The sequence below is a fragment of the Lithobates pipiens genome, unplaced genomic scaffold (genome assembly GCF_037356315.1).
Source record: "Lithobates pipiens isolate NorthernLeopardFrog02 unplaced genomic scaffold, aLitPip1_a1.2 Scaffold_25, whole genome shotgun sequence".
Lineage (NCBI taxonomy): Eukaryota > Metazoa > Chordata > Amphibia > Anura > Ranidae > Lithobates > Lithobates pipiens.
The window spans coordinates 150452020-150573915 of record NW_027507787.1 but is presented as its reverse complement, the minus strand read 5'-3'; the positions used below and the strand labels follow the sequence as shown (position 1 = coordinate 150573915).

The 121896-nt window shown below is 44.2% G+C and overlaps 1 protein-coding gene across 2 annotated transcripts; it reads left to right on the top strand.

Annotated features, from left to right (window-relative positions):
• The first annotated feature begins 247 nt into the window (after window positions 1–247).
• CASP7 (caspase 7) lies at window positions 248–99685 on the top strand. 2 transcript variants are annotated; one of them, XM_077454994.1, is made up of 7 exons: window positions 248–288; window positions 20426–20541; window positions 70244–70380; window positions 81195–81323; window positions 85410–85585; window positions 88646–88784; window positions 89786–99685. In XM_077454994.1, the coding sequence occupies exons 2-7, from the start codon at window positions 20426–20428 to the stop codon at window positions 90007–90009; spliced, it is 921 nt and encodes a 306-aa protein (XP_077311120.1). In that variant the 5' UTR covers window positions 248–288; the 3' UTR covers window positions 90010–99685. The 2 variants fall into 2 exon arrangements, with proteins under 2 accessions (XP_077311120.1, XP_077311119.1); XM_077454993.1 differs by lacking the exons at window positions 248–288; window positions 20426–20541 and adding an exon at window positions 48926–49056.
• The last annotated feature ends 22211 nt before the right edge of the window (window positions 99686–121896 follow it).

The window sequence follows — 121896 nt, the reverse complement described above, 5'->3', positions numbered from 1 at the left end:
ATGTTTCCTCTTTATCATAACACAATTAAGTACTTTTTTTTTTTTTTATTTGCACTAACATCCAAATTTTCAGGACAAGCTTTTGTCACGTCCTCCTTTCTTTAAGATCCATGGTATCCTCTGTATGAGGTCTATAGACAAAGCCCGCGTTCTCTAATGTCAGAGGGTGGGGGGGGAGGGGAGGAAGTCACAAACTCTATAAACTTCCTACATGGGTGGAGCCTCCAAAATGAAACTTGGACAAGTGTGACAGAAGGGCGAGGAATTAGAAGCAGCGATCTGGGGAAGGTAATACATGCAGAAATGACATGTTTATTAACCGATCTTGTCTGACGATCGACTATCTGACTATCGACTTATCTATCGTTAACCCTTCCTGTACTGTGCCTTCTCCCAGGACAAGAACTATCTGCCCTGTCTTTGGGTGTTGTAGATCTGTCCTGGGGGTAGGGTTGCTGCTTGGTGCCTTATCTGTATTAAATTAGCCTCAGAACCTGTGTAATTCATATGTGTTCGGGTTTAAAGGGATGGGGTGGCAACTCTACTGGGGGTCGCCAGGTCGGATAATAACCGATGAGTACCTTAAGATACAATTTCTAATAATCTGCAAAGGAAGGTTGATTTCCCCCCCCCCCCCTCCATTGTGGGAATACTAGTCCTCCTGACTCTCATGCTGATCCGTAGGCTTCAGTACTGAATGATTGCATGAAGTAGGAGTTCAGACGCTGGTCATACACTGTAAGATTTCTCTTGATTTCCCCAATCCACACTAACTAGCGTGGATGAATGGATCTCTCCTGCAAGCTATTGAGTTGGATGGAGTTTTTCCACCCAACTTAATTTGATTTTCAGATTGAGCTCCTGTTCATATTGACTGAGGCTTTGAAATTGTGCGACTTCATCTTAAATGAAAACATGTCAGTGTGACTTGGAAGACATATGTGCGGCTTCATGCACAGATGTTTATACAAGTCGCACGGAAAATCGCCAAGAGTAGTGCAGGAACTTTCAAATCGGTGCAGCGCCACAAAGCTGATGTTGCGCCGATTTTAACCACGTCATTCCGGCAATAGACTGCGACTTGTCATGCGATTTGACCTGTTGCTCCAATGTGAACGGGGGGGTCTAAAGATTATTATTATTATTATACAGGATTTATATAGTGCCAACAGTTTGCGCAGCGCTTTACAACATGAGGGATATCAGGGAGGATGCTGGCTTGTTACTAGGGTTGCCACATCATCCCTTTAATTCAGGACACATATTAATTACACCGGCTCGGTTCTGATCCTGATTTAATGCAAATAAGGCACCAAGTGAGTTTAATTACCACCTTAAAGAGGAAGTAAACCCTGATGAGTTTACTTCCTCTTTCATTCCCTGCAAAGGTAAAGCATAATGGACTACTATGCATCGCATAGAAGTCCATTATGTGTCACTTACCTGACACAGGAGCCAGCGAAGTCGCCGCTGTCCCCTGTAGTCCGCCGCATCCATCTTGTTGGTGGGGTCTCGCAGCTCCGCCGCTGTCATTCGGCGAAGCCGCGATGCCGTCACTCCCGTGCATGCGCATGGGAGCCGACACGCGCGGCAGCTCCGTAGCTGAGAATGCCGCGCTCAGTGCGCCTGCGCGCTGCTGTCTACGGCGCATGCCCGTTTTCGTTTAGGAGATATTGCTTGGACCTACAGGTAAGCCTTAATCTAGGCTTACCTGTAGGTCAAAGTGGTTTGTAAGGGTTTACAACCACTTTAAAGAGGAAGTAAAGGCAGGAGAAAAAAAACGCACCCTGTAAGGCAAAGGCATAATGAGATCGTATGCATAGCATACTAGCTCATTATGAATAACTTACCTGAGATGGAAGCCCCCGAAGCGACCCTCGTTCTTCTCCTTCATCGAACCCGGAGTGACTTCCGGGTATCGCAGATCCGGCGCTGTGACTGGCTGGAGCCACGATGACGTTGCATGCACGTGGGAGCCGCCACTAACGGCATGCTCAGTGCGCCTGCGTGCCAATGTCTACGGCGCATGCTCCATAGACATCGGTGGCAGTCTTTTGCAAATATCTCCTAAACTGTGTAGGCTTAGGAGATATTTGTTGCACCTACATGTAAGCCTTAATCTAGGCTTACCTGTATGTAAAAGTGGTCCCAGAGGGTTTACAACCACTTTAATCAGCCAGAGATCCTGTGTAATTAATGTGTGTCCTGAATTAAAGGATTGATGTGGCAACCCTACTTATTACGCAAATTTATTAGGTTTTAAGGCCAGAGTTTTCCTTTCCATTGTCGCCAGAACAGGTGTCCCCATCGGCAGAATTCTCCTCTATTCCTGCTACGATGACAACTATAACATTTTGGATTCCTCCTCCTTTATTATGTCTCAGTGACAATGGTCACCAGGATGAATAGCGAGCAAAAATTACTCCCAATGGGGAGACTGTGCTGGATAGGACTTTCTGTGGAACTACAGAACCCAGCCAGCCAAGCCCTGTAGCTACTTTATCTATATCATGACCTTATGAATCAGCAGTCACTTTGCCGCTTTTTCTGTCCTTTTCTTTCTCGTAAAATGAAAGTGAAAATGATACAATGTGAAAGAATTTTTATAATGGGAGAGATCTTAAATGGCTGCAACATACCGCATTCTGCATGAGGCACTCTGCCCCACCCCCATTATTGATTGGTTTTACATTAATTGATAACTTAATGGCTCTATCACTAAGATCACATAAAAGTTTTAACAGGTTAATTTCATTTTCAAACGTTTTAAATTTGCGACTTTTAGGCTCCATTCACATCTCCTGAATTGGGATAGCAGGCAGAATCGTTGCGATTATACTGAAATGCTACCCCAAACGCAATGCGATACTGTCACTTGGCAAACTGCACCTTCACAAATCGCATGAAGCGTATGGCTGCAATTCTGTCCATGGTCCTAAATTGTGTGGCAATCGCAGTACAATGCTCCCAACTGTCCCTGATTTCGAGGGACTGTGCCTGATTTGGAGCAATGTCCCTCTGTTCCTCTTTCCCTTATTTTGGTCTGATCCATATAGTTCTATATAAAATTCACTTTTTATCTTTCCAAAACTTTCCAAATGCTAAACCTTTCATCTAATTTCTAAATTGCTGCATCTGTAAATTCCAAAAGACCATATAAAGAAATAGTAGTGGTAAAAAAAAGTACTTGTGTGTTTAACCATTCATATTTTATTTTAATTTTTTTTGTACAATTCTCCTTTTAAGGGGGCGTGTCCTAGGCCTACATACTTGCTAATAGGTATCCCTCATTCCTATCTCAAAAGGTTGGGAGGTATGCAATGCCCTGCACTCTTTGGGTGCCAACCTTCAATGGCACCCCAAATGTGACGTGATTCTGCCGCGATTATAACAAAACCGCACCTTCGCAAATCGTGTGAAGCTTGTCACCCAAAAAGGAGCAGAAGCTTCTTTTTGGACGACAGAAATGTCCATTCAAGTGAATGGACTGCCCTATGCGACACGCAGGCTAGGTTTACACCTGTGCCTTTTGCAGTGTTTTCAGTTTTGCAAAAAATGCACTGCAGTCCATTTAACATGGTGTCCTATGGGTCACGTTCACATTTGTGCGTTTTCAACTGCAAAGAAAACAAATTATTTTTCATAGTCTGTTAAATTCTGCAAATGGGTCATTTACCTGCTGCGCTGATGGGGCTGCACTGATGAGGTTTTCATCTGCGAAGAAAAAAAAATTTTCATAGTCTGTTGATAAATTCTGCAAACAGGTCATTTTCCTTCTGCACTGATGTGCTCGGATGAGGCTGCACTGATCAGGTTTTCAACTGCAAAGAAAAAAATTATTTTCTGTTAATAAATTCTGCAAACAGGTAATTTTCCTCCTGCACTGATGTGCTCGGCTGAGGCTGCACTGATGTGCTCGGCTGAGGCTGCACTGATGAGGTTTTCAACTGCAAAGAAAAAAAACATTTTTCATAGTCTGTTAATAAATTCTGCAAACAGGTCATTTTCCTCCTTCCTCCTTTCTGATGGGCGCTGATGAGGCTGCACTGTTAGGACTGCACTAATAATCAGGACACTGATAGCTCAAATCTGTGAATAGCTCATATCTCTGTGTCTAGAACATCATATGATATCCTCCTGACCTTGCCAGCCGTGGTGTAGCTGTCTAAAGAAGAGTATGTGCAGCATACTCCCCTCCACCTTCCAGCGATGTTGCAGTTACATCCTCGTCTCCCCTGGCTGTGTCCAGGTGCTGGATTTTCGGGTCTCTTGATTCATCAGTGTAGGATGACGTGATCTCGCACATTTGCACGGGAGTCAACCTAGTCATAGTTGAACCAAAATGTGACTGGTTCATCAAGGACTGGCTGAGTTTCGATGTATGGCCTCTGTGGCTGAACAGAAGTTGCTCTACTGATCGACTTCTGTTCAACCGCCCTGTTGGAAAAAAAGCCGGTCAGCGCTACAGGCTATAGACTGTGATTCTGATCAATGCATTCCAATGGCAGGGAAAGTTTCCCCACTGTCAGAATATAATGACACAGCAGGAGGACTCCTCCACTCACATTGAATGTGTAGATGGGGGAATCTGGTCAACTTTTTAATTTCAAAAAAGACTCAGTGGAGCGAGCCTCACGCTGGACCTCCTGCATTGGGGCGGGTGGGGGTTGTGAGTACAGCAGAGAAGCAAAATTTGATGTGTGGTGTGTGTCTTGGTAGAACACATTTCAAGCAGGTTAAGATCTGTACATTAGAGTTTACAAAACCTAACCTCCTATATTTATTAGACTGAATGACATGAGCACAAAGTATACTGAATCCTTATATTAAAATCCATTTATTAGAGGATTTTACATTTTCACTTTAGAGTTGATTATTGCTATTAATAATTATACAGGATTTATATGGCGCCAACAGTTTATGCATCGCTTTACAATATAAAAGGTAGACAATACCGCTATACTGATACAAGAGTATTAAAAGGACCCTGCTCAGAAGAACTTGCAATCTAATAGGGTGGGGCAGGTGGTATAAAAGGTTGTAACTGTGGGGAATGAGCTGATGGAAGTGGTAAAAGATTAGTTGGAGGCATGATAGGCTTCCCTGAAGAGATGAGTTTTCAGGGATCTCCTGAAGGTAGAAAGAGTAGGGGATAGCCAGACAGGTTGAGATAGCGAGTTCCAGAGAATGGGAGAGGCTCTGGAGCAATCCTGGAGCCGAGCATGGGAGTAGAAGATGAGGGATCTTGAGAGTAGGAGGTCCTGGGAAGAGTGGAGGAGTGGAGGGGACGATTTGGGTGATATCTGGAGACAGGATTGCTGATGTAGCTCGGAGAAGAGTTGTGAATGGCTTTGTATGTTGTGGTTAGTATTTAGAATTGAATTCACTGGGCAATTGGGAGCCAGTGTAGGAGGAGAGGGTTGGCGGATGCTGAACGGTGGATAAGTCTGGCACCAGCATTCATAATAGATTGAAGAGAGGATAACCTATGGAGAGGCAGGCCAGTGAGAAGGGAGTTACAATAGTCAAGGTGAAAGATAACAAGGGAGTGAATGAGGAGCTTGGTGGTTTCATTTGTTAAAAAAGGGGGGCATTTTTAGAGATGTTACAGAGGTGAATTCTACAAACTTTTGACAATGATTGGATTTGGGAGCTGAAAGGACAAGTCTGAGTCAGCTGGTGCTCAAGATTTTTGGGGTGTGCAAACAAACTGAAAACCAAACTGAAATGCCACTCTGCCATATCAAATGCTGCCAGTGTGCCCCCCGCCCACCGTCTGCACATGCCCTGTCTTGGTCGAATACCTCCTCGATGTCTTCTCCCATCCCCTCTTCCCGTCCTCTGCTATGATTGGATGCCTGATAGGCGTCCAATCACAGCGACTGTCGTTTCAGCCAATCAGGTGATTGGTAACAGATCCGAGCACCTGATTGGTGGAAAGGCAGTTTAGTGTTAGGAAAGCGAATATTCATTTGCTTTTCTAACACAGCTGAGTGACCTGCTAGTGCCATGCTGTTCACCTTTTTTGATGCCTATTGGAGCCTGTGGCTCTAATCGGTTGCTTCAAACTCCTCCGCCTGTGTAGGGGGTGGCAGCGGTGGCCATAGATATATTCATGCATTGCATGAATCGTCTATTAGTGATGGGGGGGGGGGGGGTGCAGGAGAGAGGGGGTGGCACCCGTGCGCCCTTATGGACTGGGGATATACTGATGTTTGCATTGTTGATTTTGATGGAAAAGTGATGGAGGGGGGCAGGGGGAATATTAATAGCTCAGTTTTAGAGGGATTTAGTTTAAGAAAGTGGTGCGACATCCATGCTAATAGGTCAGTTAATAATGCGAGAGGAGACTGAAGGAGTCAGGTGAGGAGTAGACAGATATATTGGGGTGTCATTGGCGTATAAGTAGTATTGGAAGCCGTGGGTGGTATAATTGTATGTTTTTTGTTTTTTTTGTAAATATAATGAGGTATATCACAGTCAAAGAATCCCTGAAGCAATCAGGCTAGCCCTGACAACTTGCTTACACATGTATCAGTGCGGAAGTTTAGCATTTCTCAGGAAGGCAGTTTAAATGTCAATTTCAAAATTGCTGCAAAAAAAGTTAAATTAATATATACATTTTAATACAGATTCTAAATCCCTTGGGAACCCGGTAGAGATTAATGTTGGGGTGCACTGTGGTGGATGTGGCCTTTAATAAAGTGGGGGGGTGCTTAAAGGGGAATTTTAAAATGAGTTTACTCACGTTAGACATGTCACACATATAACTCAATGTTGGCACCTATAAAGTATTTCTTAATTCACTCACTCACAGACACCAGTAAACCTTAGCACAACCATTAGAAACAAAAAGACAGGAATTACATAAGCTTTATCACACACAGAATTTAGATGGAGAGCCAGAGGCGTAACTAGAACCTTCAGGGCCTTGGTGCATGATGGGCCCCCTTACATCCGAGCCCCGGGCTTCCAATTTAGTGAGGGTGTCCATGGACATCCTCCCAAAACTGGGCTTCCTGCATGCCCCCTGGGACGTGCATCCAGCGCAGTGGTCCTTTTACCATGCGATGTCAGCTGATCACATGTAAACAGACTTGCCGGTTATCCGCAGCCCTTTCTTCCCACACTGTGTCTGTGTTAGGAAAGGACTGCCGTTAACTGTTAAGAAAGCCAGTAAACTAACAGCATCCATCAGTACTCTTCAATGCTGCCCATCAGTGTTCCTCAGTGCAGCCTATGAGTTCTGCTTATCAGTGCTCATCAATGCCCAATGCCCCCTATCAGCGCTCCATCAGTAAATCCCATCGGTGCCCCCTATCAGTGCCTCCCTTCAGTGCTCATCAGTAAATCCCATTGGTGCCCCTATCAGTGCATCCTATCAGTGCCCATCAGAGTCCTCTGTCTTCTCAGGACAGCACGACTCTGAGCAGAGAGCTTGTCTCTCATGTAACAGCAGCACAGACACACCGGCATTGACGTTTTATTTCCCCCTCGTCCGTCCTCTCGCAGGGATGACACTGGACACACAGCTAATCTGCACTCCCTTCACCCCCCTCCTCTCTCCTCTGTGCTCCACGGACGGTCAAGTCCACATTTCCCACGGAAGACACAGGAGAGAGGAGGGGGGAGGAGGGGGAGCAGGACAGATGCGTGTCCAGTGTCCAGTATCATCCCTGCGAAAGAGGATGGACGAGGGGGAAATAAAATGTCCAGCATTGTGTCTGTGCTGCTGTTACATGAGACACGCTCTCTGCTCAGGGCCCTGTGAATAGCAACCCCGCTGGGGCCCCCCCACAGTGACGGAATGCGAGGGCCCCGTCGCATCTGACTACTGCGACCCTGGTAATTCTGCCACTGCAGAGAGCTAACAATTTGTCTGAGCCTACCTGAGGAACTACATTAAAATACTCGTGGCCTACTCGGCTCAGAGACCATATACACCGGTCTGTAATGCTGGGCAATATCTGTGATGGTGAGCTGTATACTCTGTCCTGTGATGGTGAGCTGTATACTCTGTCCTGTGATGGTGAGCGGTATACTCCTGACACTATGGGTGGAAGCAAGTGGAATACAGGGGACAGAGTGGGTGGATTATATAAGGGGTGGGGCTTATAAGTGGTGGGGTCAAAAATGAAGGGCGGGGTTCTGGCACTCCCCAACCTAAAACTTCACCAGCCACCACTGTTAGAAGAGCAATTGGCTACATTTAGGAACGCTCACCAAACACCTTTTTTATTGTCGCAAGTGAGTTGGTGCGCACAGTCGAGGAGGAGAAGCCTTCTCACTACATCACTTTGTAAACGGCGTTGCTTGCAACATTGAGCAGGTACATTTGGTTATTTTATGAATTCCAATGAAATTTTGTTGGAAGCCCGGTCTGGCGCTACTACTAGGCAGCTGCCTAAAGCGCAGCCACAACATGTCTTAACAAGAAAAAATAAACTACTGACACCATTGGAGTGAAGCAGGCTTGAATATAGCTAAAATGCATTGAGAAACCCGGTAGTTGTCATTTATTTGTAATTTGTGTTAAAAATAAAAAATAAATAAATAAGAAAAGCCCCGGTATTTTAGACCGAGAAGCCGTTTTATTTTTTTTATTTTTCCCCCTTTCTTTTTTTTTTTTTTTTTGGGGCGCAAAATAGTCCACCACCAGCCTTGCTTCAAATATTAACTGCAAATGTTGCAGCCAAATCGTCTACACCAGGGATGGCCGGTCCATTACGGGCACCCGGGAGCTGCCCCCTCTCTCCAGGCCACTCCCCATATGCATAATGGATAGATTCATAGCATGAATCTATCTATGGCCGCTGCCACCACCCCCTATTCATGCGTCGGGCCCCTTTTAGAATAATGGGGGGGGGGTGGGGTTGAGACTTTAAATTTTAAATGAAGCAAAGGTCTGTGCCTCCATCCCTGGTTCAGGTATAAGAAAAAGGAAGGTGGGACTTTAAATAAGGCTATTGATTTGTGGGGGGTGAGATGATTAGAAAGTATATTTAATTGGCATATGATATGGAGTCTGACAATACATAACAATAATGCACATAGTAGAAAAGGCTTAATATGTATACACACACACACATACATGGTATTGACCTCATGAATACATTACATATACATGTCAAAGGGATGGCATATAAAATTGACAAGAGATTTAATGGGGTAAAATGAATTGTTGCAGATTCATGTATACATGTCATCTAAATGGTACTGTGCAGTATAAACAATGGTAAAAAACATATGATCATTTGGTTGTAGATAATGAGTCTAAGTAGATTCCTATCAATAGGCGTAAGAATGCATCCTTATAGCCCGACGTCATCTAAATGCATAGTGCCATTTAGATGACATGTACACATATGAATCTGCAACAATTAAAGAGGAAGTAAACCCAGATGGGTTTACTTCCTCTTTGTCTCCCTGCAAAGGTAAAGCATCGCATAGTAACCTATTATGTGTCACTTACCTGACACAGGAGCCAGCGATGTCACTGCTGTCCCCTGTAGTCCGGAGCGTCCATCTTCTTCCGGGTATCGCTGCTCCGGCGCTGTGAGTGAGTGAGTCACTCCCGCGCATGCGTACGGGAGCCGCCACTAACGGAATGCTGCTAATGGCGATAGTGTGCCTGCGCGCCACTGTCTACGGCGCATGCGCCTTAGACAGATGTGACTGTGTGTCTTTTAGTAAATATCTCCTAAACCGTGTAGGTTTAGGAGATATTTCTTGGACCTACAGGTAAGCCTTAATCTAGGCTTACCTGTAGGTCAAAGTGGTTTGTAAGGGTTTACAACCACTTTAATTTTACCCCATTAAATCTCTTGTCAATTTTATATGGCGTCCCTTTGACATGTATATGTAATGTATTCATGAGGTCAATACCATGTATGTGTGCGTGTGTATACATATTAAACCTTTTCTACTATGGGCATTATTATGTATTGTCAGATTCCATATGCCAATGAAATATACTTTCTAATCATCTCACCCCCACAAATCAATAGCCTCATTTAAAGTCCCACCTTCCTTTTTATTGTACCTGGTCTTTTTAGGGCACTGGGTACATGATTTACAGCGGCCAGGGCTCTTTTTTTTTTTTTTTTTTTTGAAGCACCTGATTAGAGTCATAGGCACTAAAGGGCTTCCAAAATAGGGTGGGCGCCGGTCGCAGAGGATGCGTCCGGAGCCCACCCAGGTGTGTGGGTGAAATGAATATTCACTGATCTTCCTCCTGGCCAATTGGGAAGCAGATCTGATACCTGTTGCCAGGTTGGCTGAAAGGACAGGCGATCCTATCGGATGTCTAAGAGGAGGGAAAGACGCACAGTGGAAGCGAGGAGGAGAGGAGAAGAGCAGGTGGCTGATGCCTGGATGCCCGGTCCCCACCGCTGCTCTTTGGATGCTCGCCACCTAGATGGGGTAAGTGCCGCAGGACCGACCGACAGATAGTGGGTGTGGGGTTGGTTCGGTTTGGATGATTCCCCCCCCCCCCCAAACAAAAAACCACCAGCCGCCATTGGTCTACTCAACCAATCCATCTAAACGTCAAATCTCAACCAGGACACTATCTGCATGGAGTTTGCATGTTCTCCCTGTGCCTGCGTGGGTTTCCTCCGGGTGCTCCGGTTTAATCCCACACTCCAATGGCATGCTGGTAGGGTAATTGGCTTCTGTCTAAAGTGGACTTAGTATGTGTATGTATGTCAGATGGGGACCTTGGATGGTTAGCTCCCTAACTGTACAGTATGTAAAGTGCTGTGTAAATTATCAGCTCTACATACATTAAATATGTGTAATAAAGAAAGGAATGCCTTTTTAAACAGGAGGAGGAGGAAGTGTATGGAGGGACAACTCCCGCCACGTCTCAGAGGGTATGAGCAACCTGACTAGGTTGTCAAACCTGTTTGCTAGACCTTTCCCCTCTCAATGATTGCCAGGGAGATAAGTTACACAGATATAAAAATACAGTATAACACCCTAAAACAGTGTGATGAAGAGAAAATATACATGCAGACTCAACAATATGAATCCAGTGAGGTTGGAGAATGCAGCTGTTCCAACCTTGTCTCTTTAAGATCCCATTCACATCTACTGATTTGCGATTTTAGAAGTGGAAACGCTGCGATTCTGCCCACAATTCCAAGCACACTGCAATGTTGGAAAAACACAGCACATGTGTTTTATTTGCCATTCATATTTAATGGCACCAAAACGTGGTGTGGTTTTGCTGCAATTATCATGTGAAGGCTGTCGCCCAAAAAGGAGCAGGAGTTCTTTAGGGGTGACGAGCTTTGCATGATGTGGTTTGCAACCATTGCTACGCGATAAGTCATGTGACAATCATGGCAAAACCGCACTGCGTTTTGATGACTTTAAAGATGAATGGCACACGAACACACATGCCACATTTTTCTAGCTTTGCAGTGCACTTTGATATCACAGGCAGAATCGTGGCGATTCCACCCACGGCCCCAAAATGCTAGATGTGAACAGGGCCTCAGGCCTCATTCACACAGTTAGCAATGGACAGTATAAATAGGCAGCTGATCTGCTTTTACTGCCCCCTCCCCACGGGCCACCTACAAGCAGTTATGGCAGCCACTCAGGTCTGTTAATGTTGCCATGGTGCTTCGCGGTGCACCAGTTTTAACTCGACATGTCAGATTGGCAGGTGTTTCATTTGCCAAGAGCACCCTTTGAAGTCAATGGGACTGTGCCCCAACCATGTGCTAAACGTTTGGCCAATGCGATTGGTAAAAAACAAAACAAAAATGATGGGCAGGAAAGTCCACCACTCAATAAATAGAAGGAACACCGACTGTATGCATATGTGGCAACTCCGGGTTAAAGCTTATTGTTGTGCTGCCAACTGCCATACACACTCATAGGTCACTTTATTATGTACACCTTGCTAGTACCGGGTTGGACCCCCTTTTGCCTTCAGAACTTCTTTCATTCTTCGTGGTATACATTCAACAAGGTGTTGGGAAGATTCCTCAGAGATTTTGGTTCATAGTGACATTATAGCATCACACAGTTTCTGCAGATTTATCGGCTGCACATCCATGATGCAACACTCCCATTCCACCACATCCAAAAGGTGCTCCATTGGATTGAGATCTGTTGACTGTGGAGGCCATTGGCGTCAGTGGCAGCTGATACTTAATATATTGGGGGGGGGGGACTAACAACAACCCACACACGCACACGCACAGGAGACAGCTAGGAATGCAACAATCTCAACAATCCCTCCCCCCAGAGACAGATGTGGATGCAGCGATCGAAACACACACCAAGACCCGCCAACTGCGGCAGATGGACATGAATGTGGTGATTGCAACCCTCTCTCTGGAGACGGATGTGAATGTGGAAATCTAACACCCCCACCCCACCACCCCACCACCCACAGGAGATGGGAGCGAATGTGGCCAGTCGGTCACAGGAACTGCTTCCTGATTGGCCCGGGAGGAGAATCGGGAAGACCATAGCGAATATTAAGTCGCTATTGTTACACACTGTGTCCCCCGAGCCCACCCTTTTTTTGAACCTCAGGCTCTAATCACATGCTTAAAAAAAAAAAAAAAACCCAGTTGGAATCCATGTGCCCTGCACTCTGTATGTAAATTAGGGGGGCGGCATCCCTGCTCCCCTTATGGATGGCCACCACTGATTGGAGTACAGTGAATTCATTTTCATGTTCAAGAAACCAGTGGTGAGATGATTTGAGCTTTGTGACATTATCCTGCTGGAAGGCGCCATCAAGAAGATGCGTACACTGTAGTCCTAAAGGGATGGACATTGTCAGCAACTATACTCGGGTAGGCCGTGGTGTTTAACCACTTCAGCCCCGGAAGATTATACCTCCTTCCTGACCAGAGCACTTTTTACAATTTGGCACTGTGACACTTTAACTCGTAATTACGTGGTCATGCAAAGCTGCACTTTTTTTTTTTACATAAATGGAGCTTTCTTTGGGTGGTATTTGATCACCTCCGGAGGGTTTTATTTTTTGCGCTATAAACAAAAAAAGAGCAACAGTTTTGAAAAAACTATATTTGTTTTACTTTTTGCTATAATAAATATCCTCAAAAATGTTTTTAAAAAACAATTTTATTCATCAGTTTAGGCCAATATGTATCTACATATTTTTCTACATATTTTTGGTAAAAAAAAATCGCAAGTGTTTATTGATTGGTTTGTGCAAAAGTTATAGCATCTACAAACTATAGGATATGGTATTTTTTTTTTTTCTTCTTTTTTTTTCTTGTAATGGCAGTGATCTGTGGTATTGTCAGACAGAGCGGACGCTTTTGACACCTTTTTGGGACCATTGATATTTATACAGCGAACAGTGCTATAAAAATGCACTGATCACTGTATAAATGTCACTGGCAGGGAAGGGGTTAAATGTGTTCCCTAGTTAGTGTTTCTTACTGTGGGGGAATGGGACTAACTGGGGAACTAGGAACAAATTATTTGTCTCCTCTCCCTTGACAAAACAGGGATTTGAGTGTTTACACACACACCACACACACCACACACACATTCCCGTTCTGGCTCTCAAGCCTGCAATTGGTCCCCTGCTGTGCAGTGGCATACCAGTCTGCCCATTCTCCTCTGACATCAACAAGTAATTTTCCTCCACAAAACTGCCGCTCAATGGATATTATCTCTTTTTTGGGCCAGTCTCTGTAAACCCAAGAGGTGGTTGTGCATGAAAATCCCAGGAAATCAGCAGTTTTGAAATACTAAGACCAGCCCATCTGGCACCACCAACCATTCTATGCTCAGTCACTTAAATCCCTTTTCTTCCCCATTCTGATGCTCAGTTTGAACTTCAGCAAGTCGTTTTCACCCCGTCTAGATGCCTAAATGCATTGAGTTGCTGTTATGTGATTGGCTGATTAGCAATTTCTGTTACTGGCAATTGAAAAGGTTTACCTAATAAAGTGGCCGGGAAGTGTATATGCGTATGGCTGGCATGAGGAGGTTAATGACATGAGGGTGTAGATCAACAATACCCCTGTACTTTGCATACCTACCCTGTGCCTGTCCAAGAAAGGGGAAAAAAAAAGTGTAACTAGCATTTATATTTTGATGAAAGTCCATGCATGCTCAGTAATGTAGCAGTGTGACACTTGCTAGTATGATATTTGGGCAGTCCGGATCACTAGCCAGCCATATTTGTAAAAGAAAAACAATCTGTTTTCCAAAAAGTCAAACCAAACCGCTTTCTTCAGCAAATACAAACAAAACAGTTCAAAAACGTAATACAAAAAAAAACACTTTGGCTCACCACCAGTATACCCTAGTCTCACAACAGGGTTTAGATTCCCCACCTGCTCCAGGGGTCCAAAAAGGTCACCGGGACCCAGCAGCATCCCAGCCAATTGACAGCCCACAGCCTTCTTACATCTGTGCGCTGTTCCACACCATACCTCAGGGATACCTGCTGACTGCTTCCTTCCCTTTAGACCCCTCTTCTAGGCAGTAAAACTCCCATGCACGATTTTGCCTAAAGGCAAGCCTATAATAAGGCTTACTTATAGGTACTGTAAATATCTCCTAAATGTGCACCAGGGGTCTCCAAACTTTCTAAACACAGGGCCGGTTCACTGTCCTTTTAGACTTTAGGGGGGCTGGACTGTGACCATTGGGTGTACAATATGTCCCAACATCAATGGGAGTAAATGATCCCCCATCATTGGTGGCAGTGGTAGGGATTGTGCTCCATTGTTGGTCTCATTGGGAGAAATTGTACTCTTCATTAGTGTCCGTGAATAAAATAGCACCCCAAGGGCTGCAAAAAAAAGCATTGTCCACATCCGGCCCCCAGGCCGCAGTTTGATGACCACTGGTTTAGGAGATATTAAATTAGATGCAGCCGGTGTCATCACCAGCGTATGCGTTCTGAAGGAATGGCATACCCGTGCCGTTCCTTCGGAGTCCTGTGCCATAAACGGCGGATCTCGCGCTCAGTGAGGTCATTGTGTCTCTGGCCACTCATACAGCTAGAGTCTGAACCTGGAAGGAAGACCAGGTGAAGATGGAAGTGATTTCAGCATTGACAGCGCACTACTGGAGGGCTTCATTCTAAGGTAAGTTTTACATAATGTGCTAGTATGTGATGTATACAAGCGCATTATGACATTGCCTTGCCGGTTTAAAAGTAAAAAATGAAATGAAAACCCAGCAGTTTACTACCACTTTAAGTATCAGCTTGACACTTAAGAACTATCTTTGTAGTTTTTGTTCTCCCCTTCTTGCGTAGCCTTTCCGGGATAATGAGTCACTCAGATACGTGCTAGATTTTGCTATACCATTAGTCTCTATTATTCTTAAATCGACATACAGTATATATTTAGTAGAATGGTCTTAAATAAATTCCATGATTTCTTATATAGAGTTGTAACTACATTTTGAGTATATTCATCTTGCCCTGCTGGGCATTGTAGTGCACACACTTCCCATATCCATACTACTGTGTCACATCGATCTATTTGCCTTGAAAAAGGGGGCAAGGCCTCTGAAAGGCATTGCCTTCCATTATATACATGCCATTCTCCTGGGAAACCTCCAAGCCACTGTCTACTACACCTGTCAGACTCTCCATTGTGCCAGGACCGATCTCTGTGCTGACCACTTCTTACCCTGCAGATGATTGTTCACTGGAGGTTCCTTTGATCAGATGTAAGCATTTCTATCATGTTTCTTAGTCTAACAATTGTGTACACATTTCTATTCTTTTATTTTCTATTCTATTCTGTTCTATTTGATTCAATTTTTTTTATTTTCTATTCTGTTTTATTCTATTCAATTCTATTCTTTCATATTCTTTTCTGTTCTATTTCTTTCTATTCTATGTCATTCTATTAATTTTTTTTCTATTCTATTATATAAAGCAGCCTAAGTAGGAGTCATCATCTTATTTCACTTCTTTCTACACCTTACTGTATTTTTTTGCAATTAAAATAAATTTTCAAATAAAAAATTATTTTTGAGTTTGGATAATTTGTTCTATCATTCCGTTATTTTTTTTCATTATAATTTATTTCAGATTCCTTGAAATTCATTGCTATTGTAATTCCGAAATGCAGATACATCTGTATTTCGATTCGTAACACATGTCTAGTCTCCAGCCATGATTGGGAGCCGGAAGGACAGGCTCCTAACCATTTGACAGCCAAGCACAGTAGTCATGTGATTGGGAAGTTAATCCATTTTAAAGGGACACTGGGGCTGGGTGGGAAGAGTTAAAGTCCAAGGCATATTGATTTACCCCCCCCCCCCCCTCCGGGGCATATCTTTGACACCCTGGGCTGTAAGGAGATGGGAAGAGTGACACTGCCCATTATTCAACCCAAAAGAGGGCTAACGCTTGATCACAAAGTGGCAGGATAAGTTTTGCAGTGAGGGCTTTTTTATTTGAATGACACTTGGGCAATATGCACTTTATAATATACAATGTATTGTTTGTCAAAAGTATTGGGACACCTGCCTTTACACACACACATGAACTTTAATGGCATCCCAGTCTTAGTCCATAGGGTTCAATATTAAATTGGCCCACCATTTGCAACTATAACTTTAATGCTTCTGGGAAGGCTGTCCACAAGGTTTAGGAGTATGTCTATGGGAATGTTTGGCCATTCTTCCAGAAGCGTATTTGTGAGGTCAGGCACTGATGTTGGACAAGAAGCCCTGGCTTGCAGTCTCTGCTCTAATTCATCCCAAAAGTGTTCTATCAGGTTGAGGTCAGGACTCTGTGCAGGCAAACCAAGTTCCTCCATCCCTAACTTTGCTAGTTCATGTCTTTTATGGACCTTGCTTTGTACACTGGTGTGCAATCATGTTGAAACAGGAAGGGGCCATCCCCAAACTGTTACCACAAACTTGTCCAAAATGTCTTGGTATATTGACACCTTAAGAGTTCCCTTCACTGGAACTAAGGGGCCCCGCCCAACTGCTAAAAAAAGGACCCCACACCATAATCCCCCCCTCCACAAAATGATTTGGACCAGTGCGCAAAGCAAGCTTCATAAAAGCATGGATGAGTGCGTTTGGGGTGCAGGACTTTGACTGGCCTGCACAGAATCATGACCTCAACCCGATCAAACCCCTTTGGGATGAATTGGAGTGGAGACTGCGAGCCAGGCCTTCCCATCCACATCAGTGTCTGACCTGACAAATGCATTCTGGAAGAGCCAGGTGGTGGACTGGCCAAGCATGTCTCCAGACCTAAACCCTATTGAGCATTTGTGGAGAATCCTCAAATGGAAGGTGGAGGAGCGCAAGGTCTCTAACATCCACCAACTATATTATGTCATCATGGAGGAGTGGAAGAGGACTGCAGTGGCAACTTGTGAAACTCTGGGTTAAGGCAGTGCTGGAAAATAATGGCGGCCACACAAAATATTGACACTTTGGGCCCAATTTGGACATTTTCACTTAGGGGTGTACTCACTTTTGTTGTCAGCGGTTTAGACATTCATGGCTGTGTGTGGAGTTATTTTGAGGGGACAGCAAATTTACACTGTTATACAAGCTGTACACTCACTACTTTACATTGTAGCAAAGTGTCATTTCTTCAGTGTTGTCACATGAAAAGACATAATAAAATATTTACAAAAATGTGAGGGGTGTACTCACTTGTGTGATACTGTATACTCACTCACTTTTAGAGCAGTACACACAACACACCTGACTCTGGGCTTATTTGGATGACTGGTGTCCCTCTTTGAGTCACATGACAACAGCTTGTAACATGGAGAGGATGAAGGGCTTATTTTGACTCCTCTGTAGTCCTTGAAGCAGTTATTCTTTGGGTGGTTCTAGGTTTCACAGCCTGCAAGTTTTATTGCTCCCCCCAGAATTCTGGAGGCTTCCAGAACATAGAGGGCTGGGAAAGTCCAATGGGTAGCCTGAATATGTATTGTCTGTTCGCCAATCCCTGGAGAGGTGTGCTCAGTAGATGGCTGGAAAAGAATATAATCTGGTGCAGCCCTATTCTAGTCTGACTGGAGAAGTTTTTAGCCTGAGGGGCTGTTGTCCCTTTTGAGGTAGTCTTGCTGATGGTCTCCTGATGATTATCAAGCAGAGCTTGGGGGGCCTATTTCTAATAACTTCTGGAGCTAAGAATTTGGGTCTGGATGACCCACTGTGGTGTGCCTGGTGAGAGCTGGGGGGTGTGCAGCTGCCATGGGAAATTGTGAGTACTGATCCAAGCAGAATCTAGTGACTGTTTGCTGATCTACTTATGGGGCCCAGCAGTAGCGCTTTCTCTGAGGCAGCTCCTACAGGGTCTCATTTCTGGCCTTCCTCTTGGCTACTGTTTAAAAATTGCTCAACAAAGCTGCGTGGGCTACAAGTCAGCATTTCTAGAGTATCCCATACCACCCCCAACCACTCTCCTGTTACAAATTCTACAAGCAATACATCACAAATAGACATCCCCTAGTCTGTTTAATGGAGCCAGAGTGAATGGACTGTTGCTTGTGTGAATGATGGCCTCAGCACTGTCTTCGGAAAAGAACCGGTTAATCCAGCGGTCCCTACGGGGGTAGCACTATAAACTATATCAATTTTGGGCATCTCAGGTTCACTTGGTTAAATGTTAATAAACCTAGGGGATTTGAGGTGAAATATTACATGGAAGCAGAACTAATACATTTTCTGATCTTTACAAACAGGTCCTTAGGTAGCAGTATACTTTTGACCAATGTGACTGACGCCCTGTTACTGTGTTACTCTTGGTACTCGGGGTGCTCCTCTATGCAGGTTGAGAGACTCCAGGATGCATGCTTGGTACCAAGGAAACTGTTTGTTCAGAGTCCTCTACGATTAGTAAGACCTGGTATGGGTCCTGGAGCCATAGAGACTTGGAAGAGATGAAGTCTCCGATCCTGGGTCCATGTATTGCAATGATTGTGCAGGTGTGCCCTTGTAAGTTGTGGGCAACACATGGTGGATTGCTTTTTAGAGGCATTTGACAGGCAGTGAGGAGGAAGTATGTTGCCTATTCACTGCTTGTTTTAACCCTGTAAATGCCACACTACCACCCTGCAATCATGTGCATTACACATGGTTGCAGGGTGGTTGTGGAGTATCATCAGTCACTTGAATGAGTTGTGTTTCATATTGATAATGCCTACTGAACACAAAAGGGGTATAGAGAAGCAATGCATTTTGGCCGCAGCATGTGTACATCTGTCTGGCTGCCTTTGCAGCTTAAGGGGGGGCAATAGAAAAGTAAGATAAACCTGTGTTTTTTCACTGCTCCTCCAACTGTGTAATTCAGCCCCAAGAGAGCAGCAAGAAATGGTGCATGGATATACAAAAGTTTGAGTTCTGTCCGGAGGAAAGAGAAAGAGGTCCAAGCTTGAGAGACAGGGGAGTACTGCTGCAAAGTGACAGCTAGGAGGGTGAAGTAGTTGCATCATTTGAAGCGCCTCACTATAGCTCAGGGGTACCCAACCAGTGGCCCGGGGGCCACATATAGCCCGCGGAGCCCTCTGATGTGGCCCGCGACCTCATGTTCTGGGATAGGAGGTTGGCAAGCCCAGACCGTGGCTTGCTGACCCGCCATCCCAGAGCATCAGTTTTTGAATGAAGCTGGCGGTAGAGGAAGTAAGCGACTGCACAGCAGAGCCACATAAGCTGATGCTTCCTGTATAGCACCAGCTCCTGTCTCAGGTGGAGTGATGAGTGATTGAGTGACCAAATGCATCCGTCTGGGACAGCAACAGCCAGCAATACCTGAATGAAAGACAGTTATTATATGTCATTTTATTACTAAAATCACAGTATGTTTATGGGCATATCTGTCTGCAGTGGTTACTGGTTTACTTTGAAACTGATCCACAGGTGCAGCACAGTGCGCCTGCAGGTGACCTGCACCGAGCCATAGGCTTCTGTTATTATCTGCAGGTTTGGTAAGCTTTCAGAAAGTGCATTATACCTGCAGGATATAATAGGATTCTTTGGCAAAGTGCAGCTAACCCACAGGAAAGCCACAGTTGCACTACGCTGCACCCGCAGTGCTGGTAAACCGCAGAAAATCAATGTGAAAGCAGCCTTGGGCCCCTTTCAAATGATTGCTCCAACCCCTTTTGGACCCTCCATTCACCTCTATGGAACGGCAGATGTAATGTTCATTTACATCCACCTACCTCCAATCCAACCCGCAAAAAAAACAAAACAGAAGGAAATTCGTCCCCGTCCGTCTGATTGGATCAGAGGGCCCATAGAGTAGATTGAACTGTGTCCATTCTGCATATGTGGAGTGAACACGGATCTGTCAAATGCCCGCTCTGCTTATTGTGGCCCTCTCTCTTCAAAAGGTTGGGCACCCCGCTATAGCTAATTCCCTACACCACACAACAGCATTGTCATGCCTCCTTTATCCTTTGTCTGTCCTTCATAGATGGAAGAAATTGATGAAGACAATCTGGTTCCTGAGTCCGAAATCAGAGAGGAAGAGGTAGCGGATGATGTGGATGCAAAACCCGACCGGAGCCAACGGTTCCCTTTTTCCTTCAGGTTAGTCATGTAATCAGATGCTGGGCACCAGACAATTGGATGTCTCTTTCCTGGAAACCTCAGACTATCAAATATTCTGTACGGTAGTTAAAATTGCATTTCATTCCATTCTTGGACGCGGTCTGTAGATAAGTATTTTTAAGCACATGGCCGAGGGAATTAAATTGTACCCAAACCCAAGAAAACAAAAATTGTAATGTATTGCAGCTTTAAAGTCTGTGAACTGCACAAAAATTCCATCCAATGTTGTGGAGATGAGGCGCGGAGGAGGTAGTAGTAGTCCAAACCAGGAGGAGGTGGTAGTAGTCCAAACAAGGTGACAACACTGTTCCTCCATAAATACAGTATGGTAAGTTAGTTGTTACCATAGGACAGGAAGTGTTACTATCAAATCAGCAGGTAAAGGGGAAAATATAAATTAAAGAATCATGAAAACCGAAAACAAATGAAGCTGCAACATATTACATTTTTTTGGACTGGATTTACATATGCATTTAATCTGTGGTTCACCATAGAACTAGGAACCTGCATAGGTGACAGCACTGACAGTTCTTAATTAACAGGAGTGTTGTTTCCAATCATGATGATCTCCCAAGGTAAATACACTGTTCACTGTGGAAGGGAAGATTTTGAATGTTTCCCAGAGCTTGTTCCCATTCTTTGCAAAGTGAAATTTCACCACATTCACTAAGCACAGCCTCCTAAATCAATCCTAGTATTTGTATTGTGAAAACAATGGCTGTGTTATGATTTATCACCACTAGATGGTGATGAAATGCCATAATACAAGTTATAAGAATCCTTACTGATCATACAATGGGTTTGATTTCCTGAAGGCAAATAGTGTTTACTTTGCAAGAGAAGTTGTACTTTGCAGAAGAATTTTGTCCAGAGTTTAGTGAACATGGTGACGTTTATCTTCCAGCCCTATGCAAGTTTAGCGCTGCTATTTTACCTGCTGTACTATTATTTTTGTAAATTTTAGTTTGTCTAAAGCTGCAGTTTGGCTTAGGCTAATTATGCTAAAGTTCTGGCTTCTGTACCAGTTTGGCTGGGTTGTGCTAATTTCCACTTGACCGTGGGTGTCGCTTTCACCACCAGTAAGTGTTGGAAATGCAACAAGCTAAATGTATTTGGTACCCCTTTTACTCAGAAACGGGCTGTTTCTGAGTAAAAGTGGTAAAAGGGGTACCAAATACTTAATGGGAGTGGTCTACCCGCTATGCATTCTGGGTAAGGGTACGTAAGGTACCGATGCCATAGTCGGGGGTTTGTTTTGCCCCGCCTCGTGGCCCTTCTGGCCTGGGGTGTGTGATGCTTTGATCAATGCTCAGGCTTCGCAACTGAAGAGTGGACCCAGGGATTCTGGGACCTACTGGTCCAGAGATGATGGCCTGAGGGGAGAAGCCACGCAACTGGAGGATCCAGGGGAGGATTGCATAACAAGATCGCTAAACTTATCAAGTCTGTGGCAGAGACTTTGTTTGAGCATTTCACCGGCTGATAGGTCAGTGAGTGAGGCCTGTCCGGTGATTGCTAGATCCAGCTTGTGGAAGCCATTTATCCCCTGGATAAAGGAAATGCCTCTAACCCGCAATTATAGGGTACCTGAACTCCCCTTATCCTCTACCCCTCTATTGCAAAAGTGTGAGTGCTTCGGGGGTAAGTGCTACACAAGCAAAAAAAAAAAAAAATATATATATATATATATATATATATATATATATATATATATATTATAAAATTAATTTTTTTTAATGATTTTATAATACTGGATTTATATCGCGCCAACAGTTTGAGAAATTTATAATGGTCGACTGTACGTTCACAATACAATAAAACACAAGAGGATTAACAGGGCCCTGCGCCTAAGAGCTTATTTTCTTCTATATAAAACTTTTATGAGTGTTCTGGGTTTTGGGTGTTCTTTCACCACATTTGCTAAGCACTGGAGAAAATTCCCTTGCAAAGTGAACAGCCCCTTTGCCTTTAGTAAATCCACCCTAGTAGGACCATATTTTTATCATGAAAACAATGCTTGTGTAATGAATTATGACCACTAGATGGCAATAAGATGCCATAGTATAAGTTATAGGATTTCAAAATGATAAGCCAATTTTTTATTTATTTATTTTTTTTTTCATTTTCCTTGCACCTGATTTGGGTATTCTTTAACCACTTCCCGACCGCCGCACGACGATGTACGTCGACAGAATGGCACGGGCAGGCATAAGGGCTTACATGTACGTCCTTGCCTTCCCGCGGGTCGGGGGCCCGATCGGGCCCCCGCCCGGTGCCTGCGGCGGTCGGTTTTCGTTCGGGAGCGATCCGGGATGAGGGGGCGGCCATTCATTCATGGCCACCCCCTCGCGATCGCTCCCGACGAATAGAAATCCTTCGTCACATCACTTCCTCTCCTGTAATGTAAACACAGGAGAGGAAGTGATGTAATCTCTCCTCCGTGTCGGTATTTTTCGTTCCGACACCGAGGAGAGAGGATCAGTGAGTTGCACCAACACGACACTACACAGTAGAACATGCCAGGCACACTCACACCCCCCCGATCACCCCCCCCAATTACCCCTGCCCCCCAGTCACAGTGACACCAATGTCATTTTTTTTTTTTTTGCATTGGTGTCATTTGTGACTGTAATAACTGTTAGGGCAGTTAGGGTTAGCCCCCTTTAGTTCTAATGTACCCCCCTAACCCCCCCAATAAAGGTTTAACCCCGTGATCACCCCCCGTCGCCAGTGTCACTAAGGCTGGGTTCACATTGCAGCGGTTTATGAGAACGAATGTGATTCGCACCGCACTGCAGTGCAAATCACATCCGATCTCTGTGCGATTCGAGTTCAGCCATACAGATAGTATGGCTGAATTCGCATCGCACCCGCCGCACCCGCCGCAAATTCGCACGGGACCCTTTTTTTGGCCCGCAGCAGAATCGGATCGCATGGGTGTTCACACCATGCGATCCGAGTTTGCAGATCGCACTGCGATATGCGAACTGATCTGGGGGTGTCATTAACATTTCACTGACACTCCCAGCAGTTCGCATAGGGCAGTGTGAACTGCCGCCGGGAATCATGCGATGCGGGAACCCGCCGCGGATTCGTGGCGTTCCCGCATCGCTCCAGTGTGAACCCAGCCTAATAAGCGATCGTTTTTCTGATCGCTGTATTAGTGTCACAGGTGACGCTAGTTAGGCAGGTAGGTATTTAGGTTCGCCGCAGCTTTTTATAGCGCCAGGGACCCCCATATACTACCGCATAAAGCCCCCTGATTGCCCCCTAGTTAACCCTTTCACCAGTGATCACCATATAACTGTTACAGGTGACGCTGGTTGGTTAGTTATTTTTTATAGTTTCAGGGCACCCGCCATTTATTACCGAATAAAGGTTTAACCCCCTGATCACCCGGCGGGTGTCATTTGTGACTGTAATAACTGTTAGGGCAGTTAGGGTTAGCCCCCTTTAGTTCTAAGGTACCCCCCTAACCCCCCCCCATAAAGGTTTAACCCCGTGATCACCCCCCGTCGCCAGTGTCACTAAGGCTGGGTTCACATTGCAGCGGCTTATGAGAACGGATGTGATTCGCACCGCACTGCAGTGCAAATCACATCCGATCTCTGTGCGATTCGAGTTCAGCCATACAGATAGTATGTCTGAATTCGTGTCGCACCCGCCGCAAACTCGCACGGGACCCTTTTTTTGGTCCGCAGCAGAATCGGATCGCATGGGTGTTCACACCATGCGATCCGAGTTTGCAGATCGCACTGCGATATGCGAACTGATCTGGGGGGGTCATTAACATTTCACTGACACTCTCAGAAGTTCGCATAGGGCAGTGTGAACTGCCGCCGGGAGGCATGTGTTGCGGGAACCCGCCGCAGATTCGTGGCGTTCCCGCATCGCTCCAGTGTGAACCCAGCCTAATAAGCGATAATTTTTCTGATCGCTGTATTAGTGTCACAGGTGACGCTAGTTAGGCAGGTAGGTATTTAAGTTCGCCGCAGCTTTTTATAGCGCCAGGGACCCCCATATACTACCGCATAAAGCCCCCTGATTGCCCCCTAGTTAACCCTTTCACCAGTGATCACCATATAACTGTTACAGGTGACGCTGGTTGGTTAGTTATTTTTTTATAGTTTCAGGGCACCCGCCATTTATTACCTAGTCTCACTAGTGTACCCCTAAATTTAGGGGTGTCTACTTTCCAAAATGGGGTCATTTGGGGGGGGGTTTGTGCCATCTTGGCATTTTATGGCCTTCAAAACTGTAACGCCCTTAGAAAGCCTGAAGGCGGTGCTTGGTTTTCGGGGCCCCGTACGCGGCTAGGCTCCCAAAAAGTCCCACATATGTGGTATCCCCGTACTCAGGAGAAGCAGCAGAATTTATTTTGGGGTGTCATTTCACATATGCCCATGGCATGCGTGAGCAATATATCATTTAGTGACAACTTTGTGAAAAAAAAAAAAAGTTTGTAATTTTCCCGCAACTTGTGGCAAAATATAAAATATTCCATGGACTCAACATGTCTCTCAGCAAATAGCTTGGGGTGTCTACTTTCTAAAATGGGGTCATTTGTGGGGGTTTTGTGCCATCTTGGCATTTTATGGCCTTCAAAACTGTAATAGGTAGTGAGGAGTGAAGTCAAATATTTACGCCCTTAGAAAACCTGAAGGCGGTTCTTGGTTTTCGGGGCCCCGTACGCGGCTAGGCTCCCAAAAAATCCCACATATGTGGTATCCCTGTACTCAGGAGAAGCAGCAGAATTTATTTTGGGGTGTCATTTCACATATGCCCATAGCATGTGTAAGCAATATATCATTTAGTGACAACTTTGTGTAAAAAAAAAAAAAAATAAATAAATTTTCTGTCATTTATTCAATCGAGGCAAAAAAATAAAATATTCAATGGGCTCAACATGCCACTTATCAATTTCCTTAGGAGGTCTACTTTCCAAAATGGGGTCATTTGGGGGGGTTTTGTACTGCGCTGCCATTTTAGCACCTCAAGAAATGAGATAGGCAGTCGTAAACTAAAAGCTGCGTAAATTCCAGAAAACGTACCTTAGTTTGTAGATGTGACAACTTTTGCGCAAACCAATAAATATACAATTATTGACTTTTTTTTTTACCAAAGACATGTGGCTGAATACATTTTGGCCTAAATGTATGACTAAAATTGAGTTTATTGGATTTTTCTAATAACAAAAAGTAGAAAATATCATTTTTTTTTTCAAAATTTGCGGTCTTTTTACGTTTATATCGCAAAAAATAAAAATCGCAGAGGCAATCAAATACCATCAAAAGAAATCTCTATTTGTGGGAAGAAAAGGACACAAATTTTGTTTGGGTACAACATTGCATGACCGCGCAATTGCCAGTTAAAGCAGCGCAGTGCCAAATTGTAAAAAGACCTCTGGTCATTTACCAGCAAAATGGTCCGGTCTGAAAGTGGTTAAAGAATGACTTTTCACCACATTCTCTAAGCCCAGGCTTTTTACCTCTTTGTCACTAAGCACTCTAAGCCTCTTTGTAAAACAATCCTAGTAGTCCTCTTTTATCATGAAAACAATGCATGTGTTATGACTGATCACCACTAGATGGCGATGAAAAACGTAATACAAGTTATAAGAATCCCTAATTGTAACAGCCTCATAGTCCATGGGTTTGATTTACTAAAGGCAACAAGACTGTTTTCTTTGCTAGTGAAGTTGAACTTTGCAGGGGAATTTGCCACATAACTTAGGCAATGTGGGGATACTCTGTTGACTTTCATCTTCTTGCCATATGCAAGCAAAAAAAGCTGTTTTTAATTCTTTTTATAATGCAGGATTGATAAAGCACCAGCAGTGCTTTACAATATAAAGGGAGACAGTACAGTTGCAATACTACTATACTATATTGTATAATGCAATAGTACTATAAAATACAAGAGGATTAACAGGGCCCTGCTCATGAGAGCTTACACATTTACTAAATACTGGAGAACATTCCCTTGTAGTGTGTGACTTTCCTTGCAAAGTGAACAGCCACTTTGCCTTTAGTAAATCAATCATAGTATGACCATATTTTTATCATGAAAAAAATGCTTGTGTTATGAATTATCACCACTAGATGGCAGTGAAATGCCATCATACAAGTTAAAGGGCACCTCAATAATAAGCCATATGTAAAAAATATTTACTGTCAGTTAAAGTGTATTAAAGCCAAAAATTTTGTGTTTCGTACTTTTGAATAGTGCTGGGAGGATTACAACCCCTATAATGTTTTTATTGCTGTATTTGTCTCTGCTGGGGAGATGTACCCTCTATTTGACCTGGTGACCATTGTCACTGGGACAGGAAGTGATGTAAAATTTTGGGTTTCACATTTGTTACCAGAACAGGAAGTGCGGTGACAACTGTGAAGCATTTTTGTAGAGATCCCTTCTTACTTCCTGTTGTGTCTCTGGGACATACACTTTAATTGTTAATCAGAAAGAAGCATAGTATTGTTGAATGCTGATATTGGCTTTGATTTTAGCAGAACGCAAACTGAATAAAAAAAAAAAAAAAAAAAAAATAAGATCCTCCATTCAGTTGATTTAGAGAGCTCTTGTTGATCTTGACTCTGTCAACTTAAGCGCTCATGGTGGAATTTTGTCAATCGCTCCACCAAATATCTGTGCGAGTGTGCCAGAGGAATGATCGTAATATGCTGTAATTTGTTTTAATCTATTGCACACTCCTAGGAGTGATCTATCGTGTTTTGAAACCAAGGCAGAGCTGGGCACTTGAAAAAGAACAATCTCCTGGAATTTCAGATACTCAGCTTTTCCAGGAAGTAGCAGTGAGTTTGGCACATGATATCACCTCCTGGAAAAGGTGGAGACCAGGATCTAGATAAAAGGTTTTTATGACAGGCTTAAGTATGTATATGTTGTACCTCTGGGATCCCTATAGAAGCTTGAAATCAATGTAATAAACACCCCCGCCATCTCCACTAGCTTCAGGTCCCATGCCGAGAGGCTGACCTGTTGCATTCTGAACAAAGGAGGTCACTTGCTTGCCAAGGGCAGCATCTAAAGAATGCTTTACATTTTTAATCAATGAATGCAATGCATCCAAACCACCCTTTCTGCCCCACAAATATCCCCTCTTTACTTAGGTTTGTACCCTAGCCCCCTTTTTGGGCTCCCAGCTACACCCCCCCCACCTTCTTCTCACCTATACCGCCCAAACCCCCTATTCTTCTAACCTCTGAACCCAAAATCCCCCTCTGCACCCCACCCTCTTTCTGCTAACCTCAGAACCCTACCCCTTTCTGCTCACCCAAGCCCCCACCCCCCATCTTACCTTTACAGCCCAAACTAACTACCTCTCTTCTAACCTCTGCACCCCAACTCCCCCTCTCTGCTTACTTCTGTGATCCCAAGCCCATCCTGCTTCCCTACCCCTCTGATAACCTCTGCACACCAAAAGCCCTTCTGCACCCTAACCCCACTGCTCACTTTTGAACACCAGCCTCCTTGCTAACCTATGCACCCCAAAACTTGTTCTGCTGTACCCCAACTCCCTCCTGCTTACCACTGTACTCCACTCTGTCTACTCGCCTCTCTACACCTAGCCCCCCTCTGCACCTCAGACCCCCCTCTTTGCTCACCTCCACATCCCAAACTCCCCTCATAGTTGACCTCTTCACCCCAATTCTCCCCCTCTGCTTACCCTTGTTCCCAAAACCCCTCTCTCTGATCATCTCCACACCCCAAACCCCTCTACTTACCTCTAGACTCTCCTGTGCACCCAACCCTCTTTCTGCTCATGTTTTCACCTACCCCTCTCTCTTCTCACCTCTACAACCTAGCCTCCCTCTCTTCTATCTTCTGTACCACAAACCCTCTCCCTCTGCTAACCTCAGTTCCCCTCTCTGCTCACTTCTGCACCCCATTCTCTCTGCTCACACCCCAAACCCCCCTAATGGTTCACCTTTGCACTCCACTGCATTTTTTTTGCACCCTAGCCTTAGGGTAGGAATGAGCCAGTGTGGCCAAGCTATAACTACTGAGGCTGCAATACTCTTGTAGCGAGCAATGAGCAAACTTGGAAAAACAAGGGCAGGTGGATATAGCATCGGCAATCAGGACAGTAGGAGTAGGATAAACGGGGCATGTTTCTTGGGTGTGCATGTCTCCCCCTCCATTAAAACACTGTACCTGGGGCACATTCCCCTCTTGCCTCCCCCTTGCCCCGGCTCTAGGTGTATGTAGCATGCAAAGTGTCCACAACTGGTTAAGCTCTCTGAATGTGACAGTGAGGGCTGTCAATAAAGCAAATCTTCAATTTTCATCAAAGGTTTACTTTAAAGCGGCAATAATGGTCAGTCTTCAAGGCACCTCTCAGCTCCGACGTTCAGCTCTGAGAGTCATCCTCAGACATAGTGAGTAGAGCTAAATGAAGAGTCGAATATAAAACTTCCATAAGTAATCTGACCTTTCCTTGAAACTGATACAATTGTTTTGGTGGTCAGAAATGAACCAAGGGCAGAAATCCCAACTATTCTCCTTGGGAGATATAATTCACTGTACGTTTTATCTAAGCGTACAAAGGTATTATAATTTTGGGCTGAAATTTCATATTCTTGCATCAACTTTGACAAAACTGATATTTCAGGTACACTAGAGGTTAAGTCTGGTGGGCTAAGTCACCTGTCAACTTTTGACCCTCTCGAGGTTTCAAAAGTGAAAGCTCTACCAGTGCTCAAAGCAAGGTCCATAAATACATAGTTGAGCGAGTTTGGGGTGGAGGAACTTGACTGGCCTGCACGGAGTCCTGACTTCAACTTGTCAGAACACCTTTTGGGATGAATTCGAGTTGAGACTGCGAGTCAGGCCTTCTCGACCAACATCCGTGCCAGACCTCACAAATGCGCTTCTAGAAGAATGGACAAACATTCCCATAGACACACTCCTAAACCTTGTGGACAGCCTTCCCAGAAGAGTTGAAGCTGTTATAGCTGCAAATGGTGGGCCAACTCAATATTGAACCCTACAGACCAAGACTGGGATGCCATTAAAGTACATCTGTGTGTAAAGGCAGGCATCCCAATACTTTTGACAATATAGTGTATTTGTGGATTGCTCACAGTATTTTGGTTATCTAACACTTTGTGTGAACATTAAAATGTGTTTTACACATTAACAAACCTGGTGGATTTATTATGATTGTCTTTAGTTTTCACAATGTCCATTTGTTAGTAATATTTACTGGGTTTTTTTCACCATTATTTTTAAATCTCTTGCTTTATTATGTTTTTTTTTTCCCCCTGTAATTGATATTGGTGAGGGCAGCACTTCACTACATATGATGATGTTGATACACAATGTGTAGTAATTGTACCAGGTTTTTGTCACATTGTTACATTTCAGAAGTCTTCTCTAACCTTGGGCAGTCTATTAGTGGTTTGCAACATGGCAAGATGTTTCCTGAGTTTGGCAAACAGTTTTTAACAATCTCTTGTAACATGGAAGCCGCGTCCCTGACAGTCTCTAGTATATATTGGGGAATTCAGCTCAGTGATAGAAGCATTCGTAGTGAGCCCACGCCAGTCTGAACTGTAGTTCAGAGCTTGCCATTAGACATGTGCTGTTCGTTTCGTTTTGAATTAATATTATGACATTTTTTTTTCCCTATATTTCCAAATACCCAAATTACAATATAAACAAATTTTACCTAATGCCCCAAATAACGAAACAAATTTTGTCTGAATTATTTTGGAAATTTGGACCGACATTCGAATCGAATTTTACATTGAACTCCAGTCTAATTCTAACTGTACACATATTGCTGAAATCAAAGCCTGTGTGTGTTATCAGAGTACCGTTTCAAAATAATGCTGTTTTAGCTAAGCCAAAGGTAATTTAACCACTTCAGCCCCGGAAGATTTGGCTGCTGAATGACCAGGCCATTTTTTGCGATTCAGTGCTGCGCCGGTTTAACTGACAATTGCGCGGTCGTGCAATGCTGTACCCAATCAAAATTGACCTCTTATTTTTTTTTGTTGGTATTTGATCACCTCCTGCAGTTTTTTATTTTCTGCACTATAAAACCAAAGAAGCAACAATTTTGAAAAAAAAACAAAAACGCATTTTATACTTTTTGCTATAATATAATTTTTTTTTTTTTTTTTGGAAAAGCTAATTTTTTCTCAGTTTAGGCCTATATGTATTCTTCTACATATTTTTGGTAAAAAATAAAATAAAAAAATCACAATAAGCATATATTGATTGGTTTGCACAAAAGTTTTAAGGTCTACAAAATAGGGGACATCCAATGCTCCATAGACCTCTATGGAGCATCCGTTTAGGTCCACCTGTCAGTTTTTCATCGTTCGTGTGAAAGAGGCCTTATTCTTGTATCGCAGAGGTCATCTCTGAACTTGTTTCTTCCTTGAGAAATCCTATCACAAGAAACATGTAGTGCATACAATATAAATGTGTACGTGGCTCAGGTTACTTCAGCTGTTATGTTTGGTGCGTGCGGGAGGCATGCAATGCTAATTGGTTTCCCGAAAGTAAAGAGGAAGTAAACCTGCCTAACCCCCAGAGTCCAACATTTCCTGGCTTGAAGCACAAGTATTCTCTTTGCTGCTTTTCTCCAATGCCTCCATCTTTAGACTCCATGCACACTGGCTTAAAAAAATCACTGCTTCTGGAGGAGTTTAGCGTTTTGCCTGTAGAAGAAGCTCAATGTTTTCCTATGTGTCCATGCACATTAGGACGTTTAGAGGACAAATGGCAGTACACTGATATTCCCAATGAAAGGCTGTGCAGCGGGGGGCATGTCAGCACAAGTCTGATCATTGGAGGAGAGAAGATGGAGTTACCAGCATAGCTACAGAATTGACCATGCTGTGCTCTCCTGCCTAGTGTGGTCAGTTTTCAATTGGAAAGCAAGGGGACTGGAAGGAACACCAGGATTTCACACAAAAGAAGCAATACAAAGAGAACTGGAGACTTTCTCATTCAAGCACATGGTACAGCAGGAAGATATCAGCAATATGAAATGTTGAGTTTACATACTCCTTTAATGGAAATCCAGTGCCGGCATCCCATGGGTGTCTGCTAGGGCTATGGGACCTACAAAAGAACCTGCAGGCGTGTATGTGCCATATCCTCCACGCATGTGCAGATATGCCAAGTGTCTCTTCCCATTCTCAAGCATAGACCAATCTGGTCTTGAAACGTCTACATCACACATCTTGGGAGGCAGCTTGCAAGATATCACAAATGCACAAGAAACCTGTAGTATGTCTGTGCATGCGTTGAGTATCGCTACATTATCCTGGTCTAGAATTTAGCAGGCAAAACAAAAATGAATAGTTTTAATAATTCGTTATAATTCATATTTCTAATTATTATTTTTTTTAACTTTTTTTTTTATGTTGTCTTTGTCTTCCTTGAGGTGTATCTGACCTAAAAAAACAAACCTGTAATATATTGCAACTCACTGGTTCTTATGTGGCTACATTATTTTTATTTTTGGAATATATTTAATATTTTACTTTTTCGGTGGGGGTGTATTTTTTTTCTTTAATATTTTAATTTTCTTTTGGTGGGGGGCACCCCATTTCTTCTTTCCTCTCTTTCTCTCCGTCTCTTTCCTCTTCTCCCAGTGATCCTGCCAGTGACACATTACCTCTCCTACCTCCTGTATCAGGACAAATTAAACAGAACACATCCTTCTCGCATGTTAATAACATAAGGAGGGGTGTTCTGTAGTCCTCACAATGAGCTGGGAACAATGTGACTGATAAGAGTGCCAAGCTGCATACAGCTGTTTCAGGCTATTTAGCCCTCATCAATGCAGTGTATGGAAACCATGGCTTCTATGAAGTAGGGCTTGGCACCCAACAGACATGAGCAGAAGGAACTCAATTAATCAAAAATTCCTTCACGCTAATCTGTGCATTACGTTGTAAAAACAATGCCTTGAATGGCATGAAATGGAGAGAAGGCGTCGAGTGACCTGCCAGCTGTGTGTTCAGCGTAAGTTTATTTAGCGCTCGGTGCTGACACAGGGCGATGAACCATACTATGATTTCACATCTCCTCCTAATTTGCATGAGATGGTAAAATCCGGGAAAATCTCAAATGTTTGTCCGGTGGACTTTGTTCCTTTGCTGTATCCACAGCTGGAGGAGAACCTGTCAATGGGTGACCTATATAAAATTACAGCAGAAGGGGGTGCCAGTGGGAAATGCCTCCATCATATACTATAAGCTAACATCCAGGAACCAGTCAGCTGATCACCCATAGGAGGAGATTTACTAAACCCAGAGCACTCAGAATCTGATGCAGCTCTCTGCATGGTAGCCAATCGGCTTCTGACTTCAGCTTGTTCAATTAAGCGTTGACAATAAAACCTGGAAGCTTATTGGTTTCTATGCACAGCTGCACCAGCTTCTGTGTGCTCCAGTTTTAATAAATCTCCCCCTTAGATTCTATATCTATGACCTCCACGCTGTATATTTTTGCATTTCAGAGGTGAACTCCTGGCAAATATTAGAAAAACGACATAGTCCAGTTACATATTAATTCAAAAAATCAATGCAAACATTTAAAAAATTGTTAGTATATATTATTTTCATAATATATGCAGAAATCAGGAGTGCCAGCGCTGCCAGCAAATCGTGCTGCTTTGGACATAGTGTTCTCATTCTAACATGTTTCAGCTACTGGGGGATGAAGGAGAAACTTTCAAGTAGCATTCAAGAAGGGAGCAGAGGAAGGGAATCGGTCCACTGTCCACTGTGCCACTGAAGTTAATGATTTTACAAAGGAAGGCACAGCTGTACAGGCTCCTCTCCTGTAATGAAATGACTTACTCGAATTTCACCGCACACTGTCAGCTTCTCATAATGTGCATTAGAAGCTGCAGTAAGTCGTAGGTAGAGCCCTCCGGCATCCTCCCCAGCCTAACTGTCCCTGCCCCGCCTCCATTATTCATTGGATGTCAATTCTTTCAATCATGGAGGCTCAGCATCACATGTGGGCGGTTATCATAGAAATACAGTCTGCCTAGGAAGACTGACTGACATGCCACCCATCACGGCATTTTGATATTTGCATAACTCCTCCCAAGAGCCAGCCCGCTTCACCACATCAGGTCTAAGGACTCCTGAGAGGAGAACTGAAGCGGGGTGCTGATGTTTTCAGGAAGCTCTGTACATAGTTGGCAACATAAATATTTTTAGGGACACTTTTTTTGTATGCAGGCGGAGCCTTATTTTAGTTGGAGTGGGGCATTCATTTGTAGGTGTGGTCTCAAAGGAGTGAAAAATGGGAGTGGTTTAAATTACACTACATATTGGACGTGGCTTGAAGGGGTTTGATTAGAGGAGAGAGAATAGAAATAGAAAGACGGCTTACAGTAGTAGTAGAGAATGTAATATGAGAGGGGGAGAGGGAGCTGGAGAGCGAGAGATGGAGGGAGGGATAGAGTACAGAATAGAAATAGAAAGATGGCTTACATAGAAGAGCGTGTGGTAATGTGTAGGGGGGGAGAGAGAGAGGGGGGGAGGGAGGGTGAGAGAGATGCAGGGGTGGGGAGAGATGGAGGGAGAGAGATGGATGGAGGGGGTGAGAGAGATGGATGGAGGGGGGAGAGGGAGATGCAGAGGTGTAGGGGGGAGAGAGAGATGGAGGATGAGAGAGAGATGCAGGGATAGAGGGGGAGAGAGATGCAGGGATAGAGGGGGAGAGAGAGAGATGCAGAGAGGGAGGGGGAGAGAGAGACTGAGGAAGAGATGGGGAGAATGAGAGGTAAAGAAACGAGGGATGAAGGGAAAGAAAGAGGGATGGAAATGTGTTAGGAGAAAGCTGCGGGAATCTTGTGTGAAAAAAAAAATATATATGTGTATGTATATATGTGTGTGTATGTGTGTGTGTGTGTGTGTATATATATATATACTACCGTTCAAAAGTTTGGGGTCACATTGAAATGTCCTTATTTTTGAAGGAAAAGCACTGTACTTTTCAATGAAGCTAACTTTAAACTAGTCCTAACTTTAAACAAATATACTCTATACATTGCTAATGTGGTAAATGACTATTCTAACTGCAAATGTCTAGTTTTTAGTGCAATATCTACATAGGTGTATAGAGGCCCATTTCCAGCAACTATAACTCCAGTGTTCTAATGGTACAATGTGTTTGCTCATTGGCTCAGAAGGCTAATTGATGATTAGCAAACCCTTGTGCAATCATGTTCACACATCTAAAAACAGTCTAGCTCCTTCCAGAAGCTACAAAACTGACCTTCCTGTGAGCAGATTGAGTTTCTGGAGCATCACATTTGTGGGGTCAATTAAACGCTCAAAATGGCCAGAAAAAGAGAACTTTCATCTGAAACTCGACAGTCTATTCTTGTTCTTAGAAATGAAGGCTATTCCATGCGAGAAATTGCAAAGAAATTGAAGATTTCCTGCAACAGCGTGTACTACTCCCTTCAGAGGACAGCACAAACAGGCTCTAACCAGAGTAGAAAAAGAAGTGGGAGGCCGCGTTGCACAACTAAGCAAGAAGATAAGCACATTAGAGTCTCTAGTTTGAGAAACAGACGCCTCACAGGTCCCCAACTGGCATCTTCATTAAATAGTACCCGCAAAACACCAGTGTCAACATCTACAGTGAAGAGGCGGCTGCGGGATTTTGGGCTTCAGGGCAGAGTGGCAAAGAAAAAGCCATATCTGAGACTGGCCAATAAAAGAAAAAGATTAAGATGGGCAAAAGAACACAGACATTGGACAGAGGAAGACTGGAAAAAAGTGTTGTGGGCGGATGAATCCAAGTTTGAGGTGTTTGGATCACAAAGAAGAACGTTTGTGAGACGCAGAACAAATGAAAAGATGCTGGAAGAATGCCTGACGCCATCTGTTAAGCATGGTGGAGGTAATGTGATGGTCTGGGGTTGCTTTGGTGCTGGTAAGGTGGGAGCTTTGTACAGGGTAAAAGGGATTCTGAATAAGGAAGGCTATCACTCCATTTTGCAACGCCATGCCATACCCAGTGGACAGCGCTTGATTGGAGCCAATTTCATCCTACAACAGGACAATGACCCTAAACACACCTCCAAATTGTGCAAGAACTATTTACAGCAGAAGCAGGCAGCTGGTATTCTATCGGTAATGGAGTGGCCAGCACAGTCACCAGATCTGAACCCCATTGAGCTGTTGTGGGAGCAGCTTGACCGTATGGTACGTCAGAAGTGCCCATCCAACCAATCCAACTTGTGGGAGCTGCTTCTAGAAGCGTGGGGTGCAATTTCTTCAGCTTACCTCAATAAATTAACAGCTAGAATGCCAAAGGTGTGCAATGCTGTAATTGCTGCAAAAGGAGGATTCTTTGACGAAAGCAAAGTTTGATGTAAAAACAATGTTATTTCAAATACAAATCATTATTTCTAACCTTGTCAATGTCTTGACTCTATTTTCTATTCATTTCACAACGTATGGTGGTGAATAAGTGTGACTTTTCATGGAAAACACAAAATTGTTTGGGTGACCCCAAACTTTTGAACGGTAGTGTATATATATATATATATACACACACACACACACACACACACACACACATATATATATATATATATATATATATATATATATATATATATATATGTATGTATGTATGTATGTATATGTATGTGTGTGTGTGTGTATATGTATATATATATAGATAGATAGAGATATATATAATGACTGTAATTACATGAAATCTTCACTGCAGAAAATAGTCTAAATTTCTTATATATATTATATTTGCGAATCTTATACATCCTATGGATGACATACTGTACATTTTGAAAATGCAATAGCAGCCTTGTAGCGAACATTTACCTTTTGCACTTACCAGACAATAATTAGAGCTTTTAATACATTTTTTTAAATTATAATATCATTCTTGAAACAATAGACAGCCATACAGATTACATATACACACATATATATATATATATATATATATATATATATATATATATATATATATATATATATATATATATATATATATATATATATATATATATATATGTATATGTAATCTGTATGGCTGTCTATTGTTTCAAGAATGATATTATAATTTAAAAAAATGTATTAAAAGCTCTAATTATTGTCTGGTAAGTGCAAAAGGTAAATGTTCGCTACAAGGCTGCTATTGCATTTTCAAAATGTACAGTATGTCATCCATAGGATGTATAAGATTCGCAAATATAATATATATAAGAAATTTTGACTATTTTCTGCAGTGAAGATTTCATGTAATTACAGTCATTACCTTTCATATTCTATAATGCAATACAAAAAGTGAGAGTTACACTATTGTTATACCGTACCATCAGTTCATAAGGATAACATTCTAAGCATTAGAAGTGTACACCAAGCACAGCTTTCTGTGCAGAGTGTGAAGTTAAGGAAATATTAGGCAACAACATGTCACGCTATTATAGTGGAGATGATTGACAAGTGATAGAGGAACATGCCCTTTGCCAAGGATGATTTTATTTAGAAATACGAAGTGTCTAATCTCACAAGATTACAGCCAATGTTTATTTGTTTTATTAGGGTACCCCAGGAAATTGATGTTGGGTTAACAAAGGGAGGGGGGAAAGCAGGGAATGTGCCTGATTTATTATGATGTCATGATAGGTGATATATTCTCAATATATTACTATGAATGATGATATTTCATTTTAGAGACACTTTTTCCCACAAATGGAGCTTTCTTTTGTTGGTATTTGATTACCTCTGTGGTTTTTATTTTTTGCGCTATAAACAAAAAAGACTGACAGTTTTGAAAAAAAAATGGAAAATTTATATCAAATACTTACTGTAATTTTCCTTTCCTGATGGACTCCATGGAAGCCTACGTATGGGTTAATCCCGCCTCTCATACCTCATAGGACCCCACTCCCATAAATCTTTGCTTCTAGCCAGAGACTGTGTTCCGTAACTTGGCCTACTCCACCAAACGGGAGGGAGCTCCTGCTGCCATGGAGTCCATCAGGAAAGGAAAATTACGGTAAGTATTTGATATAAATTTTCCTGACAGACTCCATGGCAGCCTACGTATGGGAAATAACTAGCCATACACACCCGGGTGGGCAATTGCTGGATAAAGAAAAAAAGGTTTAATTGGCACCGTCAACAGATAAGACATTCAAACCAAAATTAACCGAAGACAAGGACGCTGGTTCTACACAATAGTGCGTCATAAATGTATTGATTGACGACCATGAAGCCGCCTTACAAATCACTTCTGGAGAAACGTGACGGGCAGCCGCCCAAGATGTAGAAACGCTCCTAGTAGAATGAGCCGTCACCGCTTCTGGAGGAGCCAAACCCCTAGCCTTATAAGCCCCTTGGATGGCCTGAACGATCCAAGCTGCAATAGTTCGGGAAGAAGCACGTAAACCCTTATTCTTTCCATAGAAAAGGATGAACAGATGATCGGATTTCCGGAAAGGAGCTGTGGCTTTCAAATATTGTTTCAAAACGTCCCCAACGTCCAAAGGATGAATACCAGAATCTTCAGAGGCCTGAAAGATTGGAAGCACAATCTCCTGATTTTCATGGAAAACGGTTGACACCTTCGGATTTGACCCTAACATAGGGATCAAAACTGCTCGATCAGGGAGGAAAGTGAGAAACAGCTCCTTACAGCCTAGAGAACTGATCTCCGAAACCCTCTTAGCTGACGTAATGGCTACTAAAAAGGCAGTTTAACAATGAAGTTCTTTAATAGATACTTGATTCTCTGAAAAGTAATCCAGGACAAAGGGGAGATCCCACTTGGAAAACCTCGGTTTCCTCTGAGGTCTGAGCCTCACTGCTCCCTTGAAGAACTGTTTTGTGAGAGGGTGCTTGGCCCAGGAAACACCTGAAAAGGCAGATATTGCGGAAACCTGGACCCGCAAGGAGCTTAATGATAAGGACAAGTCCAGGCCTGTCTGAAGAAAGCCAATAACATCCCTTATCTTCGGGTCTTTACAGAAACCGTTGGTTGTGGACACAGTCTGCAAATTTTGACCAAATTCTCTGATAGACCCTGTTGGTACCTGGTCTTCTTCTAGCATTCAGTAAAGTAGCAATTGCCGTGTCGGGACAACCTAACGCTTCCAGCCTTTCCCTCTCAAAAACCATGCCATCAGATGGAGCTGGGATGGACATGGGTGAAGAGTCGTTCCCTGGGACAAGAGATCCGGTCTGGAGGGCAGAGGAACTGGATCCTGGAAACTGAGCTGCAACAAAAGTGGGAACCACGGCCTGTTGGGCCAATACGGAAGAACCGCTATTTCTTCGACCTCTTCCCACCTGAGCTTCGCCAGAAATCGGAGAATGATCGGAGTCGGGGGGGAAAGGCATAAGCTTTGTGGAATCTCCACTGGTCTGTCAGGGCATCCACTCCGAAGGCCTGAGGGCAACGACACCTCGTGTAATGTTTCTCCAGTTTTAAATTGCACGGGGAGGCAAACAGGTCCACTTCCGGTAGGATCCCCAGAGACGGAATCCAATCGAATACCTCGCTATGGAGAGACCATTTGTTGTTGTCCAGGGAGAATCTTGAAAGAAAATCTGCCTGGACATTTTGAACTCCTCGGAGATGAACTGCCGTCAGATCCATCAGATTCGACTGTTCTCAGGACATAATCGGGCTTGCTTCCCTCAGTAAAGAGAGACTGCGAGTGCCCCCCTGTCTTTTGACATAAGATACAGCTGTTGTATTGTCCATTCGAAGGAGAACTGAAGCTCCTGACGTCAGGTGAAGAAATGCTTGCAGCGATTGAAAGGCGGCTCGTAGTTCCACGCACGTTCGATACCATGCTCTGGACAGGGAAATCCCAACTGCCTTGGGCTACTTCCGAGAGACAGAGAGCACCCCAACCTCTGCTGCTGGCATCCGTTGTCACTGTGACCCAGGAAACAGGTGCTATGGAATGACAATGAAGATTTTTCCGCTGTAGCCACCAAGGGAGGCTCTCCCGCATGGAAGGGGTTATCCGGACAAGATGATCTGGAGCCCCTGGATCCCACTGTTGGTGGAACCCTTTCTGAAAGGGACGCATCTTCCATTGTGCCCACTTCACCATAGAGGCTGTGGCTACCATAGTGCCGATTTATCTTTTGACATTGAGAGACTCTGAGGAGAGAAGAGGACATTGCAAGCTGAATCCTGTTTTGGAACACCGGAATTTTCTCCAGGGGTAAGGAGATGGTGCTCATTACCGTGTTGAACTGGGCTCTGAGGAAGATTGGAGACTGCGTTGGCTCTAGATGGCTCTTCTCCTTGTTCAGGAGCCAGCCAAACTCCGTTGGGGTAGAGATAACCTGTTCCCAGTGAGACAACAGTTGCTCTTTGTCTTGAGAAAGTAGGAGCAGATCGCCCAGGTAGTGATGTAACCGGATGCGTCTGATCCTGATTAAAGCCACGACCGCCAGTAAGAGTTTTGAAAATACTCGAGGCGAAGTGGAAAGCCCGAATGGGAGACATGTAAACTGAAGATGCACCTGATCTACTGCAAACCTGAGATACTTCTGGTAATCTTCTGCAATCGGTACGTGGAAATAGGCATCCTTGAGGTCTATTGAGATAAGCCAGTCGCCTGGTTGAATAGCCTGGCGTATTGTTAGCAGAGACTCCATTTTGAATTTTTCCTTTTTTATGAAGGAGTTTAGATGTGTCGGTTCGATGACCGGTCTCCAGGAGCCATTCTTTTTGAGGACCATGAAAAGAGAGGAGTAAACTCCTTGAAATCTTTCCTCGGCTGGAACTGGAATGGCGGCCCCTTGAGCCATCAGTGATTCTGTGTATGATACAAGAATCTGTCTTTTTTCTTCTGAATGGGGAAGAACCGTTGGCATAAACTGGTGAATGGGTGGATTGTTGAAGACCCAAGAATGTCCTGAAGAGACCGTTTTGACTGTCCAGTAGTTCTGAATCGAGGCTGCCCAGACTTGCTGAAAACGGAGTAAACGAGCCCTGACTTGCTCCGTCTGGACAGACCCCATATCAAAAGGACCTTGAAGCCTCCCAACCACCAGAAGAAGAAGCTTTTGAGGACTTTTGACCTGAAGGCTGGCTTCTTTTCCAGTTCTTCCTAAACTCGTGTCCAGGTCTGTAGCGACGTGCGTCCCTAGCACGTTAAAGTTCTTGTCTGGGGAGAACTCTTCTCTGACCCATGAGACGGCGATCCTGAGGCAGTAAACCCGATTTACCTCCGGTAGCACGGGTAATAGCTAAGTTTGTTCCCAAAGAGGGAAGATCCCTCGAAAGGAATTTTACACCATGCCTGCTTAGAGGCAGGATCCGCAACCCATGGGCGCAACCACAGGGCACGTTTAGCTGTGACCAAAGAGAGCATTACGCAAGCTACCAGACGAATCATGTCCAGGGATGCCTCCCCCAGGAACGCAGAGGCCATCTTCAGTTCATGCACTGGTGAGATCTTGACCAGCTCTTCAGAAATGCTTCCTAAGTTTGTACCTATATCATCCGTCCATGATTCCATAACGCAGCGAGGGCTAGGGCTGGTTTACAAGCCATGCCTGCAGTAATGTAGATGCGCTTGAGGTCCATATCTATCTTCCTTTCCAGACCATCTTTAAAGGAAACTGAATCTTCCAGAGGGAGAGTAACATGCCTCACCAACCTCATCAAAGCGGCATCGATAAGAGGGGCTGACTCAAGATGTTTATCCTCATCGCTCTTGAAAGGATACATTTTTGCTACCTTAGAGATCAAGGAATTTTTCCTCTCAACCTTGTTCCACTCATCAGAAATAATTTCACCAAGTTCTTCCAGAAAAGGAAAATTTGGACAGTCTTTCTTGAGATGCTTGAAGTATTTCCTCTGCTTAGAGGGAGCTTCCACCGGTTCATCCAATTTTAAAGCATCTTTGACTGCTAAGAACGGAACCTGAGAAAATTCAAAACCTGTGCCAGGTTCATCCGTCTCCACCTCGCTATCGGAGGATCCACTAATAGAAAGACTGTGATGAGAGGGACCTGGAGCCTCAGGATTAACCACATCAGTAACTAGGGCTGGAAGCGAAGGATGATTGAAAGTATGGCTGGAATCTGACTTGTTCATGGATTCTTGGATCACCTTCCTGACCAGAGCCTCCACATGCTGGTCCTCAGATCCTCTTTCCTTCATAGCCCGAGAGTAGCATAACTCGCAGAGAGATTTACCCTCTGGAACCTGAGTTTTACATCCCCAGCAAGTCCTTTCCACAGAACGGCTGGAATGGCGGTAAGAATGGTGTCCAGAACCAGACTTTGAGCCTTCCCTCCTATGTCCGGAGGACGATCCGGTATGTCTAGTGCTTGAAGATGAATGATGGCGTTGTGACCTAGATTTGTCACTATCACCGTGTGTCAAGACTTGATTCATACCTAGAGGGGCTGAGAAAAGAGGATAAATAGTTAACTTGCTCCAGAAACCCAAATACAAACAGGCAGAGGGAAAAAAATTCCATCCTACCTGTGGCATAAGGGTTGGCCACTAGAGGGCGGTGACACATTAATCGCAGCAGAGATTTAAACAGCTAAAACAAACACAATTCAAATAAGCATGTAAAAAGGTAGGAACATAGAGAGAGCAATGATATGCACAGTACCACACAATAATACCCCCCCCCCCCCCCACCTTGAGCAGAAAAGTCACGAGCACGGGAAGTAGCTGCCTTGCTTGGAAACCTTCCAAAGCATAGCTGTCTCTGACAGCTATTTAAATCTGCCGCCATGATGAGGTCATTACGTTAGCAGCGCACCTGCGCTGTAACTAACGCCACTCCTACCGCCGCAATCTTGTCCCAACTGCGCACGCCTTGATCTCAGTCGAAGCTGCGCAGAGAGAGCGAATAGCGGCCATGGCTACACCGGAGCAGGTAAGGACAAACAAACCAACAAACATCACCACACTGAAGCCAGCACGATCCATCCTGGGACTGGGAGGGTCGATACACTCTCTGCACGATCGGCACATTAATAAAGGGGCCTCCCGCTAATAGCTAGGACGAATGGCCATGATGCAATCTGTCAACCAGTGGATGACTTTAAGATCTTCACAGCATCGCTCTTCAGTGCCTGTGTCCTCCCTGCTAATAGCTGGGAAATATGGACTCCAAGAATAACCGCCATCACCATCAACATGTAAACCACCAGGATTGGATTAAAGCTTCCGAAAGGTAAGAAAACACCTTGGTCCTAGGAGGAGGACAAAAAAGGAACACAGTCTCTGGCTAGAAGCAAAGATTTATGGGAGTGGGGTCCTATGAGGTATGAGAGGCGGGATTAACCCATACGTAGGCTGCCATGGAGTCTGTCAGGAAAACTTTTTTTGTTTTTTTCACTTTCTACTATAAAATGCATCCAAAAAGGAATGAAAAAATCTTAAATTCTTCATCAATTTAGGCCAATATGTATCCTGCTACACATTTTTGGTTTGCGCAAAAGTCATAGCATCTAAAAACTGGGGATATTTTTATTTATTTTTCACTAATAATGGCTGCGATCTGGGACTTATAGGGGGACTGCAATATTGTGGCAGACAAATCGGACACTGACACTTTTCACATTTTTTGGGAACCAGTGACACTAATACAGTGATCAGTGCTTAAAATATGCACTGTCCCTGTACTAATGACACTGGCTGGGAAGGGGTTAACATCAGGGGCCATCAAAGGTTAAATGTGTGCCTAGCGAATGCTTACTCACTGTGGGGGAGGTGTTTTGACTAGGGGAAGGCAAATATACGTGTTCTTGGTTATCAGAATCGCTGGATCACTGCCTGCCCTTCGGACAGAACGACAATCTGCCGTGTTTACATAGTGTCCTGTGTAATCGGTGGATGCTGATGGACATAGAGTCCGAGGCACCTGCGGCTGGGCTCCTGCTGTGCAGAATCACAGCGGGAGTGGGTCGCCGGTGGTGCATGCCCAGACTCGGAAGTGTCAGATCACATACTAGATGAGTGATCTGGCGTAGAGCGGCCACCCTGACTCAGTAAATGTACAGTGGGCGGGCCGCAAGTCGTTAAAGAGGAACTACATAGCTTCTGAGCACCACAAAAAAAAAATCGCTGTTTTAATAAAATTTTATTATTCAAAGCAAAGTCCCCCATCCATCCATGTCTCCATGCTTTATTTTGCTGAGAAATTGCCCTAAAAAATATCCCCCTAGCATTTTCAGCTGCAGCCATCTTGAGTAAGGGCAGATGATTCATGTAGCATTTACTTCCTGGAATCCATCAGCCGTTAGCTCAGACATGCAGGCCAAGAGGGTATGCTTAGATGAGAAGGCCCCTTCTCCCCTCCTGAAGACTCCTGGGATGTGTGACATCATTTACCTAGGCAAGAAACTGGGAAGTATCGGTAGAAATGTAAAAAAATAAAATAAAATAAATGATATACCTCTCTATTTACGAACGATAGCAGCATAAGGCTACTTTCACACTGAGGTGCTGGGCGCGCTGGCGGTAAATCGGCACTATATTTAGCGGCGCTTTACCGTCATTTTAGCAGCGCTTTTCAGCCACTAGCGGGGCAGTTTTAACCCCCGCTAGCGGGCAAAAAAAAGGTTAAAACCGCCCGCAAAGCACCGCTGCAGGTTTGGAGCGCTGCCCCATTGCTTTTAATGGGAAGGGGCGCTTTAGAGCGGTAAATACACTGCTCCTACAGCGCTCCAAAGATGCGTCTTGCAGGACATTTTTCAGCGTCCTGCAAGCGCACCGGTCCAGTGTGAAAGCCCTCGGGCTTTCACACTGGAGAGACAGCAGCGGCTGTTTGAGGGCGCTTTGCAGTCGCTATTTTTAGCACTTTAGCGCCTGCAAAGCGCCTCAGTGTGAAAGGGGCCTAAGAATTAAAAATAGCCAATGTTGATTGAGAGAGTGAAGTTCCACTTTAACCACTTTCCACATGCAGTATACAGAATGATGGCCACAGGGTGGATCTATTATCCTGACTGGGCATCTTATGACTCCCAGCAGGATCAGCCAATCGCACGCACCCGTGAGGGCACAATGATCCGTGGTGTGGTGTGACGCTCTGACACGCAGCATTTTCGATCCTGGTAAAGAGCCTATGCTGTAGGCTCTTTACCATGTGCTCAGCTGTGTCCAATCACAACTGGTCACATCGTAACCAGGAAGTGTAGTTTATCAACTTTTTCCTCTATTCGTTCTGACAAGGCGCAGGTAGAGGTGAGCCGAACAGCGCAATGATTTCAGTACAGACCCGTCAAGGATGCCAACCTTTGCCCACCAGGGATACCAATCAGTGCCCATCAGTAATCCCTGTCAGTGCCACCTATCAGTGCCCATCAGTACCACCTATCAGTGCTCATCAATGCCACCTCATTAGTGTCGCCTTATGCATGCCTATCAGTGCAGCCTCATCAGTGCTGGTCAGCGAAGGAGAACAATTATTTATTTTACAATTTATTTATTTTTTTCCTTTTTTTTATTTATTTGTTTAGCAAAAAGTAAAAAGCCCAGTGGTGATCAAATACCCCCCCCCCCCCGAAAAAAGCTCTATTTGTGGGAAAAAATGATAGAAATTTTGTTTGAGTACAGTGTTGTATGACCGCATGATCAGTGCCAAAAAAAAAATCCAATGACACTGACTGGGAAAGGGTTAACATCAGGGGCGATCAAAGGGTTAAATGTAGCCAGCCAGTGTTTTACTATACTATGGGAGGTGCTTTTACTAGGGGAAGAGATGGATCCTAGTCCCTGCTTTGTAGAGACGCAGGCTCCATGCCTTCCCACCTGTCAGAACGGCGATCTGTATTGTTTACATAGGCTGACCGCCATTCTGTCTCTCTGCTGGATCGTTGGCGGGTCCCGGCGGACATCCAGTCTGCGGTACCCACCACTGGGCTCCCACTGGGTATGATCACAGCGAATCGAGCTGCTAGCTTTGCACATGTGTGCCCCCTACATGATCAGGCATACAGGTGCTGTCCAGTAGCAGATCTGTGATCTTTAGCACACTATTTTATGTTCTCTATCTGTCACTAATGCTCTGTGAAGTCATTTATCCTCAAGTGAGTGCTGTCTGATACATTGTTGTTACATTACATTGTTACTGTCTGCGTTGCCTTGGAATGGAATGTTTGATCCTTCGATCAGATTTCCCTAGCTTACATCATACAGTTTATCTTTGCATTCCTTGACATTAGTAACCGTAATGACCTCTGTCTGTTTTTGGCCTCCAGTGGATTTTTGGTGCTTTATAATAAAATGTGAAACCTGTTTAAATCAATATAAAAAAATTTGATTGTGACCTCCATACATGGGCCCCTTCATGGGAGATGTTTATCAACCCCGCCCATACAGCTGTCATACATCGAATGAGATGGACTTGGTATAGGAAGAGTTACACTGGACTCTTCGGAGTCTGTTCGCTCTTCATTATCAAACTATAGTGAACTTCCAACAAGTTATATGTTTATGTTGAATCTTTGACATAGGGGCCTTTCAAGGTCTCAAAATGTTGTGTTTATGAATTATGTGGGTTTACTATAAGGCTTCATGTACACTGCTGCTGGTAAACGAACGTTTAGGAGCAGGTGAGCATTTTTTTTTCAGCTGCCCCTGAACTCTCCTCTGTTATCTTATCAGTACATATACACGGGGTCGTTTCTAGTCATTTCTAGGCAGTTGAGTTTTGGAACACAAAAAATGGGTTGAGACGGTTGTTCAGAGGCATTTGAAACGCCAAATGCCTGTAAACGCTACTAAACGCAGTAACTCTCATTTGGCAGTGTTTCGTTTGGACATTTAAAAAAAAAAAAAAATGACGCCAGTTTCTAGCTGTCAAGTTAAATCGTTCAGGAGAGGTTAAACAACGTCCCGTGTACATGAAGCCTAAGGGTACTTGCATGTATTAACATTAGATCAATGTATAATTGTGTTTTTTCACTGACTTCCGGTTTCGGTTCCGGACCAGAAGTGATGTCACCCAGCTCCCACTGACGCGTTGCGTCACTTCTAACGTGACTTCTTTAGGGAAATGCTTTCCATAAGCGATGTACAGCACCCTGCGGGCAGAAAATTCATGCATAAAAAATGCAAGGATGGACTGTATAGTAAATGTGGGTTATCATGCATAAAAATTCTTCAAGCTTCTCTTGGGGTGTGTCATACACCCATATGGGCGTATTTGCACATAGATGTGTAAAATACTGTCCAGCAATGCAGGTTAGACATGTGCAATTAGTTTCAGTCCAAATATAAATTGGGACAAATATTTGGATATTCAGAAATTTGGATGTATCCGAATCTCCAAATGAAATGGTAACGAATTTAGCTGAAATTTTGTTGAAATTTGTTTTGTCATTTTCTAATGAATTCCAAATTTTCGCAAAACAATTTAAATTCAGATCAGTCGAAAAATATTCGATCAATTCTAATTCTGTGAGAAGAATAGTTGGCTGTTAATGAGCGGGCCAGGAAACCGGCAGTCGCGTCCTAAACAACTGTCAGTGGGCTTACCCGCTGATGCTCAATGTAAACAGAATTTCCGTCAAATTAAAATTCTGAAAAGAAAACAGCGTGGCATTGCAACCAACCCCCCCCCCCCCCCCCCCCCCCGATCCATACTACAGCCTTGTGTGTTTTTTTTTTTTTTTAAACAGGCTTTTTGTTTTGTTTACATTCTGCTGTCAGCAGGAATCAGTCATGGTGTTGAGAACACCGGCGGCCATCCACCCCTTAACAACCAGTTATTGTGATTCCCCAATATACAAAAGGAATGCTGAAGATACAAAACAAATTCTGAAAACAAATTGGTTCAATATTGCATCAAGTGACCAATTCCTTTTGGGAATTTCGTCATTTGTTTTGTATTCTTGGCTTTGTTTATTCTGAATAACAATAAAAAATTTGAAGAAAAAAAAAATAGTGTGGCCCCCCAATCTCTACCAGGTCCCTCAGATCTGGTGTGGATTTTAGGGGAACCCCACACCAAAATAATTTATAATAATTGATTGGGGTTCCCCCCCATACCAGACCATTATCCAAGCATGCAGCCCAGGAGAGGGGGAGCGAGCAAGCACCTCCCCCGAAACATACCAGGCCTCATGCCCTCAGGGGGAGTGCTTTGAGGTAGGGGGGTATTCCCCCCCCCCAAAACACCTTGTACCCATGTTGATGAGGACAAGGGTCTCTTCCCCACAACCCTATCACGGAGTGGGGGGTGACTTATTGGAATCGGGAAGCCCCCTTTTAACAAGGGGGGCCCCCATATCCAGCCCCCCATGTGAATGAGTATGGGGTACATAGTACTCCTACTCATTCACCAAAAAAAGGTTCTGCTCCGTCTGACAGTTCTTACATAACTAAAGGGCGGGGCCACCTGATGTCACAGGGTGGCCATGCCTCCTTATGAAGTCATGGACCCAGCATGCCCCTGGTCGATGAGGTCAAAAGGGGATGTGGTCAAAAGAACTAGTCAGACGGCAGAGCTGTCATCGGTGTGAGCCTTCGTCGTATGCAGGGCTTTCTTTTTTCTTAGGATCGACAGTAGCAGCAGGCATCATGATTGACCTTGGATCTACTTCGGGGGACATTTATTTTTGTTTTTTTGTTTTTTCTTTTTTATAAAGGATTTGCCAAAAACTAGTGTTGACTGCTGTGAACTTTGGTGAATGAGTAGGGGCTTCCAGATTCCGATAAGGCACCCCCACAACCATCGTAGCTATGTTCATTCTGTGCTGTGCTTTGGTATGTTTGCACTGGACTCTAGATGACCTTGTCCTGGCACTGCCATGCAGTTTGGAGCGGCGTGCTTTTTTGAAAAAGAGTTTACTTTATGGATTTCTTTGAAATGAATTGGCTGCCCTACACGTGGCACACAGGAAACGCACACGCTCGGTCACCCCTGTAGGTGTGAACCCAGCGTAAGTCGCATGTGCTGCAAAATCCTTTTGCATGTGAGATCAGTGGGATTTTCCCTGTTGAGTTTCTCCTTTTGTTCTCTATAAGCCTCCATTCATCTGGAATGTAAGGAATATTTTCTGGAAAGCATGGCAGATGGTGCCCCGGCGTGCGTCCTGTAGGATATTTTCATGTCGCTGGGTGAATTGTGTGTCCTGTGTATGTGGGTTTGTGCACAGCTCATGTGTGAAGTGCACTGTGTGTCCTTTTCTGCTCGGCTCTGTGAATGGACAGCTTTTTTTTTGCTCCAGTCAGCAGTGAGGGCAGAGCTGTCAATAGAGGTTAACACGGCAGTGTCAGAGGTGGGGCGGGGGGTTTCAATGGCCTCCCATAGAAAAGTCCAGTCTCTTCCTGCTGACTCAGGCACAAGCGAAGGGCCTGCTATACCCTGCAGGCCGCACAGTTCAGTCTCTGCAACAGCTTCGAGCATGGTGGCCTTCCCGACGGACCTGGGGACGACATATCACGCTGCCAAGGCGCCGCAGAAACAACTTTTCCGATGCAGAGTGGAGTGCCGCTTAATGAGGAGCCCAGGTAGTGGCGGCTGAGGGGGGGGGGGGGGTGCTTGAGTGTCGACTTGTGCTTTGTCCAGCCAAAACTTTATTAATGTTTTTTTGGATACAACCCTTGTTGGATTTTACTGCAGTCCAGGCCCCATTCATATAAGCGCAAGCATCTTACATTTTAGATGTGTTTTTTTTTTTTTTTTGGTTTGTTTTCTTGGGGGTGCTTCAACTAAAGCCCATTGAGCCCCAAAGAAACACATTGTACTTTTTTGAGCGTTACGCAACAGGTGACTCAATGCTTAAGAGTTATGGCTCTTTCACACTTGTGCAACCTGGCCACGATTTTCCTGCGACTTTGACGTGACTTGAAGCAATGCTTGTGTAATCTTGAGGTCCATGTACCTTGAGTCGCATTAAAGTTGGACCAAAATAGTGCAGGGACTACTTTTGAAGTCGCTGCAACTTGAAGTCTCACACATATTAACGGTACTCATTGAAAATCATGGAGTATGACTTGTCATGCGACTTTGCATTCCCAAGTCGCAGGACAAGTCCCACAAGTGTGAAAGGGACCCAAACTGTCTTTTTAAGAATGAGATTCTTCATCTTGATGGTTGTCATGCTCACAACACTCAGGTGTTAATGGGGGCAAATGGCTGGTTCACACTATGTGCGGTAACCTGTTTTGGCACTGGATAAACGCAGGTCACCACTAGGGCACATAGAAAACAATTGTATTCTTTGTGGCCTATTCACACTACAACACTGGAGTGATCTGCATTGCAGTGTGCAAAAATCGGGGGGGGAATAAAAATGAATTATATATTTATTTTTTTTATCAAAAAAAATATTTTTATTTTTTTTATTATTATTTCAATTGGATTTTTTTGTTTGTTTGTTTGTTTTTTATCAAATTTATTTTATTAAAATGCTTTTGGAGTAAAAATCTTTCTAAAGATCTATTTAACCACTTCAGCCTTGGAAAGGATTTATCCCCTTAATGACCAGGCCATTTTTTGCGATACGGCACTGCGTCACCATCAGAATCTCCAAATCCTAACATAACTAATGAATCTGAAATGAATTTTGTTTCATTTGTTACTTTCAGATGCACGCAGCTCCAGTCGATATTGTCCAATCTTCTCATTCCATTTCTTTTTGCGGGTTTGGACTAGCATGGACATAGCCAATCTTCCCAAATAACAAAAGAATAACAAAACTTCTGAAAATACAAATCGATTAGGAACAATGAATATACGAAACAAATCCGAATATACAAAATTAATTTAAAAAACGCATCATTCGAACATAAACAATATGACGGAATAAAATGATTTACATTACTTAACGAATGAAACCAAAACAAAATAATTTTTTTTTGTTGTGCACACCTCTAGCGCTGACATGCGCCACCATCCAGCGCTTTGTTGGAAAATGCAAAACTGCTGCATTTTTGCCAGCGTGGATTTGATTTAAATCACAATTTTTAAAGAGCGACTGTCATCTCTGTCCCACATCGGCTCCTCCTCTGACCTGTTGTTGACTCCCCGACAGTCCCATTCACTTTAATGGGACGGCTGGTGATGTGGCAGTGACGCAACAAGGCGAGGGACGTGGCGGCAACAGGTGAGTGGCCGCTAACAGGCGCTGCCATGATGGATCTAACAGGTGCGCATTAAATGTAAGGACTTATTCTTGCTGGTAGTTAGAATCTTTAATATTTGCAAACAAAATGAAAGTTTCCTATTTAGAATAATAAGTTGTCAGGTTAGTAAAACAGCGATATCAGGACCAATTCAATCATACAATTAGTAGTGTACATAAATTTGCAAAACAATGGGATAAAGGAATATTCCTGAACTTTGTTTTATCTCATGGTTACTGTGAAATTGTGTGAATGCTTCAATGCAGTGCATGTTATCTCAACTTGCAGAGTTTGGATTCATTGAATGAGTTTACCAAAAATTTAAATATTGCAGAATATACAGCCTCATGCTACATAACTAAGCTCCATTTCATGCTGAATAAACTAAATTATTAATGTATCTTAACCACTTGCCCACCAGCTGCCGCAATTATACTTTGGCAGGTTGGCTCAGCTGTGCAAATCGCCATAGGTGCACATCGGGCTTGTACATGGCAACCCACAGTCGGGGATCTGCCAAAGTAAACAAGGCAGATCTCCATTCTGTCAGGGGATGACACACAGATCCTGTCTTTCTGCTGGGACACTATGTTGCTCTGTGTTTGGTTGCCCTGTCCCAACGTTTTTAAAACCCGTTACTGTCTTCCATTTAAACATTTTTATTTTTTCTTAAAATGGTACATTTTCTCAGTTTAAACATTTGACATGTTTTCTATTGTGAATACAATGTGGGTTTATGAGATTTGCTAATTATTGCCTTCTGTTTTTACGTAGATTTTACAGTGTCCCAACTTTTTTGGAATTGGGGTTGTAGGATTCATATACTTTTTTTATGGCATTTTTTTTCACAATATCTTCCTTTACAATCCATCCTATAGAACAGCAGTCTCCAAGCTGTGGCCTGGGGGCCAGATGAGACCTTTTGCTTGCCTTTACCCAGCTCTTGGGACCCTATTCCATCCACTGACACCAATGGTGGGGCATAATCCCTTCCATTGATACCAGCAATGGGGCAGAATTCCTTCAATTGACACCAATGATAGGGTATTTTCTACTCCCACTGGCCCCCCCTAACGTTTGAAGGACAGTAAAGTGTCCCTTTGTTTAGGAAGTTTGGAGACCCCTGCTTTAGAACAGTAGTCTCCAAGCTGCAGCCTTTTGCTTGCTTTTGTCCGGCCCTTGGGGCACTATCTTCACTGACACCAATGAAGGACACAATTCCTCCCAATTACACCAACGATGGGGCACAATTGCTACCACTGACCTCAACAATGGGGCACAGTACCTGCCAATGACATCTAAAATGGGGCCCAATGATGGGGCACAATTGCTACCAATGACACCAAATGATGGGGGATTGTTTAGTCCCACTGATGCTGGGACATTTTGTATGCCCGATGGCCACAGTCCAGCCCCCCTAAAGTCTGCAGGACAGTAAACTGGCCCTTTGTTTATAAAGTTTAAACACCCCTTCTTTAGAATATAGAATCTGTTAGATTATTATAGCCTAAAAAGTTATTTTTATTTCTCATGAATGTACAGACTGTTTACTATTTAATTTGTGTTGTAGTCCGGATAAAGTGACGTTTTTTTAACCCTCAAAACCTGTTGGCTTTCTGAACTCACGAATTATCAATAATAAGATTGTTTTGTACTCTGACCATTGGCATGGTGTCCTTACTGCTTCTCACATATTTAAAAAAAAATTTGCAAGTTAGTAAATTTATTTTTTAGTAGCCAAATGTCACACTGTGTTGCTGTTGGACAGTTCTCACTTCCTATCCAGGGATGCTGTTGTCACCTAGACAGTAGGGATGGTCGAAACGGTTCAGGCCAAACATCGACCGTTCAGGTATTTGCCGAACACCCAAATGTTCTCTGCGCTCGGCGGGATGTTTGCCCACCGAGCACACAGTCAATAGGTTGTAAAGGAGCTGGGCCGGGAAACCAGTCGCCACGTCAATAACAACGGATGAGTCATCAGCTGTCAGTGGGCTTCCCAGCTAACGGCTGAATGAAAAAATAAATTGCAGAATTTACCAGCAATAGAAAGTTTAAAAAACAAAAATGGTGTGGGGTCCTCCCTAACATCCATAACAGACCCTTATCTGAGCATGCAGTCTGGCAGGCCAGGAACGGGGGCGGGACAGTGAGCCCCCCCCCCCCGAACCCTACTCCTGAACCCTACCAGGCCACATGCCCTCAACATGGGAGCACAGGGGGGGACTGCCCTCCCCAAAGCACCTTGTCTCAATGCTAATGGGGACAAGGGCCTCTTCACGACAACCCTGGCAAGTGGTTGTAGGGATCTGCAGGCAGGGGCCTTATCAGAATCTGGCCCCCAGACCCCGGCTCCGCCCCCATGTGAATAAGTAGGGGTACATTGTACCCCTACTCATTCACAAAAAAGTTGCAAAAATAAAGACGGGGCAGTTTGCTTTAAAAAAAATAAACCATGCCCCCCGATGTAGATCCATCATCAATTACAACGCTGCTGCACCGCCGGACCTAAAAAAAATAAATGCTGCACCTGCGATGAAGGCTAACCGCCAAATGCTTGCTCCGCCGGGTGACAGTTCTTAAATAGGTAAGGGGCTGGGCCACCTGGCGACGTCACCTGGTCTGTATTTGCACAGTACATCCCCAAGAGTCTATCTGCACCATCTCCAGGGGTTAAGCCAACAAAAATAATCACAATTTGGCACAGAAAAGTATCCACTTTTTTAGCAAATAAAATAAAATCTTTTATGATAGTATGGAACACACACACTGTATATCACAACATTGAACATATAAAAAAAATCATATAAAAAAAACTGTTTGCTTGCTTTGAGGAAACCTTTGATTCAGAAGAAACTTGGTTTGCAGTTTAGAACCGGTGCGACATATTGTGAAATCCGGTTCTTCCAGATAAACAAGGAAACTTTACAAGTCAAGAGGGAAAACACAAAACCATCTCAAATGCTCAACACTTCTGTATTGCCATTAAAGGGCACAGAGACCAAACACATAGGGGAGAAGGACATTCTTAGCAGAAAAATGCTGCTATAACTAGGGCCGAAATAACTAATCGATTAATCGACAACTTATTATGAAAATAGCTGTCAATTATTTTCATAATTGATTAATCGGTCAGCCGATAAGTTGGACTGCATACAGAATGCATTATTTATTTACATCCGGAAATACAGTGCAGAACACATACAGCTCAGTACACCATCCATACATGTCAGTAAGTGCCTGAGGACTTGAATGTGTGAGGAGCAATGCCTCATGGGCCATGTAGTCCTGGGCAGGAAACGAGTGGTTCTAAAGGCAGAAGTTTTTCTTATCTTGCTATAGGGGCTCTCTATACTATACTTTGCAGCTTGCTATTGAGGTACTATGAAGGCAGGAGCCAGAAGTGTTGGTGGGGGACCCCAGAAGAGGAGAATCATTACACAGAGCAGGTAAGTATAACACATTTGTTTAAAAAAAAAAAATCAAACTACTTACAGACCGGAAGATTTGCCTGGTTAATGACAGACAATTGTGCGGTCATGCAACATTGTGCCCAAACAAAATTGATGGCCTTTTTTTTCTCACAAATAGAGCTTTCTTTTGGTGGTATTTGATCATCTCTGTAGTTTTTATTTTTTGCACTATAAACAAACAAAGAGCAACAATTTGGGGAAAAAAATATTTTTTTTACTTTTTGCTGTAATAAATATCCCCAAACACGTTTCCAAAATCAATTTTTTTTCATTGCTTTTTGCCAATATATATTCTTCTACATATTTTTGGTAGAAAAAAATCGCAATAAGCATATATTGGTTTGCGCAAAATGATAGCCCCAGAAGGATTTACCCCCTTAATGACTGGGCCATTTTTTGCGATACGGCACTGCGTCTCTTTAACTGACAATTGTGCAAGACGTTGTACACAAACAAAATTGATGTTCTTTTTTTTCCCCACAAATAGATCTTTCTTTTCATGGTATTTGATCATGTGGTTTTTATTTTTTGCGCTATAAACAAAAAAAACGACAATTTTTTGAAAAAAAAAACAATATTTTTTACTATAATAAATATATCAAAAAAATATAAAAAATCTTTATCAGTTTAGGCCAATATATATTCTTCTACATATTTTTGGTAAAAAAAATCGCAACAAGCGTATAATGATTGGTTTGCACAAAAGTTAGAGCGTCTACAAAATAGGGGATATATTTATGGCATTTTTGTTCAATTTTTTTTTTTTTGTTTTACTAGTAATGGCAGTGATCAGCGATGCTTATATTTATACTAATAGGGATGGGGGTGAGTGCATTTAATTTATCAATCAGGAGGCAATAAAGGTTGGCTTGTTAACAGGGCAAAATTCTTACTTCACAAACAAGGGAGATAAAAAAGCATTTTAATGGGGAGAGGTCTACAGACGGTTAAGCAAAAATAACATACCAGCATTATTAAATGTACATAAGCAAAAGCAGATAGCAGTGTGTTTTGGGGTGGAGATGTTTCAGTAACACTTACCTGTGGAATGATAGAAGACATTTTCAGATGAGACATTCAGATGATGAGTGCAGAGTCAGAAGTGCTCTCACTTATAGAAATAGCCCCACTTTGAGAAAGAGCCCCAGTTGCATATTGGAAGGTGTATGAACAGTGTCTGCTCTAGCGGTGGTGTTCACTGCAGATCCATAACAAACATAATCCGGCAACTCAATAGCCTTTTCCTTTAGAAAACTTTTTTTTGCTGTTGCACAACAGCAGTGGCAAAATCCAAAAGATGCTAATACGTTTCCGCCAAAGCCTTCCTCCTAGCATACTAGGAAGGCTTCAGTGATGTACATTGTATAGATGAAGCGTGTATCTAAATATGCAGAATGTTTAAGTCCATCTAAAGCTAACTTTTTTTTTTCATTTTGGAAATCGTAGTGTGGAATGGTTTTTATTGTTTTCGGTGTTCTGACTGGCTTTTTTCACCCTCCCTGTTTGTCCTGGTAAGATTGTCACCAGACAGAGAGTGATCCATGCAGAAATCCACAATTTTCAGTTATTGCTAGGACAGGAATAGAGGCAGAAGAGGCACCCTGCCTTTGGCACCGTGCTGCAGGGGCATAGCTGGGGAGGAAATGCTCCTGCATCATCTGTTCGTTTTCCCCCTGCTGTACAGAATTAAGCTGTCAAACTGATGGCTGGATCCTACAGGTTATGCTGAGAAACTGCGTCTTTCCCTGTGTAACCAGCAGCACTCCGCCATGCATGTCAGTGCTACATCATATGTTCTCCTGATAAACAGAGTATACTTCCCGGCTGTCACAGAGCTCAGATGATTACATAGGGAGAGCTGTGTTCTCCTTGTGTAATCTGCAAGACTGTGCTGTCAGTTTTACAGCTCTGCTCTTTTTCTGCATCCATTTATGAATAAAAATTATTAATAACAAAAATGTATTAAAAGGGTTGTAAAAGTTCGTTTTTTATTTTCGAAATAGGTTCCTTTAAGCTAGTGCATTGTTGGTTCACTTACCTTTTTCTTCAATTTCCCTTCTAAATTTTTGTTTTTCTTTGTTTTCTTTGTCTGAATTTCTCACTTCCTGTTCCTCCTCAGTAAGCTGTTCTGGCTGACTAAACACCGCAACAACAATGCACTAGCTTAAAGGAACCTATTTAGAATATAAAAAACCAAGCTTTACAACCCCTTTAATGTGTAAAGTTAGTGTCACTAAACCCACATCATAAATAAATAAAAAAAACTATAAATATATAAATAGTGTATTACATGCTGTTCATACTCACTCAGTCACTATGGGATTAGTTTTCTGTATTCTGCAAAAAAACTGGTTGATCCTGCTGCTCTCTATCTCCCCCTTTTATTCGTGCCCCCAATGCAGTTGGGGATTTTGCAGAGCAGTGTTGGCAGCTTTGCACACACTCAGTTTTTCAGTGCGTTTCTATGCTGAGCATTTCCCCACATCTGATCAGCCCATGCGACTATAAAGTCACACATGTGGGTGTATATACCATGGTAAATGACAGCCCATTCCCTCCCTCCTCCTCCTCCATGCCCACATGTAGATTAATGAAGGCTTCACCTTCCTCTAATCCTAAAACAAAGGCTTGAGGGGCATGACACAGCCTGTGACTGGCAGAAATCTGCCTACACAATGTTAGTGCCAAAAAATAATATAAAGATTTGATTTCAAATTTTTATATTGGTATGAAAATTTAACTACTTGCAGCCCGTGCTATAGCCGAAAGATGGCTATAGCGCAGGCCTAATTACTGGGAGGGCGTCCATTAGGCTTGTGCAATTTGTTTTGTTAAACAAAAAAGCGAAATTCGGATGAATTTTGCATCTTCCGAACGTTCGGATGCATCCGAATATACAAATAAAAAAAATTCAAATTTCAGCTAATACGAACAAAATTATAGCGGATGTAACCAATGAATTTGACATGATTCGGTAATTCGTTAAAGATCTAATGAAACAAAAGGTCAACTCAAAGTAAATCTTACAGTCCAATCAGCTTATTAATTGTGTGCTGGAGGTTGGATTACTGGCAAAGTGCATTCCTGAGAACTGATAGGGGAGAAGGGTGTAGTATTGTATTTGAGCCAAGGAGAAGAGATATTGTCTGTGTGTGTGTGTGTGTGTGTGTGTGTGTTAAGATTCAATAAACAAACCACTTTCCAAACTACGAATCGTTATCACAAATATATATACATACATAAATATCAAATTTCAACAAATACAAACTAAATTATAGTGCGTATAACAAATGAATTTGACATGATTCGAGATTCACTATAACGAATATCGACTACAAAAATAACAAATTATCCGAAAATGTATGTAAGTGCCCAGTAAGCAAGTGGTTAAAACAGTTTGATATCATTTATTTATTGTTACTCTGTAGTCCAATGGCTGTTTTTGTTTTTTGAACATGTGACCAGTGGAAGAGGACGAGAAGCTCCTCCTGCTTATTTTTCCCTGCAGACAGGCTGGGAAAGAGCTGGGTCATGTGACAGCTGTAAATGGATTAGGAAAAAGGTACTTAGATTTTTTTTATAATAACTAATTATCATGCACATGCAGCAATAGAAGGGACAATGTAACTTAAACAGTGTGTGTTTAGTATCACTTTAACCCCTTATTAATCACTTTTTTTAGTCCTTGAGTCTTTTTTATTCCTTTTTCTCCCCCTAAGTTGTGTGTTTTTTTTTTTTTTTGTTTTTTTTTTAATTGTTGATTTGTATGTCAATTTTACAAATCTCATTTGTGTATGCAATGCCAAATTAAAATAAATACTTTGTACTAGAAACGTCAATCTCTAGTGCCTTTTTAAAAAAATGGACAAAACACAAAATATGTAAAAAAATGTAGTTTCAAGAGGGAGTCCCATGGAATTTTTTTTTTTTAAAAGTCAGCAGCTACAAATACTGCAGCTGCTGACTTTTAAAATGACACTCACCTGTCCCAGGGTCCAGTGATGTCGGCACCCGAGGCCGAACCATCCCTTGGTCCTCGCATGCTGCCGTCGCTATCTTCGGTATGGGAATGAGGAAGTGAAGCATTGCAGCTTCACTTCCCGATTCCCTACTGCGCATGCGCGAGTCGCGCAGCGCAATGAGAATGGTCCGCACTGTCTCTGGGACCGTGTGTCCCCCAGCAGACAGCATGGCGGGACAGGAAGAGGTACCTGTCTTAGACAGGTATCTGCACCCCCCTCCCCCTGAAAGGTGCCAAATATGACAACGGAGGGGGGGAGGGTTCCAAAAAGCGGCGGAGGTTCAATTTTTGTGTGAACCTCCGCTTTAACCCTAATTTTTTTGTTAAACTAATTTCAGTTCTTCTTTTTGTTTTTTAAGCCTTCTTTTTTTTAACTGTTTTACCTAAGCAAATATCATTCTTTAAAAAAAAAAAAAAAATTCTCTCCAGGAGGGTTCCGAGGCCTGGGAAGGGGGGGGGGGGGCTGCTGCCCCTTAGCTCTTGAACTGTGTAGCTGTTCTTTAGGTTACAGCAGTGGCAGAGCTGAGATCCTGGAATGATCTCCTGAGGAGCTGGTTGTAGCACTGGTCTGGGGAATTATTGTCTCCCTCACTGACCATGTCTAGAGGTAGCTGGAAGGTGCACTCACAGGGTCTCAGAATATTGGCCTTTCCCTGTCCTTTGCTGATCAGGGAGTGGGAGCCTAGAAATTAGTGTCCTCTTACTGCGCATAGTTTTGGAATATCCCACATCCTAACCCCTCTCCTGTTGTGCTGCATATATGCATATCTCCCTTTGTGCTGGAAGCACGGCGTATAGCGCACTCGGTGACTGGGCTCTCAGAGAGTCCCAGGTCTCGTACGAACGATCGGGACCCGGGACTGTTGGTTCCAGGTCATCTGATCGCTGTGATAGACTCTGATTGGCTATCACAGTGATCAGTCACTGTGAGTCTACCTAGTGCTTATTTCCTCTTCTGAAGGAAGAGGAAGATGCATTGCATTTTCTTCTCTTTGCAGGAGAGGAAAATGTAAACAAATCAGTGTGTATATAAAAATGAACAAAATATTAAATTAAAAATAAAGAATAAAAAATAAAGAAAAAAACAACAAGACCAAAAGTTGCCAGTATTGGGGTCAAGGTTGGGGCCAAAGGTCTAGATCAGCATAATTTGGGTAGAATTCTTCTTCTTCTTTTTTTTTTTTTTTTTTATTAGTATCAGTTAGTGTCAGTGTGTGTTTAGACATGATAAATATTCAGGCTGGCCATTTGAATCTTCCTCTGTATGCTCTGAAAAACATCTTCCAGGGCAGGGGGAATATCAGTCAGACTCCCAGCTTGAAACCCTCAACAGATCAGCACAAACAATCACTACTCCCTAGACTACAAAACCCAGCCGGCTGATCGGAAAAAACGCAGATCTCGGGAGGGACCGCTGTACTAACTATGCAATGTTCCCCCCTGGCCAGAACACACTGGTCAGCACTCTCTTATTGGCTCTGACCGGGTGGCAATCTGCAGACCTTTTTCGGTCATGCCCCTTCTGTCGAACCGGCTGCCAGTACACACGGGCTTAATGTCAGTTAGTTTCTATTGAACCGGCTAATGCCGCCCGATATTCGGCCCGTGTGTACAGCCCTATGCTAGAAGGATGCTACACACTGTTGGAAATTCGTTCTTTTGAGGAAAAATTTTCCATCCTGCTCCTTTGAATTTTCTTTTCACTACGGTCAAAAACTAATGTTGATTTGGCCTCATTAATTAGAAAATTCAGCAAACCTCTTTTTGCCTACAAAATAAAGGGAAAGCTGCCCAATGTGACACGGGTGGTAAAAGGAAAACCAGACGTATTTTTATCAATCCCGACTACAAGCAAAAATAAGGCTAAAAATTGTTTGGCTCTAGAGCTATTTTTCAAAACATTTGGAAAAATAGACCATCAATGGGTGAAAAACAGGCAGAAGGCAGCTGTGCCAGATGCACATTAGAGAAAGATTAGAGCATGTGTTCCCTAATATACGAGACAATGGCATCATAAAACAAAGTCTTTTGAAGTTTGTGGGTAATTATTAAAGTTAAAACATTTAGAGATTAATTTAGTTCAGTTGACATTTGCACTTGAAATACCCCTCACTGATCATGTTGACAATAGCTGATTGAAAGCACTATTTATTTTGGATATTAATTGCTTATTTCCCAGGTTGATGGATGCTTATTGCTGAGTAATTAATAATATAGGTTACATTCCAGACACAACAAGGATCCATACAGTGTAACCTATTGATCGCTGCACTTTCAATAGCTATGCAAGGCTAGATTCTTCTCCCATTGTCTTAACGTGAACCTGTCATTAAAGAAATATGGAGTCTGCCACTGCCAACCTTCTAAAAATGTTAGATATTCTGGCTAGTCTTCTTATGGTCAGCCTCGTACTTTAGTCACTGACCAAAATTTTGTCATGGTACAGACATCAGGTGACCTTGTTTACCCCTTTAGCTCTTTCTCCTTGTGACATGCACTTTCTACCGCTCCTTTTGACAGCTCTCCTTCACCCCTCTCCCCCCAGTATGTGTGTGTGTGTATATATGTATATATATATAATATATATACAGTATATTAATCTATATCACCCTCACTTATGTCCTCTCCTTATTACTGCACCCACCAACTCCTGCTAATTCGGAAACTTGGCTCCACGAATCCGACAGTGCGTCTTCTGCTACCCTATCGCATGGTGGTCTTTTCTGGACTCACTCCCCCAGATCCAATGGAAGTAAGGGGGGAGGTGTCAGAATCCTTCTAGCCCCACATAGCACCTTTCAGGTACTTCAGCCACCTCCCTCTCTGTCACTCTCCTCTTTCGAAGCACACTACATTCGTCTTTTCACTCCAATTTCTCTAAGGATAGCCGTGATATACAGGCCCCCTGGACCAGTATCAGCATTCCTTGATGACTTCTCTGCCTGGCTACCCTACTTTCTTTCTTCTGAAATACCCACAATCATTCTCGGGGACTTCAACATCCCTATTAATACTAACACTCCTGCCCCTTCCAAACTTCTCAGCCTAACCTCCTCCTTTGACCTGAAGCAGTGGATACTATCCATTCCCTCTCTCTGATCACCACCTTATTAGTTTCACTCTCTCCCTCTCCTTCACCTTTTCTCCCTCCAACCACCTTAGTTACCCGCAGAAACCTACGTCATCTCAACCCTTCTCTTCTCTACTCTGCTATTGACATCCTCTACGACAAAATCTCACCCCTATCCTGCACCAACGTAGCACTTCTGTCTACAACGCTTCACTTCTTGACTCACTGGCCCCCCTTAATACACACAGAATCAAGCCCCGAACCCTTCAACCTTGGCAAACAGATGTTACTAGAAATCTGAAAAAACATAGTCGTGCTCATGAGCGCCTGTGGCATAAGATCAAGTCTCAGAGAGATTTCAACCAATATAAATCTGCCCTCCAAAAATACAATTCCAGCCTCCTCTCTGTCAAGCAGACATATTTTATCACTCATTAGCAACTTATCATCCCACCCCCATCAACTCTTCTCTGCCTTCAACTCTCTACTTCGCTCTCCACCTGCCAACGCACTCACTGCCCAGGAGATTGCCAATCACTTCAAACAGAAGATTAATACAATTTGCGCAGAGATTTCTACTGTTCTGATACCCTCCATACTTTACACTTCATGCCCACTGGCACAATCATTACTTCCCTCCTTCAACCCCACAACTATAGACAAAGTTGCTAAACTACTTGGTAATGTACACCTTACCACCTGCCCTCTGGATCCTGTTCTCTCACAAATGCTACGTTCACCCTCTGGCTCTATGCTACACTCTCTAACCCACATCTTCAATCTCTCCCTCTATTCTGGCATCTTCCCCAACTCTCTAAAACATTCACTTGTCAGACCCATACTTAAAAAGCCCTCACTGGACCCATCCAATCCTAACAAACTACGCCCCATCTCCTTGCTCCCCTTCTTATCCAAACTCCTCAAACGTCTGGTCTACAACCGTCTGAGCATCCACCTCGCTGATAATAGCCTTCTTAATCCCCTTCAGTCTGGATTTCGTCCTCAACACTCCACAGAAACTGCTCTCCTAAAACTAACAAACAATCTACTAATGGCCAAAACCAATTGACATTCTGTACTCCTGGACCTCTCTGCTGTCTTTGATATGATTGACCACCCCCTCCTCCTCAAAAAACTCCACACCTTTGGTCCCCGTGACTGTACTCTTCGCTGGTTCTCTTCCTACTTATCCAACCACACCTTTAGCATTTTTTACAACTCTACTTCCTCCTCTCCTCTTCCTTTCTCTGTTTGGGTCCCCCAAGGTTCTGTTCTTGGACCGCTCCTATTTTCAATCTACACCTCCTCCCTGGGTCAACTGATAGCCTCCCATGGCTTCCAATACCATCTCAATGCTGACGACACCCAAATCTATTTCTCAACCCTTCAGCTCACTCCTTCTGTCTCCTCACATATCACTAATTTACTATCAGATATATCAGTCTGGATGTCACACCACTTCTTCAAACTCAATCTATTCAAAACCAAGCTTATCATTTTTCCTCCCCCATATGCCCCTTCCCCTGATCTCACTGTCAAAATCTATGGCACAACCATAAGCCCATCCCCACATGCTAAGGTTCTAGGTGTAGTCCTGGACTCTGAACTCTCCTTCAAGCAACACATCCAATCACTGTCCAAATCCTGCCGCCTCAACCTCCGCAACATCTCCAAAATACGCCTCTTTCTAACCAATGACACAACAAAGCTCTTAATTCACTCGCTGGTCATCTCTCGCCTCGACTACTGCAACTCCCTTCTCATTGGCTTACCTCTACATAGTCTATCACCTCTTCAATCCATCATGAATGCTGCTGACAGACTCATCCACCTTACCAATCGCTCTGTGTCTGCTACTCCTCTCTGTCAATCCCTCCATTGGCTTCCGCTCGGCCAAAGAATTAAATTCAAAATACTAGCAACTACGTACAAAGCCATCCACAATTTCGCCCCCAGCTACATCACTAGCTTAGTCTCTAAATACCAACCTACTTGTTCTCTTTGTTCCTCTCAAGACCTCCTGCTCTCTAGCTCCCTCGTCACCTCCTCCCATGCTTGCCTCCAGGACTTTTCCAAAGCCTCTCTAATCCTATGGAATGCCCTACCCCAATCTGTCCGCCTATGTCCTACTTTATTAGCTTTTAGACGATCCCTGAAAACCCTTCTCTTCAGAGAAGCCTACCTTACCCACACCTAACTGTATTTTCATTTTCTCCATCGGCTCATCCCCCACAGTTATTAGCTTTTGTTTCAACTTGACCCTCCCTTCTAGGTTGTAAGCTCTAACGAGCAGGGCCCTCTAGTCCCTCCTGTATTGATTTGTATTGTAAGTGTACTGTCTGCCCTCATGTTGTAAAGCGCTGCACAAACTGTTGGCGCTATATAAATTATGTATAATAATAATAATGTTACAACCAAAAATGTAAATGTATTTTATTGGGATTTTATGTGATAGACCAACACAAAGTGGCACATAATTGTGAAGTGGATGGAAAATGATAATTATTTCTACATAATGTTGAAAACCAATTTGTGTAAAGTGTGGTGTGCATTTGTATTTAGCCCTCCTAAGTCAATACTTTGTAGAACCGCCTTTCGCTGCAATTGTAGCTGCAAGTCTGTTTGGGGATGTTTCTACCAGCTTTGCATATCTAGAGTGACATTTTTGCCAATTCTTCATTGCCAAATAGCTCAAGCTCTGTCGGATTGGATCAAGATTAATTTTGGTTTCCTCTGATCAGAGCACCTTCTTTGTGTTTTGCTGTGTCCCCCACATGGCGCCTCGCAAACTGCAAATGGAACTTGTTATGGGTTTCTTTCAACGATGGCTTTCTTCTTGCCACTCTTCCATAAAGGCCAGATTTGTGGAGTGCATGACTAATGCAGCTCCTCCAGAGTTACCATGGGCCTCTTGGTTGCTTCACTGATGAATGCTCTCCTTGCCCGGCCTGTCGGTTTAGGTGGAGGGCCAGGTAGGTTTGCAGTTGTGCTGTAGTCTTTCCATTTTCAGATGATGGATTGAACAGTGCTTCAAGAGATGGTCAAAGCTTGGAATATTTTTTATAACCCAACCCTGATTTAAACGTCTCCACAACGTTATCCCTGACCCGTCTGGGGAATTTCTTGGCCTTCATGATGCTGTTTGTTCACTAATGTTCTCTAACCTCAGAGGGCTTCACAGCTGTATTTATACTAAGATTAAATTACACACAGGTGGACTCTATTGACTAATTGGGTGACTTCTTAAGCCAATTGGTTCCACTAGATTTTAGATAGGGGTATCAGAGTATAGGGGGCTAAATACAAATGCACGTCGCACTCAATTTTTTTTTTTTTTGTGTTGGTCTATCACATAAAAGCCCCCCAAAAAAATACATTCATGTTTTTGGTTGTAACATGACAAAATGTGGAAAATGTCAAGGGGGGTGAATACTTTTTCAAGGCACTGTAGATATATAAATTTTCTCTATTGTCAGGTAAGTACTTACCAAGGCTGAGAACGGTTCACTCTTACGACTAGGTGCACCCCGCCCCCTCGAGGTGATACAGGGAGTGCGTGGCACGAAGAGGCACAGGCTACCAGCAGGTAGGATAGGACTTCCTTTAGGAGATGGCTGTTGAGCTGAACCTGGTTTAACAGGAATTCCGTAACAGACTGAGGATCAAACACAGGAGGTACAAGGAAAGTGCAAGGCACAGGCAGAGGGTCAAACACTGGAGACGGCAAGTCCGTTAAGCAGGCCGAAGGTCAGGTCCAGGAGGATATCAGAGTAGTCAGGTACAATCCGGGTCACAACGCTCAATCAGATGCCGGAAACGGGAAGCAGATACAAACGGGAAGCTAAGGACAGACCAACAACCCGTCTGAGCTACTTTAAACCCCGCCAGAGCATCACGTTGGGCGTGCGCTGTTGCACAGGCACGCGCTGTTCTGCTGTACATGCATGCAGGGACACGGTTGATGTGGCTGGAAAGAACACTTCTCTGAGAGTGCCCCTCCCCCCCCCCGAGGGGCAGACTCCGGACGCCCAAACTGGACATCAATTCTAGATGTTCCCTATGAAAGGCTTGGATCAGGCGTGGGGCAAGCAAATTCCTAGAGGGCTCCCAGGAGTTATCCTCAGCAGGATATCCCTTCCATTGAATTTGATATTGGAGTTGTCTACCTCTCTTCCTGCAACTCAGAATAGATTCCACCTCAAATTTATTTTCCCTGTTTTCCCCGTCCACTTTAACTAGCGGGAGAGGAAGTTCTTCTCTTCCAGAGAAAGGGCCGGATACAACAGTCTTCAGTAGAGATGCAAGAAATACTGGGTGTATTTTGTAAGCGTTGGGTAATGCTAGCTCAAATGCCACAGGGTTGATCATCCTCTTAATTTTAGGCCCAATGAACCTTAGTCCAAGTTTCCGTGACTGAAGAGGTAATCTAAGATTAACGGTTGACAGCCAGACTTCCTCGCCAACTTTGAAGACTGGGTTCTCCTTCCTCCCTTTGTCATAATGTCTCTTTTAATTGTCCTGGGCTTTCTGTATGGTATCCTGAATTTTCTGAAAGTTGAATAGAGGCTATCCGGTCTTGTACAGCAGGGACAGACATCTCGGGGATGATGTTAGGGAGAAAAGAAGAATGGAACCCAACGTTTGACCAGAAGGGTGTTTGATTGGTGGCTGAGTGGATGGAGTTATTGTATGCAAATTCAGCATACGGCAGGAGAGTAGACCAATCATCTTGAGAACCAGAACAAAAACAGTGGTACTGTTCCAGAGTTTGATTTGTTCTCTCCGTCTGGCCATTGCTCTGGGGATGGTATGCAGAGGAGAGACACATCTTTATTTCCAGGGTTTTACAGAGTTCTCTCCAAAACTTGGAGGTAAATTGGACACCTCTATCCGAGACGATGCTCTTAGGTACGCCATGAAGTCTTATTTCCTTAAAGAAGATATTGGCCCTGTCTGAAGCAGGGGGAGTGCCCACCATGGGCAGAAAATGTGCCATTTTAGAGAGGCGGTCGACAACAACCAAGATGGTGGTAAAGCCCCCCGAGGCAGGTAGGTCCACAAAGTCCATGGAAACTTCTGCCCATGGCCATTCTGGAATGGATAAGGATTTGAGTAATTCCCAGGATTTGGTGTTTAGACCCTTATTGCACTGGCAGAGCAAGCAAGAAGAGACATTGTCCTTACAATCCTGTCTCCAGCCCGGCCACCAGAAAATAATGAGAAATCAGTACAGCAATATTTTGGGTTCCAACGTGGCCTGCCAGTTTTTGGTCATGAAAAGTTTTAAGAGCTAGAGGCCTTGCTTCCCGTGGGACAAAGATATTTTCCCGGGCCCAGAGCAGGTCATCGTGTTTTTTCAAAGAATGTGCTTCCGGATCGGTGCAGTGACTGGACGTTGATTTGATGAAAGTTAGTGGAGATGATAAATCCCAGAAACTGCACAATAGTCTTTTCAAAACCGCACTTCTCACCTTTGAGGTACAATTTATGACTTCTGAGTATTGCAAGAAATTTTTTAACATGAACTTGATGTATTTCGATGGTGGCGTCTAGGTAAACAACTAGGAAGTCGTTGAAATATTCTCGAAAAATTTAATTTACCAGATGTTGAAAAGTGGCCAGGGCATTGCAGAGCCTGAATGGCATTACCAGGTACTCGTAATGTCCAAACCTGGACCTGAAGGAGGTCTTCCATTCAGCCCCAGTCTGAATTCTGATGAGGTTGTAGGCGCCTCGGAGATCCAGCTTGGAGAAGATCCGGGCAAATCGGAACCGTTCAAATAGCTCCGGGATAAGTGGTAACGGATATTGGTTTTTGATAGTTATTTTATTTAGCTGCCTGCACGTCCCTAGGGACCCGTCCTTTTTTTGTAGAAAAAAAAAAACATACCGGCTCCAGCGGGTGAGGAGGAAGGGTGGATGAAGCCCTTCTCTAGATTTACATCAATGTAGTTCTTGAGGGTTTTTAGCTCAGGTTCCAATATCGGGAAGATGCGGCCAAAAGGGACTTCAGAGCCAGGCAGAAGGTCAATAGAGGCAGTCATAAGGCTGGTCAGGTGGTAAACGAACAGCCCTTTGTTTGTCAAACGCATCTCCGAACTTGAGGTACACTGGGGGAACATGTTGGCGGTTGTCAGGCACAGGTGTGACAGCTGAGCAAGTGATTGGAGCCAGGACGAGGCAGTGCTGGGAGCAGTATTGGGAAGAGAAAGAAACTTCTTTAATGTTCCAATTTATTTGGGGTTCATGTGCCTGCAGCCAATGCAGTCCAAAGATAATAGAAAAAATAGGTGAATCAATGAGATCGAACTGCAGGAACTCTCCTGATGGTCTGAGTCCATGGTAGTGTGGATGGGTCTGGTTTCCTGAGTGATGCGTCCAGAACAAGGAAAAGCCCCATCTGCCAAAAGTACTCGGAGACTTTGTGCTTTGGTTTGAAGACAGATATGCAGTCTTTGAGCCAGAGAGACCTCTAAAAAACGGCTACAAGCTCCAGAATCAATTATAGCTTGCAGCCGAGTTTCCCTTTTCCGCTAGCCGTAGGCAAATAAAGAGAGTAACATAAATTTTAGGAACACCAGTGGCTTGCTAGTTCATAACAAATTGCTGATAACACTTACTAGGTCTCACTGGGCAGTTGCGAAAGAAATGACCAGTACCCCCACAGTATAGGCACAGATTGGCTTGACGCCTACGTTGCCTTTCCTCGGGGGTAAGAGGAGCACGGACCAGTCCAAGTTGCATAAGCTCGACTTCAGGAGACGAAGTGACGGCAGGAGCCGGGAAGGGCGGATGGATGGGAGTTGGCTTGGGGAGCATCCAGCTAGGTCGAAGAAGCACTCAGAACGCTGCTCGCGCATGCACCTGTCCAATTTGGTGGCTGACTAAATCAACTCCTCTAGAGAGGCAGGGGTTCCTACTCTGGCTATTTCGTCCTTAAGGAGCTCGGACAACCCCTGACGGTATTGGTATTTCAAGGCAGGCTCGTTCCAGCCAGTATCAGCTGCCCATTTATGGAATTCCACTGTATAGTCCTCAATTGGTCTCAGTCCTTGAGACAGATTATGCAAAATTGTTTCAGCCATGGCGGTGCGCTGTGGGTCATCATACCAAATAAGTTTATCTTGGTCTCGTCATCAGACCACAGGACATGGTTCCAGTAATCCAGGTCCTTAGTCTGCTTGTCTTCAGCAAACTGTTTGCGGGCTTTCTTGTGCATCATATTTACCTTCCTTCTGGGAAGACAGCCATGCAGACCAATTTGATGCAGTGTGCGGTGTATGGTCTGAGCACTGACAGGCTGACCCCCCACCCCTTCAACCTCTGCAGCAATGCTGGCAGCACTCATATATTTCCCAAGACAACCTCTGGATATGACACTAGCACGTGCACTCAAATTCTTTGATCGACCATGGCAAAACCTGTTGTGATTGGAACCTGTCCTGTTAATCCACCACGCTGCAGCTCAGTTTCAGGGTCTTGGCAATCTTCTTATAGCCTAAGCCATCTTTATGTAGAGCAACAATTCTTTTTTTCAGATCCTCAGAGTTCTTTGCTGTGATCTGCCATGTTGAAATTCCAGTGACCAGTATGAGAGAGTGAGAGCGATAACACCAGATTTAACACACCTGCTCCCCATTCACACCTGAGACCTTGTAACACTGAGTCACGTGACACCGGGGAGGGAAAATGGCTAATTGGGCCCAATTTGGACATTTTCACTTGGGGGGTACTCACTTTTGTTTCCAGCCATTTAGACATTAATGACTGTGTGGGTTATTTTGAGGGGACAGCAAATTTACAGTGTTGCACAAGCTACACACTCACTACTTTACATTGTAACAAAGTGTCATTTTTAGGAGCAGCGGTCTGAAGCTTTTGGCACATGACACAGTCACATGGCACCGGAGAGGGGAAAAGGCTAATTGGGCCCAATTTGTATATTTTCACTTAGGGGTGTACTCACTTTTGTTGCCAGCGGTTTAGTCATTAAAGAGGAAGTAAACCCTGACGAGTTTACTTCCTCTTTCATTCCCTGCAAAGGCAAAGCATAATGGACTACTATGCATAGTAGCCCATTATGTGTCACTTACCTGACACAGGAGCCAGTGAAGTCGCCGCTGTCCCCTGTAGTCCGCCGCATCCATCTTGTTGGTGGGGTCTCGCAGCTCCGTCGCTGTCATTCGGCGAAGCCGCGATGACGTCACTCCCGCGCATGCGCACGGGAGCCGACACGCGCGGCATCTCCGTCTCCGAGAATGCCGCGCTCAGTGCGCCGTAGACAGCGGTGCATATAGGTTTAGGAGATATTGCTTGGACCTACAGCTAAGCCTTAATCTAGGCTTACCTGTAGGTCAAAGTGGTTTGTAAGGGTTTACAACCACTTTAATGTGTGTTGAGTTATTTTGAGGGGACAGCAAATGTATACTGTTATACAAGCTGTACACTCACTACTTTAATTGTAGCAAAGTGTTATTTCTTCAGTGTTGTCACATGAAAAGATAGTAAAAGTAAAATTTACAAAAATGTGAGGGGTGTGCTCACTTTTGTAGCAAAGTGTAATAATTGTCTGCCTTTTTTGTTTATAGTGAAAAAATAAAAACCACAGAGATGATCAAATACCACAAAAAGAAAGCTCTATTTATGGGAAAAAGATACATCAATTTTATTTGGGTACAGCGTTGCACATGACCATACCATTTTCAGTTAAACTAACGCAGTGCCCTATTGAAAAAAATGGCCTGGTCGTGAACGGGGTAAACCTGGTTAGATTAAAATAAAAATACATAGGAGAATGTATACAGTGACTTTGACATAAAAAAAATATCTAATTATAGAAAGCAAGTTTGTCCTTTTTAAGAAGAATTCGCAACAGGAAATGGAGCATGAATTTATTTTCCCTCCAATATCTGAATGTTTCTGCTGTATGTTCTAAAGCTGTCCCACCTGGTTTGATTTTTATCTTATGTTTTGTATTTTTTTTTTTTTTTTTTTAACCTTTTCCAGAAAGAAAAAAAATGAACCAGAAAAGCCATCTAACCAGAACATCCGCATTATTACCCCGGAATTTCAGTATGCGATGAATTACCAGAAGCTCGGCAAGTGTATCATTATAAACAACAAGAACTTCGATGCCAGGACAGGTGATGATGATTCCTTTGGAAACTTTTACTGTGAATTTTGCTTTTGTGTTGTATTTGTGTCTGTTATATAACAACGTTTTAATCTTACACTGTAATATAAGCCTTAAAGCGGAACTTTACTTATAACAAATAATAAAAAATAACATTCTACAGTAATAATTGTGCAATCAAAATTGGTGTGTGCTGTGAATTGCCTACAGCATTGTTCCTGTTTCTTCTTGCTGGAGGCTGCCATATTGTTGAAGCCCAGAGCCCTGAGCAGCAGTTAAAGCGGAGTTCCACCCATTTAAAAGTCAGCAGCTACAAAAAGTGTAGCTGCTGACTTTTAAGAAACGGACATTCACCTGTCTCACGATCCAGTGACGTGTCCCAGAAGATTGCAGGGAGAGGTTAACTTCTGGGGGGAGAGGTTAACTTCTGCTCAGCGCCACGGCACCAGGAGAGGAAGTGGGAGCTGGGTACCAGGTACCCGCTCCCCCTCCAAAAAAATTACTTGCCAAATGTGGCATGTCAGTGGGTCACCAGTACTTAAAGTTGAAGTTCCATTTTTGGGTGGAACTCCACTTTAACCACTTGCCAACCATGCTATAGCCGAAAGTCATGTTCTGAAAGATTGTCTATTGATGTCCTCCCAGAACCCCAGCGTGCATTGGGCACAGCTGATCACAGATGGAGGTAAAGGGCCAATCAGAGCATCGCTTTGCCATGTGATCAGCTGTGTCAATCAATGTAAACAAATGGCGGTTATCAGCAGTTATTTTCCTCAGTGCTGTCACTGTGTGAGGAAAGTAAAGCCAATAACCGGTAATCCTGTGACAGCACACATTTACCCTGATAATTATGGCACTGATGATCAGTGCAGCCCCATCAGTGCCAATCCATGCCACCTTATCAGTGCCCTTTAGTCCCCATAAGTGCAGCCTCATCAGTGCTGCCTTATCAGTCCTCATAAGTGCAGCCTCCTCAATGCCCATCATTGCTAATCAATGCAGCCTTATTAATGCCCTTCAGTGCCCATCAGTGAACAGGAAAAATTACTTATTTGCTATTTTTTTTTTTTTTTCGTTTTTTTTTTTGTATTTTTTAGCAAAAAATAAAAATTCCAGCGGTGATTAAATATCACCAAAAGAAATCTATCTGTCTAAAACAAATGATACAATTGTAAAATTAGAACAGTTTTGCATGACTGCGCAATTATCATTTAGTACGATAGCGCTGAAAGCTGAAATTTGGCCTGGGCAGGAAGGCGGTAAAAGTGCCCTGTAGGTACATTTTAAAGAAGAACTAAACCCTCCCATCCTTTTCAGCCAAGGAAGATGCTTCTGTTTGATTTGCAACTGCCATGGTTCTACACATGTGATCAATTATGCACCAGATGTTTGAGGATTTGACAGGTGGTTGAGAATACAAGCAAATGTAACCGCATTACTGGCATGTTGAGAATGTAACTATTTTCTGAAACCGTTAAATCAATGCGTTTTACTTAGCGCCGCATTAATCTTTAGACTGTCTGTAACTTGACCTTTACAAATTCGGCACAGTGCCCAAAAAAAGTACTTCTGGATTTTAAACAGTATAGGCATTTCTTTTTAACACTTTACATAGCTATACCTGTAAAAGGGGCCATTCTGAAGTGATCTAGCAATTCTACTTATGACTAAGGATGAGCCGAACACCCCCCGGTTCGGTTCGCACCAGAACCTGCGAACCGACCTAAACTTTGTGTAAACCTTAGAGCCCTATTAAAGTCTATGGGACTCGAACGTTCAAAATCAAAAGTGCTAATTTTAAAGGCTAATATGCAAGTTATTGTCCTAAAAAGTGTTTGGGGACCTGGGTCCTGCCCCAGGGGACATGGATCAATGCAAAAAAAAGTTTTAAAAATCTGCATTTTTTTGGGAGCAGTGATTTTTATAATGCTTAAAGTGAAACAATAAAAGTGTAATATTCCTTTAAATTTCGTATGGGGGGGGGGGGGGGGGGGGTCTATAGTATGCCTGTAAAGTGGCGCATGTTTCTCATTTTCAGAACAGTCCAAGAGCAAAATGACATCAAAGGGGGCGGGGCAATCCATTTACGTAACCAGCGGTCCCACCCCCCTATGACTACAGGGAGGCCATAGGGAACTCCCTGTGCATCAGAGGGGGGCGGGGTCACACCTGGGGGATGTCTATAGTATGCCTGTAAAGGGGCGCATGTTTCTCGTGCTTAGAACTGTCCCTGTACAAAGTGTAATTTCTGCATCAAAAAAAGTAATTTAAAAGCACTCGCAGCTATAATGAATTGTCGGCTCCCTGTAATACAGAGAACAGTCATTAATAAAAAATAAAAAATAAAAGTGTGGGGTTCCCCCCCAAATTCAGTTACCAGGCCCTTCAGGTCTGGTGTGGTATTAAGGGGAACTCCACGCCAAATAAAAAAAAAATCTTGTGGGGTTCCCCCCAAATATCCATACCAGACCCTTTATCCGAGCACGCAACCTTGAAGGCCGCAGGAAAAGACCATACCACACCACATGCCCTCAACACGGTGGGGGTGCTTTGGGGCAGGGAGGGGGGCTCTGGGAGCAAGGGCCTTCTTCCCACAACACTGGTCATTAGTTGTGGCGGTCTGGTCTGCGGATGAGGGGCTTATCAGAATCTGGAAGCTCCCACCATGTGAATGATTATGAGGTACATAGTACCCCTACCCAGTCATCAAAAAAGTGTAAAGTGAGTAAAGACACAACACAATTATTAAAGGGGGCTTCCAGATTCCGATAAGCCCCCTGCCTGCAGTCCTCCACAAACACCAGCCAGGGTTGTGGGGAAGAGGCCCTTAACATGGAGACCAGGTGCTTTTGGGGGGGGGAAGCCCCCATGCCCCAAAGCACCCCCCCCCATGTTGCGGGTATGTGGCCTGGTATGGTTCAGGAGAGGTGGGCATCTCGCTCACCCCCCCCCCCCCTGTTCCTGACCTGCCGAGATATGGGTCTGGTATACATTTGGGGGGTACCCCAGTCATGTTTTTTAATATTTTGTGGCAGGATTCCCCTTCCATACAAAATCCATACAAACCCAAAGGGCCTGGTATGCATTGGGGGGGGGGGGGATGTTTTTCATATTTTTTGCAAATGCACCTTTTTGGAGTGGCCCATTTAGAGCCCAGACCTTAAAGGGATTGTAAAGTGAATTATTTAAAAAAATAAATAAAAACAGCATGGAGTTCCTCTTAAAGTACAAAACGCCTGGTACATACTATTAGATTTCCCACGGGGCTGAAGGGAAAAAAAGGGAAAAAAAAATAGGTCGGAGCCGCCGTACTAACAATATGATGTAGCCAACGAGGAAATGTTCCAATGGTGTCACTAGATCTGGGGGCCTCGAAGGCATTCTCTTAATTTCCAGGGGTTTCCTCTCACTTCCTGTTTGGCTATGGAACAGGAAGTGAAGTTAAATCTCCGCAATGGGACACAGATGGCGGCGAAAAAAAATCTGATGGGTTATCGCCCTTCCTTGCTCTATTCAAAATGAAAAAAATAAACGTTTGCCTATTGTTCTACTTTAAGGTTCACACCAAGCCCTTATGTATGTGTGGGTGGCCAAGAAGCAGAGGAAGAGAACATGTGGCTTTCCTTTCCTGAACCATAACAGGCCATTTGCCTTTGAACATTGGGGAGTACCATGCAGGGAGGAGGGGGGTGGCCAAGCCTTCCCCTCCCTCCCTTTCCTTTTCAAAGCAGCTTGTCCCCATGTCGTCCCCATATCAAAATATCTATTGTAGATCCAGCATCAATCACAATGGCCGCCACCCAAATATCTTCCCTCACTGCACTACAGCCAGAAGATGACAGATCCCTGGGCGGCTCCTGTTTGTAAACAAACTGTGTCCTCGGGTAACAGAAATGTGATCTTATTGGCTATATATGCTTATGACCATATTTGGTCAATGACATCACCTAGGATCCCTGGCCAGTTTGTTTACAAACACAAGCCTGCCAGCAATCTGTCATTAAAGGGATTGTAAAGTGAATTTTTTTTTTTAAATAACAAACATGTTATACTTACCTCCACTGTGCAGCTCGTTTTGCACAGAGTGGCCCTGAAACTGCTCTTCTGGGGTCCCTCGGCGGCTGTCTCTGCTTCCTCCCGCAAGTGCTTCTCACGTTTATGCAAGCTCCCTCGCATGGTGAGAAGCATCTGCGGGCGCGCTCCCGTGATACAGCCGGCGGCTATAGCCGCTCGCTGTATCACACGGCCCCACCCCCCAGCGCTCTGCGTCAGTGGATGTGATTGACAGCAGCGCGACCCAATGGCTGCGCTGCTTTCCATCCATCCACTCCAGCCAATCAGCGGCCAGGCTGAACGGTGGAAAGGACGTTGGGGAATGAGCGTGGGACTTTCGAGGGGTGAGGTAAGTAAAACTGGGAGGCTGGGGGTGCAGGCACTGTCAGATGTTTTTACCTTTACAACCCCTTTAATCCCATAGAGATGCTGTGAAATGACCCCGAGAGCCGTCCACACGAGACATCTTACAAATGTGCTTGAGCTGAAGCAGTTTTGTAAAGAGGAATGCTCAAAAATTACCCCTGAATGTTGTGCAGTTCTGATTCAAAGCTGAAGAGGTTCAACCAGCTATTAACTCCAAGGATTCACTTACGTTTTCCTCCATCACTGAATGTTTAATGGGTGTGATGGGTGTGTTTCATAAAGGCGCAAGAAATTATAATTGATTGGGTATTCAGTTTAAGCACATTGTGTCTGTTGTGACTGAGGAACAGATTACATTTTATGGCAAATCAATTCCAAGGGGTTCACTTACTTTTTTTTCTTGCCGCTTTATATGGGCACCCACTTTGTGGACCCCCGCCACATGATTGAGTTCTTGTATTTCCAGCAGGATATTCTACTGTTAATACTACATGATACATTTTAAACAATTGTGCTCTTCCATCTTTGTGTTGACTCCTTTTTGTTCCTCCATGACTGTCCCCCTGTATTTTTTATTTATTTATTTATTTATTTTATTATTTTTTTTAAAAGCCTATGGCGTGCAAAACACACCCAAAAACTTCCACCCGGTGCCAAAAAAAGTGGACACACATCAAGAGTGACACACAAAAACATGCAATGGGTGTCTCCTGTCCTCCACAAGGAAGGACCTTACCCTGATCCCCCGGGGCGTTAGGCTCCAGACGGGGACTGAGGTACCAAAACATGGCCCATCCAGCCGAAGCCAGACGACCGCCTTTCTCCGGAAGGTCTGCCGAAACAGACCCACCCAGGTACTAGGGTAGGGGCTCCCCTGAAGGGAGACCACCCAAAGAGAGGGTGAACCAAGCCAGAAGGCCTATGTCCACCCTTCCACAAAACGTTCAGGGTTGGACCGAGGACCGACACCCTACTAGCCAAACGTGCAGGCGACAAACATAAAACGTGACACACAACACACAAATAAAATAACTAAAAAGTGGGGAAAGGGATAGTGAAGAGGAGAGTGAAAAGGTGGTCATTGTGCAATACAATGGCCAGGCCGTCCGGCCAGGAATCAAAAATTCTTCTGGTCCTAGTCAAAAGGCCCTAGAGGCAGGTGTGAAAAGTGTGTATACAGTGAAGTGTCCGTGGTGCCAGACTTCAGAGTGATAAATCACAGGGAATGTAAGGCACCCCTGAACTGCCACATCACCATAGGCTTTTCAAAGAAGCATGCCCGACCCCCCAGCCCAGACCACAGCAGCCCCCATCCCAGCCAGAAAGGCATGGAGATCCAGGAGATTAGTGAGACCCTTTGCCATCAGGCCTCACCCTCACTCCCAACACTCCTACCTAATTACATTCGGGAAGTACAGGCCGTCCCCCTGTTGGAAACAGGGGAACAAACGTTCCCTCCCGAAAAACTGACTAGAGCTAAAGCTGCCCCAATCCAGGCCAGAAGGCCAGGGTCCCCTCCCCTGGCGCCGACCAGTGGTTCTCCATCCCCATCAGAAGGCTTCCCTTTCGGCTATGAACCACTCCGGGTCACCTTTACACCAGCAGGTTTTGCATAGCAACTGGCGCCCCTGCTCCACCTCGCCGTAGAACAGGGACGGAAGCAAGAGCCACCTCCTGGTAACTGATAAGAACAGATACTACACTTGATCTTAGCCAAAAGGACTGTCCCCCTGTATATAAAGCCAAAGCCATGGTTTGACCAGTTTAGTGTGGAGGAACTGTAATGGCCTGCACAAAGCCCTAACCTCAACCTTACTGAACACCTATTGAGATTAATTTTAAATGCCAATTGTGAGCTAGATTTTACCATTCAAACTCAGAACTTGACCTCACAAATGGGCACAAATTCCAACAGACACCCTCCTAAAGTTTGTGAAAAGCCATGGAAAAAGAATGGAGGATGGTATACACATAGTATCTGTATTACATAGTTACATAGTAGGTGAGGTTGAAAAAAGACACAAGTCCAAGTCCAAACTATGTGTGTGATTATATGTCAGTATTACATTGTATATCCCTGTATGTTGCGATCGCTCAGTATGTTGCAGTCGTATTAATGGTTCTGGAATGGGATGTCCAAAAAACTCATATAGATGACATGGTCAGTTGTCTACAACCTTTTGGCCATATAGTGTATGGATTCTCTTCTCATAGTTTTAAAGGTCATTACAATGACTTGGTCTTGGTAACCATCTGATTTAATTTTACTTCTCTCACATTTTTACCTTTTTTCTATTATGTTTTTTTCTTCCTAAAGAATATTGCAGTGGTGCATATCATTTTTCAGTGGCATGTAGGAAACGCAAACATGGAAGCTTTCATTTTTAAAGAGACTGTAATAGTGATCTCTTGCAGTCTTCTGTATCCCCAGTCTATGGAGTCTATGGCTGTCTTCTGAAGCATGTCCCCAGTCTCCAACAACTCCTTTAGCATGTTCATATTCTCTGACCATCTAATTTTGCATATTTGCAGTCTGACAGTTTTCTGCAGGATTACATTCACTAAATATGACGTGCAGCAAATGAAGCCCCCTATATCAAGAAAATAGACCATTTTGTATCTACTGCCTTAGATACACACAGTGGGTAAAATAAGTAAAATAAGTTTTGTACACGTCCACCATTTCTTTTTTAGGTAAATATATTTCTAAAGGTGCTATTGACATGAAATTTTCACCATGTTGGACTCAGTAACAACCCATGCAATCCATACATACAGACACCAAAACAAATAAGTTCAGAAATTAAGTTATGTGTAAAAAAAAAAAAAGGAATATTACAGGTAAAAATTATTGAACATGCTAACTGAAAATTTTTAAATATTTTATATCATCTGGTGACCCCCACCCCCTTGTGACATCACCGCCCAGGGCATGATGGGGAGGTGACATCACAAGGGGGTGGGGTCTCCAGATTACAGTGGTCACACCCCATGGCTAATTAGGTAAAGTCGCACACCTGACTTAACACAACAATGGGAGCTAGCGTCGGGAGAAGACGTCAGAGAAAGAACAACAAGAGGCAGCAGAAGAACCAGAGGAAGAAGACAGTGGAGAGAGAAGACCTCAGCAGAGGAGGGATAAGAACCAGAGAGGGGAGACAAACTGGAGAGAGAAGAAGACCTCACCAGAGGAGGGAAAAGAATCGGCGAGGGAAGAAGTCATTAATGGAGAGGGGAAAAGACCAGAGGGTGAAGACACATTGGAGCTGGTTTAATAAAGTACTTTGTCAAAAACCTATGTACTGTTGTTGTGGTTTTTTTTTTTTTGGTTACTTATTCACATAGGGTGGGGGCTCATCCTTAAAGGGGGCTTCCAGATTCCGATAAATTATGGGGAAGACGCCCTTGACACTATCAACAAGGGGACAAGGTGCTTTAGGGTGGGGGGCACAGCGCCCCCCTGCCCCAAAGCACCCATCCCTCATGTTGAGGGTGTGTTGTTTGACATGGTCCAGGAAGGGGTGGGGGCGCTTCTGGACTGCATGCTCAGATAAGGGTCTGGTATGGATTTTGGGGGACCCCATACTATTTTTTTCATGGTTTGGGGGGTTCCCCTCAAAATCCATACTAGACCAAAGGGTCTGATATGGTTTTGGGGGGGAACCGCACTCCAGTTTATTTTTGTTTTTTTTTTGCGAGGGTTCCCCTTCATGATTCTCAGTGTACAAGCCACACTGCAAGTCAGATCATCCTGTTCTGACTTGTGGTGCAACTTCTATTCAAACCAATAGGCTCTCATAGGGAACCATTGATTTTAACATGTCAAAAAAAAAACCTCTTCACTAGGCTTAACATGGCGGTATGCAGCGTTAAGCCGCATTTAGCAGCGTCAGATGTTTTTACAGCTGTAACGCCGGTCCTCAGAACGTGCTGGCCCTGGTTTTTTTTTGCAGCTTGAAAACGCCTATGCCACTTACAGCTCCTAAATGCCTGTGTGTGCATGAGGCCATAGAATAACATGGAGAGGCGTTTTTAAGCCTTTGTTGGTAATGACGGCTTCTAGATGCCTCCTGTATGGAGAAACTAGTCTCATGCATTGCTCAGGTGTGATTTTGGCCCATTCTTTCACACAAACAGTCGTCAAATCCTGAAGGTTCCGTGGGCCTCCTCTATGAACTCTAATCTTTAGTTATTTCCATAGATTTTCTGTTGGATTCAAGTCAGGTGATTGGCTGGGCCATTCTAGCAGCTTTATTTCTTTCTTTGAAACCAAGAGTTTCCTTGGCTTTGTGTCTGGGATCATTGTCTTGCTGAAATGTACACCCTTGTTTTATCTTCATTATCCTGGTAGATGGCAGGAGATTTTTTATCAAGAATGTCTTGGTACATTATTTCATTCATCCTTCCTTCAATAACATTAAGTTTGATAGTACCATATGCTGAAAAGCATCAGCATACCATGATGTTCCCACCTCCAAACTCCACTGTTGGTATTGGGGTGTTTTTGGGGTGATACGCAGTGCCATTTGAACTCCATACATTGTATTATGGCATCCAAAGAGTTACATTTGGTCAGTTTCATAGGCTTGGCTAAATGTTGTGCAGGAAATTTAAATTTGCTTCAACATGCTTTTCCTTCAGCAATGGAGTCTTGCGTGGTAAGCATGCATGCAGGCCATGGTGGTCAAGTGCATTACTTTTATTATTATTTTCTTTGAAACAATTGTACCTGCTAATTCCAGGTCTCTCCACAAGTGGCTCTTGGACAACTCTTCTGATAATTCTTTTCATGCCTCTGTCAGAAATTTTCCGAGGCGCACCTGACCTTGTAGTTTTATGGTAAAATTATGTTCATTCCACTTCCAGTTGGTCCCAACAGTGCTCACTGGAACATTCAGAAGTTTAGAAATCCTCCTGTAACCAATGCCATCAGTATATTTTGCAACACTAAGGTAGTGAAGGTCTTGAGAGAGCTCTTTGCTTTTATCCATCATGAGATGTTTCTTGTTTGACACCTTTTGGTAATGAGACCCCTTTTTATAGGCCATCAGTTGAGGCTGAACCAGTTGATATTAATTTGCATTGACAAGATGAAGGATTGCTTTGTAATTACTGATACATTTCAGCTGGTGTCTTGGCTTTTCATGCCTTTTTGCACCACCATTTCTTAATGTGTTCAATACCTTTTCCCTGTGTCATTCCATTTTATTACACGTAACTTCATTTCAGAACTCATTTGTTTGGGTTTCCTTGTATGTATGGATTGCATGGGTTGTTACCGATATGTGGTGAAAATTTCATGCCAATAGCACCTTTTAGAAATCTATTTACCTAGAAAAATGGTGATGTGTTCAATACTTATTTTACCCACTATATATAATTATCACCCTCTAGAGTGCTAGAGCAAAGTAGTTCTTTTTGAGAGTAGGTAAATTTGGCAGCCAAGCCAGGGTGTGTGTTTTTTTTTTTTTTTTTTTTTGGTGATCTGGGTTGGGAGGGACCTAGAGAAGTGCTGGGTGACTCACAGGTGGTGTCACTAGGACCTCCCACTTCTTTCCAGAATCTTCTGTTACTTTCTGGAAAGGGAGGTGGAGAGGGGAGCCACCTGGGGTGTTTTCAGGAGCCCTGACCAATCCCCAGTCTGAATTGGCAGGGGGTAGGCCTCCTTAAATACCCAGCTGGGGAGGAGTTGTATCAGGTGGAATATGGAGATAGAATGTTAGGCTGTCGGGGCCTTTGAGGGAGTTCCCCAATCTGGGGGAGGGGGTGACCTTGGGCCTGGGATTGGGTGTGCACGGGACCCTCTTACAACCCACAGAGGTGTCCTGGACAGGAGGCACAGGAGGAGAAAGAGGAGAGAACACTGATGGGCAGGTTTCCAGGTGTTTCACAGAGGCAGCCAAGAGGGCTGGTGAGTGTTCACACCATCAGGAGGACTGGGAGGCATGCCTGAGAGAACTGAGTTGCAGCAGTCTGGGATGGGTGCAGAGCCAGTCTGGAGGATGGTGGTGGCAGAGGCAGCGTAGCGAGGGGATCGCAGCCAGGAGGGCTGGTAGTGCCTGAAGAGGTGGTGTTGGGAGCAGTAGCCACGGGGACAGCTAGCATTGGGACTTTCTATAATTTGCTACACCATAGGGGCCCACAGTCCCTGCCTGGAAAGGGCACCTGCTTTAGGCCTGGCTGAGCCAGTGTCAGACCTACCAAATCCGTGCTAGCTACTCTGGAGAGTGCAAGCAAGGAAGCGATGTGCTGGAGGAGTGTGGATTGATAAACAGCAAGTAAGGAAGTGCAGGAGGAGATATACATTTATTAACACTGTATATATAGTTACATGTAATGTATCTTCCACATGTTACATCCAGGCCTAGCTCGGCATCTGCTTTATTGTTCTCATTGCTCCATCAGGGATGTGTATTCGGAATGGGACAGATAAGGACGCCGAGGATCTGTTCAAATGTTTCCGAACTTTGGGATTTGACGTGAAGGTTTATAATGATCGGACGTGTGAGGAGATGGAACTGTTGCTGCAGAGTGGTGAGTACAGAATGCTTGCGTATAATATAGAGTGTTGGTTTTGTTTTTCATACAGGTGCCCCTATTATGGAGGATTTTTATGCTGAAAAAACTTCACCTATAAGCTGAAATCAGTAATTTTCTGAAATTGGATCTGGGGCTAGTAATGTTTTGATTCAGGATTAGGAGATTTAAGACCTACAGTTCAGCATTAGCTTTGAAGTTGTGTTAGCAGCAGTTTGCACGTTAGTTTGGATTAATTTTCAGTCACTTTTCTTTTCATGGGATAGAACAGGGTCCCGGGAAGAGTCCCAGAACCTATACTGTGTCCTCCTGACCCATCCCCCTGACCCCCCCCCCCCCACCCCTGTACTGTGCCCTTTGTGTTGACTAGTCTATGATCTATGGAATATTTTCTTTTTGTAAAATCGATTTTATTGAAAGTACTAATGAATATGTTTAATTCTATCAACTATTTATACTTATATTCTCAAAGTAGGTGTGTAAATTGTGGAAAGCTGGTAGGGGTCCCGGTGCATTACTTTGCCCAGGGTCCCATGATGCTATTAAGAGGGCCCTGTTGACAGGTGCATCTGATCTGAAGTTGACCACCTGCTGCGGGTGCTTTTGTACTTGTATAGGCCTGAATGGGTCATGGACAGGAGTCCATATTCTCGGATAGAGGGATTCTCCAGATCATGGTTAAAAAGAATATCGAAGGCTGCATGGGGACACAGGTGTCGTGAATGCTCACTGGGGGTCAGGTTGCATACTGGACGTGCTTGAGTCATTAGATGACAGGGACTGGAAGCACATCGAGTCACTGGACACACTGGAGTAATTATATGAGGAATGGACTGGAAGCACGCTAGGAGTCACTATAATAGTGATGGCGAACCTTGGCACCCCTGATGTTTTGGAACTACATTTTCCATGATGCTCCACTACACTGCAGAGTGCATGAGCATCATGGGAAATGTAGTTCCAAAACATCTGGGGGGCCAAGGTTCGCTATCACTGCACTAGACACACTAGGTTACACGCAGGCTGGGACACCTAAAGCCACTGGGGGTACTAGGCGTATTACCGTATATACTCGAGTATAAGCCGAGATTTTCAGCCTCTTTTTTGAGGCTGAAAGTGCCCCCCTCGGCTTATACTCGAGTCATCGCTGTCTGCCTGCTCGATCAGCGTATCGAGCAGACAGACAGCGGCCATTCTAACATTCAAACGCCGCGCCTCCGCCTCCGCCTTCGCCTGTGATAGGCGGAACACTGAATTTCCCAGCAGCCTGTGTTCCGCCTATCACGGGCATCGTCTCATCCTCGTACTACGGACGAGGATGAGACGATGCCCGTGATAGGCGGAACACAGGCTGCTGGGAAATTGAGTGTTCCGCCTATCACGGACATCCGATAGGCGGAACAGCAGTCAGTGGGAAATTGAGTGTTCCGCCTATCACCGACGGAGGCGCGGCTTTTGAATCCTAGAATGGCCGCCGACGAAGAGCTGAAGGACGGAGGCTCGGCTCGGGACGGGACGGGCCGGGCCGGGACGGGCCGGGCCGGGACGGGACGCAGGCTGGACGGGACGCAGGCTGGACGGGACGCAGGCTGGACGGACACAGGCAGGCTGGACACAGGTAGGCTGCACGGACACACACACACACACACACACACACACACACACACACACACACACACACGGATGCATGGACACACACACACACACACACACACACACGGATGCATGGACACACACACACACACACACGGATGCATGGACACACACACAGGGATGGATGGACCCACAGGGATGGACGGACACACAGGGATGGACAGGCATGTCTCACCCTCGGCTTATACACGAGTCAATAATTTTTTCCAGTTTTTTGGGGGTAAATTGGGGGCCTCGGCTTATATTCGGGTCGGCCTATACTCGAGTATATACGGTAGTCATTAGATGGACGTGGACTGGAAGGGCTTGGTGTCACTGGGTGCACTTGAGTCACTAGATGAAACATGGACTGGGAGCTCACTAGTGTAACTAGATGGCACAGGCAGCTGTGTGTTTGCTCTGACAGTTACTGCTGTCACACCATGCTCCAACACACCCACTTTCTGCCCCTGCCAACACAAAAGGCATAACCACCTCTAACTATTAGAAAATGATTGGCCATGCATGCATAGTATCCGAGTGCCTGAATTACAGCTACAGGGTGTATTTTTGAAGCACTGGATTAGAGCCATAAGCTCTAATAGGCTTCAAAAAGGTGTAAAAAGGATTGCACTCTGAGTGTTAGATGTGTTAGAAAAGGGAATGAATATTTGCTTTTCTAAAAGTAAACCGCCTCTCCGCCAATCGGGAAGCGTGAGTCTGTTACCCGTCACCTGATTGGCTGAAAGGACAGGTGCTGCTATTGGAGGGGGGGGGGGAGACGCATGGAGGACACAGCTTGCCACTGTCTGACCTGCTGCAAGGTCCCACAGCTCGTTGCCGTCACCCGCTGCCTGACCCACCACCAAGATAGGATAAGTGCCGGGTAGACGGCGAGCGGGTGGGGTGGCACAGTGAGGCTGCATTTGATGGGCACAGTGAGGCTGCAATTGATGATTTTTTTTTTTCAGACTTTCAATTTGTTTGTGTCCCCCAAAAAATGTTGCAGTGGTGGCTGGTGCTCAATCTACATTGTGCATTTGCAGGGGGAAAGAGGTGAATCCTAACCTTGGGTGCTGGGGGAACCCATGCCAGTACTGACAGTATCTTTAATGTTATTTAGTCACAAATGGAAAGCAAACGTACTATATATAAACTATATGTGCAAATGCTTTAAATTCAGAAATCTCTACTGGAACCCTAAATTCATCCAATTGCAGAACACCAAACTTTTAAAAGTCCCAAGAAAGACTTTCAGGCAAATTTTACAAATAACTTAAAGCGGAGTTCCACCCAAAAGTGGAACTTTCGCTTTAAGCACTCCTCCCCCCCTTACATGCCACATTTGGCATGTCATTTTTTTTTTGGGGGGGGGGGTGACTACTTTAGAGAGGGACTTCCTGTCCCACTTCCTCCTTCCACCCACGAGCCGCCTAGGGGGAGACTCCTCTCCCCTAGGTTGTCCCTCCCTCTCGGCAATCTTTTGGGACATGTGACCGGTCCCAGAAGATTGCCTGTCCCGGCCAGGTGCCCACAGTTCCAATCGATGTGCCAGGGAGAGGAGCGCGGCTCCCTGTGGCCACATCACTGGACTGTGGAACAGCTAAGTGTCTGTTTATTAAAAGTCAGCAGCTAAACTTTTTGTAGCTGCTGACTTTTAATTTTTAAAAAAGTCTGGAACTCCTCTTTAAAGTGGAACTTCACTCTCTCAATCAACATTGACTATTTTGAATCCTTATGCTACTAGCATTAGTAAATAGGTAGGAAAGTATATTATATTTACATGTTTTAAACTGTTTATTTTTTTTATATTTCTTTAGTTGCTTCCTAGTTTCGATGTCTAGGTAAATGATCTACATCACAGGAGTCTTCAGGAGGGGAGGAGGGGTTTCAGCTAAGCACAACCTGTTGCCTGGATGCCTGAACTAAGGGCAAATGGATGCCAGGAAGTAATTGCTACATGAATCCTCTGCCCTTACTCAAGATGGCCATGACCACATGACCAGAAATGCTGGGGGGGGGGGGGGTGTAAGTGATTCCTCTGCAAACAAAGCATGGAGACAAGGGTTGGATGGTGGAGTTTGCTTTCAATATTAAAAATTAAATATTGCTTTTGGTTTGTGGTGCCCAGATAAAGTGTAGTTCCACTTTAAAAAGTGAGTATAGGAAATATATTGTAGTTTACTTCAATACACATGGGGGTTGGTTTACAAAAGCTGGAGTGTGCAAAATCTGGTGCAGCCAATCAGCTTCCAGGTTTTTTGTCAAAGCTGAATTGAACACGTAAAAGCAGATTGGCTACCATGCACAGCTGTACCAGATTTTGCAATCTCCAGTTTTAGTAAATCTAAGTACCCCCTTATCAGTGGCCATAAAACAACCCCATGGTGACAACATTCAGGTCCAGCAACGATATAAGAAATAACAGATGTAATATTTCCTTCCCGTTAGTGGCAAAGAATGACCACAGTGACAGCGCATGCTTCGCCTGCATCCTCCTGAGCCATGGAGAGGAGGGTCAGATCTACGGCACGGATGGGGTAATGGCCATAAAAACTCTTACGACACTTTTCCGAGGAGATAAATGTCAAAGTCTAGTCGGGAAGCCAAAACTCTTCTTCATCCAGGTAAGACATATGCTGAGATCATCTATACATGGTATGATTTATACATAAAGGAAAAAACAGTCATGTAGGGTGTGGGGCTTTTAAGCGGTTGTTCCCATGGGTATTATAATATAATATATCACAAGAATATATATGTTTTTACAAATCTAAAAAATAAATAAATGTATTACTACATACAAAATAGCATATCAACATTGTAAGGGCAGAGATAGGCCCACATATATAAAAAAACACATATACTGTAACACATGTCATCCGGAAACTGCCAACATGTTTTGTGGTGCAGACCGCTTCTTCAAGGCTTTGTTGGCTGTATCTGTAGTGCCACCTAATTGGGGAGTAATGATGATATGATGACACTGTCATCATTTCTTCACAATTAGGTGGCACTAAATCTCAGATTCTGACAATCTATATAGATTCTGGGTAACATCTCTAGTCCCATTTCAGATTAATTGAGCATGGTCTTTTCCCAATACAGATACTATACCTGATGCTGGACCTTTTTGTCTGTACATGACACCTGCGGTGTGTAATATCACTAACAATCTCCCCTTAGCTCGAACACATTCAATACATGGCTTTAAGATACTTTGAATCAGATACGGACAAAGCCCTGATGAAGTGGCCTGCACCGCAAAACTTATTGGCAGTTTTGCTATAATGTAAAGTAGTGAGTGTGTGAGCTTGTATAACTGTGTACATTTGCTGTCCCCTCAAAATAACTCAACACACAGCCATTAATGTCTAAACAGCTGGCAACAAAAGTGAGTACACCCTAAGTGAAAATGTCCAAATTGGGCCCAAAGTGTCAATATTTTGTATGGCCACCATTATTTTCCAGCACTGCCTTAACCCTCTTGGGCATCGAGTTCACCAGAGCTTCACAGGTTGCCACTGGAGTCCTCTTCTACTCCTCCATTACGACATTACAGAGCTGGTGGATGTTAGAGACCTTGTGCTCCTCCACCTTCCATTTAAGGATGCCCCACAGATACTAGGATATAGGTCTGGAAACATTTAGCCAGTCCATCACCTTTACCCTCAGCTTCTTTAGCAAGGCAGTGGTCATCTTGGAGGTGTGTTTGGGGTTATCATGTTAGAATACTGCCCTGCGGCCCAGTCTCTGAAAGGAGGGGATCATGCTCTGCTTCAGTATGTCACAGTACATGTTGGCATTCATGGTTCCCTCAATGAACTGTAGCTCCCCAGGGCCAGCAGCACTCATGTAGCCCCAAACCATGACACTCCCACCACCATGTTTGACTGTAGGCAAGACACACTTGTCTTTGTACTTCTCACCTGGTTGCAGCCAGATACGCTTGCCACCATCTGAACCAAATAAATTTATCTTGGTTTCATCAGACCACAGGACATGGTTCCAGTAATCCATGTCTTTACAAGACAAGCAGTTGTCTTGAGCAAACTGTTTGCGGGCTTTCTTGTGCATCATCTTTAGAACAGGGTTCCTTCTAGGATGACAGCAATGCAGACCAATTTTATGCAGTGTGTGGTGTATGGTCTGAGCACTGACAGGCTGCCCCCCACCCCTTCAACAATGCTGACAGCACTCGTAAATCTATTTTCCAAAGACAACCTCTGGATATGACGCTGAGCATGTGCACTTAACTTTGGTCGACCATGACGAAGCCTGTTTTTGAGTGGAGCCTGTCCTGTTAAACCGCTGTATGGTCTTGGCCACCATGCTGCAGCTCAGTTTTAGGGTCTTGGCAATCTTCTTATAGTGTAGGCCATCTTCATGTAGAGCAACAATTATTATTTTTTTCAGATCCTCAGAGTTCTTTGCCATGAGGTGCCATGTTGAACTTTCAGTGACCAGTATGAGAGAGTGAGAGTGATAACACCAGATTTAAAACACGTGCTCCCCATTCACACCTGAGACCTTGTAACACTAACGAGTCACGTGACACCGGGGAGGGAAAATGGCTAATTGGTGCCCAATTTGGACATTTTCACTTGGGGTGTACTCACTTTTGTTGCCAGCCTTTAAGACATTAATGACTGTGTGAGTTATTTGAGGGGACAGCAAATTTACAGTGTTACACAAGCTGTACACTCGCTACTTTACATTGTAGCAAAGTGTAATTTTTAGGAGCAGCGGTCTGAAGCTTTTGGCTGACGTTGGAGCTGGTCCAGGCTGGCGCAAGTTCATGACAATTAGGTCGGGATTTGCCCACAACTCTGGACCGGCACTTGGATCAGCCTCTCAGTGATCCGGTGAGAGCCTGAGCCAGCCTTTCCCACCCCCTACACAGAGCAGAGAGCCGGTGACTGACAGTCAAGAGCTCTCTGCTCAGGGAGCACTGAGGACTGAGCAGTCAGCGGCCTTTAATAATTGGTTCTCAGTCTTAGAGCTAGCCGGGGACAGAGGCAGCATCGGACCCATTAAAAACATCCACCCTACGCAAGTATGATTCTTTAAGAAAAAAATTTAAAAAAGTAGAACTTTTCTTTTAAGCTGCAACTTTTTCATTTATAATAAACCCTGTCAAGTTTTTGGAGTTTTTTTCTTTTTTTTCTTTGCTGTTTGGGTCCCACTGGAGAGGTTTCCATTTACTTTTTGTCCAGGAGACAGAACAGGAAGTGAGAGTAAATCTTTTTACAGTGAGGCGAACAGTTGCAACTGGTGTCTCATTAGAAGATTTCACCTCTGTTGCACAGAGGTTTCCATTTACTTCCTGTCCAAGAGACAAGAAGTGAGCGTAATCTTTTCAAAGTGAGGAGAACCATTTGAACTGGTATCCCATTAGATTTAAATTCTAGTGCGCTCTCCATCCAAAACCAAAAATATTTGGGCTTTGGATATGCTTTGTTTATCCTACAATAAGCTTTCCCTTTTGAAGAATCTTTCCCCGGGACACTGTTATGCAGGTTGGGAATAGGAAGTATTGCTTGGCATTGCTTTTGTTTGTGTTACCAGCCCGGGACTTTCCCAGTCTATTGACTTTTTCTCCTGCCAAAGTTCTCGGCCTTCCAAGACATATTATGCATTGTATCCCAGCAAAGTGAAATGTCAATAATCAAATGCCCATACTGCAGGCTTGCCGAGGCTCAGATTTTGATGAGGGGATTCAGACGGATTCTGGGCCAGCCAACGACTCCATGGAGACAGATGCCAATCCCAGATACAAGATCCCGGTTGAGGCAGACTTTCTCATTGCCTACTCTACTGTACCAGGTAGTCTGATCTATTATGACAAAGAAAAAATTATTTATACACGTATGATAAATCATTTCTATTCTACTCAATGCATTTGGCGGGATAAGTCAGGAGAAATCACAGCAGTTACAACATTTCATTATGGGGGAACATAGGACATGTGTGCAATCACTAGGGGGTCCAGGCTCTATCTGTCGTTCTGGGAGCCACTGCAGGAGCCATTTGAAATATAAGGGGGGGGGGGGGGAGAATAGTGAAAGTCTTTTCTCACAAGGGGCATGTAAAGGCTTACCTTGGTTGGAGTCCATAGTGGAGAGATGTATGCTCACCCTTGCAAATACACACAGCCTACAGTAACAAGGTAAAGAGCTACCTGGGATGTGAATCTGTGCACAGAGGCTTGACAGGAATTTACTAAAGGATTGTCAAGGTGAAACTGTAGTCTGGGATTCCAGAAATCAGAATAAACAAGGAACAGAGCTGGGGTCAGTCTTGGAACACTGCAACTTGAACCCAGGAACCCTTGGCAATGCAAGAGACAATGAACTGACCAAGTCCTCAGAGTGAGGCAGTATTTTATACCCAGCTGATTAGATAAACTGCCTCAGCTGAACCAGGAGTGACGGGTACTAATTGCAAAGCAAGATCCAGAGTATAGCCCTCAGTACTTCATGCAGAGCTAGGCATAGCTGAAAAGCAGGCTGAATAATGAGGTGTGGCTCGGAGGCAAAGCAACTAGAGCAATAAACAGAAAGTCATGGGTTCAATAGCTCCTTGAGCCACCTCTGACGTGACCATGCCTGGCCATCTGCATGACACGGTAGGGACTGTGACAGGGCAGCTCCTTGGCTTAGCACCCAGAGGATAGCAGTGATCGTTTTAGTAGAACAAACTAATACACTGATTGTGAGCTTCCACAGTTTTTTAAAATGCTCATTCCACCCAAACTAACACTGTTTGACCAGCTTCTATCTTGAATATGGAATTATTGTAATAAGCTCTTGTGTCTCCCTGAACAGGCTACTATTCTTGGAGGAATCCAGGGAGGGGTTCCTGGTTCGTGCAGGCCCTCTGCACCGTTCTTAACCAATATGGGAAGCAGCTGGAGCTTATGCAGATCCTGACCCGGGTCAACTACCTGGTGGCCACCAACTTTGAGTCATGGTCGGACGATCCGCGTTTCAGCGAGAAGAAACAGATTCCATGTGTGGTCTCTATGCTAACCAAGGAGCTGTATTTCTAGACCTTTTACACTGTGGACCCTCCATGGTCCGAAATTATCAGGGAGCAATGAGGCAAGCTGATCTCTTTTTAAAGTAGCAAAATAGGATTCATTAAACAAGGCATTGCAAAGAACACTGATGATGTGCTAGGTGAAGTCACCCCTACAGAGACCCATGCAAAGCTCTAGTCAACCGTGCAGAGGTCTAGTCACTCATACAAATGTGTAGTCACCCTTCCAGAGGTGAAGGTACTCACAGAGAGCTATAGGAACCCATAAAGAGGCATAGCAACCCACACAGAAGCACAGGCATGCTTACAGGGGTAAAATAGCCCAAGCAGAAATGTAATAGTCTATACAGAGGTGTGGTTGCCCAAATAGAGACATAGTAGCCCATTTCTACATGTAGTCCCTTATATTCAGGTGTAACCACTCGTAGGATAAGTCCTCCTTGTGTTCATTACTAAACATTTTTTACTGTACCCTTTGGCCTACTACAATGGAATGTGTATCTATGGATGTTTCCATCTCCTCCTCCCTGGTGATGCCCCCAATGTGGGAGAAGATCCAGTCCGCCAAATAAGACAAAGTAGCTTAAGTTAACGAGTTCTACCCCACCATAGTCCCCACCAATCTTTACTTTAAAGTGGAAGTAAACCCATCCATTTACCAGTTTCAAAAAAGTTTAATTTCTGGCACGTGCTGGAAATGTAACATTCCCATTGGTTGCTCTAATCCAAAGTGTCAAACCATCCAGTAGCTGGTATCCTTATTATTGGCATGTGCAACATCATGGCAGTTGTAGATTAGAGGCAAAGATGGCAGCTTCCTTTGCTGAAAATGATAGGGGGAATTACTTATACTTTAATGGACTAGTCCATACAGAAGTGTCCAAATAAGGACCTAGTAGCCCATACAGGGATGTAATAGTCCATCTTTCATGATATTGCCTTGGTTAATATATAGCTTAGAGATAATTTTTGCACCCACTACTCATTGCATAAATACACTGAGATGTGATGGGGAATTTATTTTTAATTCATTTTTAGTTTCATGAAGCAGGCTCAAGGTTAAGAGTGTTTATCATGGAGGATTCCTGGCAAATTAAAGCGGGACTGCACTGCGGGAAAAAATATTAAAAGCCAGCAGCTATAAATACTGCAGCTGCTGACTTTTAATAAATGGACACTCACCTGTCCCGGGGTCCAGCGATGCCGAGGCCAATCGATCGCTCGGCTCTCGGCTGCTGCCGCCACCATTCTAGGTGAGGGAATCAGGAAGTGAAGCGAAGAGGCTTCACTTCCCGGTTCCCTACTGCGCATGCGCGAGTCGCGCAACGCAATAGGAATTGTCCGCGCTGTCTCTGGGACCCCGTTTGTGTCCCAGCAGACAGCGCGCAGGGACAGGAAGAAGCATAGACTCCCGTGGGAGTCTATGCCTGGAAGTCGGTGTAAATACCTGTCTTTGACAGGTATCTGCACCCCCCTGAAAGGTGCCAATTGTGACACCGGAGAGGGGGAGGGTTCCGATCAGCGGAAGTTCCACTTTAGGGTGGAACCCCGCTTTTATTACCTGAAAGTTTAATTTGATGTGCGTGCCCTATGTAGAACACAGAACATCCTCACTTTTTCATATTGAGCTAATTTTCATAATCTCACTCTCCCTGCCCAGAACAATAACAAGTATAACTATAATGAAAAACATGTATTGTCTTTTGTCTACTCTGCCTCCGCTACCCTTTCCATTGCACCCCATGAAGGTCTAATTTTAGGATTTTGGAATAAATTATTATTTTTTTACTTCTACTAGAATCTCAGTAGAGCAAATAAGACTAGAGAAGGAGGGGTAAAGGAAATCTTGCCCATTGTGTCCTGAAGGATATAGGATCATTTCACTGCTGAATAGAAAGGAGGGGCAAAATCGGGCCCCCAAACCACCTGGGCCCAGGGAAAGTTATACATCTCTGCACCTCTCATTCATACCTTAGAACAGGGGGTCACCAAAATTTCTAACCAAAGGGCCAGTTTATTGCCCTTCAGGCTTTAGGGGGGCCAAACTGTGGACAACGGGAATGGAAATTTTCCTGGCATTAGTGGGAATAAACATCACCACATTTGGTATTAGGGGAAGCAATAGTGCTCCATCATTGGCATCAGTGGGAGGAATAGTGCTCCATCTCTGGTGTCAGTTGGAGGAATAGTGCCCCATCATTGGTATCATTGGGAGGCATAGGGCCCCATCATTGGGAGGAATAGTGCCCCCTAATTGGTGTCAGTGGGAGGAATAGTACCCCATCATTGGGAGGAATAATGCCCCAATCGTTGGTATCGTTGGAAGGAATAGAGCCCTATCATTGGTGTCAGTGGGAGGAATAGTGCCCCATCATTGGTATCATTGGGAGGAATAGTGCCCCATAATTGGGAGGAATAGTGCCCTGTCATTGGAAGGAATAGAGCCCTATCATTGGTGTCAGTTGGCAGAATAGTGTCTCATATCAGTGGGAGGAATAGTACCCCAAGGGTTGAAATAAGGCAAGCAAAGGGCTGCAGTTTGGAGACCACTGTCCTAGAACCTGGAACATTTAATAAAAATCTTTTTCCTTGTACTAATAACAGATAAAAGGTGAAAGCCGGTTACACTAGGATTATCTCACTTTGCAGATCTTCATTGCTCATTGTCCTGCCTTAGTGAATAAGCTTGTATGTTGGAAATCTATAGACAAAAACAACATGCTGTTCTATGTTTATGGAAGAAGAGGTAATGCTGCCAAACCACACTTCATTGCCAAACCACCACATTTTCTATGACTCATATGTTAAATCTTTTCTCTAAACGTTTGTTGGATTATTTAAAGGGTTAGTCCACCTGAAACTGGTTTCAACTAAAGACAGCGTTGTGTGAGTCACGCAGTGGCTTCTTATATCTATTGGCACTCCAGTGATAGTATTTCCCCGGCTTGGTTTCACCATTTTGGTGGTTTGGGTAAAGTAACATGTCCTGGTACCTTGTTTGAATTATATGAAAAAAAAATAGCAGGAAGGGTGGGACTGCTGTGTAATGGCTGAGGCAGGTGGGTGGAGCCAGGACTCACATGGTGGGTGCCACTGGGTGGATGGGAGGGAGACCAGCGAACATCCATTCACTGATCTCCCCCAGCTGCTAAGAAGCCAGAACTGAAATGTATAACCTCAATTCGGTTTCTGGTGTCACTTTCCCTAGACTCTGCAGACGGGGAAGAAGCTAATGAAGTACTATCTTGACTCCATTAGCATTGGAGTCAATGCAAGACGGGTGAGACATCAAGGATCTCTTTAATGCCACATTCACAAAGAGTTTATATTACATAGGGGACTTTTTGTAAAATGTTTAGCTTGCCCTGCCCCCATGTGTGTGCACAATTATAAAGCTTGACATGTGCTGAGTAAATAGATACCCAACAACTTCATCGTATACATTTTACCCAAAAAATTGGATAATATATTGCATGTGCCAGAAAATTAACTTTAGTGTATTGTTTACTGTAAATTTTTTGGCAAATGGTCTGATATAACAAAAACCAAAAAAACAAAAAAAAAACACTTTTATTTTCCATAATCCCTGCTTTTAGAAAATAATGTTTGGGAATTTTAACTAATCTTTAGGTTTAAAATGATTTATCAAAACATTGCCTTGGGATAAGCGAGGGCCTATATATCATTCTAGAGATCTGTTCATTTATTTGATGATGAGTTAGTTTTATGCCATGTGGAGCCTATATATATATATGTCCTTAGGTGAAGTCGTAAGTACTAATGTTATATACAGTCGCAATTGAGAATCTTTTTACATGTTTAGTCTCAGGGTTATACAGTAATTCCAGTGCTGAGGACTGTTATGTTTGTGTGTAATATGCGGCCTATGTTAAGGCTGTCAAATACTGTGTGTTTTTTGTATCTATGTTGAAATTCTTAATAAACGGAATAAAAAAAAAAGAAAACATGCAAAAAAAAATTGCATAAATGGCAGCAAATGAGTTGAGAGAAGCCGTTCCACTGGGTAATGGCAAACATTTTTGGGTGGACTAATCCCTTAAACGAACGCCAAAAAATCCTCTTTCCAGGCAGTTTCAATGGCCTCTGGCTTTGCTACGTCCTTGCAGCCAGTCTATGCTTTTGTCAGGTTTCAGTCCTAAATATCGGGTAGTGTCACACTGTGAAAGACTCTGTTTCCTGAGCCTGCAGGTACTTGTCTATGCAGTATTATCTTTGCCCATCGCAGCATGGTGAAACTCTGTATCCTGCCTAAAGAACTTCAGTGGTGGCTGAAACACGATACAGCTAGAGCTGCATAGAAATGGCAGCTGGGAACTGGCATTCTGGATCCACTTTTATTTCAGCAGGTAGTGCCGGCACTATCACTGTAAGCCAGGTCTTAAATCTCATCTGTTGTGTGGTGAATTATGGGAATGAAAATATAAAGACAATAGGGGATTGTACATAGTAGGGAATAGACTGTGAAAATATACGGCGAGTCTTCAAAAAGTTTCCACACATTTTTTTTTATATTTAATGGAATTTTAGAAAGTGTGGAAAATTTTTGAAGAACCCTTGTACCCTTGGTTTTTAATATTTCCTATTTTCATGTTAATATAAAGACACCCAATTTAATTTGGCTGGCTGTTCTGGGTTTCTATAACTGCTAAAACAAAATTCCGATTTCTCTTCCTTGATAGCAGGGTATCAGGATACCAGTTTTGCACACAGATTTCCCTAGAATCCTCATCCCCTAGCTACTGCAAACATGGCCGTCTTTAACTGATTCAGCCCCTGAAGATTTTACCCCCTTCCTGACCACAGCACTTTTTGTGATTTGGCACTGCGTCGCTTTAACTGACAATTGCGCAGTCGTGCCACGTTACACCCAAACAAAATTGACATCTTTTTCCCACAAATAGAGCTTTCTTTTGGTGGTATGTGATCACCTCTGCTGTTTATATTTTTTGCACTATTAACAAAAAAAAGCAAAGATTTTGGGAAAAAAAACACAATATTTTGTACTTTTTACTATAATAAATATCCCCTCAAAAATATGAAAAAAATGTTTTTCCCTCAGTTTAGGCTGATATGTATTCTTCTTCTACATATTTTTGGTAAAAACAATCGCAATAAGTGTATATTGATTGGTTTGCGCAAAAGTTATTGCGTCTACAAAATAGGGGATAGTTTTATGGCACTTTTATTTTTTTATTAGTAATGGTGACGATCTGCGATTTTTAGCAGGACTGCGACATTATGGTCGGACACATCGGACACTTTTGACACTATTTTGGGACCATTGTCACCTATACAGTGATCATTGCTATAAAGATGCACTGATTACTGTGTAAATGACACTGGCAGGGAAGGGGTTAACCAATAGAGGGTGATGAAGGGGTTAAGTGTGTCCTAGGGAGTGATTCTGACTGTGGAGGGGATGGGCTACAACTCACATGACAGTGATCACTGCTCTCGATGACAGAGAGCATTGACCTCTGTCATGACACAAGCCAGAACATGGAAATGCTTTGTTTACATCAAGTCCGCCGGTCCCAAGGGCACGGTCACAGTGTATGCAACGGGCGCGCGACTGCTATCCCTGCCTCTTAAAGGGGAAGTACAGATACACCCACCACTGCCATTGTGCACACGCATATTGGTGTGCAACGGTCAGAAAGTGGTTAATATTGATTGGACCCTGGGTAAACAATTTCTTGGGCCCTCCCGAATCCACTTGTCAACTATTTTCAGCCAGTGTAGGCTCAAGGGCAGCTGCTTTGGGCCCCACAACAATGACTGGGCTAGGGGCAGCTACCCCATTTGCCCTGCCTTAAAGACGGCCCTGCCTGCACCTCCCAGAATGAATTCTAGGCAGTCTAGAATGTCCTTGGGTCAAAGCTGGCCATACACTGGTATACAGTTAGGGCCATAAATATTTGGACAGTGACACAAGTTTTGTTATTTTAGCTGTTTACAAAAACATGTTCAGAAATACAATTATATAATATGGGCTGAAAGTGCACACTCCCAGCTGCAATATGAGAGTTTCCACATCCAAATCGGAGAAAGGGTTTAGGAATCATAGCTCTGTAATGCATAGCCTCCTCTTTTTCAAGGGACCAAAAGTAATTGGACAATGGACTCTAAGGGCTGCAATTACCTCTGAAGGCGTCTCCCTCGTTAACCTGTAATCAATGAAGTAGTTAAAAGGTCTGGGGTTGATTCCAGGTGTGTGGTTTTGCATTTGGAAGCTGTTGCTGTGACCAGACAACATGCGGTCAAAGGAACTCTCAATTGAGGTGAAGCAGAACATCCTGAGGCTGAAAAAAAAGAAAAAATCCATCAGAGAGATAGCAGACATGCTTGGAGTAGCAAAATCAACAGTCGGGTACATTCTGAGAAAAAAGGAATTGACTGGTGAGCTTGGGAACTCAAAAAGGGCTGGGCGTCCATGGAAGACAACAGTGGTGGATGATCGCCGCATACTTTGTTTGGTGAAGAAGAACCCGTTCACAACATCAACTGAAGTCCAGAACACTCTCAGGGAAGTAGGTGTATCTGTCTCTAAGTCAACAGTAAAGAGAAGACTCCATGAAAGTAAATACAAAGGGTTCACATGTGGATGCAAACCATTCATCAATTCCAAAAATAGACAGGCCAGAGTTAAATTTGCCCAAAAACACCTCAAGAAGCCAGCTCAGTTCTGGAAAAGTATTCTATGGACAGATGAGACAAAGATCAACCTGTACCAGAATGATGGGAAGAAAAAAGTTTGGAGAAGAAAGGGAACGGCACATGATCCAAGGCACACCACATCCTCTGTAAAACATGGTGGAGGCAACGTGATGGCATGGGCATGCATGGCTTTCAATGGCACTGGGTCACTTGTGTTTATTGATGACATAACAGCAGACAAGAGTAGCCGGATGAATTCTGAAGTTTACCGGGATATACTTTCAGCCCAGATTCAGCCAAATGGTGCAAAGTTGATCGGACGGTGCTTCATAGTACAGATGGACAATGACCCCAAGCATACAGCCAAAGCTACCCAGGAGTTCATGAGTGCAAAAAAGTGGAACATTCTGCAATGGCCAAGTCAATCACCAGATCTTAACCCAATTGAGCATGCATTTCACTTGCTCAAATCCAGACTTAAGACGGAAAGACCCACAAACAAGCAAGACCTGAAGGCTGCGGCTGGAAAGGCCTGGCAAAGCATTAAGAAGGAGGAAACCCAGCGTTTGGTGATGTCCATGGGTTCCAGACTTAAGACAGTGATTGCCTCCAAAGGATTTGCAACAAAATATTGAATAAATAAATATTTTGTTTGGGTTATGTTTATTTGTCCAATTACTTTTGAGCTCCTAAAATGTGGAGTGTTTGTAAAGAAATGTGTACAATTCCTACATTTTCTATCAGGTATTTTTGTTCAACCCTTCAAATTAAACGTTACAATCTGCACTTGAATTCTGTTGTAGAGGTTTCATTTCAAATCCAATGCGGTGGCATGCAGAGCCCAACTTGCGAAAATTGTGTCCCTGTCCAAATATTTATGGCCCTAACTGTATTTTCAAATGAACGTTCATACAAAAAAAAATATATCTTGTGAGTGCATTCGACAATGCCAACAGAGACTTGCCGGAATAAACATTTACAATGCTGTGAAGGTAAATGAGCAATATCCCTTTTCACAGAGGAGAAGGTGGAACATCTATCCCCTGATCTCCTCTGTGATGAATGAAGCCGGAAGCAGCAAGGATTTTGTCACTTTTGGCTTCAGAGCTGTTATTCCCTGGCTGTTGTAGCTTATCAAGCACAATATGTACTTGATTAGCTGCTTTGGCAAAGTTATTGTTATCCCTATTGTGAAAGCAAAAAAATTAAATGAAGAAAGTGTAAAAAAAATTAATAAATCTAAAATAAAAAAAAATGAAAAAATGTGAGCACACATGCATGCAAAATTTGCGTGCATTTTTCCTGAAAGTTGCAATTGCGAATTGCGTTTGATAAACAGCTGCGAAATATCACGTGACATAAAAAAGTATTTTAATTTTTTTGCTAAAAATGCTAATTTTAATGTGTGAGAAAAATTTAAATAAATTGCCCTGGATAGCAAGTGGTTGAATATTTATTTATTTTTAATTTTGTTTGCATTTTAACATTTGATTTTGATATGCATGCAAAATCCCGAATGCTGATTTGACCCCACAAACCATTCGAAAATCGTGCCATTGTTATAATACAAATATTTTCAATCAAAGTTCTACTAGTGTATGGCCAGCTTTACTCCACTGCGAGTTTCATCTTTGCTCTATGGGTTCTGTCACTGTGGAATATTCTCATTACAACTCTGGGACAGAACAGGATTTGGTGAATGCTCCCACATTGCAGAAAGTATCTCAACTCCGGCATAGCCTGTTTGAGTATTCACAGAACTAGAGCGGGTGAGGATCTGCTCTACCATTTCATTTCATAGGAGCATATCATTTTTATCTAGTATTTTATATTTCAATATCTACAGAACTAAAGCGGGTGAGGATCTGCTATAACATTTCTTTACTTATGAGCACATCCAATTGCTTCAGTTGCAGATGTAATGATATTGTAGTCAAGATCTAGTAGAAGAGCAGTTCTAGAATCCTAGAGATTAAATAAAACTGTGAAATGTCTCATTAGCAATTTATTATTATTATTTTTTTTAAACACTGAAGTTTTCTTATTGGGCCCTTTTTACATTTTTGTGGCATGTTAATACACCCCTATGGAATGAATAGGCTAGCTTGGCAAAAATGGGACATGACCCTTTTAATGTACTACTGTGCATTGGGGTGCCATTCAAAATAAATGGCACCGCCATGCAAGTTATGTGTGTTGCGGCACATTACCGCAATGCAGAGGTGTAAATGGGCCCTTAGACATTTGGGTAATTATGCTGGGGTCATTGCAGTCCTTATGTATCAACAGGATCTTATTAGGGACTGGAGATCTATCTATCTTGTAAGCCAGGGGTCTCAAACTGGTGGCCCTCCAGCTGTTGCGGAACTACAAGTCGCATCATGCCTCAGCCTGTGGGAGTCGTGCTTGTAACTGTCAGCCTTGCAATGCCTCATGGGACTTGTAGTTCCGCAACAGCTGGAGGGCCGCCAGTTTGAGACCCCTGTTGTAAGCCAATGGTCTTCAAACCTTTCAAATAAAGGGCCATTTTTCTGTCCTTCTGACGTTGGGGGGGCTAGATTGTGCCCATTGTGAGTAAAAAATGTCCTGGACCCCACATCAATGAGGCTAAACATAGCCTCAGGTTTGGTGGTCAGTAGGGGGAGGAGGAATAGTACCCCATCATTGGTATCAGTGGAAGAAACAGTGCCTCATTGTTGGTGTCAATGAGAGGAATAGTGCCTCATATCATTTGAATTGAAATTGAAATTGAAAACCAGATAATGGCTAGCAAAGGGCCACATCCAGCCCTCGGGCCACAGTTTGGAGACCCCTGTCCTAAGTCAGGCAGCATCAGACCAGCCCTATTCTGATTGGTGGGGAAAAAAATCCAATTCCTAATAAGAAGACATTGATACTTATGGTCTTTCCTGTTCATCTCAACTTATTCCATGCTATGGCTATGTAGCTGTCTTCCTTCAATGTACACATATTCAACGATGGTGACAATAAAGAAATGTTTTGTTGTACTTGCTGTCTTGTATTTCTGTTTGCTCATTCCAAAGCACACAGGCACCATACATACAGGAGAGGAACTGGGGTACATGGTCACTATTCCATTCACCGAATGCCAGCGCCCCCTGCAGGCAATGGCAGGAAAAGATTCTTTAGCACCCAAGGCCAAAGTGCATCCCCCTTCCACAAGAGCTGTGAACTACTTTAGGTTGTAGGTGTTGCCCTTCCTGCAGCAGCTTCCCTTTTGCCCACACCTCGGTCCATTCCGCCCCATAATCCAGGGCTCTTTGGATTTGTTTGCCATGGATTGGCTGTAATCCACCCATCACTACTGATGTCCTTTAGTATAACTCTCTCTTTTATACCATACTATTGCAAGCACTTATATATAGAAACTTAAAGTGGACTTGTCAGTAACCCAACAAGTTTTTGTAACTAAATTCTAGTGATGCACCAAAATGAAATTTCAGGTGCCGAAACGGAAATTGAAAATGCAGGATGCACTTGGACGAAAACTGAACCGTACAGTTTAAAAAAAATAAAATAAATGTAACCACTTCCGGACCGCCTACCACCACACATTTACTGGGGCAGTGTGGCCCTGCTGCATGAACATACCTGTTGGTTGCTGTTTCTTCCGGGTTTGGGGTAGGTGGCACTGGTGACCCGCTCCCGCTGTGATTTGCACACAGCATCATTGACAGGAGAGGCAGAATGCCGGTCTGCCTATGTAAACAAGGCTTTCGGCTTCACTCCTGGTTCCCTACCACGCAAGTGTGAGTTGCGCTGCTTGTTCTGAATGGTCCCTGCTGTCTTCTGGGACCTGTGTGTCTCCCAGAAGATGGATGGGGGGAGGGGGGTCCGGATATAGCGTAGTTCGCCTGACAATGTGCGACGTTCTTTTGCCAGAATTGGGAGAATATACCTGGATTTGACAGGTATCTGCTACCCCCACCTCCCTGAAAGGTGGCCAATCAGTGGAAGTTCCATTTCTAGATAGAACTCCGCTTTAATTGAACAAACTGAAGTTAAGCCGCGTACACACGATCGGATTTTCCAACTGGAAATGTGTGATGATAGGCTGTTGGTGGAAAATCTGACTGTTTGTACGCTCCATCGGACAATTGTTGTCGGATTTTCCGCAGACAAATGTTGGAGGGCAGGTTTTAACATTTTTCTGCGGACAAATGTCTGTTGTCGGGCTTGTACGCAAGGCCATCGGACAAAGGTTCAAAGTACAAACACTCATGCTCAGAAGCGGTCAGTCTTGTAAACTAGTGTTCATAATGGAGAATTAACATTCGTGACGTGGCAAATTATGAAATCTCGAAATGCAGCGCACATTCTCTTCTTCTTTAATAGGATAATAATGAAGCTGCTTTGCTGGTGATACTGATGGAGTTATTGCAAACAAATTTAAAAAAGGCTTTTTTTTTCTATTGATATCAAGAATAATATTATTATCATGCTTATTTTTTTTTTTTGGGCAAGTTACCATAACACCATTAGCCTGTAGTTTTTAAGATCAAAGATACAACTATTTTGGTGATCCTTGTCAATTTTACATTTTGTATTTTTTTAAATGTAACTGCCTGCCAATAGAACTTAACCAAAAAGTGCATTCTATGCATCCAAAAATATAACAAATCAAATCATTATTATTCAACCAAAAAATAAAATAAAAGCCTCATGCATGTGTCCTGCGTCTTAATATAGGGGGTCAACATCAACAATGCTAAGAGTTGGTGAAAGTAGGGGGTCCGTCATCCGGAGATAATTCCAAAAATCATCTAGATTATTCTCCTGGAGCTTCTGCAGGAAAGGTACAGGTATATGACATAATTGGTCACGATTAATAAAGCAACCAATTTTTGTTCCAAGAAATCCTCCTTCTCCTGTTTCTAGACTGGACTTGGGTCAAAGCAATAACTCCAAGGCCAATAATAAATGACACATTATCTCCTCCGAATTCTGCAAAACATGTCTGGTTGACGAACGGCCGTTCAGAAACGAACTGTAAAGCGCCAATCATCACCACACTTTTACTAACACAAAATTAACAGAAGGAGCCCAAAGGGTGGCACTAAAGAGCTGAAAAACCATGTAGTTCCTCACTACGTTTGTGTTTGTTGGCTAACAATTCCTTGCCATTAGTATGCAAGACAAAATCCAGGCACACGCCTTCGGAAAAAAAAGTCCAAGGTTTTGTCTGTGGAAAACCCGATTGTGTGTACGAGGCTTTAGAAGCTGATCTGGAGCTGTACCTGATTTTGCACTCTCCAGTTTTAGTAAATCAACCCCATAATAAAAGTAGAACTTACAATGTATGGGGCACATAGGACTGGGCAACATCAGGTGACCAAAAGTACCAAAATGGCAGCATGAAACATTTCCTTCATTCTCTGACCTCTGAATAAAGGCCAGTCCAATCCAACCAAAAGTAATTGAGTATCCCCATTATAGATGAAGCCCAGTGGACTGAGTCAGCCTTTGGCTTCTAATATGTCTTCCCATATGTCACCCACTGGAGGGTTTTGGGTGTCTCAGCTCACCTTTGTATGTTTCAACTTTTTCTGCTACATGCTCCATAATGATAAATAAAGATTCAGTCAGGATAGTGGGGATCCTTACAACGGGCTCATTAGGCATGCAGACCTAGGAACTCCAAGCAAGGATGGTGGGAGCCCCTCAAAATGAACCCAGCAGATGTGCATACCCAAAAACTCAGCACAGGGATGGTGGGAGCCCTCATAATGAGCACAGCAGGTGTGCCAATCTGTGAACTCAAAGCAGGAATGGCAGGAACTCCTCATGTTGGGCATAGCAGGTGTACAGACCTGGAAACCCACTAATCGAGTTATCAGTGGACTGAGTTAGCTCGTGGCTTCTAATGTGCCTCCCACCTTTGTGTGCTCCATTTTCCTGTTCATTTCTGAATAATCTCAAATGAACATTGTTATGTCCCTTTGACACGGGGTCTCTCAGAGTGTTGCTAGCAATGCTGCCAGTGTCTGCTCAGCAAGTTGCACACAGGCTGGATGCATGGGCGTCCACAGGTAGGGGCAAGGGGGGTCAAGTGCCCCCCCCTGGAATCAGGGATGAGATCTTAAATTCAACACAGTTCCATCCCTATCGGGGTGCGGGCAGCCCACAGCCATGTGACACCATCAAGGTTCTGCCAAGCCCCCCTATCAGTGTAGCGTGATTGCAGGCTCTTTTCCGTGCTCAGTCCAGCAGAGAACTCGGCAGCGGTGCTATCAGGTTTACCCCGGTCACCCCCTCCTTTCTCCTGTCAGGGAGAAGAGACGACGGCTCTCACCAGGTTCCTCGCCCAGCTTCCTGCCCGCTCTGTTCCTTCCCTATTGGCCATAACTGTTCCTGCCAGCTCTGTTCCTTCCCTATTGGCCATAACTGAGGGACAATCAAAAGAGACTAGGAGAGGAGAGAATCCTAGGACATGTAGTCCCAAAGATTGGTGGCCCCATTTTCCACAGGGAGGAGGATACAGCTTGATCGAGAGATTGAGAGACTGTAGCCTGAGAAAAAAGCTGAGGGAGAGGGTGCTACAGGAAAAAGAACAAGGATTGTGCTGGGCAGAAGCCAGAGAGAGAGAGCCATGCTGCCCAGCGCCACCAGAGAGAGAACAACACTGCCCCATGCCACCAGAGAGAGCCATGCTGCCCAGCACCACCAGAGAGAGAAAGAGTGAGTCACTGCCAGGGTACATACATGCTACACTACTGACCAGAGTCGCCCCCGTGGCGCGTAAGCGATCTTCCAGCCGGAGGGATCACTGGTGTTGTTTCACTGGGTCTGGTAAGAGGGCCTGTTGGCCATTATCCATTACCTATCCTAGGGATTGTACTAAGTCTGCAGTCTCTGACCATGATAATCTGATACTGACATTGTCGAAAAGGGGCGGCGCATGGGTGACCCTAAAATTATGCCCCCCCTTGAAAAAAGTTCTGCGGACGCCCATGGCTGGATGCACTTCTTAACCAGGGAAGGGTTTATTATTCACTCAGAAAGAGATGTACATTCTTACATGGAGGAGTCATATACAGGGGCGGACTGACAACTCATCGGGCCCTCGGGCAATAGGAGATTATGGGGCCCCCAGGCAATCAGAGATTATGGGGCCACACAGTATACACAGACATGTTTCTATTGGGTGAGAAGCTACTGGAGAGGTGGGGCAGCTATAATCTCAGGATTTTTAGACCAAAAGGATGTCGGTAAGGGACATTTCAGAGACAGAATCTAAATAAAACACATATTTTTACATACTGTCCCTGGTTTTACTGAGGTTGGCAACCCTGATGGGGCCCCCTAGTGGCCCAGGGGCCCTCGGGCAGTGCCCGAGTGACTGAATGGTCAGTCCGCCCCTGGTCATATACAACAGATCTCCCTCGAAGTATCATGCTGCTGCTTCCAGTCCCACACACACTGTAACTGACCTCCTGGTACAGCCCCTCCCCCAGCATGCATCAGTAGAAAGGGGTTAAGGGTCACAGTGATTCTGCATAAACATTACACCTCCTCTTTTTGTTGAAGAAAAAAAAAAAAACATAAAAAAAATATATAACAAGAGAACAAATGCACAACACATAAAATAACACATAAAGAACAAGGGAAACAGGATCAGTTCAGCAAGTAGTATCTCCAACTCAGGTCTGTGGCTCCCACAGCACTTCAGGAGCCCTTTTTCTCAGTTTCCTGTCCCGTAAGATTTCAGTGCTTTGCCGAAGAGGAGTTTGATGTCTTTGGCGGGCAGACTTACGAAGTGGCCCAGTATTAGAAGGGGTAGAGTAGGGTTCTGGAGATGTCAGTGGATGTCCAACAGACCAATCAGTCTCTGCGACTCCAGGCACATGTACGGACTCCTCAGGAATATGGTCACCAACCTTTTCAGGGGTTGGTTGTAAACTTGTGGGATCATGCCAGACACCATGCCATATGTCACCAGTAGAGCCCTGAGTAGGCTCTGTTGGTTGGTTAGAAAGAAGGGTCGGGGTTGTCTCTAGTGGTCGGCAAAGGTCCTTCCTCAATTGCGAAAGGTGTCGTCGAACATAAATGTCATTCTTCCGGTGAACAAGGTACATTCTTCTTCCGAGAGGTCCATCAATTATGTCAGGAAGCCAATGAGGCAAAACTCTGTAATTCCGAAACCATACAAGATCACCGGCACGGAATCCAGGACGGCCTGGTGGAGGAGGTGTTGTTGGTGACTGTTCCTGTGGACGGACTAAATCCAATTTGGTGAGGAGATGCCTGCCAAACATAAGAAAAGCAGGGGACAGCCCAGTAGCATAAACATTACAAATATCCAGCAAGGATGATGGGACGGCTGACGTCACGGAGCCGGTCCAGGCTCAGAAAAGATTGTGACCCTATGGTTGGGATTTGCCCACATGCCTGGACCGGCATTTGGCTCAGCCTCTCAGGAAGCCACTGAGAGCCTGAGCCAGCCGCTGTCGCCCCCTCCACAGCCCAGCACTTCATTGTGTGCGTGGGTGGGGTGGGCAGAGCAGAGAGACCTTGACTGACAGTCACCTGCTCTCTGCTCAGGGGGCTCTGAGAACCAAGTGATCAGTGGTGTTTGATCACTCAGTTCTCAGCCTTAGAGCTGAAGGGGGACATGTACAGACCTATACTGCATCCACCTAGGTAAGTATGATTCAAAATCAAAAAATCCACACAAGATTGTCCTCAAGTAACTTCAGAACATGACAAGTTAAGTAACAATAAAAGTTATTTTACTGAAGTTTAACATAATGAAGAACAGTTTAACAAAGATGTCTTCAAAACACATTACTGCACATAGTCATACCTTAACGACTTGCCGACCGTAATATATATGTTTCAGTTTGCAAGTGGTTTACCAGGATTATGGCTGAAGATATTAGCCATAAGCCCATTTTTTTTTTTTAGTCGGTGGCTGGCTTCCTCTTGAAAGCGTTGATGAGCTGCTGGAATGCTTTCAGAAGTGAGGCCCCCTCCCCTCCTGCTGGTGTCTCTCGGGCTGATACTGCTCCTGTCAATTCGGCCGAGAAATGATCAGATGTGTTGCCAGCTGGTCACACAGGCGATCAAACAGTAGATTCACTTTAATAATCTCTATGGCCTAGGAGGACCGGAGGCTGTAGTGAGGTCACTTCCAGTCCAGGGTGGAAGTAAACTTTTTATTTTTATTTTGTAAAGCAAAAGATCACATTTTTTTTCTTTTTGATCTTTTGCTTTTAAAGGTAAAGAAGAGATTTTCAGTATTTTTGGAGTCACTTCAAAAAAAGGACCTCTCATCCCTATTTCTATTACAAGGATTGTTTACATGCCTTGTAAAATAAATACAAATGATTAAAAAGAAAAATGGGACATAAAAATATTTTTTTTTTTAAAGCACCCCCATCCCTCCATGCTTGCTCGCAGAAGCAAATGCATAGTTAAGTCGCGCATGCATATGTAAGCGGTGTTTGCACCACACATGTGAGGTATCGCCACAAATGTTAGAGTAAAAGCAATAATTCTAGTGCAAGACTTCCTCTGTAACTCTAAACAGGTAATCTGTAAAAGCATTTAAAAAGTTGCCTATGGAAATTTTTAAGTAACGTAGTTTGTCGCCAATAATGTTCTATCAAAAAATACTGATTTAAACTTGTAAACAAAAAGTGGCAGAAAAGGCTTAAGGTGAGAAAGTCCATTGCTAAACATGAGTCCATTTCTCTGAAACTTGGACTCGGCTCCCACAACTGGTGGATAACCATTTGGCACCTGTGCTATAGCCGAAAGACAGCTACAGCGCAAGCTTAAAATACCGGGGGGGGGGGGGGGGGGGGGCGTCCATGGACGTCCTTCTGTTCTCGTGCTGCCCCCAGGGAGCATGCGGGCAACGTGCTCCGTGATCGCGGGGTCCTTTGGACTCGGCTGATCACAGATCGAGGTAAAGGGCCAATTACAGTGGGCCTTTTACCATGTGATCACCTGCCAGCCAATGACAGCTGATCACAAACGTAAACAGAAGCTGGTTATCGGCTTTTTTTCCCCTCACGCTGTCAGCGTGAAGAAAAGAAGAAACCGTTAACCGGCTTCTGTTAGAGGGACATTGGTTCCATTAGTTCCCACCAGTGCTGCTAATCAGTGCCAACCAGTGCCATCTATAAGTGCCCACCAGTGCCACCTATAAGTGACAATTAGTGCTGCCAATCAGTGCCTCATCATCATAGTTGCCTACTAATGCCCATCAGTGCCACCTATTAGTACCACCCATCAGTGCCACCTGTTAGTGCCCATCAGGTCCACTCATCAATGCAGCCTCATCAGTGCCCACCAGTGCCTCCTCATCAGTGCCCTTTAATGTAGCCTCAGTGCCCATCAGTGCAGCCTCATCAGCGCACATCAGTGAAGGAGAAAAATGATCTGTTTGCAAAATTTGAAAAACTTTTATATTTTTTCAAATTTTACGTTTTTTTTTGTTTGATAAAAAAATGTCATGGGTACAGTGTAGCATGAAAATGTGAGCGCGCTGAAAGATGAAAATTGACCTGGTATAAGTGACCAGTAACCAGTAAGGTTAAGTGCAAAGTAGCATATCACATTCTTAGCAAAACATTCCTTGGTTGGGGGAAGACTTGGAACTGAACCTCCAGCCCCAGAGAGGTGGTTCCTTCCCTTTTTATGTGTTTGCCACAGCAGAGGGCTATACTTCCCCAAAAAGCCTGGGAAAACCTGGCCAGCAACGTTAAACCTTACTCCTACAGCAGTACCACCTCAGCAGGGCAAACACAACTAAACAGTGCTACAAGCTTACTTTAAATTCTTAGCACATACAGTATATTAACTAGAGAACAATAGAACAGCTTTAACAAACACAAAACATTTAACATTCATCTGCTTACAAACTCTCACTCTAAGCACACATACCCACCCTTGCTGCCCACCGTAATTTCTGAAGCTGCAACAGCTCTCTGTCCCGTTGCTAGGGGCAGTCATAGTCCAGCCAATCAAAGTCCTCCTTTTTGGCTGCAACAGCAAATCTTTGTCCTTTTTGTTCCCCTCTCCCTGCAGCTTTAATGCCAGGAAGGGAGAAAAGTCTGCGACATCCTGCTGATCAATTAAAAAGGGGCTGCCAATGGGTGCTACATAAGGAGTTAACCTATGTAGGACAAAGGGAGCCCTGCTGCAAGGGCAGTTCCTGAAATGTCTACAGGGGTCAGAATTAAAAGCAAATTATGAGATTTTTTTTGGGGGGGGGGGGGAATCATACTTAGGTGGATGCAGCATTACTCTAATGCTGCATCTGTGCCCCGCTGGCTCTAAGGCTGAGAACTGAGCAATCAAACGCTGCTGATCACTTGGTTCAGTCACTGGCACTCTGCTCTGCCCCGCCCCCCACTCACTGGAGTGCTGGGCTGTGGAGGGGGCGGATAGGGCTGGCTCAGGCTCTCAGTGGCTCACTGAGAGGTTGAGCTAGGTGCCAATCCATGCATGTGGGGGGAACCCAACCATATGGTTATGATCTTCCTGGAGCCTGGACCAGCTCTGTGATGTGAGCCAACAGCAGGCTTAAGCCTTCTGTCTGCTTAAAAGGGGTCAAAGGAGTGCAGAGCAAACTGCACTCCTATGATCCACATAGAAGTACAGCCAAACAAGCTTTGGCTGTACTTCTTTAAGTCATTACAATGTTAATATTATTTTACAGCAGTGGCAGAAAGAGTACTAATGATTACCATGGTCTAATGCAATCTAAAAGACTAAACATGGGGAGATGTGGGAAGATTAGAAGGCCTCCTGACAAAAGCGCAGGTGGCAACAGAATTGTTCCTTTATTGATTGAAACCTTGGACCGGGCAGATTCAGAAGAGCAAACACTGCAAAGCAAACTATTTGCTTTCCATTTAATCTGCTTTACTTCCTCATTACTCCGTCCAGCTAGAAGTTGGGTTGCGTCCCAGGCAGTTGACATACACAATTAAAGAGAAAATGGTAATGCTGTGGCGGACAGTACCAAACAGTTGAGGTCAGCAAAAGCACCTGTAGCAATGGAAGTGACTTTGAAGTAATCTTATCAGAAAGTATTTATTCGTCGTGCACCACATCAGGCCACCACAGCGCAGACAACCAAGGCACACCTAAAGCCAAATTTCGGGAAGTAGACAAAATCTACCCAAGTGTTTGGCACTTGTACACGGGCACTTTCACTAAGGCACTGTTACAAAAAAGTAAAGACATTAGTGTTCCACACCTATTTTACACGAAGTTCCCCTTGATCCTCTAACTTTCCTCTGCTTCCTTCTATTCCCATCTCCCCACCCTCCAACATGCTCACACTAATCTTTGTTATAACGTCCTCTCTCCTTAAGCTCTCATTTCTTTACCCCCTTCTCCAGCCCCCAGCCTGTACATATTTCCCTCTCTTCTGCCCACTCAATATTACCTCCTGCTCATTCTAAGCCCACACAATATCACCACTTCCACTCCACTGCCCTCCTATAAATCCCACTCCCACCTTAGCACCTTAACTCTCCTACTACTCCTAATGTCTGCGAACATCTCACTAAACTCCAGCCCTGCAACACCCAATTCCCATCACCAAAATTGTCTGTCTACCTCCTCCAACAGTAGTCATAACTCCCACCTTCTCATCCCAATTCCCCTGATTCCTTAAGTCAGCCCCCCTCTTTCATGTACCCTCTGGAATGCCCGCTCGTTCTTCAACAAACTAGCTTCTGCCAATGACCTTTTCCTCTCCAAATCCCTTAATCTATTTGCTATTACCAAAACCTGGCTCCAGGAATTCGACACTATCTCTCCAGCTGCCCTATCCCACAGTGGCCTCCTCTGGACTCACTCCACCAGACCCAGTGGACGAAAAGGAGGTGGCTTCGGACTTCTCCTCTCCCCACAATGCACCTTCCAGGTTCTTCCCACGCCTCCCTCTCTTTCCCCCTGCTCTTTCGTAATGCACTGTATTCGTCTTTTTTCTCCAGCTTGTCTGAGGGTTGCAGTCATTTATCGGCCTCCTTGACCAGTGTCACGCTTTCTGGGTGACTTCTCTGCATGGCTGCAATACTTTACTTCCTCTCCTCTGAAGTACCTGCCATCATCCTAGGTGACTTTAACATTTCAATCAATGTTAATTCTGCAACCACTTCTCAACTGCTCAACCTAATCCCCTCTTTTAACCTAACACAATGGACACAAACTACCACTCCAACGGCAATACTCTCGACCACATATTCTCCCATAGCTGCACTCCCTGCAGCCTCTCTAACACCCCCTTTCCTCTCTCTGATCAAACCTTATCCGTTTCACACTCTCCTTGTCTCCTACCTCCCATGCTGCCAACCCACAAACCACTACCCACAGAAACCTTCGCAACCTCAACCCTTCCCTTCTTCATTCTGCTACTGATGGCCTTTACAACAAAAACACACCCCTGTCCTGCCCAGACCTAACCACTTCTATCTACAACAACACACTGTCATCCTCCCTAGATGTACTCTCACCTCTTTCTGCATGCAGAACCAACCTGGAAAACAGACGACACCAGAAGTCTCAAGCGAGGCAGCAGTGCTTCTTGAGCGAGCATTGCGTAAATCTAAGTCCCTACAAGACTTTACCCACTACAAATCTGCCCTTCTCAAATACAACTCCTGCCTCCACACTGCTAGGCAAACCTACTACAACACACTTATCAAAACCCTCTCACCCAAACCTCATCAACTCTTTTCTACCCTTAATTCCTTACTTCACCCCCACTGCCCCCACCCACCAACTTGCTTACCGCTCAACAGATTGTCAATCATTTCAAAAGCAAAATCGCAAAGGAGATATCCAGCATTCAACTTCATCCCGCAACCAACACATCAGGTCCAAGATCACACTCAATACTCTCCCCCTCCTGCCCAGTTACCACCAATGAAGTTGAGAAACTCCTCTCCATGGCCCACCTCACCACCTATCCTTTGGACCCTGTCCCCTCACAATTACTGCGACCACCTTCCCACTCTATCCTAAACTCCCTAACCCACATCTCCAACCTCTCTCTCTCCTCTGGCACCTTTCCTTCCCCGCTCAAACATACACTGGTTACCCCTATACAACCCTCACTAGACCCTACCTGTTTGAATAACTTAAGACCCATCTACCTGCTCCCACTTGCCTCCAAGCTCATCGAACGCCTTGTCCATGAACAAATGAGTCGCTACCTCAACAACCTTCTCGACCCCCTACAGTCTGGCTTCCATCCACAACATTTCACTGAAACTGCCCTACTAAAACTCACCAATGACCTAACTGCTAAAACCAATGCCCATTACTCCATACTCATACTCTAATGCCACGTACACACGATCAAACAATTGGGTGGAAAAGTCCGGCAAACTGAAGTCCGCCGGACAATCCCCCCGTGTGTAGCCTCCGGCATACTTTTTTGACCCGAAAGTACGGCGGACTTAGAAAGTAGTTTTGCACTCCAATCTTCCCGCCGGACTCGCATTTCGGCGGACAATCCGGCCGTGTGTGTGCCAGAGCCATACTTTTGAAATGAGCGGACTTTTCCCGCCCGGAGAAAAGTACGCTCATTCGAGCGGGTCTCCAGGTAGGCGGGGCCCACGAAGGAGACGTTGCTGGCCCCGCCACCTGGTATGGACTTAAAGGGGAACCCCAATGCCGAAAAAAATCGTCGTGGGGGTCCCCCCCAAGTTCCACATCAGACCCTTGTCCGAGCATGCTACCCGGCCGGCTAGGAAAGGGGGGGACGAGCGAGCGCCCCCCCCTCCTGAGCCGTACCAGGCCGCGTGCCCTCAACATGGGGGGTGCCTTGGGGAAGGGGGGGCATGCGGCCCCCCCACCCCAAAGCACCTTGTCCCCATGTAGAAGGCGCGGTGGCCCTGCAGAAGAACCGAAGAGGGGGACAAGACCCCCGTAGTCGGAAGAAGAGGGGGCGGCGAGGAAGAAAGCCGGGCTCCTCCGCTAGCAAACGAGCTACAAGAAGATAGCGGAGGAGTCCGGCGAGAAGACCCCCGAAGATGGAAGACCCCCGGAGCTGTGCAATAAACTATTTTATCTTGTGTTTTGTGTTTTTTTTTGTACTTTATTTTACAGGTGAATGGGTAGGGGTACATTGTAACCCATACTCATTCACATAGGGTGGGGGGCCGGTATCCGGGGGCCCCCTTATTAAAGGGGGCTCCCAGATCCCGCCCGCAGACCCCGACAACCAACGGCCAGGGTTGTCGGGAAAAGGCCCTTGTCCTCATCAACATGGGGACAAGGTGCTTTGGGGTGGGGGGGGCCGTGCGGCCCCCTTTCCCCAAGGCACCCCCCATGTTGGTACAGCTCAGGAGGGGGGGGGGGGGGGCGCTCGCCCCTCCTTTCCTGGCCGGCCGGGTAGCGTGCTCGGACATGGGTCTGTTGTGGACTTGGGGGGGACCCCCACGCTGATTTTTTTCGGCGTTGGGGTTCCCCATTAAGTCCATACCAGGTGGCGGGGCCAGCGACGTCTCCTTCGCGGGCACCGCCTACCTGGAGACGTGATCGAAATGAGCGGACTTTCCTCCGCGTGTGTGGGTGAGTCCGTTCATTTCAAAAGTAGGCCGGATAGTACGGCGGACTTAGTACGTCGTATTAGTCCGCTAAAAAAGTGCCGTGTGTGGGCAAGTAGCCCGTTCGGAAAGTCCGACGGACAGTCTGGCGGGAAGTCCGCCAGTCTAAGTCCGTTGAATAGTCGGCTACGTGTGTACGCGGCATTAGACCTCTCTGCTGCCTTTGACACAGTTGACTACCTGCTCCTTCTCAGTAAACTACACTCCCTTGGCCTCTGTGATTCTGCTTTATCCTGGTTCTCCTACCTATCTCAGCGCACTTTCAGTGTCACTTACAACTCCATCTCATCCACTTCTTTTCATCTCTCTCTGTTGGGTACCCCAAGGCTCTGGCCTTGGGCCCCTCCTATTCTCGCTCTATACCTCTTCCCTGGGCCAGTTGATAACCTCCCATGGCACCAATACAACCTCTACGCTGATGACATCCAGATCTATCTCTCCACTCCTCAACTCACCCCCTCTATCTCCTCATTGATCTCAAACTTGAATTGGTATGGATGTCACACCGCTTTCTCACACTCAATCTTTTTAAAACTGAGCTTGTTATAATTCCTCCTTCCCGCCCCCCCCCCCCTCCCATGACTTTACCATTAAGATCAACAGCACAATCATTTGTCCCTCCACGCATGCCAGGGTCCTGGGTGTAATCCTTGACTTTGACCTCTCCTTCAGCCCCCACATCCAATCCACAACATCTCCAGAATTCAACCGTTCCTGACTAATGACACCACAAAGCAACTAATTCACTCCTTGATTATTTCCCGCCTTGACTACTGCAACTTTCTCCTTAATGGCCTACCCTTAAGCAGGCTATCCCCCCTTCAGTCTAGTATGAATTCTGCTGCTAGACTAATACACCTCACTAACCGATCTGTGACTACTGCGCCTCTCTGCCAATCCCTTCACTGCTCCCCCTACCCCACCATATAAAATTCAAAATGCTAACCACAACATACAAGGCCATCCACAACATCGCCCCCAGCTACATCACCAACCTCATCTGCATATATCACCCAAATTGTCCCTTCCGCTCCTCCCAGGACCTCCTGCTCTCTAGCTCCCTTGTTACCTCCTCTCATTCTTGCCTTCAGGACTTCTGCAGAGGCTTTCACATCCTTTGCCCCAGTATATCCGATCAGACACTAACCTGTCCACCTTTAAGAGATCCCTGAAAACTCACTTATTCAGGGAAGCCCATCCCACACCAACCTAACAACTGTCCCCGAGCCACCCCCCACCATATCATTCCCCGCATCTATTACCTTTTGTACCACCACCCCCTCCCTTTAGAGTGTAAGCTCTACGAACAAGGTCTTCCTGTCCCTTCTGTATTGAACTAAAATTGTGTTATGCCCCTCTACATTGTAAAGCGCCGTGTAAACTGCTGGCAATATATAAATCGGGCATAATAATAATAACCAACCCCCCCCCCCCCGCATTGCAGGAGGTAAATGCTAATTTAGTCTAAAGTACAGGGATACAGTGGATACCCTCTATCATAGGGGGACAATAAGGGCTACTCGACAATATATGATTCCAATTAAAGGAGAAGTCCAGCCAAAGCTTGTTTGGCTGGACTTCTATGGATCACAGAAGTGCAATTAGTTAGTAGCTTTGCACTCCTGTGACCTGTTTTCAGCAGAGAGCAGGCTGAAGTCCACTCTCTACTGACGACACACAGATAAGTCCAGGCACCACGTCATCCTGACAACAGAGTCTGGATCAGATAGGTGCCTAGACTGACACCCTGCTTAGCCTCTCAGCGAGCCACAGAGAGCCTAAGATGACCGATCTGCCCCTTTATAGCCCAGGGCTCCAAAGAGTGAGGAGGGAGCAGAGAGCTGTGACTGACAGTTTACAGCTCTCTGCTCGGGGAACTGTCAGTATGATTCTAAAAAAAATACAGACCTATACTACTCTTTTAAAATAATTACTTTATTGTACAAAAATGATAAAAACAAGCATGACTAAAGTATAGCGGTTAGCACATGTAGCACCCTCTAGTGCTAGTCTAGATAGTGAAGATATATTTTTTTGGTGTTTAAGTGTAGGTCAATTTGTGCAGGCTTGGCTGGCAGCCAAGCCTGTCTGTGTTTTTCCTGGGTTGGGCAGAGATCCAGGGAGAGATGGATGACTGACAGATAGCATCACTGAGACCTCCCCCCTACTTTTCTAATGTACTGGAACCTCTAGAAAGATGGAGGGGAAGTAAGGTGGAGCTGCCTTGAGTATTTTGAGGGCCCTGACCAATCCCCAACTTGGGTTGGCAGGGGGAAGACCCCTCAAATACTCAGAGTCAGCCCATCTGGGGAGGAGAGTTCTGGTGGAATCTGGAGATGGAGTGTCAGGCTGTCGTGGCTTTTGGGGGAGCTCCCCAGTCTGGGCCTGGGCTCGGATGTGGACAGGACCTTCCCAAAACCCACGGAGGTGTCCTGGACAGAATGCATGGGAGCAAGGAGAGGACAGCAGAAGAACAAGTCTCCAGGGGGAACATGAACAGCCAAGAGGGCTGGTGAGTAACACCTGGTCATGAAGACTGGAAGGCACACCTGAGAGGATTGGGGTGGAGTGGTCTGGGAAGGGTTCAGAGCCAGTCAGGAGGACTGTGGTAGCAAGGGCAGTGGAAAGGGGCAGCTGTAGCCAGGAGGGCTATCAGTGCCTGAAGAGGTGGTACTGGGAGTGGTAGCCATATAGGACAGCTAGCACCAAACACTTCCATTCTTTTTCTATACCAGAGGGACCCACGGTCCCTGTCTGCAAAGGGCATTCAACCAGATTCAACTGAGATTGAGCTAGCTGGTCCTGGGTCTGAGTCTGAATCCTGTGCTAGCTGGTCCTGGGAGTGATAGTCTGCAAGCAAGTGTGTGCTGGAGGTAGAAGAGGGGAGAATGTATATACTGAAGTGTATATAGTTCAAGTCCCTACAGATTTATATTGATCAAATGGGCATCCCATATGCACCCTTCCCCATCCAAATTCAATTCCCCTAATAAAAAAAAAAAAAAAAAAAACACAACAAAGCTGCAAGGACTCTTTATTGTCTCTTACTGACTGGACATTCATGTGCCTGGCTGTGCAGAGTAGGAGACGACCACATTCACCAGCGGCGCTTACAGGGGGAGCGCTATACACCTATAGTAAATTTCTATTCTATTTCTAAAAAACTATTGGTGCATAAAGGTTATACATGCACAGCCACTGAATAAAAGTTTTAAAACCAGATTGATGGCATTCCAAAGGCTTGACAAACAACAGGGGATGGGGAGCATCCCCAGTCCATAGACCCCCATCCACTTCACCATTGGGGCAGTGGCAGAGAACCACAGAGCTGCTCAGATGTGAACGGTCCAAAATGATGGCTAATATATAGCAATTATTCACAGAGTGGAGCGTTCAACCAAAACAGGCATGGGATGATTTATCTAACAGCCAAATTTGCATCTGTATATAGTGGAAGGTGTATACTAGCACTGCATGGAAGCCATATAATGAGCACTAACACAGGTGTTCCTTAAAGTGGTTGTATAGCCATTTTTATGACTTTTACCTACAGGAAAGCCTATAATAAGGCTTACCTGTAGGTAAAAAAAATATCTCCTAAACCTGTACGGTTTAGGAGATATTCCCCTCGCAATGCGCTGTTGACTGCAGCGGCGCATGCACACAGGGGATTCTCGGCTGAAAGTCCGGCAGACGCTGGACCCTGCCGGAAAGAAATCTCCCGCGAGCATGCACGGGAGTGACGATATCGCGGCTCCGGCCACTCACAGCGCCGGAGCCGCAATTTCCGGAAGAAACGCTGAGGCAACATGTCAGCTCCCTCTGTGTGGATCGGGCCAGATGTCGGGGCCTCGTTCTAAGGTAAGTATTTCATAATGAGCTAGTATGCGGTGCATACTAGCTCATTATGCCTTTTCCTTTGCAGGTCTGGAAAAAAAAAAAAACTTCAGCGGGTATACAACTGCTTTAATAAGGCTTGGACTGGATTGAAATCTGACCAATCATTGCATGAAAGCTATATTTATTTTATCTTTATTTTTTATATATCTTGGATATATTATATATTTTATTATTAATAATAATATAATAATAATGTCAATTGTTTTTGTCCTATGATGAGAGAACCAATAAAAAAGATTAATTAAATCCTCAAGTAGTCGTTGACTATTTTATGAAGTTCTTTAACCTCCCTAGCGGTAATCCCGAGTCTGGCTCGGGTTGGGATTTTAGTACCACGAGCGGTAACCCCGAGCCAGACTCGGGATCGCATCGCTGGATACAGGGAGGACACAGGGAGAAGTTACTTACCTTGTCTCCTGGATCCAGCGATGTCCTCCGCGCTGTGTGACCGAGTGCCCGAGTGCCGCAGGGCTCCGTTCCCTGCGATGTTACGGCGCACGGGAGCGGTGATCGGTGCCAAATTCAAAAAAGTAAAAACACACAAAACACACACAGTACTGTAATCTTACAGATCTTATAGATTACAGTATTGTATAAAAAAAAAAAACACCCCCTTTGTCCCTAGTGGTCTGTGCAGTGCCCTGCATGCACTTTTATATTATAAATACATTTTTTTCTGCCTGGAATTTGGAGATTGCCCATAGCAACCAAAAAGTGTCCCTTTATGTCAAAAGTGATTTTAGACTAACTAGAAAACAGCGATAATAAATTATAATCCCTTGCAGAATTGAGCGATAGCGATTTGTGGGGAAATTCATAATCAAATACTAAATCTAATGACAGCGACAATTCTGCAAATGAGCAAATTTCTGTGTTTTTGGATTTGATTACATTATTGAATACTTTTATTATTATTTATTATATTATAAACTTTATCATACCCGGGATGTCTGCTAGACTCTGGTTTGAACAGATTTAAGAGAGTTATTCCTAAGAATTACAGGACTACAATATAAAACGCCAAATTTCCATGCAAAATAATTGTACCGCTTTCAGCACCTAAAACCAGAAATAATCATACCGCCAGGGAGGTTAAAGCAGCATTTTAAAAGCATTGTTTCTACTCAAAAACTGCCTATGCAGGTAAGGGGTGTCTGAAGATAAAAACAATGTTGAATCATGCCCTTGCTATATGGGTAAGCCATTTATATACCAAGTAATTCCTGCAATCCCCTCTGTTACGATTGGGAGTCTGTGTTATCATCTTGAACAATTGCTGTCATCTGGAGACTACTTGTATCAAGATTTTTTTGTTTATATGTTTGTGACTAGTTTTCTATTCTATTCTTAAATAAAATATTTACCTAAGGATAATGCACAAGGTCGGTGCACCCTTGTTTTCTTTCTTTTCACATACCTCTTGAAGCCTGTGCAAAAAACTAGCAGAGATGGCATTTCCTATCCTGCCTTGTTGCTAGGACATTGCTAACAGTCATTGTCAGTTTTTACTGTTACCTCCACCATCACAGGATTGAGCTCTAAAACTGTTGCACATGAACAGTTTTGAACCAAAGAAAAAGCTCACTCCTGTGATGGTGAAGGTGAGCACTAACAGCTGGAAGTCTCTTAGCAACGTTATTGCCAACAAGGCAGGATGAGATGATGCAATTTCTGGAAGTTTTCTAGTATTGGGGGTGAACCTGAACTTCCTGAACCACCCTGAACTTCATCCCTAGTCTCCACAACACAGGGTACTCGAAGGCTACTTATGCCGCGTACACACAATCGGATTATCCGGCAAACAATCTGCCGGACTTTCAAGCTGAGGTCCGCCAGACTTTCAAACGGACGGACTATCTGTACAGCTATTAGTTAAGACTTAACCGTTGGCTAGAATGAGAGTTCAATACCTGTTGCTATGTAATTATTGCTATTTATAAGTTAATTTTGGCCCTGTACTGTCAACATTTCTTAATATTTCCAGAAAGACCAACAAGTAATAATAATAAATAAAAAAAACACCTGTAAGACCATGGCATAATGTGCTAGTATGCGTCACATAATAGCGCATTATAATATATTTACTTTACAATGAAGCCCTTCCAGCGGTGCACAGTCACTGCTGAGAGGGCTGACATCTTCCCCCAGACTTTCTTCTGGGTTCTCAGGCTCCAGCACTGTGAGTGGCTGGAGCCGTGATAATGTCACAGTAGGCCGGACCTTCAGAGTGCATGCGCCGGTGACATCAGCAGCTGCATGCAGGGTGAATGTCTCCTAAACGGTGCACGTTTAAGAGATATTCATTTTACCTACAGGTAAACCTAATTATAGGCTTACCTGTAGGTAAAAATCACCAAGCGGGCTTTGCTATCGCTTTAACTGCTCTGTGCAATGGTCTTGTGCAGAGTAGCCCTGATCCTCCTCTGGCGCTCCTGTGCCCTCCCCTCTGCTGAGTACACCAATAGCAAGCTGCTTGCTCTGGGGGCACTTGTGCGTGCTCGTTCCGGAGCTACCTCTATGGGTCCCATAGTGGCTTGGCCCTGCCCCTTGCTCCCTCCTTGCTGCCTGTGATTGCCATTGGCTCCTTCTGCTGTGTATCAGCCAATGAGGAGGGAGAGAGACTCAGGAGAGCATCTGCTTTCATGCACATCACTGGATCGGGATCAGGCTCAGGTGAGTATAAGAGGGTGGGGGAGGGGGGTGTTGAAAGGGAAGCTGCACACTGAACCACTTTAAATCAAATACATTTTCATACATAAATCACAAATGCCAGTAATGGGATGGATTTACTAAAGGCAAACAGACTGCACTTTGCAAAGTTTGCAGTTGCACCAGAGTTTAGTAAATGAGCAGAAGCTCTGCTGACTTCCATTAGCCAATCATGTGCCAGCCAAAAAATGCAATTTTTTTTTTCAATTTGCCTTGCACGTAATTGCGTATTCTTTGCAAAGCGAAGGTTTACCTCGTTTACTAAGCTAAATCCCTGCCAAACCAACAGACCAAAGATGTAAAAAAAGATGTAGAGTGTGTACCAGTAGAGGAGTCAGAAGAGACACATCTTATTATTGTCTCCATTGTCCTTCCCAACCAGGCCTCTGCATAGGTGACTGTTTTTGCCGTTACCATGCTTAAAGAGGAGGGCCGTTTAAAAAAAAAAAAATTAAAAGTCAGCAGCTGCAAACACTGCAGCTTCTGACTTAATAAGCACACTTACCTGTCCAGGGCGCCCACGATGTCGGCCGCCCGAGGCCGACCCATCCCCCAGCTCTCGGGTCCCGGCGCCGCCATTCCTTCTAAGGGAAACAGGCAGTGGAGCCTTACGGCTTCACTGCCCGTTTCCTACTGCGCATGCGCGAGTCGAGCAGAGCTTTGTGAATGGGACGTGCTGTGTTCTGGAACACACAGTTCCCAGAACACAGCGCGACCCATTACCCAGAAGACAATGCGACGAGGAGAGAAGAAAGAAGATCTCCGCAGAGGAGGAAGAGGAAGATTAGGATTATGTGCCTAGCAACAGGCATTTCTGGTAAGTAAAAAAAAAAATTTAATTTTTTTTTTTTTAGATTTTTTTGTAATTTTCAGTAAATTATTAGTGAATTATGGTAAACCATTTACCCTCAAAACCCTTATGCCACTGCCTGCTATTCAACCATGCTTCTGTCTGCCGATTCTGTACATACCTCTGCCTGATCTGCAACTGACCCTGGACTGTTATTCGACCATGCTTCTGCCTAACCATTCTGTGCATACCTCTGACTGATCTGGAACTGACCTTGGACTGTTTGACCATGTTATTTGCCTGCCTCTTGGACTGATCTTGTACAATGCAACTGGACTAGTGGGATCTCACATATGTGAGGGGCTCCAGAATAGTTTTTCTGGATGAAGAAAACAATTTTTTTGTTTTCTCATTCCTAAATTAGGGTCTGGAGACTCAGAGGCTTCAAAGAGATTTGGGTGGGAGAAGCCTCTACCCTGTTCCCATTCTGTCCTGGACGAGGCCCTACTTCTGCCTGCTGCCTGTAGGACTTGCTGCCATCATGCCTCGCACTGACCACAGCACATGGACCATGTTCCTGCCTACTACCAGGACCAATATTTTTGGCACTGCACTGACCCTGGACTGTATATGGACAGTATCCTTGCCTGCTGCCTGAAAAATTGTGTTCGCCGTTGCTGACCAAGTCCCTGCCTGGTGCTCCATGCATGTTGGGTCTCTGTATGTGGCCAGGTAGGGAAGAAGTCCCACACATGTTGTATCGTAATACTCAGGAGGAGTAGCAGAATGTATTTTGGGGTGTCATTTGTGGTATTCACATTCCATATGAGAAATAAGCTATTACAATGACAATTTTGTGAAAAAAATAAATAAAAAATCTTAATTTTGCAAAGAAATGTGGGGAAAAATGACAACTTCAAATAGTTCACCATGCCTCTTACTAAATACCCTGGAATTTCTACTTTCCAAAAAGGGGGTATTTTTACTTTCCTGGCTTGTTAGGGTTTCAAGAAATGAGATAGGCCACGAGTACATCAGTTGTGATCATTTTTTTATGATTTGCACCATAGCTTGTAGACAAAGAAAAACTTGTTTTGTTTTCTAAATTTTCTTTTTTTTTTTCATTTATAGCGCAAAAAATAAAAAACCCAGAGGTGATCAAATACCACCAAACTAAAGCTCTATTTGTATGAAAAAAAGAACAAAAAAAATAAATTGGGTGCAGTATTGCATGACTGAGTAATTGTCATTCAAAGTGTGAGAGCACTGAAAGCTGGCAATTGGTCTGGGCTGGAGGGGGGTTTAAGTGCCCAGTAAGCAAGTGGTTAATGGAGTTACCTAAAGGTAATCCACAAGAGTATAGTTGAATTAGAAATATTAAATCCCTATAAAAGGACAGCCACAGTCAAACAAACACATTACGTGTAGAGATATGGGAGAATGATCAGAGAAAGTTCAATGAGATTAGTACTGTATAAAGAGAGAAACAAGTACTAAATTTAATCAAGGGTCAGTGACAGTCAGACAATACACAAAAGAGGATATCAATTTATGAATGTGACACACAAATTGTTACAAAGGCAGCATCGTGTGACAGATACAGCAATAATATAGGTTATAGAAATGATTTGAAACAAATGTATTAATTGAGTCCAGGATATCTGGTAGCATTTAAATTATGAATCCATTTGGTTTCTAACTTTAAAAGAGCGCGATCAATGCCACCGCCCCTTACATGTGCAGGCACATGTCCGAGAGCCCTGAACTTGATCATATTGAGATAAAAGTCAAGGCCAACATGGCAGCTAATGGCAGTGGTCATAAGTCATTTGGAGATAGGAATAGTGTGGTCCCTAATTCATTTATAAAAAGGTTGTTTAGATTTGCCTATATAAAAACTCACACAGGCATTTAGCCAAATATACTACTCCAATTGTCTGACACGAAATTCTATATGGAAGGGTATGTGTACGTCTAGAATAAAGTGACATACATCACATTTTTTACAGGCAAAAGTGTCAAATTGAGATGGAGGGTCAGCGCTCCCAGGGTCAAAATGGTTATGCACCAGTCTGTCCCTAAGAGAGGGAGCCCGCTGATAGGTAATTGCAAAGTACAGTTGCATCAGAATTTAGTAAATGAGCAGACGCTCTGCTGACTTCCATCATCTAATCATGTGCCTGCCAAAAATGCAATTTTTTTGTTTTTACATTTTTCTTGCACG

Coding starts and splice junctions, on each gene's coding strand:
- CASP7 (XM_077454994.1), top strand. CDS start 20,426: ATGGAAGAAATTGATGAAGACAATCTGGTTCCTGAGTCCGAAATCAGA. Junction 20,542..70,243: donor CGGTTCCCTTTTTCCTTCAG/GTTAGTCATGTA, acceptor AACCTTTTCCAG/AAAGAAAAAAAATGAACCAG. Junction 88,785..89,785: donor TGCCTACTCTACTGTACCAG/GTAGTCTGATCT, acceptor CTCCCTGAACAG/GCTACTATTCTTGGAGGAAT.